Source organism: Podarcis tiliguerta, assembly GCF_965153285.1.
Source record: "Podarcis tiliguerta genome assembly, chromosome: 2".
NCBI lineage: Eukaryota > Metazoa > Chordata > Lepidosauria > Squamata > Lacertidae > Podarcis > Podarcis tiliguerta.
Genome location: NC_139535.1, coordinates 95,036,514 through 95,141,765, shown reverse-complemented (window position 1 = coordinate 95,141,765; position 105,252 = coordinate 95,036,514). Strand labels below are relative to the sequence as shown.

General features: G+C 45.9%; 2 protein-coding genes and 1 long non-coding RNA gene across 12 annotated transcripts; 1 reads left to right on the top strand and 2 right to left on the bottom strand.

The window, feature by feature from the left end:
• Positions 1 to 3,509: 3,509 nt before the first annotated feature.
• LOC310671760 lies at positions 3,510 to 5,417 on the bottom strand. Of its 2 annotated transcripts, none has more exons than XR_014508159.1 (2): positions 5,247 to 5,417; positions 3,510 to 3,912 (listed from the first exon to the last, which is right to left on the bottom strand). It is a non-coding gene; the product is annotated as an uncharacterized lncRNA (long non-coding RNA). The 2 variants fall into 2 exon arrangements; XR_014508160.1 differs by having other exon boundaries at positions 5,253 to 5,417.
• LOC310671444 (dynein axonemal intermediate chain 2-like) lies at positions 5,412 to 82,546 on the top strand. 9 transcript variants are annotated; one of them, XM_083427532.1, is made up of 31 exons: positions 7,637 to 7,827; positions 10,146 to 10,307; positions 10,455 to 10,576; positions 11,949 to 12,091; positions 13,424 to 13,537; positions 18,392 to 18,531; positions 20,885 to 21,007; positions 25,052 to 25,275; positions 27,166 to 27,301; positions 28,350 to 28,496; positions 29,387 to 29,620; positions 30,282 to 30,326; positions 41,322 to 41,402; positions 55,515 to 55,625; positions 57,282 to 57,369; positions 58,249 to 58,385; positions 63,950 to 64,075; positions 66,321 to 66,515; positions 67,312 to 67,458; positions 68,671 to 68,793; positions 69,577 to 69,724; positions 70,661 to 70,835; positions 71,011 to 71,209; positions 71,409 to 71,679; positions 73,936 to 74,057; positions 74,734 to 74,888; positions 74,987 to 75,092; positions 77,205 to 77,301; positions 78,631 to 79,031; positions 80,531 to 80,690; positions 81,515 to 82,546. In XM_083427532.1, the coding sequence occupies exons 1-31, from the start codon at positions 7,645 to 7,647 to the stop codon at positions 81,667 to 81,669; spliced, it is 4,770 nt and encodes a 1,589-aa protein (XP_083283658.1). In that variant the 5' UTR covers positions 7,637 to 7,644; the 3' UTR covers positions 81,670 to 82,546. The 9 variants fall into 9 exon arrangements, with proteins under 9 accessions (XP_083283657.1, XP_083283656.1, XP_083283658.1 ...); XM_083427531.1 differs by lacking the exons at positions 41,322 to 41,402; positions 55,515 to 55,625; positions 57,282 to 57,369; ... (14 more) ...; positions 80,531 to 80,690; positions 81,515 to 82,546 and adding exons at positions 5,412 to 5,511; positions 33,283 to 33,485; XM_083427530.1 differs by lacking the exons at positions 41,322 to 41,402; positions 55,515 to 55,625; positions 57,282 to 57,369; ... (14 more) ...; positions 80,531 to 80,690; positions 81,515 to 82,546 and adding exons at positions 5,647 to 5,906; positions 33,283 to 33,485.
• A 3,528-nt stretch (positions 82,547 to 86,074) lies between these two features.
• On the bottom strand, positions 86,075 to 95,794 carry BTBD17 (BTB domain containing 17). Its single transcript, XM_083427714.1, has 3 exons — positions 95,671 to 95,794; positions 89,887 to 90,163; positions 86,075 to 88,499 (listed from the first exon to the last, which is right to left on the bottom strand). Exons 1-3 carry the CDS (start codon positions 95,762 to 95,764, stop codon positions 87,419 to 87,421), a joined length of 1,452 nt encoding a protein of 483 aa, XP_083283840.1. The 5' UTR covers positions 95,765 to 95,794; the 3' UTR covers positions 86,075 to 87,418.
• Between the last annotated feature and the right edge of the window lie 9,458 nt (positions 95,795 to 105,252).

Genomic DNA, 105,252 nt, shown 5'->3' with positions numbered 1-105,252 from the left:
CGGGGGAGGCAGAGGATTTAGACAGTATTATTTCAGTTGTGGAGCACACAATTTACATACCTCTCCCCCGCTCCACATTCCATGCTTTACATCTTTTTTTAAACTGCTTTTTGTTGAATTTTAAATTGGTTATTCATATACATATTCCATTCACTCTTTAACATGTATTCTACACATATAAAAGCCAAGCAATAACAATATTTCTGCGCAAGTGACTCCCCACCACCTTCCGTCTTTCTCTTTTCAAATGTGTTGTTTTTTCTTATTGCCTTTCTAATACATAATAATATATCTTCTCTATCTGATCTTTACTTTGCAAAATTTAGTCGAAACATATCAAGGGTTTTATTTGAGAACAATGTTTTCCCAGGTAATCTTCTACACATTCCCACTCCTTTTCAAGTTTGGCGCCTCTGTCACTCTTGCTAATTCCAAATACTCATACAATTTAGTTCTTCCTTTGTTGGTGTCCTGTCCCCCTTTCAATTTCTAGTGATTAACATTTTTGCTGTTGTTGCAGCATATAGGAACATCCTTTTTTTATCTTTTGAAATATCAGTTGCCATAATGCCTAGAAGAAAAGCTTCAGGTTTCTCCTCAAAAGTTTGTCTGAACGTTTTTTTAAATTCATCATAGACAGTGTTCCAGAATTTTTTCATTTTGCCACAACCCCACCACATGTGATACATCATTCCTTCTCCTTGATTACACCTCCAGCATAGATTTGACTTTGATTTATATATTTTGGCAAATTTGCTGGGGGTCATGTACCACCTATATAGCATTTTCATGAAGTTTTTATTTTATTATTGTGTAACAGGCCGTGAATTTTAAATCTTTTTGCTATAGTGTTTCCCAATTCTCCATCTGTATGGAGTTCCATGCTTTACATCTGTGTCTGCCTTCATGATATATGAGAGCAAAAAACCAAATTGGACAATTTCCCGCCCCTGACTTCAAAAAAAGGAAATAAATGTGTTGAGCATGTGCAGCTTGGCATTTTAAATTCCTAGCTCGAACCGTTACGGCTACAGAAATGGAAGGAAATGTTCTTCTGCTGCCCCGATGCTAAAAATCATTTACTTGGAGTAAGTACCATTTTGCCGCAGAAAAGGTTAATGCATTTTTATAGTAAAAAATAATAAAATGAGCATCTGTAAACATGTACATACTCAGCAGCCACCCCCTGACTATAAAATGTGTTGTTTTAAAAAGTGCCACATGTCACATCCAACTTCCAAAAAGCGTTCAAAAACCGATGCAGTTACTTCTGGGTTTTCGGCGTTCAAAGATCAAAACGTTCCAACTTCCAAGACGTTCGAGAACCGAGGTACCACTGTAATCAATTTGGGGCTGTGGAAAGGCCCCATGAATATCTGTTTCCATTGTCTCTTTCATGGACTTGGTATGTTATACAGTTGGCAGCGTCCCATGAATTTTTATTTTTATTTTCTGGATTATTCCATTTCAGGCTGTGAGGAAGCAGGCATCTTTTGAATGCTTCTCCAAGAGAAAAAAATAAGTGTGCATCAGTTAGAATTTGGAGAAAAATCATTCTACCGAAGGAATGAGGGACAGCAGCAGGAGGGTATTGTAGGAGCCGGGCAAGTGTTCAATTTAAATCCATTGTGCAATAACCGTGGCAGTCACAGTGCCTAGCTGCTGTCTTCAGAACTACTGGAAAATGTTATGGGGAACACTTGGACGCATTCCAAGGTTTGCCTCTGAGATTTAGAGAGGAGTGCCACCTCACGGCCAGAGCTGCCCTTGCAACAAACAAGTAAATCACAGTGCATGTATCCTATAAGACAGCATCCATGATGGTACAGTGTAATAATAATAATAATAATAATAATAATAATAATTTTATTAGTTCTACCATGCCCATCTGCCTGGGTTTCCCCAGCCACTCTGGGTGGCTTCCAACAGAATATTAAAAGCAAAATAAAACTTCAAACATTAAACACTTCCCTAAACAGGGCTGCCTTCAGATGTCTTCTTAACGTCAGATGGTTGTTTATTTCTTTGACACCTGATGGGAGGGCGTTCCACAGGGTGGGTGCCACTACCGAGAAGGCCCTCTGCCTGGTTCCATGTAACTTCGGTTCTCGCAGTGAGGGAACCACCAGAAGGCCCTTGGAAGCTGGATCTCAGTGTCTGGGCAGAATGATGGGGGTGGAGATGCTCCTTCAGGTATACTGGGCCCAGGCCATTTAGAGCTTTAAAGGTCAGCACCAACACTTTGAATAGTGTTCGGAAATGTGCTGGGAGCCGATGAAGATCCTTTAGGATCTGTGTTATATTTTCTCAGCAGCCACTCCCAGTTACCACTCTAGCTTCTGCAATTCATCTGCTCTTTCAATGGCTCTTGGATCTTAGCTCACAGCTGGAGCATGTTGAAGCATTACAAATGTTAATCACAAGAGGTTTAAAGGACATTAAACATCAACAAATCTAAAACCACCAACTGGTGATGCATATTTCAGACTGCTGGTGAAGCCAAATTATTATAATTTCTTTTTGGGGGGAGGGAATCTGATGAATGCTGCTTCCCAGGGCCTGGTATCAAAACCAGGAGCCAAAAAAACAACTACAAGCTGCCTCTGTCACCTATTGATATCCTTTCAACTGTGCAATGCTTTGCTTGCTGTTTCCTAGGATTTTTTCCTACATTACTGCTGCATGGAACATAGTCCTCTTCATTCAAGTCTACTTTAAGGTTACTGCACTTCCCCAGCACTCAAATCTCAAATTGTTTTTGTTGAGCACACATCTCTCTCCTCTCTCCAGGGCCCATTGTGACTTGAAAGCATTTTCTGGAATGTGATTCTGCCTGTGTCAAAGACATGAATTTGGTCATACTAGTGACATCACCAATAAGCGACCCAGCTCTACTCTAGTATGAATCCTACCCACCCCACACTCCACCAAAAGCAGGAGAAAACAAACTTGCTCCATCTTCCATGTGACGGTCCTTTAGATATTTGAAGATGACTATCATGTCTCCTCTCAGTCTCCTCTTTTCCAGGCTAAACATACTTAGCTCCCTCAACTGTTCCTCATAAGGCTTGGTTTCCAAACCCTTGATCATCCTGGTTGCCCTCCTCTGCACATGTTCCAGCTTGTCAATATCTTTCTTAAATTGTGGCACCCAGAACTGGTCACAGTGTTCCAGGTGTGGTCTGACCAAGGCAGGATAGAGTGGTACTATTTTCCTTGTTCTTGACACTATACCTCTGCTGATGAAGCCTTGTATAGCATTTTTGCTTGCTGCATCACACTGTTGACTCACGTTAAGCTTGTGGCCTACTAAGACCCTCAGATCGTTTTATTCACATGTACTATTGGTAAGCCATCTTATATTTATGCAGCTGGTTATTCCTGCCTAACACTTAAGGTTCTAATCTAACCCATATCTCTGAATATGGAAAGTTGTTCCTTTTTTAGTCGTCTTTCTCCCCTTCAGTGACTCACCCTTTTTTTCTGAATAGCTTTCAGAAGCGGCACACTTTCACAAGGAGCCTTTATTATGCATTCTGTTCTGTTCTCCCAGGGTGTTTGCAGCAGTGTCTGGAAATAGGCCACTTGTAGATAACTGTTTTGATACTGAGCGACACTGCTTATGAATGTTGGCAGCAGTGCACAGCTGTTGGGTCATTCAGCGCTGTAATAAATCATTAAGGTAATACAAAAAAGCAGCCTTTTTTGTCTGATTTTCTATTTTTAAAAGCGTGTCCTCACGTGCTTGTGTGAAGCAGCTGGGTTAAGATGAGAGCTGTTCCCTTGTGAGGCCTGCTCTTAAAAGCTGTTCTCTTCAATCAAAATGCTCTTCTTTCACAAAGAGAAGGGTTTTGTTTTGTGTGGAGCTTTTCCCAGCTCTCCAGAAGATCTTTGAATTTCTGGCTGGTGAAGCTGTTAGAAAAAGCAGTGGCACTTATTACAAGGATAGAAATACAATGAGAAATTCTATGGGTGAATGGGATGGCAGCTCATTGAAAACCCTGCATATAATAAAACGTAAATGCAGTCCTAACCATATCTATGAAGAAGCAAGCCATTGAATTATCTGAGAGAGAAATGTGCTTCAAATATACTTTATGGTGTGTACACATTTGTTCCAGTGTAATTGGACAGCAACTTGCATTTAAAGGATTTACACTATGCATTTCTTACACTCCATTGAGGGGGGAGGGAGCTTGGAGTGGTATCCAGGAATAATCTATTATGAGGCAAACCCAGAATCAGAAGGCAATGTAGTTAAATTTCAGAATATTCTACCACAAGTTGTGGTAAAAGTCACCAACTCAGATGGCCCTGAAACGGGGTTGCAGAAACCAGTTGGAGAACATTTTGGTTCCTCAACATCCTCAGCACAGCCTGCTGCTGACCTGATGGTTGCTCTTTTTCCAGAAAGCGAATTTGAAAGGAAGGCTCCCAGTGAGAGGCAAGACAGGCTTTGGGATTAGCTGTGTTTATTTTGTCTTTAATTGAGACAATGGTTTTCTGTCCCGCACAAGCTGTTAATTAACATTGCAAAGCTCGGGTGTTTGTTTTACTGCTATCTGAAGCTTAACTGGAATTGCACATTTGTTCCCCTTTCATTGTCATTTGGCCCTCTGAATTTCTTTGTGAGCAACACACACACACACACCTGCCAAGTGAGTGGGATAACACCTAATTGTTATAGCATCTGATGAAGAGGGGGTGGATTCTAGTTCATGAAAGTTCATGCTGCAATCAAACCAGCAGATTTGAACTGGCTTGGAAATCTTAGACTATATTATAGAGTTGGAAGGGACTCTGAGGATCATCTATAGTCCAATCCCCTACAGTGTAGGAATATGCAGCTGTCCCATACGGGGATCAAACCTGCTACCTTGGCATTATGAGCACCACGCTCTAACCAACTGAGCTATCTAGCCTAAATCCTCCCTATAATCCTGAGGTGGGGCTCTAGATCAGGCATCCCCAGCCTGTGGCCTTCCAGATGTTTTAGCCTACAACTCCCATGATCCCTAGCTAACAGAACCAGTGGCTAGGGATGATGGGAGTTGTAGTCCAAAACATCTGGAGGGTCGAAGGTTGGGGATGCCTGCTCTAGGATATGGCGTTATGCACTCTGCACATGCCCAGAGGCACGCTTTCTACACTCTGTGGTCCTCCCTCAACCGGACTCAACCCCACACCACACCCCCTCCACGCTGGCTCAGATTAAACCCTGGAAGGAGACAACCACCGCATCCTACATGAACCTTTCTCCATCCTCCTCCTTCCCCTTTAAACGGGAAGCGCCATATTCACTGACGGCGGGAGACTTCTCGGCTTCCCCACTGAGGATCCGCACATGGTCTCGTCCCACCTCCGCCCTTTAATTGGCAAAGCGAATTCCTTCTCTTCGGCTTTCTCTTTTAGCCCCGCCCCGCCGGGGGCGCAACACTCGCGAGTGGTTGCTAGGAGACGGGTAAACGCTACTCCAATCGGCGGGATCCGCTTGGCGGGGAGAAGAGCCGGGTAAGGAGGAGGCGCGGGGAAACGGGGAGGGGGGGCGGAATCCAGGGGTGCTTTTTATTATCTCGGCGTATGGAACACGCACGCTCTCCCTCCAGCGCCGCACTTCCCACCCTCCCACCGTGGAATGGTACAGACCACCCCTCCCCGACTCCTTCCTCGGGCGCGAGGCCGCCGGTGAAAGCTCCCATTGGTTAGCGGCACGACCCGCTTCCCGGCCCCGGATGCGAGAGATGCTGACTATGATTACCTAAGCATGGTTCAGGGAAAGGGCCGCCGGGGAATCTGCACATGCTCAGAGGCACTCTTGTTTTTCATTATTTTCGCTTTCTTTTTGCATTCCCTGGGGGTTATGTCCTTCTGACACTGGAAGGAAAAGCACCCAGAAGTCAGCCCAGGTGAGCCCGGGGTTGCCACCTTTGGGCAAAATACGGGACAGGTCAGGCAAAATAAAGGGCAGGTGGGGGCTGTTGCCGGGGTAAGGGGGCTACACATCGCTTTGCCTGGCGCAGGAGTGACTTCAAAGCAATCCATTACAAAGATCAAATGGAAGCTATCCGTCCCTGCAAACATTCCAACAACAATAGCGAAAGGAAACCCTCCCCGCCTGCTGAATTGCTTTGTGCCAGAAGGGTGATATATGTAGAAAACCAGCCAAAAAATAAAAAAATAAAGAGGGGCGGGGAAGAGATAGCAACAAATTCTGCTTCTCTTCCTGACAGAGATTTGCCTCCAACATCCTAACAGGGTTTGCATAACCTCTCCAACGACTCCTTCGTGAATCCCTGTTTACACACACACACAAAAGCACCTTTCGAGTTTAATACCAGCGTCCCTGCTACCTGTGGGTTTCCAGATCAAGGGTGGGCAAGCTGTTTCTTGGACTCCAACCCCCATCAGCACTAGCCACGTGGCTGATAGTCATTGATGATGAGATTTGTAGTGCAGCAGCGTCGAAAGGGCTAGAGGTTCATCTCCCATTTAGGTGTTTGATGCAAATAATACAGAGACAGCCAACATGGTGCCCAAAGCTGAGGTGGTTGGACTCCTCTTCTTCTTCGGACTACAAAGCCCATCATCCCAGATCGTTGGCCATACTGGCTGGGGCAGATGGGAGTTGGAGTCCAATGATATCTGGAGGGCATTAGCTTGAGGTAATGCATTATGCCTAAAAGCTACGTATGATAGCTAGCTAAGTTGGTGACCCTCTCTGATACTTGCTCTCTGAAGCAAATGGCTGCCTGATGACCAGCCTTCCCAAAAGACCTTCTTTTCCAGGGCTTATGCTGCCTTCGACTGCTTCCCTCCATTAATGGGAAGCTTTACTCCTTTTCAACTGATTTCCTTCGCGATTGTTTGACCAGTAAATAAGACCTACATTGTCAAGTATATGAGACAGTTAAGGTTGCTTTGGTTGCTGCTGCTCTGCCTGTTTTCTTTCATATTGGACTCTGTCAGGCTCAATAATTATTTCATTGTTGTTGTTCTTGTTGTTGTTATTTAGATTTATATACCACCATTCATCAAAAGATCTCAGGGCGGTTCACAGTATAAAAATAATAATTTAAGGCTTGCACAGATACTTTAAAAATCCATGATTTCCCACTTCTAAATATGTAAGGTTACAACATGGAGCCGACATGGGAATATTGCATCATTCTTCATCGATGATGTCATAGGCTCTAACCAATTAGTGCCCTGTGACACTCATGTAAACGCAATCCCCATGGAAATTGTAAGGTTAATTGATTCCCTAGCCAGTTTCCCAGTGACAAAATATTGCGGTTTGTATTTTGGAACGAGGTAATATCCCCATAATAGAAGTCCTATCTTGAAAAATTATGTCTGGAGTGCTGTGACAATTTCACTTCCATAGCCTTACAAAAATTCAATATAAGGTGATCAGTTCGGCTCTATTGATCTCCCCTTGTTATTTGCCCTTTAGTTAAAGTCTACTTGCTAGTTAGTTAGAGTCTACTTGCTCCAGTCTTTTCAAAGTCCTTAAGGCAAGCTTGCAACAGAGTCGTGTTTCCCCAGTAAGGGTCAGGTGTGAATTATGCACTAAAATAGCAACAGTTAAAAAGTGATGTTGAAGGAATAATAGGATCTTTTTCTTTCCCCTTTGCAGTGAGCACCATGGAGATTGTCTACGTTTATGTGAAGACACGCAGTGAGTTCGGTCGACAATGCACCTTTTCCGACCGGATGGCAGAGGTCAATGTGGACATTCAGCCAGATCCACTGCAAGCTACAAATTTTATTGAAAGAGACCCCATTGATACTGGAGTACAGTGTGCCGGTGATATGTCAGAGCATGAGGTAGAGTGTCTGATCTTGAAATACTATTTTCTACTTTTCTGCCTTTAGGCAGAATGCTGAAAGAGAAATGTATGGCTGATTATGCAGGATTTCCAAACTGCATATAATTCAGCTGGACAAGAAAAAGAGAGTTCTGTTTACAGAACCTTGGCATTAGAAAAAGAACATAAATAAGGAATCTAGATTTCTGTACTGTTCAGAAACCATTCTAAAATCTTCATCCAGTGCAATGTGGCTTTATGGGGGCTATTGTTTTGGTGGCAGAGGGATGCAGGTGGTGCTGTGGTCTAAACTACTGAGCCTCTTGGGCTTGCCGATCAGAAGGTCAGCGGTTCAAATCCATGCTATGGGGTGAGCTCCTGTTGCTCTTTCCCAGCTTCTGCCAATCTAGCAGTTCTAAAACATACCAGTGCAAGTATTTAAATAGGTACCACTGCGGCAGGAAGGTAAACGGCATTTCCATGAGCTCTGGCTTCTGTCACGGTGTTCTGTTGCACCAGAAGCTGTTTAGTCATGCTGGCCACATGACCCAGCAAAGCTGTCTGTGGACAAACACCGGCTCCCTCAGCCTGAAGCAAGATGAGTGCCGGACCCCATAGTGACTGGACTTAACCATTCAGGGGTCCTTTACCTACCTGTTTTGGTGGCTGTTTTAAAACAAAGTGCTTTTTGTTTTCCAAACTGAAGCTGGAAAACCCAAGCCCTTAAAAAAAGAAACAAGTCCATGAATTTCCTTAATGAATGGCGACTTCTGGATTTTGCTACATGGCCATGTAGGTTGGAAGTACTGCTTCTTTTCCTCCATCCTTAGCTGAGCTTCCCGTGATTGCGATGGACACCAAGGTTTTGTTTGACATGATTGCAGAAATGCAGATTTTACTGACATCCGCTATATGAAAACGTAAGGCTGTCTATGGAGGTCTAAGAATGATGCGTAGCCTGGGCTCGAATTGGACATTGCAGGGGAGGCATAGCTTTTACCAAAATCAGCAACCTGTCCCTGCAGTACAAAATGCATGCAGCAACACCCCCATGTTGTGAGTTTCCCCGTTCCTACAAGCAGTAGCCTGTGAAGTTACATAGGGACAGGGAACTTGCAATGCAGTGACATTGCATCACATACTTAGTATTTGTAGGCATTACAGATGGTGAAGGCATGGGGCTGCTGCTTCGGTTAGAAAGGTACGTATCCTGAGTCAGGGTAGGGAAGAGCTCTCCACCTGGTGAACTTTTGCCTGCCTGCCAATTCAACTGCAGAAGGCACAGAAGCCATGAAATGGCAAACAAAATCAATGAGTCTGGTGTGTTTTGAGTGTTGATGGGTTGTTGTTGTTTGGCAAAATATACAGTCCGCTCCTGCTTCATGCCTAGGACTGTGGAAGCTAGAATAATGTAGCAGAACACATACTTGGCATATGAACACAGGCCCCAGGCTCCATCCCTGCCATTTCCAGTTGAAGGATCTCAGGGAGCAGGAGAAATATGAATTACCTTTGCTTGGGGCCCTGTACAGCTGCTGCCAGCTCAAGTAGAAAATGCTGAGTTAGTGGCCAGTATAAGGAAGTGTCATTTATGCAGGAGGTATATTTGTACAAGGGATGCGGGTGGCACTGTGGGTTAAACCACAGAGCCTAGGACTTGCCGATCAGAAGGTTGGCGGTTTGAATCCCCGCAACGGGGTGAACTCCCATTTCTTGGTCCCTGCTCCTGCCAACCTAGCAGTTCGAAAGCACGTCAAAGTGCAAGTAGATAAATAGGTACCACTCCGGTGGAAAGGAAAATGGCGTTTCCGTGCACTGCTCTGCTTTGCCAGAAGCGGCTTAGTCATGCTGGCCGCATGACCCGGAAGCTGTATGCCGGCTCCCTCAGCCAGTAAAGCGAGATGAGTGCTGCAACCCTAGAGTCGGTTATGACTGGACCTAATGGTCAGGGGTCCCTTTACCTTTATCTTTGTACAGCATGGTTCTTATTGGAATTTCTGTGCACAATTTCTGTATATGGGAAGAAAATAAACAACTGTTTCTCATGTGCAAACCACCCTGCGGGTAGTAAGACTGTCAATGCTGGTAATCAGAAGTGCTGGTAATGTGGATTAACGTCATCCGTGGTATTATGTGCTTGGCAATAGGTTGTGTTCTTTGTGTTAACTCTTTACATGCAACCCAATTGGTCGCCAAAACGTTCTCCTCTATGGCCTCCTCCATTTCTTACGTATGACCCTTGAGAATCATGGTCTTGTATCTTAGGCCACTGCTGCTTCTGTTTAAAAAGAAAAGGGGGGAAAGACTGAAGGCAGCTGTGGTTTTCCTTTACACCAGGTCAACACAGAAAGGTTTGAAATGGAAACCCGGGGCATCAACCATGTGGAAGGTGGCTGGCCTAAAGATGTCAACCCCTTGGAAATGGAACAGACCATTCGCTTCCGCAAGAAAGTTGAGAAGGATGAGAACTACATCAACGTCATTACTCAGCTGGGCAGTGTAAGTCCCTTTGGCCTCACCCTTTCAGCAGCCTATGTCAGAGCTTCGCAACCTGCTTTCCTTATTCCTTTTTCTTTGTTTTCTGCATGACCTCCCCAGGTTTGTTCTGTGGCCATCCACTGACTGATTCCATTACTTCTTTTGTAGCAAATGGATCACTGCATCAAGCAGAACAATGCCATCAATATCTACGAGGAGTACTTTGAGGAAGAGGAGCTGGCGGGAGTTACGGATGAGGCTCCATCAGCAAAAACTATCAATGTCTTCAGGTAGCTCTTGAGCAGCCAGAAACCTCTGTCCTCTCTTCTAATCCAGCTTGCGATGATCTTTGGTTTTGTGTAATGACTGAAATATTGCTGATGCTGCTGTCCTACAAGGTGTATTGATTGTTAGGTAAAGGTAAAGGGACCCCTTAGGTCCATTCATGGACAACTCTGGGGTTGCGGCGCTCATCTTGCTTTATTGGCCGAGGGAGCCGACGTACAGCTTCCGGGTCATGTGGCCAGCATGACTAAGCTGCTTCTGGTGAACCAGAGCAGCGCATGGAAACTCCGTTTACCTTCCCGCCGGAGCGGTACCTATTTATCTACTTGCACTTTGACGTGCTTTCGAACTGCTAGGTTGGCAGGAGCAGGGACCAAGCAATGGGAACTCACCCTGTCATGGGGATTCGAACCACTGACCTTCTGATCGGCAAGTCCTAGGCTTTGTGGTTTAAACCACAGCGCCACCCGTATTGATCGTTATTAACCCTAAGTTATTCGGGCAGTCTGTATTTGAAGAATTGGATGGTCTTTCTTATCTATTATTTCCCTATCTGTCTGCAAGATGCTCCCAGCTGCCATTCACTGACTGTCCCTGAAACCAAGCATTCATTGTCTATGAACATATCCCTGCTGTTTTCAGTTAACTTCACAGGGCGGGGTAGGATATATTATTATGGCACTTTTTCCTTCCATCCCCCCCTAAATGTAGGACTAAATGTAGTGGCAGACATCATGTCCATACAGTTAAAAAAAAAGCCTAGAGTGATGAACAACTGTCTCTTTTGACTCCTTCTGATGATCTGTTTATTGAACACTCTTCCTGATTTGCTTGCACAAAGTTTATGCAGAGGTTAGATTGTGCTTGGTATCTATTGAGCATTTGCTCTGATTTGTTTATAGGGCACTTGCAGGGCTTGAAAGATCGGCACCAATACTTTGAATTGTGCCCGGAAATGTACTGGAAGCCAATGTAGGTCTTTCAGGATTGTCGTATAAGCACCCCATAAATAAATCAGGACAAATGCTCAATAAAGACCAGACTTTAGCCTAAGCTCTGTGCAAACTTTGCGCAAGTGAATTAGGATGGATGCTGGAGAAGCAGGTCATCTGGTGGAAACCTTGGTAGGCTAATTGAAGAAGAAACTGAGAAACCATATATTATTCAGGCGATAGTTATGACTTCTGGAACAACTGAACTGGGGGCGTTTGGGACTGGAAATAGACTCCCACCCCAGTGAAGGATTTCTGCAGCACCTCCTTCAAAATGCTCAGACGCACATAAAACTCACTTGTCTGTGAGATATATTTTTTATTTTTAGTTCTTTGTGAGATTTGATGGCACACTGCTGTTGTCTTCTTCTTTATTATCGAAAAGGGACCCAAACCCAATCAAAAGAACAGCCACACATCTCTCCTGGCACCCTGACAGAAGCCGGAAGCTGGCAGTCTCTTATGCCAGCCTAGAATTCCAGCGGAGTTCAAAAGACATGAGCTATGATTCCTATATATGGGATCTTGGTAAGAATTGAAATACTTTATTGTCACTTGTACAACTTGTATACAGTGAAATTACACGAGCACCCCCCCCCCTCAGCTCTCTTAATCTTAATTCCCCTCGTTTACACCCACCAAACCCGAAAGTCAGTTGCCCTGTTGTTATCTTTTCATTCAGCAGCCTAACAGCCCACGGATAGAAGCTGTTCTTTACCCTGTTGGTGCGACTAATCATGCCCGGCCTTGACTGGGGAGGGCGGGGTATAAATAAAAATTCTTATTCTTATTCTTATCTTTTGCCTGAGGGCAGGAGATCAAGAAAGTGCCGGCCAGGGTGTGAATCATCCCTGAGAATTTTCCTCACTGTCTTGAGGCAACGTTCTTCCACTATTTCATCCAACGGATTCATGGAACAGCCCATAATATCTTGTGCTGTATTCACCACCCTCTGTAGGCACTTCCTATCAGTTGATGTCAAACCAGAGTACCACACTGTGATGCAGTATGAAAGGGCACTTTCTATTGTTGACCAGTAGAAGGAGATCACCAAATGTTGATTGACATCGTTCTTCCGCAATACTCTGAGGAGATGGAGTCTTTCTTGGGCTTTCTTAACCACCTGGGTTGTATTGATTTTCCAAGTAAGGTCTTCACTGAGATAAACTCCTAGGAATTTAAAGGAAGAGACTCTCTCCACACAGCCCTCCCCGATGTACAGTGGAGCTAGTTCTCCTCTCTTCCTCCGAAAGTCCAACACCGTCTCCTTTGTCTTGCTGATATTAAAGTGCAAGTTGTTCCCTAGGCACCATGTAGATATTTTTGGGACCTCCCCTCTATATGCTGATTCGTCTCTACCTGTTATTAAACCCATTATGGTGGTGTCATCTGCAAACTTAATAATTGCAGTAGATGGGTCAGAATGGGGGAAGGCGGTGATTATGGTTTCTGCGTAATTTCCCCTAGACTGGGCCTGAGCACTGGCAGATCCATCTCTTGGCTGGATCTGTGGGAGATGCCTCCTGCCATGTCCGCCCTCTGCAGAATAGAGGAAGCAGAAAGGGTCTCTGACCTGGATTTTGCCCAACTCTAAAGGGTAGTCCCGTTATTAGTTCTGCCTCACATTTCCTTGTTCTGCTCCTCACTTTAGTTTTTCTACTGCCTGCACCTTCAGGTGACTTTGCGCCCAGTTCATTCATATTCAGGAGCAGAAATGTTGCTCATGGCAGCCATGGGGTGCAGTGGGATGAGAGATAAGGGAATAAAACAGATAATTTTTTTACCGTTCACTTTAGACTTGTGTAGTCTGATAGTTATTTTCTTCTGTATGGTAATTCTGCCCCCCCTTCTTTTTTTTAGAAACCCCCAACAAACCAGAACTTGTTATCCGGCCATCCTCACCTTTGGTGTGCTTAGAGTACAACCCAAAAGACTCGCATATCCTGATTGGAGGATGCTACAACGGGCAGATAGGTAAGGGAAATGGTTAGCACACGGTAAAAAGTAGTGGGGAATTCGGGGCCCTCATTGTGTACCTTGAAGTCTATTCTTGTTTGCCTTTATCTATAATTGTCACTGGCAAGCCTTCACTCCAATAGTGCCGGAAAAGGAAATGGAGGAAGGGGGCTGGCAAACCATGTGCTTTCAAATATTTATCTTTTTTGTTGCACCGACTCCAGTTTTTGAAGATATTTGCTGCTTTCAAAGTGTACATGAACTTTTTATTTTTTCAAAAATCTGACAGCAACAGGCATCCAAAGCCAAAAATTCCAATTCCGCTTGCTCGGTGAGATCCACTTCTGCACCCACTGCTTTGAATGAAAACACAGTTATGAACTATGCTGGGTGTGCTTGTGTTCGATTTGTGTAACTCAGAGTTTGGCATTTCTTGGAATAGAATTTGAATTGTGGAAAGCAGAATGCATGCAGCTGTTTTTATTCATGTGTTTAATCAGTTTCTATCCTGCCCTCCAAACTTACACAACTCTGAATTAAAATAACGTGGCAAAAACAACATTACAATAAGAAAAACGGAACAGCAAAGAAAAATTCATTTGTCCTTTAGAAGCCTGGAAAAATGAAAAAGACAGTATAGCAGCAAAGATCCCAGGTGAGCCTTCTAGGGAACAGCATTCCATAGGCAGGGTGCCACCACCGAGAAGGCTCTGGGGGATCCAGTGTACTACCTTGGGTTACCAGTTACCTGTTCTCTTCCATTCCCCGTGCCTTAGGTTCTCATTGCCAGATGTTTTGTCTAGTCCTGATTGCCATCCTCAGGCTGCTGCTTGGTTTTATACCTCTTTGAACATGGGCTTTGAACGTAGAGAGGCATACCTGAATGCCCTGCCACAGCTCGCCTTCCATCGCTGCTCTATACAGTGGTACCTCGGGTTAAGTACTTAATTCATTCCGGAGGTCCGTTCTTAACCTGAAACTGTTCTTAACCTGAAGCACCACTTTAGCTAATGGGGCCTCCTGCTGCCGCCATGCGATTTCTGTTCTCATCCTGAAGCAAAGTTCTTAACCCGAGGTACTATTTCTGGGTTATCGGAGTCTGTAACCTGAAGCGTATGTAACCCGAGGTACCACTGTAGTTTAAAAAGGGAGCCTTGGGTTTGCCCTATATGCTCTGTCTCTTCCTAACTGCTGTGCAGATGGACCAGGATGAGTGTATTCCCATGGTGTATTGTTGATACTTGCCTTGTTTTCAGAGAAGAGTCTGTGAACTCTCATGCTTGAAAGAACAGGCTGTGTGCAGCTGGAATTTCGCCTCCCTACTTCCTTTGCAGACGTTCTCATGCCAAAGACGTCGCCCGTCACATTCCTCTTTTTCTTTTTTAATACGTGAACAGCAGCATGTCTTTCTAGTAGTAGTAGGAACCTCTCCAAAGAAAACAGGAAGCAAAGCTCTGACTGCACACAGTTATCTCCCATGCCCTTCCATGTACCACCAGGTACCACCACTGTTGGACACAGGAAACTGGGGGAGAAGTCTCAGAGCATTCTTCATTTTCTTGTGTTTCCCACAGATACCATTCGGGGCTCTTGCTCCCCACTACGGAAACCCAAACCGGTTTCAACTCCATATTGTGATAGCGGTTTCATAATTGTTAACTGAGCAATATATCGCAAATCATGATGCGTGGTAGGGCTAGGCGATATATTATCCAAAACTGGTTTCAAGTCCATATCATGACAATGGTTTCATAATTTTTGACTGGGCAGTATATTGTGAATCGTGTGTGTTATGCAAAAATCACAATGTGGGGGAAACCGTAAAGCCAGCCAGTGCCTCTACATAGCTCCTTCCTTATTTCAGACGTCATGATAGATCAGAATATCCAAGGCCGGATTTAGTTTTGATGAGGCCCTAAGCTACTGAAGGTAATGGGGCCCTTTATATGTCCAGCTGTCCTTTGTCAACAACAAATTGCTGCTGGGTTTTTTGTGTTGAATATATGCTATATGGTAATTTATGGCCCTAATAGGTATCTAAAGCCATTTCGATATTACATAACAAAATATGTATTTTATCCAAGTAATTGCTGAACTGAAGTACAATTAAGAATTATGTTAATAGTGAAATACAATTAAGAAGAAGTATATTAATAGTGAAGTAATTATTAAGCTCTAACTTAAAATGAGTTTTTATTCATAACAAACTTAGTAATGCAAACACATTGGCATTTGGCAACAACAAAAGTTCCTTTAGAAACACAATTTACAACGACTCATAATCTAGTCTCTTTGCCCCCCCCCCCACCAAGAGAGTGGGGCCCTAAGCAATAGCATGTTTAGCTTATATGTAAATCCGGCACTGAGTACAGTGGACGCTCAGGTTGCGAACGAGATCAGTGTGGATCCTGCATCTGTGCAGACGCGTGTTGCGATTTGGCGCTTCTGCGCATGTGCAAAGAGCAATTTAGCGCTTCTGAGCATGCGCGACCGCCGAAACCCGGAAGTAACCCGTTCCGGTACTTCTGGGTTTTGGCGGTCCACAACCCAAAAAAACCGCAACCTGAAGCGGCTGTAACCTGAGGTATGACTGTATATCGCAATGTTCAGCTGGTGATATATCACAAAGTTGAAAACCAGCTTCGTTCTTATTCCAGACATTGTGATATATCGCAATGTTGTAAACCAGATATCGCCCAGCCCAGGAAATAGTCTTACCATTTTCTGCTAAGACAAATAGGGTGCTTTCCGGCTTTGCACACCCCAGCCTGTCTCTTGGCTGACTTCATCAGGGGGCTGTGTGGATGTGTAGTCACATTTCCATCAACAAGGCTGCTCTGGGGATCCTGTTCAGATTGGTACATGACATAGCTGCTGCCGTAAAGTGTTAGCCAAGGAGCTCACAACCCCGTTATTCCTAATTGTCCCTGTTTGATTAACAAGAACGATTGTCTGCCATGGTTTTCAGAGTTCCACCAAGCTCAGGTTTGCCAGGTCCATTTATGATCGTATTGCCTTTTTCATTCACATGTGCCCTTTGAGTTAATTATACTCCCTTTTATGTTTCTTTTGCCATTTTCATCAGCAATCAGATCTGACAGGGTCTCTATTACAGGGACGTTATTAAGCACTTCATAGGTGATGGAAGAGGGAGTTGATTTCACTTTGTCCTTCACAGGCCTCCTGAGGCAGGCAGTAATGGCCCCGTGAAACACACACTGTCACCTCCAATGGCTTAATTATAACTGAACCATAGACAGCAAAAGCAATTCCCTGCTGCGTCTGCAAAAATCCAGCCCATCTGTGCGCTTTAAAAAGGAGAAGCTTTAAAAGAAGCCTCTGATAATAAAGCAGTTTTGAATTAGGTCTAAGGGTTAAAGCACACGCCAGAGACATCTGGTGAATTTCTGCTTCTGCCACAGACCTCATACGATTTATTTGGGGGGGAGGTTTCCAAATAACAATCACCTCCTGTATCATTTTGGGGTACATTTGAATGAAGACATAGGGCACTTTGTGGCGATCATTAATTTTCTGTGTTAGTCCAGTATAGTGATGTTAAATTCTCGAGAATAATCTTTTGGAGAATATTCTCGATTAATGAGAATATTAGAGAATTTTCATTTAAAATAGGAGAATATTCATTTTAATGCATTGAAAATGATATAAAACACAGCTTGATAAACAAAACTATATGCAAAGAAGCCATTAACATTAAATATATTATCATTATATGATAATATATTTCAGTATGTCAGTCTCCAGTAAATGGCACCTTGTACCATTGAATGGCACTGCGAAAACCTGTTACTGGCACTAAATAAAAATCAATAAATTTCAACTGTTTAAATGAAGGCCACCTCACATGCTGTTACACATAATTGTATAGGCCTAGGTACTTTTAAGTGTATAAAGCATTAAAGCTACTTTGTGGAAAGAAAAAAAAATCACACTGTGTGGCCAAGGGTATAGAATTGCTAAGAATAAGGTCACAACAAAATAGAAAAAAGGTTATTACATATAGTAGAAATACATACAAATTCAAATGTTCATCAGATTAAATGAATAGCATTTTTAAAACTAAAAAATAAATAAAAATGTTTTCTGTAGCTCACATTTCAGAACTGCCAATGGTGAATGACACAATGCCCAGTAATGTAACTGGATAAAAAAAAAAATCATTATGCATTACTTACACTGGTAATATCACAGCTTGGCTTATTATTTACTGGATTTTTTAAATGTAGGTTGTGAAACTAGTTCTTACATTAGAATTTACAGAATTTACAGTTTGTGGAGAATATTCTCCAGAGAATATTCTCACCTCACATCACTAGAGTATGGTATTTACATTGGCTCTTCCATTTCTGGGCCTGAAAACTAAATGCAAATGCTGCAAAGCTATGATGTATACTTGATTTTTAAAGAATCGCTCAATATATATTCCTGAAATCTAATTAATTGGAGAAATTTATTCAGAATAAAAGAAGTTTATGTTAACATTTTGAGGACGAGCTGTAGACTGGAACAGTATGGGTGGCGAAAAGAAGCTGGATTAACTTTTTGGAGCGATTTCCCGATTACCATAGAATTGTAGAGTTGGAAGGGACCACAAGGGTCATCTAGTCCAACCCCCTGAAATGCAGGAATCTTTTGCCCAACATGGGGCTCAAACCCACCACCCTGAGATTAAGAGACTCATATTCTACCAACTGAGCTAACCATAACCAAGGACCTTGATGCATGTGAACAACTTCAAGCTAGGACCCTCGAGTAATGCTTTAGCCAAAAGATGCTGTTAACCTTGTTTGTGGAAGGAGGACCTGAGCATCTTTCAAGCGACCCACAATTCCTGTTTTCACTGCTCCTCAGCTTACTGGGACACTCGAAAAGGAGGACTGCCAGTGGAACTGACCACAGTCGAGCTTAGCCACCGGGATCCTGTGTATAATGCTATCTGGCTGCAGTCAAAGACTGGGACCGATTGCTTCTCTGGCTCCACTGATGGGCAGGTAAAAGACAGATACTGCAGTTTGCTAACTATAGGAACAGATAACCTTTACTCAGGAAGGGGGGTGCAGTAGCTTCACCAGACCTACGGAGGAACTAGAGACGTTTTCGTGCTCCTGCAGCTTTGCTCCAAGTTCTGTTTAAAAAAAAAAGACTTGAGCTTCTTGCTGCTTCTGTACCCTTGGCTGGTTCGAACGATCAACTGCATTTATCAGCTAAGCCACAGCACTGAATGCAGGCGGTAGTTGTATCCTAGATGGTGCATCTAGCTGATGGTGTGTATCTCTGAAGAGCAGCCAGTATGGCTTCTGGGCCGGTGCCTGTCAAATAATCATTCAGCCATAGAGCAATGGACGCCCATGGAAAGATCTGTAGCTGGGAGCGCTATAGCAGAATTCAGAAGCAGACAGAAAAAGTAAGAAGGGCTTGTTGGTGCTGTGAGAATTCTACACTGGTCAGGAAGGAGAAGAAAAGGGAGAGGAGTCATTGGGTTTTTTCTAACTAATTGCAGGGGTCAGCAAACTTTTTCAGCAGGGGGCCAGTCTACTGTCCCTCAGACCTTGTGGGGGGCCAGACTATATTTTTTGGGGGGGAAATGAACAAATTCCAATGCCCCACAAATAACCCAGAGATGCATTTTAAATAAAAGGACACTTCCTACTCATGTAAAAATACGCTGATTCCCAGACCATCTGTGGGCGGATTTAGAAGGCGATTGGGCTGGATCCGGCCCCCAGGCCTTAGTTTGCCTACTTCTGAACTAATGAAAGTCTAAAACTCTCAGATGCCATAGAACCAGGGAAGCCAACTTGAGTAAAATATTGGTGGGGGGGCAGGAAAGTCCTGCCCCACATAATCACATGACACGGCACACACACACCGTTTGAATGGTAATACCCATCAACTTGGGAAGGGACGGCCCCCTCAAATATTTTATGGGGGGGGGCAAAAGCCCCTCTTCCCCTGGGAGTTGGATCCTGTGGATAGAACATAGAGTTGGACCTTTGAACCGGGGTGGGGGGTTGTAGAATAATTTCAACTGAATTTCACAGGGAGCTTCAGCTAGTACTGTATAATCAAAAAGATTCTTGTCCTCTAAATTGGGGAGGGGGGGTTGCCTTTATGAACCACTGCCGATTACCACCAATGGAGGAAGGCATATTGGGGGGGGTGCTGTCCTGCTGATAAAAACTTTTATCTTGGAGAGGCTCTGGGAATAGAATCCATCTCATCCTGACGACAATCTTCTAGGTTGGCAGGTGAATTCCTTGCAGACCTGATGGTCCAGGAACCTTGAGTTCCTTTTTTTCTTCTTCCTTCCCTCCTAAGTATCCAACACAGCTTGCTTTCTGGAGCCATCTGGATGACTTCTGTCTGTGATGCCCTTTGGGCGCCTTTCTTTGCTCTTGTCCTCTGCTTTCACAGCACACAATAATCTGAATGATTTGAACTAATCTGATAGGAAGGAATGTTTCGGGTACAGCAAGTCCTGGGCTCTGCACAAAGGATTCAATTAAGGGATTAGTGTGCCGCTTCCAGCCTTCCAATCTGAAGATTCGGTGAACAAGTTGACAAGCAGCAATGCTGAAGGCCAAGGGTGTGGATATTGGGGGTGAAAGGCTGGTGCCTAGAGCAGTTCAGGAGACAAGAGCCCTAGGAAAGAGCATACATACTTGGTCACATTCTGCTTCGCTTGGAAACAATCCCTAGTGGGGAAACAGAGCCTGTAGATGGATTGAGCATAGAACGTTCTTTGGTACTATGCTGTTGATCAGAGATTAGACATTTTGATGTTAGATCTTGCAGTTCATGATGGGAGCCAATTCAGATGACTATGTCGGCCACATGATAGTTAAAATTAGCAATAGCCTGCTCACCTGAAGCTGTCGTTAGATGGTTTCTCATCTCTTAAAATCAGCTAGTAAGATGTGCAAAACAGTGTTGCAGCATGGAGAGTTCCTTAACAAGGTGCCAGCCATCTTTTCTTAGATACCCCATTCCATTCCCCATGGTTTTCCATTGTTTTTCCCAACTCATGCTGAGCATTCCATGGACAGTGATCATTTGCAGTCTTCACTGTGTTGTGGGTATATATTTTTGGGGAGGGTCCCTTCCTTAGGTCCCCCCCCTAAACTTTGGGGTTCTCCCAAGCATGCAGATACCACCCCTCTTGTGTGTGGATGGCGCTGTTTGGGTGGTATAAGGATCAGACCATCAAGTTCACTAATAGTGTGGCAGAAACCTTTCATCCAATGAAATTGCCACCATTTCAGCGAGTTGTAAATTAGCCATCTGAACCAACCCATAATGTGGGGGCCCCTAAAAAGCATCAGTAATTGCATTTCTTTTTTCCAGGTACTGTGGTGGGACATTCGTAAACTAGCTGAACCAACTGAAACACTAGTGATGGACATCAGTAGGAAAGGGGTCTTGGAAAATGCTTTAGGAGCCATTGCCCTGGAATTTGAGCCAACTATGGTGAGTGTGCTCTGAATTCTCTCCTATGTATCTGAGTTCTAGATAAGGCTTTTGTCGTCTTTCCCCACCTTTTAGTTTTTGGATGCCACTAAAACGCTGTCTTCAGTTCCTAAGTGATGCTATGTGAGGAGGGGACTAAAGGAGAGAAAACACATGAGAATATAACATGTAAACTGCAAGAGAGCTGAGTAAGGGGAGGATGATGAACAGAGAAATCATCCTAGCTCAAATGCCATGCTTCTCTGTGGGCTAGAAGACACTCCCCAGACGCCTTCATGGCTTCCCGCTACCCCCCGGCATGTATATCAGTACTCATACTGGAGTACCGCTTCCAAGGACCATATGAAACCATTTCAAATTCCTGGAAGCTTGTGACCTCCAGAACATTTTGGGATGAAGTGATAAAGAACTTTGCCACACTGAGCAATCTGTCTCGATGGGTATCCACTCTTCACTTTCAAGATGAGAAAAATATATACAGTGGAACCTCGGTTTTCGAGTGTCTTGGAAGCCAAATGTTTCAGTTTTCGAATGCCAAAAACCCGGAAGTAATTGCTTCCATTTTCGAACGCGCCTCGGAAGTCGAACGGCTTCTGAGGTGCATTTCTCAGTTTTCTCAATGGGATTTGCCGGCTGCCCATTGAGCCTTGGTTGTCAAACGTATCGGAAGTTGAACGGTCTCCAGGAACGGATTGTGTTCGACAACTGAGGTTCCACTGTATATGGAAGATTCTTGCTGTGCATAGATCTGTTTCACAGAACCTTCTAGTGTGCACTCACTGTACCAGCTACCCAGATTCCTTTATCCAAACACAGACCGCTGAAGTGCGCCTGATTCCGCTAAGCTTCCATTGGCTGATGGCCACTGAGACAGATCACTCGGTGGTGCATTGCCAAGTGGTTTAATCACAAACACACTTCAAAGGCATGGTTGTCACCTGACACCCTTTTGACATCAGGTCACGCACGGACAGGTGGGTGGCTCCATCTGCTTGTCCAACTTGGCTTGTGGAGATTAGGAGCGGGCCCAGGGTAGCTTTTCGCTCCTTCTCTCCTCCCATGCCTCCCCCTGAAATTGACTGTGTGGGGTTCGAAGAATCCTCAGAGCAATGCACAGGAGGAGGAGAGGAGGGACTGTTCTACCCGGCAAGCAGTGCTGCTTCTTCTTTTTAGCCAGAGCGTGCCAGAGTTCATTTCCGGCACCTCTTGGGTAGGTGCCATTGTGGGCTGGCACTCCCCCCAACCACTTCTTGCCATTACGTACTTCTGAGAAGTGCAAAATGAACATTTCAGGTCAAAACAGAATCTGGCCGGTGTGTGAGGGTGTACGCTTTGTTTTGGATCTATGACTCCACCTAGCTCCTAGCCACTGCTAGCCTTGATTAAATCCATCTTCTGAGTAGCGGGGGAGCTACTGTCAGTCAGTGTGGACAATACAGTGGTACCTTGGGTTACATACGCTTCAGGTTACATACGCTTCAGGTTACAGACTCTGCTAACCCAGAAATATTTCCTTGGGTTAAGAACTTTGCTTCTGGATGAGAACAGAAATCGTGATCTGGCAGCGGGAGGCCCCATTAGCTAAATTGGTGCTTCAGGTTAAAAACAGTTTCAGGTTAAGAACGGACCTCCGGAACAAATTAAGTACTTAACCTGAGGTACTACTGTACTGAGCTAGATGGACCGGTCAGTGGTCTGACTTGGTGTATGGCAGCCTAGTTCCTAAAACACCCAACTTCCTTCTTTTCAGTCTTGGTATAAAGTCTGAGGGACCCATTCTTATATCTGGATAAGAAAAGCTAGCAAGTGGGTAAGAACAACCAGCATTTACTGAGGAACCGTGCAACTTTTAAAATATGGCTCACCTCCTTGTTGGGGGTGGGAGGCGAGGAACACATCGACTAACATTGTTGTTAAATCTTCTGGCTCTGAAATGGCTGCTTCTGAGATTGGGGGTGTGGGAATCGGCTGCCGCTTGCAAAGGGATCTAATCTCTACAGCCAGCAGGAGCTGAATCTCAATAAGCATCTTTATCTCTTTGTTAGGTGGCTAAGCAAGCCCCTAATCACTGAGGCTGCAGGTTTTCTGAGAGCCAGCAGGGAAGCTAAATTGTGCACCACACATCCCAACAAGCCTACAAGCCTAACTTTGAAAGTTGTGCGGCAGGCGGGGAGAGAGACACACACAAGTCCAGAAAGTCTAAAGAACATAATATTTAGTGTTGTCATTGCGAAGGTATTATTCTCCCCTGCCTGCTAGTGAATCGTACTCTGTACTCTGAAGTTGGAGAGATTGCCTTTTTCTGTGGTTTTCTGTGGTGTGTGGTCTTATCTTTTAATTTGTCAGAAGCAGCGCAGAGTGGCTGGGGCAACCCAGTCAGACGTATATATAATAATTTGCTGCTGTTGTTGTTGTTAAGTTATGAGGCCAAGACATGGGACATCCTTAGGCCAGGTGTGGTGATATCACCCCTTTAAGACTGGTTTATAGGAATGGGTTAAAGGTAAAGGGACTCCTGACCATTAGGTCCAGTCGTGGCCGACTCTAGGGTTGCGGCCCTCACCTCACTTTATTGGCTGAGGGAGCCGGCATACAGCTTCCGGGTCATGTGGCCAGCATGACTAAGCTGCTTCTGGCAAACCAGGGCAGCATACGGAAACGCCGTTTACCTTCCCGCCGGAGCGGTACCTATTTATCTACTTGCACTTTGACGTGCTTTCGAACTGCTAGGTTGGCAGGAGCAGGGACCGAACAATGGGAGCTCACCCCGTCGCGGGGATTCGAACCGCCGACCTTCTGATCAGCAAGCCCTAGGCTCTGTGGTTTAACCCACAGCACCACCCGCGTCCCTAGGAATGGGTTAGAACCTCAGAAAGAATGTGCTTACATATAGCTGTATCCCATTAAGGCTTCAAGGCCAGGGTCACAAGGTAATTGGGTGGAAGAGGTCCCATGGTCTAAGTTCCCATAAAACCTGGGTTTTTGAGAGCTCTCAGCAGCCAGCTAAGCTGAGGTCAGTGTCTATTTGGGCTTTTGACAGCAGGTTATTCCGTTGCTCAGCCTACTGAGACTTAAATATAAGCATCTATGTTAATTAGCTGGATAGATTAGGGTTTGTGGTTTTCTTACCTTCTGAGCTATTTTAATCTGTATAAATTATTTGGCAAATTTTCTCTCTCGTGGAGTTTTGCTTTAGTAAAGTCTGTGTATGATTTCACGAAATTGGGTCTGGTCTGAGTTCCTGAACCCTTAAATTCTGACCACGCTTTTCAGAACAAGGGTCATCCACCACACTGGGGATTCAGAATACATCCAGGAGTCGGCAGTAGTTTGGCATGGCATGGAGATAATCAAATATCTCAAGCCCAGGTCTTGTATTGCTAGGTCTGTATTGCTCAGTGATCTTTTACTAGATTATGTAGCAAGCACTCTCCCAAAATGACCTCAGCATGGGAGTGCTTATCTAGCTTTTGTAAAAAGTTACGAATAGCAACAAACCTCTCTTGTTTAATAAATTAATAAATAAATTTATAAATAATAAATTAGTATTTATTAAATACTTTGCTTTTGGAAAGGTATTTGTTCTGTTTAATTCACTTAAAGCTGCACACTTCTTTCTAGTTTTGTAGTGCCTTCCTTCCTCCCTCCCTCAAATAGCTATGACTGTAACCATTTGGGGCAAAGGGGGCACGCTATGGCTGCTGAGCTAAGGCTAACATAACCATATTGCTTAGGGCTTAGGTGTTGGTGGTGGGGAATCTCTGCTTTAAATTATCTACAGATTCCACTTGTCCATCCTTTGGTGGCCAACTTCTCTCAGTCTCTCCTTCCAGTGAATATTGCAAGTGCTGAGTTTCCATCTTTGGGCTTCGTTGCTCTTGTTTCCTCAAACTTGGCAGCAATATTTATAAACAAAATAACCAATCCACCATCACTTGCCTTTCTACTCCACGTGAGTCCTTTCGTGAGCTCTGCTCTTTGGTCCAGGAAAAGAGAACCCACCAGGTTGAAGCGTAACAATAACGTTCCATTGTGTTTCCACAGCCAACCAAGTTCATGGTGGGAACAGAGCAAGGGATTGTGATTTCCTGTAACCGCAAAGCCAAGACTGCGGCTGAGAAGATTGTCTGCACGTTCAGTGGGCACCACGGCCCAATCTATGCCCTGTCGAGGAATCCTTTCTACCCCAAGAACTTTTTGACCGTTGGGGACTGGACTGCACGCATTTGGTCAGAAGAGAGCAGAGAATCATCAATCATGTGGACTAAGTAGGTGACACATTGTGTTGCCCATATCTTGCTTTTAAAATTGCATATATGTCAGCTGGCCATAACAGTGGGTGCCTTGGTGCTGTCAGGGGTTACAATGTGGCCACAATTTTTCCACCATGAGGGTGCTCCAAGGTCAATTTGTGGCATGCCTGCCAATGAAGTCTTAGCTCAGTTGGTTGGAGCGTGGTGCTGATAACGCCAAGGTTGCAGGTTCGATCCCCGTATAGGACAGCTGCATATTCCTTTTCATTGCAGGGGGTTGGACTAGATCAGTGTTTCCCAGACTTGGGTCTCCAGCTGTTTTTGGACTACAACTCCCATCATCTTTAGCTAGCAGGACTAGTGGTCAGGGATGATGGGAACTGTAGTCCAAAAAAAAAGCTGGAGACCCCAAGTTTGGGAAACACTGGACTGGATTGTCATCATTTTATTATTTGTACCTTGCCCATCTGATTGGGTTGCCCCAAACAGGGCTGCCTCAAGATGTCTTTTAAAGGTTGTATAGTTGCTCATCTCCTTGACTCCTTGACGGGAGGGTGCTCCACAGGGTGGGTGCCACTACCAAGAAGGCCCTCTCTAGATGATCCTCAGGGTCCCTTCCATCTCTACAGTTCTATGATTCTATGAAGTCCATGTTGACGGTAGCAATCTAAACAATCCTTTGTGTTTGTCTTCATCCTTTCCACCTTTGATAGTTGTTATACCTTATGCTTGTTTTGTGGTTTGGGGAGGCATCGTGCTTTAAGCAATTAATTGGTTGAAAGCACACTGAAACAGAATGTCACGTCAGTGCTCCTCTGTGTGCAACTTACAGGGCGATTCTCGCCAACGGAGAAAAGCAGTAAACTAGGAGATCCCTTCTGCTCTCAAACCAGCTGCCTCTCCCAAGTGTCTCAGAGCATAGCCAAGGCAATTGTGAAGAGTCAATGCAGCTTGTTGGGTTTCTTGAACTCAGAAGGGTTGTAGAAAAGGTATTAAGGAATCTTATGGAAATATGGAACCTTGAGGTTTATACAAATTCCAGCCCTCAAGTGGACTGTGAAAGTGATATTGACTAACCGTGTGCATTCCAGTGCCCAAGATATGCTAAATGTTTGCATCACAAACACAGGGAATTAATAGCAGACCCTCCAAGTATTTTCCAGGGACAGTCTTGGATTTATAGTAGCTGTCCCGGTTTCTGATTTGATCCTGGAATGTCCCGCTTTTCCTTAGGATGGCCCTATTTTCATTGGATAAATGTTGGAGGGTATGGAGTTATGCGACCCCCTGAGCCAAGGAGATAAGTACAGTAACTATACAACCTTTAGAAGACAACTGAAGGCAGCCCTGTATAGGGAAGTTTTAAAGTGTTTTAAGTTGTGGCATGTTTTATATATGTTGGAAGCCGCCCAGAGTGGCTGGGGCCCAGTCAGATGGACAGGGTATTATTATTATTATTGTTTATTATTTATTGGATGTCCCTATTTTCATCAGAGAAATATTGGAGGGTAGTACAATGGTACCTCGGGTTACATACGCTTCAGGTTACAGACGCTTCAGGTTACAGACTCCGCTAACCCAGAAATAGTACCTCGGGTTAAGAACTTTGCTTCAGGATGAGAACAGAAATTGCGCTGCGGTAGCAGCAGGAGGCCCCATTAGCTAAAGTGGTGCTTCAGGTTAAGAACAGTTTCAGGTTAAGAACAGACCTCCGGAACGAATGAAGTACTTAACCCGAGGTGCCACTGTAATAGGTTCCTGTTTCCTCTGTGGTACAGTAGATACACTTTTGCCTCCTTTGAAATACACTGTTTCATGCAAAGCTTCACTTTTCATAAGCAGCAGGAGTAGGAAGCCTTTTAAATGGATCCTTTGAAACACAAGAAATGCTGCGTTCTTTGGCAGATACCATATGGCATATCTCACAGATGGCTGCTGGAGCACCACTCGGCCAGCTGTCTTCTTCACCACCAAGATGGATGGCACCCTTGATGTCTGGGACTTCCTCTTCAAACAGAATGACCCTACACTCAACTTGAAGGTGATTCCGGAGAGAACAAACATATCCACATTTCAGATTCTTCTGTTGCAGTCTTCCTGTTCTGAGACTTCCACTCTCTAGAGGCAGAACGTTAACTTGGAAGATCTCTAGCTTGGTGCCCATTTGAAATTAAGTAGTGGTTTTTGTCACTTCTGCCGGACTTTGCAATAGCTCTGGGTGACTCTGGTGCTGCAAAAGTAGCCAAATAGTTACCGTATTTTTCGCCCTATAGGACGCACTTTCCCCCCTCCAAAAATGAAGGGGAAATGTGTGTGCATCCTATGGGGCGAATGCAGGCTTTCGCTGAAGCCTGGAGAGCGAGAGGGGTTGGTGCGCACCGACCCCTCTCGCTCTCCAGGCTTCAGGAAGCTATCCGCAAGCCGTGGGAGAGCTGCCTGCACCCCAAAGCCTGGGGGCGCACTGAGCTCAGCACCCCTCAGGCTTCGGGCTTCGCGCAGCTCTCCCACGGCTTGTGGAGAGCTGCCTGTTCTGGGGGCTGGGGTTGGGGGAAGCTCAGGCTTCCCCAGCCCCGCGCCTGGGGGGGAAATAAATATTTTCCCCTTTATTTCCCCCACAAAAAAACTAGGTGCGCCCTATGGGCCGGTGCACCCTATGGGCCGAAAAATACGGTAAGTCTGGGCTCCAGCAGGTAGCCACTTTCTTGGAAGGGGAAAGTTTGTACATCTGTGTGCCTTGTCCTGTTTGAAAATGGCTGAATTTTTGCCGCAGTTACATTTGTTTGAAAGCCTCTGCATGAAACAGTTTCCAAACATGCATAATTTCTGCAGGCTAAATGCCGATTTGCACACATATGGTTCCCCCTCCCCACTTTTCTTATATGGAGAAAACCCTCTGTGCAAGGAAAATGTGGGGAGCGTCCCCCAAAAGGTGGCAAGATGGGGCAACAGAATGGCATTTGAATAAAACCCTGAAAAATCTGTTCTGCTGTCGATCCTTTAAATCTGAGCTAAGCTCTCAGTCCTTGAAAATGTACTGGCATTGAAATGCCAGCAAACCCTTCGCTCCTGAATGGGTCTTTCTTCAACAGGTCTGTGATGATCCTCTCTTCAGCCTGCGTTTACAGGACAACGGGCGTTTTATTGGCTGTGGCTCCAAACTGGGTACAGTGACACTGCTGGAATTTTCCTCTGGCCTATGTACCTTGCAACGGAATGAGAAGAACCTGGCTTCCGCAGTGAGTGTCTCTTGCTTCGTAGGGGGCAGGTTGGGGGGCGATGCAAACATACCTCCTTGCAGGAATGTGTGCATGTGTTTTGTTCCTCTAGTTCAGGGGTAGGAGACCTCCAGCCCAGGTGCTGCAAATGTGGCCTGTGGACCTCTCCTTCTAGCCCTCAGACTTCTGCCAAGGCCATGGTCCTGTTACACACCCTCCTCAAGTGTTTTGGCTTGCTCAGCCTGGGTAGTTCAGTTGGTTAGAACATGGTACTGGTAATGCCAAGGTTGCAGGTTCGATTCCAATATGAGACAGCTGCATATTCCTACATTGTACTAGAAGATCATCAGGGTCCCTTCCAACTCTATGACTCGAATGTGTCCTTGAATTGTGTGAATGCCTCTTGATAGCCTGATTAATATGGGTTAATACCTTAGTTTATTGTAAACTTTTTTAAAAAAATTAACTTGTAGAAAATTGATGGGATCTGCCATATATCTTTAAAATGAGACAGGTCTGCATCTCTCTAATAGGAAGGTTAATGAACTATCACAGGACCCCAACACAGGGCTCAGAAACCCCATACAGTGGTACCTCGGGTAACAGACGTTTCAGGTTACAGACTCCACTAACCCTGAAATAGTACCTCAGGTTAATAACTTTGCCTCAGGATGAGAACAGAAATTGCGTGGCAGCGGGAGGCCCCATTAGCTAAAGTGGTGCTTCAGTTTAAGAACAGTTTCAGGTTAAGAACAGACCTCCAGAACGAATTAAGTTCTTAACCCGAGGTACCACAGTAGTCCAAAGTTAGTGGCATGACTGATTTAGCCTCCGTGAGGTAGGCCGCTTCAGTTCCACCTACGGGGCTCCCTTGAATCCTTTTCAGCCTGTAATCCTTCTGTGCACCTCAGATGTTTGAGCGGGAGACGAAACGAGAGAAGATTCTGGAGGCCCGCCACCGTGAAATGCGTCTTAAGGAGAGGACCAAGACAGAGAGCAAGGAGGACCGGGGCAAAGAGGACGTGGAAGAGGAGAAGCCGGAGGAGATCCTGGCACGGGTGCAGAAGGAGTTCTTTGACGTCATCGAGGGAGAGCTCAAGCGCAGGGAGCGAGCGAAAACCAAGCTCAAAACTGGCGACGACCAGGTAACAGGGCCGCTGAAAAGGATGCAAGCACAGCACAAAGTCCAGGGAGGTTGATGAGTCTTAAAATAGCTGCCAGGTATCATTTATGGAAATGTATGTAACACTGGGGTTGTCTGGCGATGAACGACAGGATAGGAATTACATGCAGGAGGAGGCAAATAAATTGTTGTTTAGTCATTTAGTCATGTTCGACTCTTCGTGACCCCATGGACCAGAGCACGCCAGGCACTCCTGTCTTCCACTGCCTCCCACAGTTTGGTCAAACTCATGTTCGTAGCTTCGAGAACACCATCCAACCATCTCGTCCTCTGTCGTCCCCTTCTCCTTGTGCCCTCCATCTTTCCCAACATCAGGGTCTTTTCCAGGGAGTCTTCTCTTCTCATGAGGTGGCCAAAGTCTTGGAGACTCAGATTCAGGATCTGTCCTTCCAGTGAGCACTCAGGGCTGATTTCCTTCAGAATGGAGAGGTTTGATCTCCTTGCAGTCCACGGGACTCTCAAGAGTCTCCTCCAGCACCATAATTCAAAAGATAAATAAATAAAGTAGAAGAAATAGCCTCCAAGAATGTGACATCATGGTACAGGGGCACTTAATGCATAGGAATGTTCCAGGAAGATGTTTCAGGTGGCCACATGTCTTATAACATCCTTCCATATTTCAGGAGCGGACATTTGATGAAGAAGATGATGAACCGATCCTTCCTAAGGTCAGTATTTCTGATCCCACTCCCAAATATTATTTAATGCATGGGTAAGCAAACTAAGGCCTGGGGGCCGGATCCGGCCCAGTCGCTTTCTAAATCCAGCCCATGGACGGTCCGGGAATCAGCGTGTTTTTACATGAGTAGAATGTGTCCTTTAATTTAAATTGCATCTCTGGGTTATTTGTGGGGCATAGGATTTAGTTCATTTTCCCCCCCTTCAAAATATAGTATGCCCCCCCCCCACCAGGTCTGAGAGACAGTGGACCGACCCCCTGCTGAAAAAGTTTGCTGACCCCTGATTTAATGTGTGGGGCGTCCTTGATCTGCAAGATATCCAAGAAACTCTGGACCCGCCCCAACCTCCTTAAAATAGAAGAACACTCTTGTTAATGGAGCTTGTCCACTGACCCAAGCGAACTTGTCACACTAGCCAACAATAATGACCATAAAACAGGAGCATGGATGGGATTGGTTGATCCGTATGAGGTATTTGCCACAGCTATGAACATAAAAATACCCTGGCGGATCAGGCTAGAACAGTGTTTCCCAAACTTTGGCCTCCAGCTGCATTTGGACTACAACTCCCATCATCCCTAGCTGGAAAGACCAGGGGCCAGGGGTGATGGGAATTGCGGTCCAACAAACAGGTGGACATCCAGGTTTGGGAAACACTGGGCTAGAAGATTTAACAACACTAGTAAATGTGTTCCCACCACCACTGCCAACATGGAGGTGAACAATCGGTTGCCATTCCTCAATAAATTCTCTAATTTACAAGGCATGGTTGCTCGGCGTTTTTACCCAGATATGACCATGGATCCCTCAGACTTTATACCGAGACTGAAAAGAAGGTTCTAGGGTATTTTAGGAACATAGCTGTCATCATCAGAGCCAGCTCCTAGGTTCCTTTGCTTTCCCCAATCAAATATCTGAGAAGGCCTGCCATCCTCTCAAGGTGATGGACATTGCCATTCAAATGGCATACGTGTGCTGCGTCCTGTGCTCGATTATGTGAGGCGGGGCTTACCTGCCCCCCCCCCCCCAAAAAAATATTTGATTTGGCTGGCTGCCATATACCTAGTCAGACGATTGGTCCCATCCAGTTCAGAACTGTCCACACTGACTGGTGGCAGCAGCAGCTCTCCTAAGAACATAGGAAGAGCCTGTTAGATCAGGCCAATGTCCCATCTAGTCCTGAAGGAGCGTCTCCACCCCCATTGTTCAGCCCAGACACTGAGGTCCAGCTCCGAGGGCCTTCTGTCGGTTCCCTCACTGCGAGGAGTGAGATTACAGGGAACCAGGCAGAGGGCCTTCTCGGTAGTGGTTCCTGCCCTGTGGAACACCCTCTCACCCGTTGTCAAGGAAATAAACAACTACAGTGGTACATCGGGTTACATACGCTTCAGGTTACAGACTCCGCTAACCCAGAAATATTACCTCGGGTTAAGAACTTTGCTTCTGGATGAGAACAGAAATCGTGCAGCAGCGGCGCAGGGGCAGCAGGAGGCCCCATTAGCTAAAGTGGTGCTTCAGGTTAAGAACAGTTTCAGGTTAAGAACAGACCTCCAGAACGAATTAAGTTCTTAACCTGAGGTACCACTGTATCTGACTTTTAGAATAATAATAATAAGTAATAATATTTTTTTATTTATACCTGGCCCTTCCTGGCCAGAGCTCAGGGTGGGTAACACCAGTAAAATTACAATAAAAATATAAAAATAAAAAACCAATTTAAAATACAGGTTAAAATATAATTTAAAATGCAGCCTCATTTTAATAGTAGCCCATAGATCAAAACCATAAGGGGAAGGAAACATAAGGGTCAGACTGAGTCCAAACCAAAGGCCAGGCAGAACAGCTCTGTCTTGCAGGCCCTGTGGAAAGATGTCAAGTCCTGCAGTGCCCTAGTCTCTTGTGACAGAGCGTTCCACCAAGTCGGGGCCAGTACTGAAAAGGCCCTGGCCCTCGTTGAGACCAATCTAACCACCTTGCGACTTGGGACCTCCAAAGTGTTGTCCTCTGCAGGGCATACCAGGAGAGGTGGTCCGGTAGGTACGAGGGTCCTAGGCCGCATAGGGCTTTAAAGGTCAAAACCAGCACCTTAAACCTGATTCTGTACTCCACCAGGAGCCAGTGCAGAAGACATCTGAAGGCAGCCCTGTATCGGGAAATTTTTAATGTCTAATGTTTCTAGTTGCCTTGATAGCCCTCTCCATGAATTTGTGCAATCCTCTCTGAAGTTGGGGCCAATCCCTGCCTCCTGCAAGAATGAGTTCCATACTCCTCTTAGCATTACTTCTGTCACAGCCAGTTTGCGCGGCTACAGGGACCACGTAGCGCTCAGGGCTGACCTGTGGCCTTCAGCAGAATCATATGGCAGAGTTCCTCAGGGGCCGCGTTACCTCAGACTGCAGGTGTGGTTTCCAAACTTATGTTTGTAGGAACTAGTACAGTGGTACCTCTGGTTACGTACTTAATTCATCCTGGAGGTCCGTTCTTAACTTGAAAATGTTCTTAACCTGAAGCACCGCTTTAGCTAATGGGGCCTCTTGCTACCGCTTCGCCGCCAGAGCACAATTTCTGTTCTCATCTTGAAGCAAAGTTCTTAACCCGAGGTAATATTTCTGGGTTAGCGGAGTCTGTAACCTGAAGCGTATGTAACCTGAATCGTATGTAACCCAAGGTACCACTGTACACCAGGGAAAACATTAAGTTGAAAACCCTTTCCCCTGAATTTCTCGTTTTCTATGTGCAGTGGGTTGCCTTTTTGGTTTTGTTTTTTACTGTGGGATTTTTAAAAAATGCAATTCCTCACCTTCTGAAGTGGTTTCCAATTCATTATGGTAACTTTTAATCCAGAAGAGATAAGGATATACCTCTCCCAGAGACTGATTTTAAGGGGAGATCACTTGTTAGTGCAGACTTGCAAAGACATATTCCTGGTTTTTGTTTTTTGCAGGAGGAAGAGGAAGAGGAAGAGGAAGAGGAAGAAGAAGAAGAAGAAGAAGAAGAAGAAGAAGAGGAAGAAGAAGAGGAAGAAGAGTGAATGGGGAACCCTGAAATTCCTGCATGGAATTTATATGCCTTCCTGTTTGCTCTTTCTATCATTTTTTTTTTTTACACAACAGACTCTATCAATAAATGTAGCAACATTTTTTTGCACTTTTCTCCCGCTACTCTATCCTAACCCGAACGAGTGTCCAGCTGAGTCCTGAGTGCCTTTGCCATGGAAAGTTGCAATAACTCTCAGTGCCTGAGGGACAGAAATAAAATTTGAGATCGCCGTGATGAATTGATAGCGATACAGGGCTGAAAACAAGAAAAGGAACTTCCGCATAGAGGACCCTTTAATATTCCACACAGGAGAGAGAAACCCATAAATGCCAACAAGGGGAAATTAGTCCTTTTTCAGCGCCTCTGCCACGGGGGAGGGAGCAAGATGCTTTTGTTGCTGCCATCTGAAGGTGTGGTACAGTACTGTGACAGTTTATAGTGTTGAGTGGCATTAATAAAGCACTTTAGGCAAGGCAGCCAAGCGACATAGGAGATAACAGAGTGATTTCAGATGGGGGCTTAAATTGCAAAAAGGTCGTCGAGATATTATAAGCAGGTCATTATTAGCCATATGGGGTTCCCTGCCCCAATTTCTCCCAGAAACACATCTAGATTAAATAGGGGGTAAATAAAGACGGATATATATGTGGAGCCCTGATCCCATAATAAATACCTGTGTGGAAGCATTCAGAGACATCTAATAAGGGCTCATCCACACTTCTGCTTGTTCTGTACTTAGAAAGTACGGGTCTGAGTGGCTGTCTGCTTTCCCAAGTGGTTTTGCCTTTTGCCCTGCTGCTTTCTCCAGGAAAACCCACTCTTCGGCAATAAATCAGAGGAAACAGTATGGGGGGAAACCCAATAGTGGGGTAGGAGAGCTGAAGAAAATTTCACATCTGGCAACCTATGTGTGCCTTTGGTTTCAGATAGTACATGGGCAGACGACTCTTAAAAGCCTGGGACACACATTTTCACTGTGGCCCAATAAATGTAGTTGGACTCCAACTCCTAACATCCCCAGTGGTCAGGGATGATGGGAGCTGTAGTCCAACAATAGAGGGCCACAGGTCTCCCCCCCCCCCCCACGCTCTGTATTTTTCCTTTGGGGTGACTAGTTCTGCAGGTCAAATTGTGAATAATAATAATAATAATAATAATAATAATAATACTTTATCTAGAAATATTGAACCCTTCGAGCCTTGGCACCTGAATATATTTCCACAAAGGGTGGGTTTTCTTTCCAGTGTCACCCACTCACTTTTCCGAGAGAGAGGTGTAAAATTTCCTCTTCACCAGCCCAGCACAGTTGCAAAGTAGCATCCATCTCCTCCTCCTCTCAAAGCCTCCTTAATGAGATGTCAGATCCTAGAATTGGCCATCACTGCCCTATAATCACTTTGTGTCATACAATGGAAAGATGGTATCTGATCTCCCCCCCCCCCCAATATTTTTTATAGATTTTCTAAAAAAAAATTAACAAACAAACAAAAATCTCAACCGTATTTAAACCAAACTTAGTAACATTGTTAAGTGACTTCATCGTATCCCCCTGGTTGAATTTCAGTGGATATCATTCTAACGGTTTTCCAAAACCAATATTCTAATAAAATTAACTTAATCACTTAACATCTTTCTTTCTTTCACATTCTGCATTAAACATATTAATTCATCACATTACCTATTTCAATCCTAAGCCTATCTGTTTTTTGCAAGCATCTACAATTAATTTTATTTAACATATTTAACTAAATGGTCTTTAAATTTCGTCCATTCTTCCTGATCCTCCTCCTCCTTCTGGTCGCGGACTCTTCTGGTCAGATCGGCCAGCTCCGAAAAATCCATCATCTGCCAGTCTTCCACTGTTGGTACTTCTTGTGTTTTCCAATTCTTAGCTAATAAAATTCAAGCAGCAGTTGTGGCATGCAAAAATAATTTAACATCTTTCTTGGGCAATTCCCAACCTGTTATTCCAGGTATCTGATCTTAAAGCTGTTGCCTTGCTGCTCCTTTTAATGTCTGAGCCCAAGGAATCTTTGCATTTGCTGCCTCCAACGCAACAAGAGAAAACTCCCACTGTCGCTTCTCAAACCCACAGTGCTTCAAATGGCAAAGGACACAGAGAGAGACACAGACACAAAGACAGTTGAGCTACAATAACCAGAAGCATTGGCGCCAGGGACCACACAGCAGAGAGCGAAGGCCAGTTATCGCAGCAAAGTCAACATATCCAGGCCTTACTATTGCAGGGCAGCAGCTCCACCAATCCCTGTTGGTTAAATTATTAATGGGATGCTCATCTTGCAGCTCATGCAAAACACTTTCTCCTCGAGGTAGAAGCAGAAGGTGAGAGTAATGGAGAAGAGCTGCCTCCAATGGAGTCTTGTTACAGTCTTTATTATTGTTTTTTCCTTCCTGATGTGCACACGGCATCTGGCCAATGCACAAAATGCAGTTGAAAACGCACAGTCTCTGCTGTTAGTTACTTAGCAAGTTACTACTCAAAGGTTGAGATCTCCCTTTGGTAAACTTGTTTGACAGTGCTCACAATTTTGCATGCCAAGAGCAGTTCCAAACATATTGAAATCCTAAATTTCTAGCTCTCAGGATTTTTCTTTCGCACCCTGTGCAATCCCACCACACTTCGTATCATTGCTGCTGCATAAACTGGATGCCCTTCCCATAGAGCATTGTGTCTGTCTCATGAAGGTCCCCATGATATATAAAGGTAAAGGGACCCCTAACCATTAGGTCCAGTTGCGGCCGACTCTGGGGTTGCGGCGCTCATCTCGCTTTATTGGCCAAGGGAGCCGGCGTACAGCTTCCGGGTCATGTGGCCAGCATGACTAAGCTGCTTTTGGCAAACCAGAGCAGCGCACGGAAACGCCGTTTACCTTCCCGCCGGAGCGGTACCTATTTATCTACTTGCACTTTGATGTGCTTTCTAACTGCTAGGTTGGCAGGAGCAGGGACCGAACAATGGGAGCTCACCCCATCATGGGGATTCAAACCACCGATCTTCTGATCGGCAAGTCCTAGGCTCTGTGGTTTAACCCACAGCGCCACCCACGTCCCTCATGATATATAGGGGCTTTATATATATGAGGGTTTAAAAAACAGCACACTCCTTGCAGCTAATAAATAGACAGCTTGGGGGGAGAGAGAACAGGGAAGCAAGCAAGCCCAGACAATATTTCTTCATAAATGATCTGATTTTGCTGTGTCTCTTCTTAAGCCTTCCTCTAGGCAACCTCACGGCAATATGGTCCTTAGTTTAGCTCAGGGGTCAGCAAACGTTTTCAGCAGGGGTCCGGTCCACTGTCCCTCAGACCTTGTGGGGGGCCAGACTATATTTTGGGGGGGGGGAATGAATGAATTCCTATGCCCCACAAATAACCCAGAGATGTATTTTAAATAAAAAGCACACATTCATGTAAAAACACCAGGCAGGCCCCACAAATAACCCAGAGATGCATTTTAAATAAAAGGACACATTCTACTCATGTAAAAACATGCTGATTCCCGGACCGTTTGCAGGCTGGATTGAGAAGGCGATTGGGCCGGATCCGGCCCCCAGGCCTTAGTTTGCCTACCCATGGTTTAGCTCTTCAGCGGTAGCTGGAGGAGAGGGTGAGGCCAAGTGTAGCATTCGTGACATTGTACTTGAATAGTATTATGAGTTTGTGGTGTTCAGCTGAGTGCCAGACCTCTCTAATCCCTGCATCCAGCACATGTTAAAATCTAATCAAGGCTCCTAATTTTTGGAATAGCCAGGTGAGCCACCAAGTGATGTGTAAAGAGAGCAAAGGAAGGGGCTCTGTGGGAGAAACCTCGAAGAGAACAGGTAAGTTACAGAGGTGCTATAGATGACCCCGCAATTGCTTATTCCTGCTTTGTCCCATGCAAAGGGGTACAGATAAATGGATATTGTGGCTATAATTATAACACTATAATTATATAACAATTACAATTATAACACTGTAATTGTCCCGCTAATATCTTCTTCTTGAAGCCTGGTGCTGCACCCTCCTTAACGAAAATCCCTTCCACTTCAGCCCCAGAAGTGGAAATGTCTTGCGACTGTTCCGTGCCAGGGATGCCAATTTGAATAAAATATTGAGGGGACCCAGGTAAACCCAGCCCTGCATTATTGATCACAAGATGCGCCCGCCCCCCGTTTGAATGGCAATGCCCATCAACTTTGAGGGGGAAGACCCCCTCAAATATTTTATTAGGAGCAGGTGAAGAGACTACAGCCCCTAGGAGTTGGCTCCTATGTTCGGTGATGAAGGAAAGGCACTCTGCACATGTTCTGGGGCGAAGCTGTTTGATGGCTTATTTCGGGACATCCTCCAGGACGAATGCCAGAATCTCTGGAAACGGGGTGAGTTCTTTGGCCACCGCAGGTCCTTCTCTATCTGGCCATCTGCCATGGATGCTTCTCAGCCGAGATTCCTGCATTGCAGGTGGGTTGGACTAGATGAAAATGGGGCGGGGGGGAATCCCTTCCAACTCTACGATCCCATGATTCTATCCTTCCGTGGCACCCGCCCCCCACTCCCTCTTCGGTACTAAGCGCCAGAGGGCGACGCGGAGCAGGACAAGACCGCGCAGCCCAGCCAATCGCGCGCCTCTATGTCACCAGGAGGAAGCCTCCCGCGCGCCCGGTTGTTGTGTACACTTTGGAAAGATCTCCAGGGGACCCGAAACACCAGGAGGCAGCGAGAGGAAGAAAGAGAGAGAGAGAGGCGCGAGACGGCGGGGGCAGAGAAAAGGCTGAGTCTCTGCAGATCCCAGATGGGGAACGGCAGAGTCCCCCAAGGCGAGGCGCAGGCGGAGCTGCAGCTTGCGGCAGCTCTCCAAAAAGGGAAGGCGCGCGCGTAATTTGGCAAGGTGCGGGCGCCCCTTGAATGGCGACGCCTCCCAAGTCTTCCCTCGGATTGAGAAGCGCCCGCTTGGCTTTTTCCGGTCGGAATGAACTGAGCCTGAAACGGACCAGCCTGGGGTAAAAAAGGGAGAAAGAGGTGAAATCTACAAGTCAAAAGGAGGGACCCGCACGTGGCTGACGCCTGTTTGTTAGTTCCCACCCAGCAGCCCCCGGCTTTCCACCCACCCTCCTCGCCTTCTGGGTGCGCACCTGTCATGATCATGAAAGAGACGGGCGACTCCAAGGACCAGCAGCTCACGGTGAGTGAAAGGGGCTCCTTGTTTCCAGGGGTGAAAAGGAAAGGGAAGCGGGCGGTGAAGTCCGTCAGCAGGACGAGAAACAAAAGTTGGCAAGCGCTTTTTGAAATGGTATACACGCACGCGAGTGGCAAAGAAACCCGAATACAACGGCATGGGGATCGAGTTGATTAATAGCTGAGTTGGTTGTGTTAGACGGTAAGTATATGAAAGGTCAAAGTAGGTGTCCTAAGGGTGCCCCTTGGTCTTAGATGATCAGCTTTCTCCCTTATCAAAATGGGATCCAGACAGAGCTTCGCTGACTGTGTCAGCGCAGCCCGTCTGGCAGGTTAGAATAGCTGTAGTTATGCAGGGAACTAAATCCTCTTATCTTATGCCCCAGACCTAAGAGGTCAAGCCCTGTAAACATACTTAGCTGCAAACAATGACCTGGGATAGCGAAGTATGTGTCAGTTCTCCTGTCCACTAGTTTTATTCCCTAGGTGCAGATAAAACTTCAGGCTGCTTAAGCATTGTTTTTACAGTATTAGTTATTTTAAATATTGTTTTTAATGCTGTAACCCACCCTGGGAGCTTAGGGTGAACAAACAAACAAACAAACAAAGTGTTGCTAAATAAAATGTTATCCAATGATGGTTAGGCAGGCTGCAAGATTCTTAAGGAGCCGGCGTGCATTGTGGCTATTGCCTCTGGTGCACATATAGAGAAAAGCTCCTGTGTATTTTGCTGTGTGCATTGCATCACACCGGACCTGTGCAGCTTTGTGTATCTGAATCGATATTTGGATAAGGAGTGGAGAGGGGCTACCCTGGGATGAAAATAATGAAAACTGACATGATGATAACCAGGAGTCAATTGTTGTGTGTTCATGGCATAGAGTGGCAATTGTCGTGCACAATGGAATCGTCTTGGCAATCAACATTCAGATAATTCAATTCCTGTTGCAATGTAAGTGCAGCCTGCTGTGTTTTCCTCCACAATTATGCTAATTCAGGCATAGGCAAACTTGGCCCTCCAGATGTTTTGGGACTACAACTCCCATCATCCTTAGCTAACAGGACCAGTGGTCGGGGATGATGGGAGCTGTAGTCCCAAAACATCTGGAGGGCCAAGTTTGCCTAGGCCTGTGCTAACTGGAGCATCCTCAGCACAAAGGCATGGGCCACATGTATGAAGTGAAAACAGGCTCCTGCCTCAATGGATCTTGCAATGTAAAAGGAAATGATGGAGGGAAAAAGCACAGAGAGGGATGGGGCCAGAGGGGGAGAGAGTAACAGGGGAAGGGGCTGTGGCTTAGTGGTAGATCACATGATGTCTCAAGCGTCTGTCTCAGTATAAGGCAGATACCTATATTCCTATATAGGAGCCTAGACCAGAAGGCATATATGTGCAGCCCCCCCTACTGAGAATGTAACCAACTTTATTCAAGCACATTTCTAAGCCACGTTATACTGTGTAAAGTGCTTCGATAACTTTTATTGAAAAGCAGTACTCTAACATATTCTAACTAACCAGTTAATTAAATAAGCCATTGTGCCTGTTGCACAAGAGAGTGTGCTTTATCTAAACTCTGGCAATATAAAATTCTAATTCCTAGGTATACAGTCATTTGTAAATTTATATCTCAGTTATGCAGACTTTTTTAAAAAAACATAATTTTTTAAATCTAGATTTTCAAGATAGCCTACAAAAGAAAACCATAAAACAGATCAGAAACAAAAGCAGTTGTCGTAGCAACAGTTAAAATGCAAAAAGCAGTAGATACAGAATTGCATTTCAGTTATGCAGACTTCGATTTCCTTTCTGCTTTTTTGAATGATGCTCCAGCTTAAGATAGGTGAAGTTCTACTGTGTGCGTACAACAAAATGACATTAAACAGATGGGCAGGTATAAATAAATTATTATTATTATTATTATTATTATTACTTAGGGTTTAGAGGGGTGGTTTAGAAACTGCAATGAGTTTCTTAACAGCAGCCCATGTGATGCTGTATAAAATGGTGTGGGGATTTTTGAGGGGGAAAACCTTTCAAGGGCATTTCTGTTGGAGGAAGAATAAGAAACAAGCGGATCTTTCAGACTGAACCCAACATAACAATAAGGCCTGTTTTTTTCAGGAGCTGCTGTGTTTGATTTAAAACCAGCTGTGTTTTAACTTCTCAAATGCCAAGGTACAGTCTTGCCTAGAAAGTATATCCTCTAGATTGTTTCCTGAAGGCCTTTCTTCCAAATTCTGGACATCATGTGATGAGAAAGTGGGCATTTTGGTAAACAAACAGCTCCAGTGACAGAACATCTTGCAGCTCTGGGCTGTTGTCTTTAGAGGGCGAGTGGGGAAAAGAAATGAACCTTGCTGGCTCACGTGGCTGCAGCAGCTTCTGTAGACCCATGGCTCAGCGGTGTCTGAAGCCAGAGATGCTGCTTTCTGGACAGTGTTTCCTTTCATCCAGGGAAAAAGACTGTAATTGTCTGTGTGTGGCTGCCTGCCAAGGCCTCTGAGAGACGCAGGTTCTTTCTCTAGACAGGCGATGCTCAGGTGAAGCATACTGGGCAGGGCGGTGGTGGAAGAAATTGACCGAAGAAAGTTCGGAAGTGGAAGGAACTTCCTTCATGCTTTTTGTCTCTGGACAGCCATGACTCCCATGAAGGTGCTAAGCGTCTCTCTCTCTCCCCATCCCACCCCCTTCTCCTCCTCATCTTCCTTGAATCAGTAGGAGTGGATCCCTCTGAAGCTCATAATCCATCTCCTCTTTGTATTCTAGGTGGCTCTTCGCATACGGCCCGTCAGCTTGGCAGAGCTGGAAGAAGGAGCCACGCTCATAGCTCACAAAGTGGACGATCAGGTACCATGGGGTCTGCCTTCCTGATGCCTTGCAAAGTGGTGGGAAGGGGATTGGGGATGGTGCCGGATGAGTTCTTGAGATGGGACTTTGAAATCCAGCATCAAGGATGAGCTACTTGGATGGGTTTCAATAATTTAAACACAAACACACACATAATGCAGCACAGGTCACTGAAATAGAAATAATAATAATAATAATAATAATAATAATAATAATAATACAGTGGTACCTCGGATTAAGTACTTAATTCGTTCCAGAGGTCTGTTCTTAACCTGAAACTGTTCTTAACCTGAAGCACCACTTTAGCTAATGGGGCCTCCTGCTGCCGCTGCGCTGCCGGAGCACGATTTCTATTCTCATCCTGAAGCAAAGTTATTAATCTGAAGCACTATTTCTGGGTTAGTGGAGTCTGTAACCTGAAGCGTCTGTAACCCGAGGTACCACTGTAATAATAATAAATTATTTGTACCCTGCCCATCTGGCTGGGTCTCCCCAGCCACTCTGGGCGGCTTCCAACAAAGATTAAAAATACATTAAAATGTCACACATTAAAAACTTCCCTAAAAAGGGCTGCCTTCAGATGTCTTCTGAATGTCAGGTAGTTGTTTATCTCTTTGACATCTGATGGGAGGGCGTTCCACAGGGCGGGCACCACTACCGAGAAGGCCCTCTGCCTGGTTCCCTGTAGCTTTGCTTCTTGCAGTGAGGGAACCGCCAGAAGGCCCTCGGCGCTGGACTTCAGTGTCTGGGCAGAACGATGGGGGTGGAGATGCTCCTTCAGGTATACTGGGCTGAGGCCAGTTAGGGCTTTAAAGGTCAACACCAACACTTTGGTGGTGCAATAGGCACCAAGAGTTCAGGGCTGCTGAAGGGAGTAATCTGTTGCATAAAGAGGTTCCCTGAGGCTCCAAGCTGCCTGGGCAACACGATCCAGAAGTTCTGGTGCATCATCTCAAATGCTGGAAGATGCATCCCACATAGGAAGTAGAGGAAGCTGCTTTGCCTGTTGGTTATCCTGTTGGTTCATTTAGCTTGGTAGTAGCCAACACAATGCCCTCCAGACTACACTTGGACTACAGTTCCCATCATCCCTGGCCATTGACCATGTTGGCTGAGATTCTTGGGAATTGTAGTCCAGCAACATCTGACTGTCACCATGCTTGCTACCATTGATCTAGTCCAGCCTTTCTCAACCTGTGGGTCCCCAAATGTTGTTGAACTACAACTCCCATCACCCCTAGCTAGCAAGGCCACAGCTCAGGGATGATGGGAGTTGTAGTCCAACAACATCTGGGGACCCACAGGTTGAGAACCGCTGATCTAGTCCATGATTGGATACCAGGAAGTCTCCAGTGACTCAGGCAGCGGCCGTCCTCCATCCCCTCCTATCTAGTCTTCTTAACTCAGTTGCCTGAGACTGATCATGGGATCTGTTGAATGCAGGCACTTGTTCTGAGCTACTTCCTGGAGGGATAGCTCAGTTGGTAGAGTATGAGACTCTTGATCTCAGGGTTGTGGGTTCGACACCCACATTGGGCAAAAGATTCCTGCATTCCGGGGGGGGGGGGTTAGACTAGATGGTCCTCATGGTCCCTTCCAACTCTACAATTCTATGATTCCTGCTAAGCAGGTGCCACGGATGTACAGCCCCTCCAAAGACGATGGGGCCATGAACTTGCATTCCTCATGGTGAGCCTTGGACACACTTTCTTGTTTCCTGACCTGCCATGTCAGCTGCTGAAGGTTACAAATGAATTCTCCTCTTTATTCTTAAGGTTAGGCACAGTGGCACGGAAATCAGGCTTGGCCTGTCTTCAAATGAAGCCCTGACAGTGTAGGAACACTGGCAAATGTTAAAGTGAATGAGAAAGGGGGGATCCTAGTGACTTGCCACTGGAGATTATCAATCCAGGGGAAGGAGATTGCTGAGAAATCAAGTAATAGTGGGCTTTGGACTAATAATATTACAGTGGTACCTTGGGTTAAGAACTTAATTCGTTCTGGAGGTCCGTTCTTAACATGAAACTGTTCTTAACCTGAAGCACCACTTTAGCTAATGGGGTCTCCCGCTGCCGCCGCTGCAGGATTTCTGTTCTCATCCTGAAGCAAAGTTCTTAACCCGAGGTACTATGTCTGGGTTAGCAGAGTCTGTAATCTGAAGCGTCTGTAACCCGAGGTACCACTGTATTTTTAAAAGCTGTGTACATGCTTGAGCCCAGGTAGCAGGGATGACATAGACCAGACTTTATATCTGCAGAGATCCCTTTCCCAGTTGGCTTGCTTGCTGAGGAATTGCTGCATCTTGCAGTGGATTTTGGGGTATAATATAATAACACACTCTGGGTTCACCCTGGGCTTGGGTGCTGCCCCTCTCTTGAGCTGATGAACTGAGCGTCTTTGCTTTTTTCAGGGACGCTTGTTAGCGGTAGCTGGTTTCCAAATGAGGAATCCAAAAGTTCCCATGAGCACAGTTGTGGAAACGGTCACTATGCATTTGGGGATTAAACTGTTTTCTGCGCAAGGCCAACTCTGCCATGTGGCACAAATAATAATAATAATAATAATAATAATAATAATAATAATAATAAAATTTATTATTTATACCCCGCCGATCTGGCTGGGTTTCCCCAGCCACTCTGGGCAGCTTCCAACAGAACACTAAAAACAGAATAAAACTTCAAACATTAAAAACTTCCCTAAACATGGCTGCCTTCAGATGTATTCTAAAAGTCAGATAGTTTTTCAGTTCCTTGACATCTGATGGGAGGGCGTTCCACAGGGCAGGTGCCACTACCGAGAAGGCCCTCTGCCTGGTTCCCTGTAACTTGGCTTCTCGCAGCGAGGGAACCGCCAGAAGGTCCTCGGTGCTGGACCTCAGTGTCCGGGTTGAACGACGGGAGTGGAGATGTTCCTTCAGGTATACTGGGCTGAGGCCGTTTAGGGCTTTAAAGGTCAGCTCCAGCACTTTGAATTGTGCTCGGAAACGTACTGGGAGCCAATGTAGGTCTTTCAAGACCGGTGTTATGTGGGCTCGGCGGCTGCTCCCTGTCTAGCTGCCGCCTTCTGGATTAGTTATAGTTTCTGGGTCACCTTCAAAGGTAGCCCCATGTAGAGCGCATTGCAGTAGTCCAAGTGGGAGATAACCAGAGCATGCACCACTCTGATGAGACAGTCTACAGGCAGGTAGGGTCTCAGCCTGCGTACCAGATGGAGGCAATCGCCCAAGGCCCCAGATGCTGAACTATTGGTTGGCTACTTCAGTTGCGCACCAATGTTCACATTGCCCCAGTGGCTCCTTCACTGATTTCTGCAGGGTCTCCTCCTTCCTAGGTTTCCTATGAGCTTCCCCTCTTTTTCTACCTGCTCTCTCTGTTTTGTCTGCTTCTACCATCTTCACTTCCTAATAGTTGCCATTTGGAGCTGCACTGTGCTGGACCTGCCATTCACAAGTGTGTGTGGGCCTGCTCTGTTACTCCTGAGCTGAATGTTTTCCGTAGCGTTCCCCATGGGTGTGCTGTTGTCTTTCATCATAACCCTTTGTCATCCTATGGTTCCTCAGAGCACAGAAGGTAAGCTGAGATTCCCAGTTCTCTGCAACACCGTCTCTGGACTTGGTCTATGCCATTGAACATTCTCATTAGCAGCTGCTAAGGAGCCCAGCTTGTCTCCCTGTTTGCGGGAGTCAGGAGAGAAATTAGGTCTGCTGATTAGAAGGATATTCTTGGACTCCCCTTGAGAGTTGCTGGGAAATGCTGGCTGCAATTGACTCTGCAAGCTTGGCTCTTGAGACTCAGACAGTCCCCGGGGGGAGCCAAGCTGTTGCGTCCGTGTGCTACATTTGCTTTGGTTTGAGGAATTGCATCATGTCTGGGCGATGCAGAGCCTTCCTGGATCTTCTAGGAACTGTAGGCAGATTATTGTGTGTGTGTGTGTGTGTTTTCCAAGACAGATGAAGGCAGCTTTAAAGAGGGATTAATCCTCATTATACTGTTACACTCAGCCCACTTTTCTGAATTATAAGATGCTCCAGGAGTGCTGGATATGGATATGTTAGGTTGCCTCTGAAAGAAGGTCATTTAGGGCTTCTTGACATTTTGTAATATTTGAGTTCATTTGCAAATACATACAAGTTGAGAATACAGTAGTACCTTGGTTTTCGAACAGAATGTGTCCCGGAAGTCCATTCGACTTCCGAAATGTTCGGAAACCAAGGCTTGGCTTCTGATTACACGGGCATGCCGGAAACAATAGCAGAAACTGCATCCAAAAAAAGTTCAAAAACTAGAACACTCACTTCCGGGTTTCGATCATTCGGGAGCCTAAACGTCCAAGTACCAAAACATTTGACAACAAATGTACGACTGCAGGTGAAAGCACAGCTCATTCACTTCAATGGACAGCTGAAGTCTACAACTCCCACACCAAACTCTTAAGAGGCTTACAAAGCCCAAATTCCAATCTCTGTGCTTCTCTCAGTCCTTGTGTAGACGTGCAGTGCAGTCTGTTCCTTTTCTTAACAGACAGAGTTTTCTGCAGCTAGTACGGTACATGTGGCAGGAACTCTGGCATATTAAGATGGCAAGAAATTGAGGTTAGACTGGCACAGTGCTTTGCTCAGCTGCTTTGTAAAGATATTTTTTTAAAAAAACCTTCTGTTTTTAAAGTGGGTCTGGGGAAGATCTGGGTCTTATCCAAGTGACTTGTAGCTCATGTCCCCTAGGCTACCCCAGAAAAATGCCCCTGATTGCAGCTGTATGCTTCTGTCTTATCCCTCTGAGTTTTGGCTCCAATAATATAATTTTAATGCTACCCGAATGAAAAGTCCAATCAGAATGTTGCTGGGGCATTAGGAAAACAGAAGGTGTGTTTTTTTAAAAGAAAGAAAGAAAGAAAGAAAGAAAGAAAGAAAGAAAGAAAGAAAGAAAGAAAGAACAAGTATAGCTTGGGGAATTTATAAATTGGTTGGTTTTTCACCTTTCCTACATTTGTGAGAAACAAGCTAAGGATGGAAGGGGGCAGTAGGCAATTTGAGAGTACAGTGGTACCTCGGTTTATGAACTTAATCTGTTCCGGAAGTCCGTTCTAAAACCAAAATCGTTCTTAAACCAAGGCGCGCTTTCCCTAATGAGGCTTCCCATCGCCGGTGCCCTTCCACTATTCAGATTCCGTTCTTAGACCGAGGTAAAGTTCGCTAACCGGAACACTATTTCCGGTTTTGTGGAGTTTGTAAACCGAATCGTTCTTAAACTGGACTGTTATTAAACCGAGGTACCACTGTAGTGGGTTTGTAGGTTAGATGGAATCAAGTAGGACAGGCAATGAAGAAGGAAGAACATGAGACTTGTCTTGAAAGGATAGCAAAACTGGGAAGGAGGAAATCGAAATACAAAATTTGCTGAGCTGAATATTACAGGTTGTATATAAGAGGGGGTATTTAGTCCAACAGGTTCAGGATAGGATAATGGCTGGCAAATGTCTACACCCAGAATATTGAGTCTGGGATAATGGAGCTGTTTACAGCCAAACTATTATTTCTGCCTGCCTGTGGGGAATCCATGTTTGTTTTAAAATAACAAAGAGTCCCATGACCCACCAAACTATAAACTAAAAGCTAGAGGCTAGTAAGCTTTGAAGATGTCGCAGGACACATCCTCGCCTTTGCTGCTGCAGAAAAACGCCGCTACTGTGGGAATCAAGCGTACATAGTTATCTGTCTGTTTCACTGCATGTATACATGGCAGAAAGTCCACAGTAGCTGTGACAAAAGCAGGCCTGGTGATAATATACAGTAGAACAGCATGCAGCCGCTGTAGATTTCCTCCACGGAAGGGGCATGCATCTAAGAAATCACTACATGTGAGCGTGTTATAAATGGGTACGAGTCTCGTGTGGCCAGGGTTAGGATGCTGATGATCATAAATGGCCAAAGGGCATAATAATAATAATAATAATAATAATAATAATAATTTATTTATACTCCGCCCTCCCCAGGGCGGCTAACAACCAATAATAAAAACAAGTTGATTGAAATATAACTTAAAAAACAAGATTAAAATACAGCATTAAAATATTAAAACATTAAAACGCAGCCTTGCAACTCCTCTAATCCTTGTGCCTCGCTGTTTCCTTTGCTTTGACCTACAGCTGCTTCTCCTGCCTCCCCCCCTCCCCATTTTGGCAATAGTAGGCGTTGAAATGGTTGAAATGAAGAAGGTTCCTTTGGAGAAAGGGAACTGGCTGCCCACTTGTGAGGAGATGCAAGTTTCTGTTGATCCCTATCGTGGTTATTCCTGCTCTCCCTGCTCTCCCAGTGATACGGAATGGAGGGCTCCCTCCCCCCCTTCTCCTATAAAGGGGGTTGCCTTGGAGACAGCCTCCCTCAAGGATGCCTTATCGGGCCATGCCAGCCCATTGTTTATGGGAGTGACTTGTCGTCATGGCAACAATACTCTGGAGTCAAAAAGTGGGGGTTAAGCAGGGAGGAGGAACCGCGCCAGAACTGTTTCCGGGGACTAATGCAGGGGTTACTAGAGACCCCTTTGAGAAATATAAGCCCCACTCCTGCCTCAAGCCTGTGACTGGCAATAGCTTCGTCATAAGCCCCTCGCTGTGGCCAGGGCTTACTTAGTACGTTTTAAATTTTAGTCAAAGCTGGGAGCGGCTGCCGAGACCACATAACACCAGTCTTGAAAGACCTACACTGGCTCCCTCTACATTTCCAAGCACAATTCAAAGTGTTGGTGCTGACCTTTAAAGCCCTAAACGGCCTTGGTCCAGTATACCTGAAGGAGCGTCTCCACCTCCATCGTTCTGGATTGTTCTCATCATTTTTCGATACAAGCAACAACCGCAAAAGACACATACAACAAAAACCGTAATAACAATAATAACACAATTTGACAATTCAGATTTGAATACACTGATATACCTATGACTACACCTTTTTTAGCAATATTTTCCCACCTCTCTCTCCTCCCCCTACTTCCCACCACTATCCACCTTATCGCTTAAATATTCGTCCTGGATCCTATTTCTCTCTTCCCTCACCCAAGAGGATCCTTTTTGTTTCCAGAAGCTACTTCTCCTCCCGAGGTTTTCCATCCAGAAAGGGTGGCAGAGTATGTTATTCCTTTGTGTTTGCTTATTAATTTAAATACACACACATTTTGATTCGCCTGTCGACCAGCAGTGAGATAAAACCTGTAGGTGGAAAAATAAAAACAAAAAACCGAGTAAACAACACACCCACCCGCAAGCTGAGCTGCTTTCTAAAAGCGTCACATGTGGAAAGCAAGTCTCGCATCTCCACCCACACACCAGGACTGTCTGTTTTCATCAGAGAAATGTTGGAAGGGGATGCCCTGCCTCAAAGGAGAGATTCCTTTAGATTATTCCGTATCTGGGCTATGTACAGTCTTGAGAAAATGCTTCCTTCGACTGAAGCTCCTGCGTTCTCCATCCCCACAGCAATATTTGTAGAAGTCATTTGTAGTGTTCTGTAATTTCTGATGTGTCTGTCCAGAAACGGCCAGGAGAGATTTGACAGCAGCACAAACAAACCATTTCCTAGCTTTCCCCCTCAAAACTCCTGATAGCTGAGCAGAATTCAATCGGGAGGAATGCTTCGTTCTGGTTGATGCCCAAAGGTTTACTTTCAGAGATGTAAAAGAGTCAGAATTACACACTGTAAGAGGAGTCCGTACCCTGCGGTTACTGATCTGTGTTAGTCCTTGTCTTTCTTCTTCCTTATGGCTGCAGTTATTTTCTGATACATCCCCTATTCGGGTATTTCAGCTCGGTTTAATTTCTCTTGTTTTGGCCTGCCATGTGAGACAATGCTGCCAGCGTTGCAGCCTATAGAGGACAAAACCTATGAACACAATTGTTGTTGTTTGTATTTAAAAAGATCTCGTATTTTAGCAAGACTTGCTGTTCTGAGAGTGCCTCCCCAAAAGAAAGGTGACAAGGTTAAAGAAATGGGTCATGCAGAGATGCAGCCTCCTCTAAGGCTGAATAATACATAAAATCACAGAACTGTAGAGTTGGAAGGGACTCTGAGGATCATCTGGTCCGGGCCCCCTGCAATGCAGGAATATGCAGCTGTCCGATACGGGGATTGAAACTGCCACCTTGGTGTTATCAGCACCAGGGCTGTCTTAAGCATATGAGATGCTGGGGTGCAAACATCCGCCCGACGCCCCCCCCCCCCGGTTGCCCAGTCCCAGGCGTGCAGGAGGGCAGAGCCGAACAGCCACCTCAGTGTCTTGCTGGTTCCGTCGCCCCCAAATTCGCGGCGTAGAACCACCCGCAGCAGAAAAGCCCGCCACGGCACTCTGACCGATGGGTGGGCTCTTCCCCGGACTCAACTCTCAGGCTCTGGACTCTCGGCCTGGCGCCCAGGTGCCCTGCACCCCTAGCACCTATTGGTAAGATGGCCCTGATCTGCACCACGCTCTAACCAACTGAGGCTGACATGTTCTGTCCTTGCATTGGGAGTGGTTGGGTGATCCAACTGCACCAAAAGCAAAGATGTAGCAGAATTAGCCACCCCTGGAGAAAGCTGATTGGGAGGAAACTTAGTCGAAGCAAATAATCATGCAGAGGTGCACAGTTTCCTCTCAGTCAGCTTTTCCTGTCTCCCATTACTGTGCCTTGTTAAATCTTTACTCCCATTATACAGTATAGGCAGAAATCAACTGGCGAGGTTACTTCCTAGCATGGATATGCATTAGTGGGAGTGAAGATTTTCCTGTTGAATTGTTACCAGTTGTCAAAGATAGGGGATGTAACCTCTGTTGCAGTAGTGGTGGAGGAGTTTTGTCTGTTGGTTTTAAAGGGGAGGAAGAGGAGACCATCCTATTTGCCAGTGTTCCTCTCCCTAGAAGGTCACCTTCCCTCTCTCTTCTTCAGATCCTCTGCACAAACGTCAGGACAGAATTGCACAGAGGCCCATTTGTCCAAGCGAAGTTATGAGGCCGGCCAATTGAATTTTTGGCGTTGCTCACAAAGTGCCCATGAATGGCCCCTGAAACAATGCCCTGCTTCTTCGGGCACAATGGGCAAGAGAGCTGCCAGCAGCACAGGCTGTTCTTGTTGCTGAGAGTTACCTGTGGCTCCACCTGAAAGAGAGAAACCATTCAAATCCCAGTCCTGAGAGGAAGGAGGGAGAGGGAGACAACACATCCCTAACCTCAGTGACATTTATTTAAAATTGTGATGGCGATATGTCCCAGGGTGCGTCACAACAACATTAAAAACAGCTGTAAACAAATTTCAAACACAAGAATAGGGTGGCTCCTAAACGCAGGGCTTTTTTATCAGCCAAACTGAGTTCTGGCACCTCTCAGGTTGGCGCCATTGCCATTGTAAGAGAACAAGGAAGCCATTCGTGGTGAGTTCTGGCACCTCTTTTTCTGAAAAAATAGCACTGCTTTAAAGTACCTGTTATGTATTCAGTGGTCTGTGTTTGTCTGAGCTTGAGTCTGTACTAAGGATTCTGAGCCCCTGTGGTCTGATTCGAGACATGATTTCTGGTCACAGAACATTTCAGGATTTGGGCCTCTGCCTTTGGCCCTAAAACTCTGAGTCATGGTTTGCAGCTTCTAAGTTTACACAACCAATCACGTTGGGAGTGGCCCAGGCCTCCAGAAATGTATATAAGCGGAGCTATTTGTGCCCCATTTCTTCCTGATTAATGTAAGAGAATGGTAAAAGGTAAAGGTAAAAGACCCCTGGCCCGTTAAGTCCAGTCAAAGGTGACTATGGGGTTGCGGTGCTCATCTCGCTTTCAGGCCAAGGGAGCCAGCATTTGCCCACAGACATGACAGGGTCATGTGGCCAGCATGACTAAACTGCTTCTGGTGCAACAGTACTCTGTGATGGAAACCAGAGCACACAGAAACGCCGTTTACCTTCCTGCCGGTGCGGTACCTATTTATCTACTTGCACTGGCATGCTTTCGAACAGCAAGGTTGGCAGGAGCTGGGACAGAGCGGCGGGAGCTCACTTGGTTGTGGGGATTTGAACTACTGACCTTCTGATGGGCAAGACCAAGAGGCTCAGTGGTTTAGACCACAGCGGTAATGTCAGAGAATGGTAATGCAGTGGCATTGAAGGACAGGGAAACCCTTTTACATGGCTCTTGCTGTAAATGCTCGCAATGGGAGCTACTGATTGACATAAACTCAGTGATAAGAAGAAGAAGAAGAGTTTGGATTTTATATCCTGCTTTATCACTCCCCGAAGGAGTCTCAAAGCGGCTAACATTCTCCTTTCCCTTCCTCCCCCACAACAAACACTCTGTGAGGTGAGTGAGACTGAGAGACTTCAGGGAAGTGTGACTGGCCCAAGGTCAGCCAGCAGCTGCATGTGGAGGAGCAGGGACACGAACCCGGTTCCCCAGATTACAAGTCCACTGCTCTTAACCACTACACCACACTGGCATAATATTGGTGGAAGATTCTGACATGCTGGGGAATCCCCAAGATATGTTCCTTAAGTTATTTATTTACCACACTCAACTTCCCATTCTTCCTCCAATGAGCTTAAGGCACTGCTTAGGTGTTTCTTTCCATCTTCATTTCATCCTCACAACAACCATGCGGGGTTGGTAATTAAGGCTGACCCTGGCTTAAAGTAACCCTGGCTGAGTGGAGATCTGTTAGGTAGAGTGTGGTGTTGATCATGCCAAGGTTGCAGGTTCGATCCCCATACAGGACAGCTGCATTGCAGGGGGTTGGACTAGATGATCCTTCTGGGTCCCTTCCAACTCTACGATTCTGCAATATGGCAATACCACGCTGGCTAATTTAAGCCGCCCTTTTCTTTTTATCTGCTGCCTGCCTACTATGGCGATTGCCTTACACACCGGCCCCTTTTAAGGCCTCTTGGAGATGGTGAAACCCAACCTAACGTTGCCGTCTAGGGCAATCTGATCTCTGCACACGCAAGGATGACAAGCTGCTCTCACAGGGGGACAGATGCTGACATCTACTGTGCCATCGGTAGCTACTTTTGTAGCAGGTATCCAGTTCTGTCTCTGAACGGTTGAACTGGGAAAAGGAGAGACTTCCCATCATCGGTGAAAGCTCTTAAGTGCCAGAGGTCTCAGGCAGAGGGGCTGGCATTTGGCATTACATAACCATCCCCAAGCTGAGAGACAAATCTTGTGAGGTGAACCCTTAGCAGTCGTTCCCGGAAGGCCAAGCTGCAGCACTGAGGTAAAATCTCTCTGGGGTTCAAGTTCATTTAGCCAGGTTAGCTCCAAAGAGAATAAGGCTTGTGTACACAGTATGCATTTAAAGCACATTCAAAGCACATTCGTTCCCCTCAAAGAATTGTGGGCACTGTAGTTTGTCCCTCACAGTTACAGTTCCCATTAACGCTCAGCATAAACTACAGTGCCCAGAATTCTTTGCGAGGGATGGATGTCCTTTAATGGTATAGTGTGTACTTAGCTGTAGCCTCATTTCCGCCCAAAGAAAGCAAATCCTTAAATACAAATCCAATAGTTTCATTCCCCTTTCCAGGATCTGGCAAAAAAAAATACTGTATTTTTTGCTCTATAAGACGCACCAGGCCACAAGACGCACCTAGTTTTTGGAGGAGGAAAACAAGAAAAAAAATATTCTGAATCTCAGAAGCCAGAACAGCAAGGGGGATCGCTGCACAGTGAAAGCAGCGATCCCTCTTGCTGTTCTGGGTTCTGGGATAGCTGTGCAGCCTGCATTCTCTCCATAAGACGCACACACATTTCCCCTTACTTTTTAGGAGGGAAAAAGTGAGTCCTATAGAGCAAAAAATACGGTAATTCCCCAAATACACTGCAACATAGCAGATACATACTTTACAACATTTCTCCAAGGAAAATACAGGTGTCCTATAATAACAACAATAATAATGTTATTAGTTATATCCCACCCATCTGTCTGGGTTGCCCCAGCCACCCTAAAAAAACAACAACAACAAAACATTAAAAGACTTCCCTAGACAGAGCTGCCTTCAGATGTCTTTTAAAGGTTGTGTAGTTGCATAACTCCATACCCTCCAACATTTCTCCCATGAAAATAGGGACGTCCTAAGGAAAAGTGGGATATTCCAGGATCAAATCAGAATTTGGGACGGCTTCTGTAAATCTGGAAAATAGGGGCACTTGGAGGGTCTGCAATTGTAGGTGCTATTAAGGAACCAAGGCTGAATCCCCTCCCAGCCCTGCTGACTGCATAGCACAACAGTTCAGCCATGCATACATACACACCCACCCCCTTTCCCACCCACCCCCATATCCCTTAGTGGCTACCGATCTGCTTGGGATTAAGCCTAGCAAACAGACACTTGATCTAAGACCAGCAATGGCATCCGCACGGCTAGTATGGACCTGTCCCCTTTGTCATATCAGATTAGGGTTAGAAGGGATCAGAGAGAAGCACAAAGGAAGATTAATGATCCACAGGCAGGTGGGTGGAACTCCTGCATTCAGGATAATAGCCAGTGTAGAAGCTCTAATACAGTGGCGTCCAAACGTTTTCCCAAAGAGGGCCAGATTTGATGAAGTGAAGGGCTGTGAGGGCCAAACGACCAAAGGGCCAACCAAGGCTGTTGACCTTTTTTTTAGAATTGAAGTTGTTTTTTAGGATTTTACCCTAGAAAATAGACTGCCACAGGGACCAGATTTGGCCAGATTAGGCCCCCGTAACAGACTTTGGACATGCCTGCTCTAATAGCTATTCTCTCTCTCTCTCTCTCTCCTACTTCCATTCTGCTTTATTTCACTGTCTAACAGTCTTCTCTTCCATCCTTCCAGTTTTCCTGATGCCCTTTAGGTCAGATCTACCTGCGTTGTGGGAGGGACCACAGCTCAATGGGAAAGAGAGCAACCTTTGCATGCAGAAAGTCTGAGTGTTCCAGCACTGGTGCACCCAGTTAAAAGGGTCTGGTAGCAGTTGACTAAGACCCTTTGAGGATATCTGCTCCTCCACTGGGTGACAGGCTTGTGAACACACCATTGGGCTAGTGTGATGACATATAAGTTAGCACTGAGGCAGCCCAGAAGGCTCCCCCACATCAGATCCTAACCCTCCTCCTAGCAGATTTCTATTCTGCTGGGCATTTCCCAGCTTATTACCACCGTGCAGTCTAATTAGTTAGAAGCCAGTTCACAGTTGCAGTCTTAGTGCTCAGGGGATCCTGGTGTGCTATGCAGCTTATTAAAAGCTTCTGTACCTTGAGGGACATGATTTCGGAGACGGGGAGGGAGAAACAGGCAGAGAAGCTTTAGTTGGTGCAGCTACCTTGGGCAGAACTTCGATATTTCATTGGCTATGGGCTGTAGGTGGTTCCTAAGTTTGGAAACCACTGCTCTAAGGGATGGCAGCATGATGGCACTTTATTGCTTCCTTCTAGCAGGGGGGCAAATCTTGTTATAGTGGTACCTTGGTTCTCAAACTTAATCTGTTCCGGAAGTCCGTCCAATACCAAAGCGTTCCAAAACCAAGGCACGCTTTCCCATAATGCAAAATGTATTAATCCGTTCCATACTTTTAAAAACAACCCCTAAAATAGCAATTTAACATGAATTTTACTAACGAGACCATTGATCCATAAAATGAAAGCAATAAACAATGTACTGCAGTCACGCAATCAGTCATCAGTAGCTGAACTGGGTTCCACACAGTCACAAAAACAAACAGAAAAGAGCTGCAAAAACAAAACGCAAAATAAATAGCAAAAACAGACAGATCTCAGTATAACACTCAAAACGGAAATGTGGCACTCAAATCGGAAGCGTAACTCTCAAAACAGAGCACGTTTGGCTTCTGAAAAAAGTTCACAAATCGGAACACTTGCTTCCGGGTTTGCAGTGTTTGGGTTCCAAGTTGTTTGAGTACCAAGGTGTTTGAGAACCAAGGTACCACTGCACCCTGGAAAGATTTGGGATTTGGAAACAGTGGCTAGCCATGGCAGCAGGGTGACTCTCCTCTGGGCCAAATAAGAACTAGTGCACACATTTTCTCTTCCACTTTCCAGCTGCTTCCTTGCGGTTTGCTTCCAGTTCTCCAGTGTAATTAATGTGTATCAAAAAGATCCCGTCACTTTTTTCTTTTTCTTTTGCAGATGGTCGTTCTGATGGACCCAATGGAGGATCCTGATGATGTGCTCCGCGCCAACCGCTCACGAGAGAAGTCCTATATGTTTGATGTAGCCTTTGATTTTGCTGCTACCCAGGTAAATAAGTTGGACGAACATGCATACCTAGTTACCCAGGGACCTGAGCCCAAAGTACATGTGATGTGGCAATAGGCACATGCATTGGTTTCCTGGCTGATCCAAGAGATGCTGGGGTGGAAGAGCTAAATATTTCCCTGGGGTGTGGTTTTTTCTGTTCTGAATCACCCTCCCCTTTTTCACCCAATGGAAGAAATGTAAAGTACCCTTATCTTTTCCACGCCACAACTAAAAAACCAGCTGCGAAGCTTAGAGTGGGAAAATTCCCAGAGGAAAAAGGGTTAATCAATTCCTCCCTGTTCCTCAGTTCCCAATCACAACCTCCCCAGAGCTGCTTTTGATTAGGAAAGATAACTGGGGGAGTGTTACACAGATCTGCGGATCTGCCATAAAACGTATGGTCCCAGATCCAAGGCACCTCTGACATCCCAGCTTTGCCTTCCAACCTGTCTCAGGTGTGGTGGCAGGTGGCATGCCTGGGCCAAACCACAAGCTCCCCTTTCAGCAGGCTCCATTTCAAGCTAATTTGCAAGTTGCCGTGAAACTGGAGCTCCTTGAGTGAGATCTGCCATTCATCTTGCCAGTTCTTGCTCCTGAAGTGAGAGGTGGTAAGGGGCTGAGATGGAGAAGGAGCAGTGAGTAAGGAGAGAACATTGTGGAACGGAAGTGACTGAGAGCACACGACTACAAGGCCACCTCCACGCCATCAATTAGAGCACTCTTATTCCACCTTAAGAGTCAATGTTTATTCCACTTTAAGAGTCAATGCTTCCCCCAAAGAATCCTGGGAACTTTAGTCTTAAGTGTTCCCTTAAACAGAGCCTGGTAGATCCTGCCCATGACATTGCGCAGTTGCACTGTGTGATCTGAGGGCTGCATCCAGCCTCCTCTCTGAGCTTCGAAGCACCCCTGGGCATTCTTTTTCGGTTGCCACAATACTCCTTCAGGACATCCCCCCAAATATGGATGCACCAAGAGATCACTTGTGTTGTCTCCAATTGGGCTGGCTCTGGATCCCAGTTTGTTTGCTTATTTGCTTAATAAGAATAATAATTTTATTATTTATACACACCCCATCTGGCTTGGTTGCCCCGGCCGCTCTGGGTGGCTTCCAACGCATATGAAAACACAACCAAACATCAGACATTAAAAACTGCCTTCAGATGCCTTCTAAAAGTTGTGTCGTTCTTTATCTCCTTGACATCTGGTGGGCATTCCAGAGGGAGGGTGCTACTGCTAAGAAGGCTGGTTCCTTGTAACTTCTCTTCCCACAATGAGGGAACCACCAGAGGGCCCTTGGAGCTGGACCTCAGTGTCTGGGCTGAGCGATGGGGGTGGAGACGCTCCTTGAGACATACAGGACTGAGGCCGTTTACTCAGTAAATTTAAAAAGCATCATAAGCTTTATTTTTAAAAGGCAAAACCGCATAAAACCAACTCAGATTCATGGCTAAATAGTTGTCTTAAGGAATGCAGTTTCTTCTTCCTTTGGAAGGCTCTGTTATACTATTCTGGAAGCAGCAAAGAGTAGGTGGTGTTAGAGAAAAGTCAAAGCTCATTGCCACCTGCTGCCTCGTCCTGAGCTATTTGTTTCCACTGCCTTCCTGGAAACAAGCTGTTTCTTTGATACGCTCTTCTGTTCCCCTCCTCTTTCAGGATATGGTCTACCGTGCCACCACCAAAGGCCTCATTGAAGGTGTCATCTCTGGCTACAATGCTACTGTTTTTGCCTATGGCCCCACTGGTAAGAAAACAGGCTCATATGGGAACGTGAGACACCGTCTCTTCTCACTGTAGGGACCAAGGTCTATAGGCTGCTCTTGGCATGGACTGTTTTAGTTCTGAAAGCAATGGGACAAGCCTCAGAACTGCTCCCTCTCTCATGAGGCCCCAGGCTCTATTCTCCATGTGTGAGGAAGGGTCAAAAGAAGCCATTTCTGGACCCAGGGCTGAATTCTAAGTAATAGCTCTAGGAGGAGTGACTCCGGATCTAGACAGGGAAGAGGGAGTCAGAGAGAGGGAGACTGAGCAGATTTGTGTGAGCACCCCAAAAACCAGATAAAAGACATGACCTCTGATCTCAAGCCTGCAGGCACCCTATGTTAACGAAACAAGGGCCTTGTCCACTTCTGTGTGGTGGTTTTTCAGTCGCACCACGTTACCGTTAGAAAACAAACCATCCTTTGGCTAACAGCAGAGCAGATCGAAAGCACAAAAGGAGTGTAAACCCCCTTGCACATCCTTGAGCAAAGTCCTTTTTGTACTATCTTCTCATCTTAATTCCAGCACACCATATTCATTCCAGATAAGACCAGTCTCTGTTCCATAAAAGACATGTTAGCCTCCATAGTCTTGTCCCTGTGCTTTTCTGAACACAGAAGGTGAGGAGCTAGACATCCAGAAAGCCATTTATTATGCAGGTCGATACAGTTCATCTTGACTAGTGGTTTTTAGTATATTGAAAACGACCTTTGTTAGGAAGGAAAGAGCTTAAGGAGCAAAGTGCTCCTTTCAAGAAGAAACCTAATAAGATGGAGATCCAACTTTGGGTGGCCCTAAACTGGAAACGTGTTACCAATTCAGCAACCAATTCATCCTTTCCCTACTTTACTCTTGCCCTCAGGCTGTGGAAAGACCTATACCATGCTTGGCACAGACAATGAACCTGGCATTTATGTGCGAACGCTCAATGACCTCTTCCGTGCTATCGAGGAGACCAGTGACGACATGGACTACAAGGTGTCTATGTCCTATTTGGAGGTGGGTCACCTTGGAAGCAGGGTGCGGGTTCAAAAGATGGCCTATCTCTGGAGTTGTCAGTATGGTGCCCATGGGCACAAGGGCACCATTGAAGACTTCTCCTGGTATCCACAAATGTCTCCCCCATGCCAGTTGCCACCCTATGTAAAAATTATGTTGATCTTGGGTCAGTATTTTTATGGTGCCAGCAAGGACCACATCTGTTTATTTATTTTTACTGCATGTTCTACCAATGTAATTTATATTTTGATGGGGACTGGGCGAGGGCTGTGCGAAATAATGCAAATGAAGGAAGATCAGTTTTAATCATACAGGATGCAGCTTTTACCTAGACTCCATGGGAAATAAAATAATATGTTTGTGCACAGATATTTTCTGTTTTTCTATCTGCTCAGGGCAAGGAGGGAAGAGACTTGGGGAAATGGGGGGGAGCAATGCCAGAATGGGGGTGCCCATAGCGCTCTGTCCAAATTCCAAAGGTGCCCACAAGAAAGCTTGATGAGCTAGCCATCATGGCCCAGAACTGGAGGGGAATCGCTGCCCGATAATGCTGTTTCGTTTCCCATTTCCTGTGTGCTGAGTCACACAGCTGTTTTTGAGGTGCATCCCAAGTTAGAGCTGCTTCCCACATAGTTGTTCCTTGCTTACAGGGGAGCGTGCAACTAACAAGGTGGAGATTTTGCTGAAGCACATCCTTGCAAAATGTACACAAGCAGCAGAGCTACACTGAAGCCGGGTGGCAAAGGCATACAGTGGTACCTCGGGTTACAGACACTTCAGGTTATAGATTCCACCCCGTGACTGGGTGAGCTCCCGTTGCTCGGTCCTTGCTCCTGCCCACCTAGCAGTTTGAAAGCACATCAAAGTGCAAGTAGATAAATAGGTAGCGCTCCGGCGGGAAGGTAAACGGCGTTTCCGTGTGCTGCTCTGGTTCGCCTGAAGTGGCTTAGTCATGCTGGCCACATGACCCGGAAGCTGTACGCCGGCTCCCTCGGCCAATAAAGTGAGATGAGCGCCGCAACCCCAGAGTCGGTCATGACTGGACCTAACGGTCAGGGGTCCCTTTACCTTTTTTAACCCAGAAATAGTACCTCAGGTTAAGAACTTTACCTCAGAATGAGAACAGAAATGGTGCTCCGGCGGTGGAAGGCCCCATTAGCTAAAGTGGTACCTCAGGTTAAGAATGGTTTCAGGTTAAGAACGGACCTCCAGAACAAATTAAGTTCTTAACTAGAGGTACCACTGTACTTACTTTCACATTGCCGCGATGGTGCGCATTCCTTCTGCCTTAACACTTGCGTGGGAAAAGATTGCCTTCACAACCAAAGAACCCCCTTCCTTGAAATCTTGCTGTTGTCTCAAGTGTTCCTACCCCTTCCTGTACCCCATAACTTGACTCTTCTCTGGCAGCTCCCCCCCCCCCCATTCTTCTGCCTTTATGGCTGGTGTGCACAAGGTCCTGGGTGCAGATAATCGCCTTGGCAACACACCAGGACTCAGGCTAGTATAATATTGACACTCATTAGCAGCTTGGAACAACCAGCAATAAAGCGAAGGAAGGAAGCAACTGGAAAAGCACCACTGGGACATGAGCGGTGCGGTCCCTTTGTACTTCTTTCCAACTTTAAGAGAAAACTGGGGTTTGGCAGTTGTGGGGGAGAAGGGAAGAGAAGGCGAAGGAAATTAGCCATCATCTGCCCATCTTTGCTTCTGGCATCCCCTCTTTGCAAGAACCCAGCTCTCAATAGCCTCTGTTCCTCAAATCAATTCTCTCTCTCTTTTTAAAAAAGAAAAGAATATTTTATCTTTTCGCATATAGAAAGTTACATTTGCTACTCAACAGTTATATTTCAAGTTCAACAAAACTAGTGACTTCCCGCTCACCCAGCATCAATGTTTATAACCCAAATTAAATACTATTGCGTTTGAAGGTTCTGCCTTCTCTCATTTCATCCTCGCTAACATATTTCTTAATGTATTCTGCCATTTTCTGACATTCAAACCCTGCGGTGGTCTTTGCATACGGGAAATAACTTTTTATATACACTAGAAATGGTTTTCAGTCTTTTTTAAAAGATTCTAAATTTGTGTCTTTTATCAGTGCCATCATTTTTGCCATCTCTGCGTATTCCAAGATTTTTTTATCAGCCGTTCTTCCTTTGAGATTGTTCTCTCTCCTCCTTCCATTTCTGAGCATAAGAGAATCCTTGTCACTGTAGTCACATATCTAAATACCATTGAAGCTTTCTTTGGGATTTTGCTGTCTAGTCTTCTGGCCTCTTGGGAAAAGCAGGGTTGCCATACACCCGGAATTTCCTGGACATATCCAGAATATTGCAGTTGGAAGCAGTGTCTGGGTAGAAATCAGCAAAATGTCCGGGAAATTCACATTTCAGTAGTGTCATTTTTGCTAATTTTCCATAAAATAACTCAAAAACAACAAAACTCAACAACTTTGGCAAAATTGTTATTATTATTGTTGTTGTTGTTACTATTATTATTATTATTCAACAACTTTTGAAATATAGCAACTTTAAGGAAAAGTCACTTGAATTTTTTTCTTAATTTCATTATACAGTGGTACCTCGGTTGTCAAACGCAATCTGTTCTGGAAGACCGCTCGACTTCTGAAACGTTTGACAACCAAGGCGCTATTGTCGGTCGGCAAATTCCTTTTAAAAAATGGATAAACTCGCCTCGGAATCCATTCAACTTCCGAGGTGCGTTCGAAAACTGAAGCATTCACTTCCGGGTTGTCAGCATTCGAGTTTCGAATTGTTCGGCTTCCAAAGCATTCGACAACTGAGGTTTCATTGTATACCATGTCTCAAAAGGCTCACTCTCTTTCTCTTTTTAATAACTTTCCCCCCCAAAAAAATAACAAAAGGGGGGGGGATCATAAACAAATTTTTAAACCACAATTTTTTTTGGGTCAACTTCCCTCCACTCCCGCTCTTGGTTCCTTTATAATATACTTGTTCATGCACATCCATAAAACCTTATTTACTTAACAATCCAATTTTAAAACCTTCTTCATCTTATTACAAGTGACTTTTAAAAGTTATACTAATGTAAAAATCTATACACAAAGCTTAAAAAAATATGCATTGAACAGTTACCCTTTTTTGTAATAATTTGTCCTGCATAATTCAGTAATTTATTTTGCCAATCTTCTTCTTTATCTTCTTTGACTGAGGCTTCTTCCTTCTGCAGGGGCCTTGAAAGGCTCACTCTCAATGCTTATTCAGAAGATTTAACCCACGGAAACCATAGGGTCTTGTTTTGTTTTCACACGTTGAGTGGGGCACCCGTACGTGTTTGTTGTGCAAAGCCTTTAGCCCAAATCTCCCCCATGTTGATCCAAACTGACTTCAATACATGGCAGAAATATCTGTGCTACTGCCTTGCTACAGGCTATAGGCAGAACAATCATGTGAATAAGGTCTTAGACTGCATCTTTAACTTTCTAGTGCAAATTGGATGTCAGCAGGAGAGACAGCTCTAATGCAGTCCTTATTGACACTTCTGGTATTGAATTTATTGATTGCCTGACGCATTAATGGCCAATGCCAGGAATCTTGACATTTACTGTAGGTTTGATGGGAGAGTCATGGCCAGCAGTGGTTTTCAGGGTTGTTTCCTTGCTTGCTTTTAAGCTAACACAGCAATTCAGGCGGAGTGTCGTTGCAAATGGAGGCTTCTATGGCCCAACAAGCAATTGCAGCTATGATTCCAGGGTCCCTGTTGGGGAGAGAATGTGGGGAGCAGAGTTTGAAGCTGTCCTCAAATGTGGCTCTGTGATTCAGCTTCTCAGTGACCTTGTGTCCAATTCTAATAGTCAGTGCTGCAGCCATAGGCAGACTCTTGTGGGAGACAAGATTGACATCTTACCTACTTGTGAGCGGCATGCAAGGGGAAGAATGTTCTAATAAACATTTCTTTTGCCAACGTATATAGTTCATTTGTTCCTCTCTTGCACCAAAAAGAGAAAATACTGCCAGATGCTCTGGGCAGAACAAGGAAGTAATAAATCAGCACACTTGCATCGTAGTCTAGGCCACGGCATGGATAGATAGATATCAACACTGCAAATCATCCCTTCTGTTTCTGAAGCTCTTGCTTATGAAGCCAAATTGGGAGCACTCACAAACAAGAGTGAGGTATCATCGGGCATGGGGAATTCCTGTGGCTTGCAAAAGTACAAAAAATATTTGGGGGGGGGGACTTTAAGGGGCAGGGCTGTTGACATTTCTAATCCACCTTAAGGAACAGGTATGGGATTGTTACGTGTCACATGTCCGTTTACATTCCAGCACAGTATGCTGGGAACTTCTGTTTGTGTATAGCTTTTGCTTTTAGCTGTTCTCTCTGAGACGACATGAGAGAGAGACGACATGTTTCTTTGTCCTGATTTATGATTAATAAATCTGTAGTTGTAGTATGCTTCCAGAAGCCTCACGCCTATTCTGTGTATGCAGTTCGATCTGCTGATAGTGTGCCCTGGCTGAGTAAGCCTGGGTCACTGATTTACGTCAGAGCAGAGGTGATGGCCTTTGCACTGGGCCGCCTGAAGGAGACGGGCCAGCCAGGGCAAGCCAGCTGGCCTACCAGCCCTCTTCATGCTGACAAGGGCATCCCCTTCCCCAACAGACCAAGTTTGGACATATCATGCTGATTGACAGTTGTGGTGGTGGTGAGGAGAGACCCAAGAAACTGGTGAGGTGGGGGGGGGGGATGCAAGGGAATAGCTAAGATCCTGAACTGTTATAATTCCATACTGCGACCCTTTGCTTCTGTTCCCACTGGCAAAAACTTGTTCTAAACCCAATTGGCTACTGGAACATTTCCCCAAGGAACTTTCAGGAACTGTAGGTGGGATGCTGAGAATTTTGTTTTAGCTCAATTCATTTGTTAACCTGATAGTGTGCAGGTTAACATTGTACCACATCAGCTTCTACGAAGGGGTGCCCACTAAGGATCTCTTGCTAGCTGAGAAGCTGGAGCTTCAACCAAGGAGGGCTTTACAATGTTCTTAGTCTGACTTGACTAAGCCTCTGGTGAGCCATTGTCTCCAAACCCCATATTGGTGCCTTCTAAAGGTAAAGGTAAAGGGACCCCTGACCATTAGGTCCAGTCGTGACCGACTCTGGGGTTGCGGCGCTCATCTCGCTTTATTGGCCGAGGGAGCCGGCATACAGCTTCCGGATCATGTGGCCAGCATGACTAAGCCGCTTCTGGCGAATCAGAGCAGTGCACGGAAACGTCGTTTACGTTCCCATCAGAGCGGTACCTATTTATCTACTTGCACTTTGAGGTGCTTTTGAACTGCTAGGTTGGCAGGAGCAGGGACTGAGCAATGGGAGCCCACCCCATTGCGGGGATTCGAACCGCCGACCTTCTGATCGGCAAGTCCTAGCCTCTGTGGTTTAACCCACTGTGTCCTAGGCTCTGTTGTTTAACCCACAGCGCCACTCACATCCCGTATTGGTGCCTTCTAGAACCTGCTAAAAGATAGCTAAGCTGCTTGCAATGGTCCTTCAGCCCCTCTTACTTCCCTCCTCTAGATCTACAATGAGATGATCCGGGACCTGCTGAACCCCTCCCTGGGCTACCTGGATTTACGTGAAGATTCCAAAGGGATAATCCAAGTGGCTGGCATCACGGAAGTGTCTACCATCAACGCTAAGGAGGTGAATGGGAATAAACCAATTATACAACGGGGGAGGAGCAGGAAGCCATAAATTTTGCTGCTGCCAAATGCAGTTTTACAGGATAGTGATCCCGGTTACGAATTTTATGTTTCGAAAGAGCCTGCCATAATTGTGTACCTATCACTGCGGCAAGCTGGGGATAATTCTAACTGAAGATCCCAGTACTGAATAGCCTTGGACAAGACCATTGGTACATTTATCTCAGCTTCTACGTTCCTTCTGTGACCAGGATTGCATGTTTTGCCCTTGTTGTTAGGGACGCTGTCAGTGCAGCATCCCCACATAGCATCCTGGTTAATGGCCCACAAATAATCCCACCCTCTCCCCCCCCTTTTTTTTAATTATTCTGTATTTGTGTTTTTGTTGCTAGAGAGTAAAACCATATTAGTCAATCCAATTGTTTGTTCTGCTGCTTATGAAGAGGTGAGACAAGCATTAAGGCTGAGTTTGAAAAGGTTATTCTTATTTGCATTTGGATTTAGTTTTTTGAGGCAGGAGGGGGAAAACGTTAGCAGTGATGGAACAAGAAATTCAATATTATTTCCTGGATATTGGTTAAGAGGAGAAAGAGATCAGCCCATGACTTCTTGGCAACAGCAGATGCTGTGGTTTTGAGGAATGGACCGGCATGTTTACCTGAACGTCTTGCTGTGTTCAGTGGGGCCTATTCCAGATAAATGAGCATAGAACTGCAGCCTCAGAAGACTTGGGCTACGTACACGTGACAGAATTAAAGCAGATTTTCCCTCCCCAAAAAATCCTGGGAATTGTAGTTTACTCTTTACAGACCTATAACACCTTTAAGAAACTACAGTTCTGAGAATCCTGTGATGGGTGCTTTAAAAGTGTGGTACTGCTGCTTTTCCCCTAACCTGAGGAAAATGACTGTTTAGGTTTCGGCCAACCAGAAACATATCCATTTCGCAGAGTTGTTGGGTATCCCCTTCCCCCTTCTGTTTCCCAGGATGTTCCTCCTTTCCTTTGGTCCTCGCCCCCCCCCCCCCCAAATCCCCATAACACTTCTCATGAGCTTTACCTCCTTATGTCTTTCCCTGATGACTCAATTTTGGTGCTCTCACCTACCAACAGGTAGTGGTTTCGTGTGGCGTTCGTACGGAGCCCCCGGTCATCTCACGAACTATTGACCCGTACACCACTAATCCGCTGCCACCAACCAGGTCCTCCCTGGTAAAATCACTTTAGTCTTAGTCAGCTTTTCAATTCATAAAGAAGAGTGTATTTTATTTCGTGCACAAACAAAACTTTTACAGCGTTCCAAACATTGTTGCTCTTTACTTTCTTAGTCTTATTTTCCTCTCTCTATCTCTTCTACCTCCCCACACTCAAGAACCCACTGCCCTGTCTCTCTATTTCCAACTGCCTTTCCCAACCAGCCAACCGACAAAATCCAACCAACTGCCCCCCAACAACTCCCAATGAACTCCTCCCAGAACTAGTTTTATAGACCCACTGACTCCACCCCCCTGGGTCCTGTCTGTGCAACCTATTTAACTATTTCCCCTCCAGCACTCTCTCATATATGTTAACGTCACACTTCGCTCTTACAAAACCTTTAATATTTTCAGTTTCTTCACTTTTCTGAGTTGAGGGAAGAGGAGGGAAGAGGAATATAGACTCCTATTCCTGAAGTGTCTGTTCATGTAAATATTGCTATGAAATATTACTACCTCTGGTCCACTCAGGAGAGAGCAGAAAGCAGAAATAAGGAGAAACTCTGGGATATTGTCTTATGACTTCAATGAAAATAATCTCCCACAATGAGAAAAGTTGGGGATCTTGTAAGTCTGATATGGGAACAATATGGAGGAGGTAGGATGTACATTTCTAAATAATGCCTACAGACACGTCCAGCTGAATATTGGCCTTTGTTTGTGCAGTGACCAAGAGGGGTGCAGGCCAGAATAAACTTGCTCTTTTATCTGCAGTTCCTTAACCCTCTCTGTTTCCAGTTACTTACTTAAACAGCCAGAGTTTAAGTAAGCCTCCTATCAGCAATATCCATGGCTGTTGGATAATTTTACATTGAGGTAGCAAAACTTTGGAACGTCAGGTGTTCCTAGACTACAGTTCCCATCATCCCTGACCATTGGCCATACTGGCTGGGGTTGATGGGAGTCGGAGTCCAAGATCTATTGGGCCGCAAGTTCCCTGCCCATTTTAAGAAGGATGCATTTGTGCCTTCCGCTGTTTCCCTTCCCTGCAGATCATGCAGCTGTTGATGAAAGGCAATAAGCAGCGTACCCAGGAACCCACAGCGGCCAACCGGACTTCCTCGCGCTCCCATGCTGTGCTACAGGTGACCGTGCGCCAGAAGAGCCGCGTCAAGAATATTATGCAGGAGGTGCGCGTGGGGCGGCTCTTCATGATCGACTTAGCTGGCTCGGAGCGGGCCTCTCAGGTACGAGCAGAAAGGGGCAGGCTTCTCATCAGGAGGAGCACACCATGTTAGTCTAGGGCCGGGGTCAGCAACCTTTTCAGCACTGGCCCCTACTTGGTGGAATGCTCTGTCAGAAGAGACTAGGGCCCTGCGGGACTTGACATCTTTCCGCAGGGCCTGCAAGACAGAGCTGTTCCGCCTGGCCTTTGGTTTGGACTCGGACTGACTCTTATGCTTCCCTCCCCTTATGGTCTTGATTTATCAGCTACTTTGAAACGAGGCTGCATTTTAAATTGCATTTTAACCTGTATTTTAAATTGGTGTCGTCCCCCCTCTTTTTCCCGTTTTTACTGTGATTTTATTGGTGTTAGCTGCCCTGAGCCCGGCTCTGCCTGGTGAGGGCGGGGTATAAACAATTATTATTATTATTATTATTATTATTATTATTATTATTATTATTGTCGTTGCTAAATTTGTGAAGGCTGGTGTGAGGAGAGGTACAGCCAGCAATGGGCCTGGGGCCACTGAGTTCATTCTGGTCCCTCTACACACTATGGGTATCCTGTCTGAAGGGGGGCTTGAAAGGAGTTAAAATGAGGAGAGGAGTGGCATTCTTTCCTTCCTGAGACTGCTGCTTTGGAAGAAGCTTGAAAGCTGGAGTCGAGGGCACAAGAGAGCACAGCCAAGACGAGGGCAAGAGATTCCAACCCACTCTCAAAATTGCAGCTGAAGCAAACATCTCAGCAGGCCCCCTGCCTGGTTTTTCTCGGAAGAACGATTCCATTCTTGTGTCCCTCCTACTCTCCTTCTCCCACAGACGCAGAACCGCGGGAAGCGAATGAAGGAAGGCGCTCACATCAACCGCTCCCTGCTGGCCCTTGGCAACTGCATCAATGCGCTCAGTGACAGGGCAGGGGTCAAATATGTCAATTACCGGGATAGCAAGCTCACCCGCCTCCTAAAGGTAGGTCTGCCCACGGGGTGGGGCTGGCAAGGAGGGTGCCTAATCATACAAGGTGGGCATAGCCTGAATTAAATGGTATGTTCTCTCTCACACGTTCACGAGGGAAGGTTGGCTTGCGGGGAAGGATTTCATGCCAATGTGCATTGAATTGTAGTCCTTACGCTTAACAACAGCAACAACAAAATGGCGGCAGTCTGGTTCTCTCTACACACCCACACCCACACACCCCGCAGAGTTTTCTTTTGTCTACTGCGGGGTGGGGAAGAAAAAACATAGCATATTTTGTGGCTGCGGCCAAGGAAACAAAGGGACAGTGGTGTTCTTCTTAAGGTGACAGAGGTGGGAGGAAGTGGAGAAATTCAAGGTGGGTTTGGTATTGTTGATAGCCTCATATTTGCCACAACATTTAGTTCCTTCCCTAGTCCTCTCATATTAGGTACCAAACGTCCCTCAATGTAGGTTAGGTGGGATGACAGGACCACAGTGCCCAATCTTGCCCTTGAGTGGAGGCCATGATGTGTGATCAACACCCAAGGGTGCCATGGCAAGTAGGGTCAGGTTGGAGTTGCAAGGCTTTATATCACTCCAAGGAAACAACTTGCACTTACAAAATTCGGAATTCAAATGAAACCTTTCATCCCTCTTAGGCCAGACTTCCATGTATCAGGCTCTGTACCCTTCCTGAAGAGTTAAGAGACAAAGGCATAGTCCGGTGTTTCAAAACTTGGGTCTCTGGCTGCCTTGGGACTACGACTCCCATCATCCCTCGCTAGCAGGACCATTGGTCAGGGATGATGGGAACTGTAGTCCAAAAACAGCTGGAGACCTAAGCTTGGGAGACACTGGGTTAGTCCTTTGTCCTGGAGTTTAACATCCTGTAGCCTCTCACTTAGCTACCATCTTGAGTATTCCTTATATTAGTAAGCAGACATTGGGGAGATGAGGCCCCTGATGTCAATGGAACCAGGGGAAGGGGAATATGGCTCTAGGAGCACTGTTCTGTGGTGCATGCACCCCAGTCTAGGGTGGCTTTGGCTTAGAAGGTTCTTGGCTATCCAGCTCAGGTTTAGTGTTTGGGCCCAGTTTCTGACTCTGCCACCTGCTCCTCTGCTCTTCCTGATCTGGCTGGTTTGTCCTTTTCTGTGTCAAGAATCCTGGCTGCTGCTCAGCAGCTCCTATGTTAAGACCTACAACTTTGCTCCCTAATCCTAGGATTCACTAGGCGGGAACAGCCGAACGGTAATGATTGCTCACATCAGCCCTGCCAGCAGTTCCTTTGAGGAGTCACGCAGCACCCTGACCTATGCAGAGCGTGCCAAGAGCATCCGCACCACGGTAGGATCCCCCAGACCCCACACCCTTTCTCTAAAAGTTCTTCCACTTTCTAGATTTCTAACTTCTCTCTTATGTGGGCACAGTGGCATAGCATGGGTTTCCAGAGCCCGGGGCTGTGCAGAGCGTGAATGGGAAATGACATCTGTGTCACCCAGAGGACAGCAGCCACAGGGATAAGAAGAGTTGTTCCATTGTCTGGAGTGCTCACTTCTTGGTTTGCATGGAAAATCCATTTTCAGTGGAGCCCAGTGATGGTAGTGTGCAACTATATTGAGGCAGCGCCGAGTGTTGCAATTTTGTGCCCCTAACAATTTTGAGCCCGGGGCAAAACACTACGTCACTGGGTGGACATCCTAGTTGTTCCACCAGAGCCAAACCAATCCTTTAGTCCTCCAGTCCTGAGCATCCTAAATGCTGGGACCATTCTCAGATTGACACACAATTGTAGGGAGCAAGACTTACTCCAGGAAATGACAGTTTTATATCATACAGGACATCTCTTTTCAGAGCACAGCAGCTATATGATTGACAGGTTGCTAGACTAGATGGACCACTGGTTTCATCTGATGGTGTTGTACTTATGTCCTTCTAGAAAAATGGGGGGGGGGGATAGAAAAACACAAGTGTCCTGAATTTCCAGTCTGGCAACCTTCTAACTGTTCTCCCCTCACAAAATACTAGCCAGACTTTCATCAAGATTCCCTAGCAATTTAATAAAACTTAAATTGGATGCCACAGTGTCCATGGATTTCCAGTACTCATTCCCTCTCCCCCCCTTGGCAGGTAAAGCGTAACCTTCTTAATGTCTCGTATCACATCGCCCAGTACACAAGTATCATTGCCGACCTACGTAGTGAGATTCAGCGGTTGCAGCGCAAGATTGAACAGCAAGAGCCGCGCCCAATGCGGTCCGACATCCGCAGTATACAAGGTAGGAAGAGTGAGGGATGTTTCTGCCAGGACATGGACATTCCTGCCTCTAGCCTTCCTGCTATCTGTGCCTGTAGTAGCTTCATGCCTCACCAAGTGACACCTGTACAAAGGGAACAGGTGCCGTGGGATGGGTGGGCAAGATGTTCCTGTGGCCCTCAAACGTAGCTGAAAGGCTGCAGTTCCTTCAGCTTTTACACATCAGGCCAAAAAGGATAGGCTCAGCAGTGTGTTGAAGGTTTTGGAGAGTGTTGGTGCTGACCTTTAAAGCCCTAAATGGCTTTGGCCTTGTATACCTTAAAGAGTGTCTCCACTCCCATTATTCAGGCCGGACACACCAAGGGAATGAAAGACCTACATTGGCTCCCAGTACATTTCCGAGCACGATTCAAAGTGTTGGTGCTGACCTTTAAAGCCCTAAACAGCCTCGGCCCAGTATACCTGAAGGAGCATCTCCACCCCCATTGTTCAGCCCGGACACTGAGGTCCAGCTCTGAGGGCCTTCTGGCGGTTCCCTCACTGCGAGAAGTGAGGTTGCAGGGAACCAGGCAGAGGGCCTTCTTGGTGGTGGCACCGTCCCTGTGGAATGCCCTCCCAGCAGATGTCAAAGAGACAAGTAACTATAACCTTTAAAAGACACCTGAAGGAAGCCCCACATAGGGAAGTTTTTAATGTTTATGGTTGCATTATGTTTTTATATATGCTGGAAGCTGCCCAGTGTGGCTGGGGCAACCCAGTCATATGGGCGGGGTACAAATAATAAATTTGTTGCTGTTGTTGTGCAGCAGCAAGTTGTGCAGTGGAGAGCTTGGTTGCCCTCATAGCACAACGTGAGGGAAGGGAGAAACAATAGGGGTGTTTGGTAGCGTCTTCTTGCTTGACATTTTGACCAGACTCCTTCCATTGGTTCTTATTCCCTACCTGCTGTGCATCGTAGCTGAAGTGCAACTCCAGGGCAACCCCTTTGAGAGGCAGGAGATGGACCAGCTGAGGGAGCAGCTGATCAGCACCTTCCGGGAACAAATGGACGTGCGGCGCCACCTCATGGAGCTAGAGAACAATTACATGGAGATCCAGATTGAGAGCTCTCGTCACCTCCTGGCCATTGCTGAGTAAGTAGGGAGCTGAGAGCTGGCAGGGCACCTTCCCATGTTCTTTGTGAGTCTGTGCTCTGAGCCTAGGCTGCCATGTCTGAGTAAGGGCAGGGAAATAACACTGCTGTGTTTACCAGCGCTTGGGCCCTGATGCATCTTCGTTCCTCCTTTCCCCACTCGCCTTGCCCTACAGTTGGGAGCAGGAGAAGGCACGGCGGGCCCAGAAGTGGCGAGAGGAGCAGAGGAAGGAGAGCTACAGCAAAGATGAAAGCGAGAAGGACTCCGACACTGGCGACGACCTGTCGGATGTGCCGGAGCCGCAGGAAGTGACGTTAGCCCGGGAACACATTGCAGCCCTCCTGAGGGAGCAGGATAAACTTCACAAGCAGAAGGTATTCAAGCTCAAAGGAGCTAAGCAATAGCCACTCCGAGGGAAGAGAGGGATGAGGGCCCAGGGTTGCGGCCGCAGGGGAACTGCAGCGTCTGTTGAGGCTGAGCTGTTTGCAGCCAGCAGGAGTCTCTTGGGCAGCCCTTCTGCTTGCTTTTGCTGGCCCCCTGTGACCCCGGCGTGTGACTTCCCCCCTGTGCCAGACAGAGCTGGAGAGGCGGTTCTGGGAAGTCCGTCAGCGTGGGCACCGGCTGGAAGAGGCTCTGCCCTGGCGCATCAGCTCCGAAGAGCAGCGGGAGGTTCTGAGCCTGCTCTGCAAGGTCCACGAGCTGGAAGTAGAGAACACGGCCATACAGTCGGGGGCCCTGCTGAAGGACAACCTCATCCGCCACCAGGAGCGGACCGTGCGCCGCTTCGAGCGCCACCGCAGCCTTTGCCACCGCATCATCCACGAACAGCGGCAGATCATCCATGGTACGGCCGCAACCGCTGTTCAGTGCAGATGTAGGGGATCCGCTGCACTTTGCATTCCTAGGGCATGCGATCCAGGACATGCAGAAAAACACATTGCCCACCTTTTGCACTAATTGAGAATGGGGTGTGTGTGTAAGGCTTCGGGGAATCAGATCCCTCCCACGGGGTCAGCCAGGAATCAGAGATAAAAGCTCTTACCGTGCAATTTATTCAATCATTCACAGAAAGCGGCAAAGGAATGCAGCCAGTGTGGTGTAGTGGTTAAGAGCAGTGGACTCGTAATCTGGGGAACCGGGTTCGCTTCCCCGCTCCTCCACATGCAGCTGCTGGGTGACCTTGGGCTAGTCAAACTTCTTTGAAGTCTCTCAGCCCCACTCACCTCACAGAGTGTTTGTTGTGGGGGAGGAAGGGAAAGGAGAATGTTAGCCGCTTTGAGACTCCTTCGGGTAGTGATAAAGCGGGATATCAAATCCAAACTCCTCTTTTTCTTCTTCTTCCCTATATAATGGCATTGCTCCAAGTAAAGTCCCACCCCTCTGCGTCTCCCCAATTCTACGTCACTCCTATGTCGGCTAATCTGAGCTTTCTGCTGCCAAGTTCTCTGTTCTAATACCCTCAATGCCTGCCTGGTCCTGGGAGAGGGGTGTGCCAAGAATGCTTTTCAGAGACACTGAGTCTGTCAGTTGTCTCTCCCCTGGTGCTTCTCCCAGAGGCGGAGCTAAGTGCTCCGGTACCCGGAGCGGTGCACATCTTGTGCACCCAGGGGCAGGGCTAGCCACGAGCAGCGAGCATCCCAGGGGGGCGGGGCACTCATGTCACCCGGGGCGGGTCGCACCTACCGCACCTCCCTTCCTCTGCCAGTGGCTTCTCCTTCTTCCTGCTGTTGCTCTTTCCCAGCTTCTGCAACCTCTGAACTCTGGCCTTCTGCCAACCACTGTTCTAAATCTATACTGTCCTCCTGTTCTCAGGAAGGTTCAGGGAAGGGGGGGCGGCCTCCACCACTCCTCCTCAGTCTAGCCCCTGACAGTATTTGTGTGAGTGAGAAAGGTACACCAGTGTGGAAATGTCCCTGAGATGTTTTATAGCACAGCATGGGTTCGCATTTTGTTCCCTCTCCACTCTTTCTATCAATCTGATGCAGACTGCCTATGTTCATAGACCATTTTGAACCCATGGTATAATGTGGTGCTGTTCTACGTAACATTCAGGAGGAGTTAAAAAAAAACACCTTTACAGTTTACCCAAACATTTGAGGGCTGAACAACAGGGCCGGATTACCAAATAGGCAGCGTATGCACCAGTTTATCAGCCCCACAACAATGTATCAAAAATAATATTGGAAGAAAATTACAAAAACTTATTAGGAAATTATTTGCGAGGCCTAAGATTTTGACTACCTAAGGGCCTCCACAGAGTTTAATCCGGCACTGCTGAAGAATGTGGTTCTGTTAACCTTGAAATTCTTGGCTGTGTCAGGAGATACGACTGTGTTTCTTTTTAGATATTTTCATTGATTTATTTGTATTCTATTTTTTTTAATTTCAAATTTTTATTAAGTTTGTTTTACAACACATACACACACACAGAACTAAACATAAAAGTAATAATACACAATCGAAAAATAAAAACAAAAAACAACAACAAAGAAATACAAATAAAACATAATAACGTATGGAAACTTACACAGATCAAACTATATATATATATATATATATATATATATATAATATTTCAATTCTTCTTTTCTTCCAATTGACTTCCTTCATCCTCAACACGGTTCTCTTTTTGCTTTTGGTAAACTGTCTCCTTCTTAGTTCATTATTAGCCCATTTTCTTTCTGTTTTTAACTTTTATACCATTATTTTGCAGAAGTTAATAGAAACAAGTCCAAATATTAATTTGAGGGCACTGCTTTTTAAGGTAATCTCTATATTTTCCCCATTCTTTTTGAAATTTTTGCTTGGGCTGACCCCTAATGGCTTCTCTCAATCTAGCCAATTCAATATAATCAAATAATTTATCTTGCCACTCTTTTTTTGTCAGTATTGTTTGTTTTTCCCAATTTTTGGCAATTAGTGTTCTCGCAGTCCCTGTGGCATAAAGGAATATCCATTCCATTCCATTCCTTTATTTGTATTCTGCCTAACCCATTTATAATAGGGGTCATGGTCGCTGTTGCAGACTAGACCTGAAACATGTGTGGAGCATTGATTCTCCATTGTGCAACCCTTTCCCCATCCTCTCTCTTCTTGCCAGAGTCTCAGCTGCCGGTGCCATCCCACCTAGAAGAACTGTATCAAGCCTACTTGCATGAGCTGGACGAGGGAGGCTTGGACCGTGTTGCTGCCATTGACCGAGCGGCCGCCCGGGCCCTCAAGGTACCATGCTGCCACTGTGTCCGGTCCTAATCCACAGCAACAACTCATTGGCAGCACCAGCCTTCACCTATAAAGACCACACTGTCTGACCTATTATGAGTCCCATTCTGCAGGAAATGCCTGGCTTGGCATGGCCCTTGTAAGGCAACGTTGGGGCTCTACAGACCTAGCCAGAGTCCTGTTTCTCACTAGGCTTTCTGCGCAAGCCTAAACAACGAAGCAGAAGGCTTTTTGAGCCTAGCCACCTACAGCCAAGTCCAAATCAGAGGCAGCCAACCTCGCCCCAATGTTTATCCTTGGGCTCATTGTTGCATCTGCGTTAAATAATCAGAAAGATAAATTAGCAGGCAAAACCCAGAGAAACCAAGCATATTACACCAATCTTGGCCCAACTGCACTGGCCAGAAGCGGCTTAGTCATGCTGACCACATGACCTGGAAGCTGTACGCTGGCTCCCTTGGCCAATAAAGCAAGATGAGCACCACAACCCCAGAGTCGGCCATGACCGGACCTAATGGTCAGGGGTCCCCTTTACACCTTAATGCCACAGGTGGTGTTGCCCCTTCTTGGGCCATCAACTTCAGCTACGAACTATAGGTGGAGAATGCAAGGTTGCAGTTGCTTTCGGCTATACCTGCAGGGCTCTCAGAGCATCCATGTTCTGTTTTCCCTGCAGGACACCTCTGTGCCAAAGCTCCCCCCGCTCCCGGTGGAAAGTATCCTGGACTCTGACCAAGAGAGTGTAAGGACCCTGGGCTCTGAGTATCAGCAGCCGCCACGGCGAGATTCTCGCAGGGGCACTCTCCCACCCCTTGTCCCTGATCCAGACAGGTAAGATTAACTTGATACCTTTTTGTGGAACATATCTCATGCAGCCCCCATCTCAAGATCTGATATGAACAGGTTATCTTTCTTTCTCTTCTCAGCAGTGAAGCAAGCCAGGTGTTCAAGGCCAGCCCTCGAGCCCGGCAGATCAAGAATTCAACAGTAGTGACACCGCCCCCTATCCATGTCAACGGCATGATCACTCAAGAGGTGTGAATCGACAGGGGTGGGGGGACTGACTAATAATAATAATAATAATAACAATAATAATAATAATAATGTGTGAATCAGAACTTAGTAATTCTCTGGCTGTCATGTGTTCCAAATGTCCCAATGCAAATCTCAGGTCAAAACTGTATATTCTATTGTATATTAGAAAGATATATAGAATAATAATATAAATAAATAAATAAAACCCTGCCCATCTAGCTGGTTTTCCCCAGCCACTCTGGGCGGCTTCCAACAGAATATTAAAAACAATACAGCATCAGACATTAAAAACTTCCCCAAACAGGGCCACCTTCAGTTGTCTTTTAAAAGTAAAATGGTTGTTTATTGCCTTGACATCTGCTGGGAGGGCGTTCCACAGGGCAGGCGCCACTACTGAGAAGGCCCTCTGCCTGGTTCCCTGTAACCTCACTTCTCGCAGTGAAGGAACCACCAGAAAGCCCTCGGTGCTGGACCTCAGCGTCCGGGCTGGATGATGGGGGTGGAGACGCTCCTTCAGGTATACAGGACCAAGGCTGTTTAGGGCTTTAAAGGTCAACACCAACACTTTGAATTGTGCTCGGAAACGTACTGGAAGCCAATGAAGATCTTTCCGGACCAGTGTTATATGGTCTCGGCGGCCACTCCCAGTCACCAGTCTAGCTGCCACATTCTGGATTAATTGCAGTTTCCGAGTCACCTTCAAAGGTAGTCCCATGTAGAGCGCATTGCAGTTGTCCAAGCGGGAGATAACTAGAGCATTCACCACTCTGCTGAGACAGTCTGTGTGCAGGTAGGGTCTCAGCCTATGTACCAGATGGAGCTGGTAAACAGCTGCCCTGGACACAGAATTAACCTGCACCTTCATGGACAGCTGTGAGTCCAAAATTACTCCCAGGCTGCGCACCTGGTCCTTCATGGGCACAGTAGCCCCATTCAGGACCAGGGAGTCCTCCACACCAGCCCGCCCCCTGTCCCCCAAGAACAGTACTTCTGTCTTGTCAGAATTCAACCTCAATCCGTTAGCTGCCATTCATCCTCCAACCACCTCCAGACACTCACACAGGACCTTCACCTCCTGGTTCTGATTTAAAAGAGAGGTAGAGCTGGGTATCGTCCACATATTGATGAACACCCAACCCAATCCCCTTGGGTTCTCTCTCCCAGTGGCTGCATGTAGATGTTAAAAAGCATGGGGGAGAGGACAGAACCCTGACTTGATATGCTGAGGATTTGTGCCTTCATTTCAAGAATGCATGGGCATTCCTCTGTAACAAGAGACATTTCTACATACAGTGGTACCTTGGTAGTCGAAAGCCTTAGTTGTAGAACAAATCGCCTCCCAAACATCGCAAACCCGGAAGTGAGTGTTCCAGTTTGAGAACGTTTTTTGGAAGCCGAACATCCGACGTGGCTTCCGCTGCTTCCAGTTGGCTGCAGGAAGCTCCTGCAGCGAATCGGAAGCCACACTGTGTTTTCCAAACCGTTTCGGGAGTCGAATGGACTCCTGGAATGGATTAAATTCGAAAACCAAGGTACAGTTGTACCTCGGGTTAAGAACTTAATTTGTTCCGGAGGTCCGTTCTTAATCTGAAACCGTTCTTAACCTGAGGTAACACTTTAGCTAATGGGGCCTCCCGCTGCCGCTGCATGATTTCTGTTCTCATCCTGAGGTAAAGTTCTTATCCTGAGGTACTATTTCTGGGTTAGCGGAGTCTGTAACCTGAAGTGTCTGTAACCTGAAGCATGTGTAACCCAAGGTACCACTGTATGACTGTAGTTTGTAGCGTTCTGCAAAGACCTGCAATTTCATAGCACGGCTGCTTTACAGAAGATCACGCCAAGGAGCAACCGTTTCGTGCGTGTTTGATGGGCACGCAACTGCCGATGCACGCGCTGCTTTTGGCCCCGGAAGGGGGCAGGGATGGAACGGGGCAGGCTTACACACCCTCCACCACCCCACAAGTTGCCTGTATATATTTGAAAAATTGTACTGGTGGAGCTATGATGGGGGAGGCTGCAAAAAACCCCAAAACTAAACCATGGGTGGCTCCAGGGTTCATGAGGTGTGAGTTGCTCTGTCTTGACTTTCCCTGCCTCTGTTCTTCTCCACAGTATGTGCCTCGAGAGAGTTTGGTAAGCCTGAGTAGCCAACGAAATTCCTCCCCTGACAGCAGCGACCACTGCTCTGACGGCATCCTGCCACGTGGAGGTAACTATAACCCAGATATTTTAAAGATTACAGTGGTACCTCTGGTTACGTACTTAATTCGTTCCGGAGGTCCGTTCTTAACCTGACACCATTCTTAACCTGAGGTACCACTTTAGCTAATGGGGCCTCCTGCTGTCGCCGCGCGATTTCTGTTCTCATTCTGAGGCAAAGTTCTTAACCCGAGGTACTATTTCTGGGTTAGGGGAGTCTGTCACCTGAAGTGCTTTTAACCCGAGGTACCACTGTAAATGTTTTCCCATTGTGCCTTCTCCCTACTTTCAGTTATGTCGCAAATTGGCAACAGCCGGGTTGAACGGTATCAGCCTCGGTGTGGGGAGGCTTCCTCAAAATTTAGGAGTCCACCGACTCCTTTGTACTGGAGGAATTCTTCTACTCATCAGAGCCAGCTCCTAGGGGCCAAGGTCCCCCCAGTGAAATATTTGAAGGGGCCTGCCCACCCCTGTTAATGGGCATTGCTCGTGGTGTGCACGCACTGCATCTTATGATGGAGCAGGGCTTACCTGGGCCCCCCGAATTTTTATTCAAGTTGGCACCCCTGTTTGCAGCCGGGTCCTTCACCTTCCCCCCCCCTCCCACTTTGTGCAATTAGAATGGCAACTCTTTGTTGTGTTTTTCCATTTGTGTACTCTGGCCAAGGGTACCTGAAAGCTAGGCCAAGGAAAATGCACATATTTTGTATGAGGAGCTGAAAAAAAATGTTTAAGCAAACCTTCATAAAGAAACCAGAAGCTTTCCTTTTGGGGATTTCAGATTCAGAAAAATGAATGGCAGGATAAATTATTTGAATATCTCAAATTGGCAAAAGTGACGGAGAAAATTAGGAGACGGCCTAACCAAAAATTCCAAAAGGAATAGGAAATTTATAGAGATTACTTTAAAAAAATCAGTGCCCCAAAGTCAAAACCTGGATTTGCTTTGATTAATTTTCTCAAACCATAATATGGATTATAAGTATAGTATGTGGGAAACTGTAGAAATGATGAAATGATAAAAGAAGCAGTTTAACAAATAGACAAAACAGGCCCACTTTGAGGAAGACGGAAGTCTGTCAGAGAGAAGAAAATGAATTGGGAATGAAGAATATGGTGATGTAAGTCTGTGTGTGAGAACTTACAGATTTATGGTTGTGTGTATGTTTCTTGTTCCTTGTTTTTCTGTTGTTGTTGTCGTTTTCTTATTTTGGTTACTTTATTGTATGTGTTTGTTTATCAGGTAATAAAACTAATAAAAAGCATGGGGGGGGGAGAGGAAAATGCGCAGTGCAATAAAAAATATCCTTTTTTTGGCACACGCACCCTCCGTTGGCAGAGCGCAAAGAGATAGCGAGCGGCACCAAGAGCATCGCGGTGAAGGCTGCCCGGCGCCGCTCCCGGGTGCTGGAGTACGACCGGAGGAACCTGCTGGAGCCGACCAAGGAGCACAGCAGCCTCTCCCTCCACTCTCTGAGCGAGAGCGAGGACCCCCTGTGCCGAGAGACCCCAGCCCTCTGCCAGCCTGCCAGCCCAGGCCTGCAGCACGCCGTCAGCGAGGACAACTTGTCCAGCAGCACTGGCGAGACTGTGCCAGGAAGGAATGGCCCCAGACGCTCCCCTGGGCCGTGGCTCCGGGTCAGCAAGAAGGGAAACAAGAAGCTTGAGAAGAGGGAAGAATCGCTAGAGGCCAAGAGGAGGAAGCGAAGGTCTCGGTCCTTTGAGGTCACCGGCCACAGGGTACGTCCTCAGCATCTCACAGCTACCCAATTATGTTTTGTTAATTTCAACATTTTTGGCATGTACAGTGGTACCTCAGGTTACATACACTTCAGGTTACAAACGTTTCAGGTTACAGACTCCACTAACCCAGAAATAGTACCTCAGGTTAAGTTAACTCAGGTTAACTTTGCTTCAGGATGAGAACAGAAATCATGCTCCAGCAGCGCGGCAGCAGCAGGAGGCCCCATTAGCTAAAGCGGTGCTTCAGGTTAAGAAGAGTTTCAGGTTAAGAACAGATCTCCAGAATGAATTAGGTTCTTTACCCGAGGTACCACTGTACACAGTTTCGCCTTTTCTCTTATTTTTGCCGATGTCCCGTCCCGTTTCCCAGGGAGTTGTTGTTATCTCTCCCCTTCCGCTGCCACCCCTATCTTGTATCTATCAAATCCTAACCACAATATTATTAGCTGATTGCTTCTGTTGCTCGTAGCTCAAATCCTTCTCGCGAGTTCGTCCTACTGTGATATTTCTTCAAACCATCTGAAAAAGGCACCTATTCTTCTGTAAAAACCCTCATCACGAGAGTCTCTTAATTTTGCCTCTTTTGCATCCTCCATTGCATCCTGAGGCATCCCCAACCTTCGGCCCTCCAGGTGTTTTGGACTACGATTCCCATCATCCCTGATCACTGGTCCTGTTAGCTAGGGATCGTGGGAGTTGTAGGCCAAAGCATCTGGAGGGCCGCAGGTTGGGGATATCTGATCTTACTTATCCATTCTCCTGTGATTGGAATGTCTTCTTTCTCCCGTTTCTGCACATATAGAATCCTAGCTGCTGCTGTTACATACATAAACAATTTTAACATTTTATTGGGGGGGGGTAATTTCTGCCCCTCTAATCCCTAACGGAAATGCTTCATGCTTTTTTAATATATATACTCATTTTAAACTTCTTTTTTTATCTCGTCGAGTATCATTTCCCAAAATACCTTTGCTTTCTTGCAAGTCCACCACATATATAAGAAAGATATAAAAAAGATATAAAAGATATAAAAAAGATAAAAATGTACAAACTTGAAAAGTATAAATAAAAAAAAGTATAAATAAAAAATAAGTATAAAAAGACTCACATGAGATCTTCCGACAGAGCCTGGTTGCAATCTAAAAAAAAAAATACCCAGCCAGGCTAAATGGCCCCTTACTTGTCTCCAGTCTCCATTTTGTGCATGGCAAATTTGCATGTTTCCAACTTAGCATTCAAACGCTAAACCAAAAGCACAGAAAAAGTGTGGTCCTTCCGTTAAAAGGGGAACAGTTCGCCCTGGCCATGTTCCCAACCAGAAAGCTGTTTTTTTGTAGAATGAATAACACGGATGAAAGTTATGTAGACTGACCTTATCTCCTCCCCCTTCCTATCTCCCGTGCAAATGCTCCTTAATAAGAAATTATGGAATGGTAAAAGAGATCCGCACCCCCTGTTCACGAAGCACCTTCTCAGCCTGTCTCTTTCCCCTGCAGCTCCCGTGTCCGAAGAACAATGTTGCCCGCCGTCATCCGCTGGAAAGCAGTTCTGAACACAAGATAACAGCCGCCGGAGGGACTCACAACACCCGGGGAATTGGGAGGGCAGCCGTGCAGTTGTCCAGAGTGAGACTTCTACAGGCCCAGCCATCCTCAGGTAGAGGCACCTAAGCAAGTGCAAGTTAAGTCTTGCTGCTGTTAACAGCCGTCCTCCACTGTAGTAAAGTTAACCATGGGTCACAGCAAGGAATTTGGGTGCCAGAGCTTAAGGGAAGCATCTTGTCCTCCAGTGTGCATGCCGGATCCCACATTTTCACTTTGGAGTAATATAAACCATCCCAGACTCTGCAGTTATCATCTGAGGCCCTTCTTTGTTTGCCTTTTCCATGTGAGGTCCAAAGGGTGGCAACATGAGAACAGGGTCTTCTCTGTAGTGGCTCCCTGTCTGTGTAACGCTCTCCCCGGGGAGGTTCGCCTGGCGCCAGGCAGAAAAAATCCTCTGCAACCAGGCCTTTTGGCTGATTAATATTCTACAGCCTTTTAAATGTGACCACAGGAAGGGGGAGCTATTGTTTTGCTGTTTCGTTTGAATAATTTACTTGTTTTATCCTGTACTTTATTGTGTGAACTGCCCTGAGATCTTATGTTGAAGGGCAGTATATAAATCTAATAAATAAAATAATTAATGAATCAATGAAATAGCTTACATAGAATAAATGCCACCTCATGCTTAAGGGTTTTGAAGGTTACAGAGATGGCAGAATTGTACTGAAGGCTATTGGACTAACACAAAGGTCGGTGTAATTAATTATGTCATGAAGAAATATGAGGGACTGAGGGGTGGTTTGGCTGTGTCAGGCAAACACTGGTTAGGGTTCAGTTATGATGCAAACGCCTATGAAATTTAATCAGAGTCATCTTCCTTCCCTCCTCCTCCTCCTCCTCCTCCTTCTTCTTCCTCTTCTTCTTCTTCCCCTTTAGGTCCTACTGAGGCCTCCTCTCTCTCAGTCCCCTCCAACCAAGGTGGCGTCTCCAAGAAAAACTTCCAGCCCAGCCAGCGCCCTCCACGGCTGAACTATATCACAGTTAATGGCACCAACCCTCACTGCAAAGATGGCAGGAACCGTCGATGCTGAGAACTGAGGGGACGCAAGCAGGTTGAGAAGCCCTGGGGAGCTGCCTCTGGCGCTCAGTCGGATGGCAAAGTGGCCAAAGACATTGTGGGAAGGTGGCTTATTGCAGAAAGGATGACCCAAAGGAAGACTCCGCCCAATTGGTTGTGGGTGCTCCTGCCAGGGATTCAGTTTGCCCGAAAAGTCTTTACAGCTCCAAGACTGGATGCCCCAGACTCAAATAAGTATCTCTATGGATGGGCATAAATACATCTATCCATCTGGTACAGTAACTGAGAGGAGCCAGATGTCTCCTTCCTCCACAAGCACAGATATCTGCTTTAAATGGAAGCGCTTGTGGCTATGTTGTGCCTTTATGCTAGAGGAGAACACACAAACCGGGTGACCCTATAGGGAGATGGGTTGCTGTTAGTGCTGTGTGCATGCTATATTTCTGCATAGTCAAGTACAGTTCAGTCTTTTAAAACTTTCCAGAACATCCCTCTGGGGGTAGGAACACGAAGGGGGTGACACTTGGAAGCCACACAGCTTCAGGTCATGACCATGCGGGTGGGAAGCTATGGTAAATGCCTGGTGTGGTTAGCTGTCTTCCAACAAGGGGCAACAAGACTGTTCGCCAACCAGAAACCATCGCTGAATACGTGGAGGAATGATACAGACTTTCGTTGAGATCACACACAGAATTTCTGGCAAGTCTCCCGTTGGGTTGGATACTCTATGACTCTTCCTTCATGAGAACTGGCAACTGGTTTTGAAAAATGCGTACATTGGAGTTGACAAATGTTGAATTTTGTATATCCCGTGAACTGTGGCAAGGTAGCGTGGGGAAGAAAATAGAACCGTGCATTATCCAATACCAACCCCAAGCCATTTCCAGAGACCTCTTTAGCCTCCTGTATTTTTTGCTGCCCACTCCGGGTTGCAGTTTCTGCCAAACACATACTTCATATCCTGCTGTCTGCTGCGGTCTTGAAGGCCAAGACTTCCACACAGTCATGGGCTTACAGCAGACCTGCATTGGTTGGAATGCATTCTGCATAGTTAGTATTAAAATAGCTTTTCAGAATAGAAATCCTTCCAAAGCAGTACACAAGAAAGATCCAACTATATTTCAATATCAGCGTCTAAGAAAGACCTGTCAGGATCATTCACATTTTGCAGTTGGTGGTAGAATGACCCACAATGTGTGTGTGTGTGTGTGTGGGAGAGAGAGAGAGAGAGAGAGAGAGAGAGAGAGAGAGAGAGAGAGATCCAGTTGGAGCAGACTCTGAGGTAGCCTTCAAACCATAGAAGGGAGGTGAAGAGATAGAAAATACAAGATGACAAAGGCATTATGTGGGAGCCTGTAAAGAGTGACTAACTTGAAGCATGGCATGTTCCATACTAAATGTCGAAGCACCCTGGCATTTAGACATACTGTCTTTAATCCTATAGCTGTTGTGACTAGCAGCCATTGGCAGCCAAGCTTAGTACATAACACTTACCCTTATTAAGTTCATTTAGCGCCCACTTACCATCACCAGATCTTGAAGCAGTCTAAAGAAAAATCCAAATGCATCATATACAATAAGAACTATTTCAAATAATTTACCTCAAAGAGGTAAAGGGGCCCCTGACCGTTAGGTCCAGTCGTGGCCAACTCTGGGGTTGCGGTGCTCATCTCGCTTTATTGGCCATGGGAGCCAGCTTACAGCTTCCGGGTCATGTGGCCAGCATGACTAAGCCGCTTCTGGCGAACCAGAGCAGCGCACGGAAATGCCATTTACCTTCCCGCCAGAGCAGTACCTATTTATCTACTTGCACTTTGTGCTTTCAAACTGCTAGGTGGGCAGGAGGAGGGACTGAGCAACGGGAGCTCACCCCATCGCGGGGATTTGAACCACGACCTTCTGATCAGCAAGCCCTAGGCTCTGTGGTTTAACCCACAGCGCTACCCTTTACCTCAAAGAGTATCCAGATACATTATCATGCATCTTGTCTGGTTGGCGAACACGTAGCCAAAGCAATGTGAGGTCACTACGTTCTTTAAGAGATTATGGAGCATGGTTAAAGGACTGATTTATATACACATTTCATGTATGGCTATGGAATTATTATTATTATTATTATTATTATTATTATTATCCCACCCACCTGGCTGGGTTTCCCCATCCATGCTGGGCGGCTTACAGCATATAAGGCAAGGACTCCCGATTTGTAAAACCGACAGCTGGATGCAGAGGTGCAGAACATTTCCGGCCTGCCACGCTTGGTGCTGTCTTCAAGCTCAGCTTTTGGCTGGGGTCAGTTATGCTTGAAAGAATCTCCTTTAAGAAACACCCAATTGATGGTATTGTTTTGGGGGTGAGGGATCAGTATAGGCTTTGAACTTTGGCTGATCAGGATAACTGGTTTAATAAACTAGCAAGGGCTGCTCAGCTAATAAGGGCGGTGGCAGCAGCAGCAACTCCTGTGAGGTCTTGTTGAGCCTCCCTCAAAATGGCGGCACCGGCACCATGCAGGACCTTTTGCCAGCCTCTCTTGCTGCTTGCGTCATCCCTGATTCGCAAGGAGGGAGCTGTGTGCAGGTCACCTGCAAAGCCGAACCTGCAAAGTCTCCCTGCCACATTTGTAGGTGAAAAGGGATACCAGCAAGCTTGAGGGTCTCTTTGGTGCAGGCCTGTTCTCTCCCCCACCCCCCTTGTGTTCTAATCAACTGTCAAAATGACACAAGGAAAGGGCTGCTATCGTCGACTAAGCAAGCAGAGGGCAATCACGCAATGTCAGGAACCTCCAACGGGGGTTAGAGTAGGTGTCCCTGGGGGTGTGCAGAGCACTCCTGGGAGCTCACTGGTTATCTCCGCTGTGATGCCCATGAGGCATGTGCAGGCTGCCCACTGCTGGCCATCAGGGGCTTGGTGGGCACCAAAAAGAGCCAGGGTGGTGTAGTGCTTAAGAGTGGTGGACTCGTAATCTGGTGAACCGGGTTCGCTTCCCCACCCCTCCACATGCAGCTGCTGGGTGACCTTGGGCTAGTCACACTTCTCTGAAGTCTCTCAGCCCCACTCACCTCACAGAGTGTTTGTTGTGGGGGAGGAAGGGAAAGGAGAATGTTAGTTGCTTTGAGACTCCTTAGGGTAGTGATAAAGCGGGATATCAAATCCAAACTCCTCTTCTTCAAAAAGAGGATCTGGCTGCCGGGGAACCATCAGCAGAAGCTGTACATGATGACAATGACCACCAGCATCTAGCAGCATTCTTCTACCTGCCCACCCGGCGGAAACACCTGCCTGTTGTTGCCACCTCTCGCTTCAACACCCAGAGCCGTCTTCCTCATTGGTGTTAGTGGTTTGTTGCGCCAGGGCGCTGGCCTCTCAGGGGCACCCTAGCGAGTGGGAGAGCTGCGCGGCTATGCCGGCAGCCTCCCCTTTCCCTGCACGCACGCCAGCTGCGCCCCACCAACTGTATGGCGGGTGCACAGCTTCCTTCCCAAGCCTCCGCAGGAGGAGAGCGATTGCCGCAGAGGCTTAGGATGGAAGCTGCGTGCAGTTTCCCTCCCAAGCCTCTGCATCTGCTAAAGATGGCCCTGCTCCTGGTCATTGTCCTCCTCTTGCTTCCTGGCAAAAGGCGATGTGCAGCCTTCTCAGGCTTCCCATGTCCGCCAGCACGTTTCCCTGCTTGATCGCCGCCACCACACTGGGGATCAGGGCGGTGGGGGAGACAGAAGACATTTTCTATCGCCCCGTCCCTTGTTTTTGAGTTGCTGGGGGGGGCGCCGGAGGGATCTTTGCACCATGGCACCGGATATGCTTAAGACGGCCCTGTCAACACCCCATTGGTGACTGGTCACATCACCTTGACATGGTGACCAAGCCACCATAGAACAGAATCGTAGAGTTGGAAGGGACTTTCGGGATCATTTAGTCCAAGCCTCTGCAATGCAGGGCTATGCAGCTGTCCCATATGGGGATCGAACCTGCAACCTTGGTGTTACCAGCACCACGCTCTAACCTATTGAAAAGGCCCAGAACCTGCATGCATTCACTGGGAGAGGAAGAAAGCATGGGGTACTGGGGCCTTGACTACCCTTGTGTGCATCAAAATAATTTTCAGGATTTCAAGAGTTTGAGGGGTGCGAAAGGCTTGGAAGCCATGCAGATTAGCTGAAGACTGAATCATCATCATCATCATCATCATCATCATTATTATTATTATTATTAAATTTTCTATAAAGCCCTTCACTCAAGGACCACAGGGCGGTTTACAAGACACTGGGAGAAGGAGAGAGAGGATTACAGGCTACGTAAGTAAGAGAGGCAATACATGAAAGGGAAGATTGAACAGAAGACAATGAAGACTCCTTTGAGCAGAACACTGCTCAGAAACCAATTTCACCACAAAAATAACACCACACAGTCATCCCCAGCAATACATTTCCTGATTTTTATTTAGAAATCTATGTAGCTGATGATCTATTCAAAAGGCTGTGGACATTACCTGCAGAGAGAGCACAAGCACCAAATTTCCACCTAGCCCATAGTCTGCAACCCAACTCCTCCAGTTCTAAACCCAGCTTTTGCCCCGTTTATTTTACAAACAAATAACTACACTTATTACAGAAAGTTTAGAAAACCAACAGGAAAGCCTTTTGTTGTTGTTTTTCTTCTTAAAGGTGAAGATGCTATTATTTTGGGATGGTACACTGGAATCTGCCTACCTTGGGGGAAAATCATGTGACAAGGGCCAGAAGGCAGAGGTTGAAATGGAGAGAAGGAAGTGTGATGGGTCTGGTCAATTGGTTCGTATGTATTTAATTCACTAATCGGGGACTCAGAAAGTAGACTGAACTTTCCTACCTGATCAGCGAGACAGCAAAAACCCACTCTATGGTTAGGATATCCAGTCAAAAGCAGCAGGAGATGGGATTCACGTGTCTCTGGTGTGGACTGAGAAAAATAAGGGCGTGGATGTATAATCTACCCTGTATATGAACCAAAGACCATGGTGCCACTTTTAACGCTTAAAACTGTTGTCTGTTTGCAGCTGCAATTCAAAGAACCAAACTCGTTCTTCTAGTATCAAGTCTAGTAGAGGGAATACTGGGAGGCTGGATGCATTAACAAATAAGGGTGGCTAGAAGAATAGGACAGTATTCTAAGGACTTTTTACCTACCAGTGTACTGCTGGGTTTTTGTTTTTCGTTTTTTTGTTTTGTCTATCTCTCTCAAACTACAACAATTCCACGGGATCACCACTTCATGGGCAAGACATGAAGGCAGATTCTAAACAAGTTAGGAAGTCAAACCTCTTGCTAAGGGGGGTATCTTGGAGAACGATCTAATCAAAAGCACCACTGAGATCCTCCAGTTCTACCTGAGTTCCTTAAGAGTGCAATCCTATTCACATCTACTCAGAAGTAAGTCATTCAGTTCAGTGCAACTGGCTCCCAGGTGAGCACATGTAGGATTGCAGCCTTCAAAGATGGAAGAGAGCTAAACATAAGTATCTGAAAACAGAGATAAGGGAATTCCCCACCCCCAAGACTGTACATGTTTTAATTTCCCATCTTCTTTTCTTTTTTTAAAGTCCCCAGGTTTGTAGCTGCAGAAGTTGTTTTCATGCAAGAAGCACCCAGGGCCTGCATGCCCAGATTACATGCATAGATTACAAGATGCCAGCCAGTTTTGTACTGTATTCGTTGCTGTTCTCCAGTACAATCCAGTCATTCTCGTCCCCTGCCTTGTCTTGTGGTTCCCTATCTTCCGCCGTTCTTCTACTTCTTGATTTTGATCAGCGAATGGTAGACAGGCTTGATGATGATATGCAGGTGCAGAGAGTTGTCGATGAGGTATTCGGAAGTGCGCTTCTGTAAGTCGGCATGCACCAGGAAGTCGGCCACTTCGTCTGTGCTCTGGTGGAAGCTGTAGGCATGTTTGACAAAGACTTTGCCCTGCTGCCTCATGCCTACCAGGATGGTTTTTTGGAAACTGACTCCGGCAAAGTCGGAGCTAGTTGTGGCCGGTGTGATAACCAGGCGGGGGCGGCCGTCCTCGATCCTGATAGACTGAATGGCCCCCGAGACAGAGTCCGAGTAAACGGGACGCAAGCTGACCGGGAGCCAACGTGGGGAGAACAAAACGTTCCAAGTCACGCGCTTGGCAGAGTCGTGGTTGCTGGGCCCCAGCTGAGTCTGGAAACTGGTGCTGCGGTCATCCCTGGCTGGGTTGTTAATCACCCACTGAGAACCCCAGGAGGTGGAGAGGTAGTTTCGGGGCAGGAACATGCTGCAGTTGACGTCAAAGTATTTGGCATAGTGGATCGGGGAGGCCGAGTGGAACTGGAAGGCTTGGAAGAGCAGGTCTTGCACAGCGTTGTAGTGCTTCACCATCACCAGAGACTGCTTCTGCAGGTGGAAAAGGTGGCTGGGGGAGATCATAGGGTATCGCAGGGACCTCAGCATCTTCTCCACGACATAGTCCTCGGGCTGGTGTGTGACCACCCACTCCTCAACGGCTGTGTACAGCTCCAACTCGCTCTGCAGAACCAGGTCAGATCGTTCCAGCAACAGCAGCAAGAGATCAACACTCACCGAGGCCCACTCAGCGCTGCTCATCACAGCTGAGAGGTTCCAGGCCAGGAACTGGAGGCAGCTCTCCTGCAAAGCCTCGTCGCCAATCCTCACTGCATAGTGGTACCAGCCCACCACGTGGCCCTGGTTCGACTCGCTGGCCAGATGGTTTTTCATGTATTCAGCTACCCCTCTCTGCAAGCTAGAGATGCGATATTTGCTGGCTAGTCGGTGAAGCGGTATGGCTTGGTGGAGGAGGATGGAGATCTCACCGCAGTACAGATATCTAGAGAAGGGACACAATCATCATTCATATTGGTGACATTTCTTCTCTCAACAGTTTTCATGATTTTTTAATTTTTATTTTTAATAGACTGCGTTAGCTACTGAGATGGGTAGTATACAAACTTCTTGGCATTGCATGAGACCACCACTTGGCTGGTTTTAAATTAACTTGGGTGGGGTATAAATAATGAAATTATTATTATTACAGTCAAACCTTGGTTCTTGAACGGCTCCGTTTTCTAACATTTTGGCCCCCGAACGCCGACAACCCTATTTTCGAATGTTTTTCAGAAGTCGAATGGCTTCCGGGGAGTTTTTTTCTTTTTTCCACATTGACTTTGCCAAACATTTTGGAAGTCAAATTGTCTTCCAGAATAGATTACGTTCAAGGTTTGACTGTATTATTATTGAATAGGGCATTCCTATTTTCATCGGAGAAATGTTGGAGGGTATGAGACCACGCCTCTCCAACATTTCTGTCTCTTTTCGATCTTGGGAGTCCAGCCTCACTCCCTTTGCTCTCAGCCACAAAAGCCCCATCCTGGTTTCTCCCAGCTTGGCAAATCGGACACACACCATGCCACAGAACTGAAGGACAGGTTACATTTCAGTAGTCTTTACTGAATTTCCCTTCTATTCCATTTCCTGTCCTCTTAGAATACATTTCCCAGCAAGCTGTGTTTCCAGTTGTCTTATTATAGGCAAAAGTGCAGGGGCTGCCAACGTAGATGTTAGATCCCAACTCCAATTAGACTTGGCCAGCATGGCCAATGGTCCAAGAAGGTCCAGCAATATAATGGAAAACATCGTGTTGGCTACCCTGCAATATTGCATCCCAGGACTGCATAAAAAGGTAGGTTCAGCCAGGTTCTTAGGAGAGAGATGGAAGGAGAGCAAAGGGCAACTACAGCTCCTCCAGCTGAGAACCAACAGGACCGAAATGGACAGATTGACGGGGAGAATTAGGAACCAACGTGACCAGAGATTCTCCGAGGACTGGAAGAAATTTACAGAGTATATCAAAAATTTATGTGATGAGCAAATAACGTTTGTTGGCTTTCAAGAAGCTCTGTGAAATTACTGTTAGAAATATTGTTTAAAATATATGATGTGACTAAGAGTATTTGGGTGCAATATAATATTGGGAAATGTGAGACGAGGATAAAAAAATAAACGGAAAATTATCAGACAAGCTGAGGGAAGTTCTGGAAAAAAGGGTTTAAGTTAAAAATGGATGTATAATTTTGTAAAAATGTTTTTTTTGATGGAAAATCTAATAAAAAATATTTATATATAAAAAAAAGAGAACCAACAGGACTGAGGAAGGGGACTCATTCACTCCTTCTTTTAGGACCATCCCGATGAGGTCAGTGAGCTCAGCCTCTTACCTGATGAACTTTTCGAAAAGGGCTGCACTGTCGGGCGGCTCATGCAGAGTGATCATGGTCTGGTTGTGCAGGAGGCTCTCGAAGATCTCACTTTGCAAGCTGAGCATCAACTGGTGGGTGTGGAAGACTTTGATTTCGTCCGAGCCTGCAGTGTGCACCCGCAGGGTGGTATCGCTGGCATTGCCATTCTGCAGGAGCTCTTGCAACCGCTGCAGCAATGACAGGGAGTGGTTGATGGTGGCCACTGTGGAATCCCCAGTGAGGTCCGCCTTCTGGACTGCAGAGAGCGCGAAACAAAATCAATGAGCAAGAGGCGAGATTTCAGGGCTGGGAAAATGGGGGCGGAATGAAATTCATGGGGGAAGCCTCCAATTGTTTGATTAGTATGTAAGGAAAGGCTGGAAAGGAAACCACTGGGCCATTTGAGAGTAGGCCCCTTGCCTCTGGTGTGTGAATAATAATAATAATAATAATAATAATAATAATAATAATAATAATTTATTTCTACCCTGCCCAGCCACTCTGGGCGGCTTTCAACAGAACATTAAAAACAGAATAAAACTTCAAACATTAAAAACTTCCCTAAACAGGGCTGCCTTCAGATGTCTTCTAAAAGTTGGATAGTTGTTGATTTCCTTGACATCTGGTGGGAGGGTGTTCCACAGGGTGGGTGCCGCTACTGAGAAGGCCCTCTGCCTGGTTCCCTGTAACCTCACTTCTCGCAGTGAGGGAATCACCAGAAGGTGCTCGGCGCTGGATCTCAGTGTCTGGGCTGAATGATGGGGGTGAAGATGCTCCTTCAGGTATACTGGGCTGAGGCCATTTAGGGCTTTAAAGGTCAACACCAACACTTTGAATTGTGCTCGGAAACGTACTGGGAGCCAATGTAGGTATTTCAGGACCGGAGTTATATGGTCTTGGCAGCCACTCCAATTAACCAGTCTAGCAGCTGCATTGTGGATTAATTGTAGTTTCCGAGTCACCTTCAAAGGTAGCCCCATGTAGAGTGTGTTGCAGTAGTCCAAGCGGGAGATAACTAGCACATGCACCACTCTGGCAAGACAGTGTGTGGGCAGGTAGGGTCTCAGCCTGTTTGGAAGGTGGTGCTAATCTGGGATAGCTCATTTTGAGGACCATTCCTGAAATCCCTTTTGCCCTTTGTGATTCTCTTGATTTGGTCCTAAGACTTTGCACAATGGGAATGCAATAACCAATGGTTTCTAACAAATAAATTTGACTAACTAGCTGTGGGATCGAGTTAAAGCTGGCCTCCAGCTCCCCCTTTCTTTCAGCTAAGCCACAAAGAGGAGATCAGAAGCTTTTTTAAATTTTATTTTCAATTAATTTTACAATTTTTTTTTCCAAACCCAGAACTGGTTTAGGGCCAGGATGCGGATTCTGTGGCGCTCTAGATATTCTAGGACTCCAACTCCCCTTTACACTAGCCAATAAGATTGGATCCAACTAGGTTTTACTCATGGTAGACCCATTGAAAGTAACAGACCTAGGTTAGGGCTTGTCCGTACTTCAGCTTAATGTAGATTGTGGACCCCCTTGTGCTTCCTTTAACGCCCCCTGTCATTGCGGCATTTCCCTCTGACTACAGCTGTCTCACACTTTCTGCTCCCTAAATCCAGAGATTTCCTATGCAATTGGTGTGGCTCACCTATTCAGATTTTCAAAGCATAGGGAATATTGAGAGAAAAGTCGTCATTGGATCCAAAATGTCTGACAGCAGGAGAGGATCTTTCTCCCCAAACTGCAGCTTTCAAACTTCATGTCAGACATCTTAGCCTTTTGTGATGATACACTTGGTAAGTTTTCTGGGTTCTCTGAATTACATAAAGCTCCATGGTATTGGGCAATTATGAATCCACTTTAGTTGCAGCCAGTGATCGATGTTCTGCCCAGGGTGAGTAGAAGAGTCAGACTCAGTAGGCTGCTGTTCCAGTTGTGACCTTATTTTAAAACTGGGATCACAAAGGCTGGACCAGTGATATGCTGTGCCTTGATATTGACATTTATTAATGTAAAGAAAAAGATGGTACTTTTCATCATATGTGGTGGTCATGTAAGATGAAAAAAGACTTCTGGGAAATGATATATAAGGAACTGGAAAAAATGTTGAAAATAACTTCCCTAAGAAACCAGAAGCTTTTCTTTTAGGTATTATAGGACCAGAGATCCCGAAGGACCAGACGAAACTATTTACAGTGGTACCTCATGTTACAGATGCTTCAGGTTACAGACACTTCAGGTTACAGACTTTGCTAACCCAGAAATAGTACCTCGGGTTAAGAACTTTCCTTCAGGAGGAGAACAGAAATTGTGCGGTGGCGGTGCGGCGGCAGTGGTAGGCCCCATTAACTAAAGTGGTATCTCAGGTTAAGAACAGTTTCAGGTTAAGAACGGACCTCCGGAACGAATTAAGTACTTAACCCGAGGTACCACTGTATGTACCGGACCACGGCTGTGGTCAGACAAGGAAAGATGTTAGAACTCTGACCAAAGAAGAGTGACAAACAAAATTGATTCACTATGCCGAAATGGCAAAACTTACAGGAAGAATTAGAAATCAGGAAGAGGATGTCTTTAATAAAGAATAGGGAAAGTTTATAATTTATTTTAAAAGCTATTGTAAACAACTACATACATTGGTAGGATTGACAGAAAACGTGTAATCAAAATTTGAACTATAGATTGACAAAGGATTTATAAAAATAGAGTTATGATAGAGATGCAGAGGGTAAAATCTGTACAGTGGTACCTCGGGTTAAGTACTTAATTCGTTCTGGAGGTCCATTCTTAACCTGAAACTGTTCTTAACCTGAAGCACCACTTTAGCTAATTGGGGCCTCCGGCTGCTGCATTAAGATCCACTATTGGGGGGGGGGTGAAGTCAGAAGGGATATGTTTATGTATTCATTTTTTTATGTAAAAGAAAAAATGCAAAAATAAAGTTTATTTTAAAAATATTATTGACATTTACTAAGCAGTTGTAACTATCTAGGGCAGCACAACAGAAAGAATAAACGGCACACCCTTCCTAGGCCTAGCTGCAATCTTAGCGACTTCTAGGATGAGGCCATAATGTGAAATGTGAAATATTTGACAGAGAAGACAGCTGCATGGGCAGGAGAGAAAAATATGGGGTATCATACATGCTATGATCAGCTGGTATATTTTCATGGAAGTATTTAAATGTCTCCTGGAACCCAAAAACCTCGCTGGAATATTTGAGGCGATCCCCCAAGGTAAGGGGATATTACGAGAAGTGAAGCAGGAGTTCTGGTGTGAAGTCGGTGTGCGAAAGAGAGTGAAAACAGCTTGTTTGCACTTGCTGTACATACTCTTAGTCTTTGATGGACTGCATCAAATATTTCCAACCATAGGAATGAACTATGTTAATAAAAGGACCCTGCCAAAATGGCAAAACTGACCAGAAAACTCAGGAACCAAGAAGACAAAAACTTTAAGAAAGAACTGGGAAAATTTCTAATTTATTTAGGAGACCACTGCAAGCAGATGAAAACATTAGTAGGATTTTTTTAACAACGCTTGTAATGTAACAATCGCTATGGACAATATGGACGCATACGAAATATGGATTACGAAATAATATGCAGTTGAAAATGTTGACAATAAGACCCATGGTGGGAAGTCTGGAGATTCAGAGAAATCTCTAAATGCAGATATTTACTTGGTGTTGTTATAATTCTACGCTTGTAAAATAAAATAAAAAATCATTTCTTAAAAAGGGAAATGGAAGGCGGGGTTTCCAAGGTTTTAGTATATGTTTCATAATTTCTAGCTTCTAGAAATCTCCCAAGGTTTGCAACAGAATAATTAAGGTCAGCAGCCCTTGACTGCCTGACTCCCTAATTCTGAAGGTGGTAATTAAAGTCACCCTTCGCCTCGGAGCTTTGCCTAATCCCAGCCAGCTCTTGCGGATGTCGGAGTTTTCACTTTACTCCTCATGGGAGCTGGAGCTCCGCCAGCAGTTTCACAGCCGTCATTAACTCAATGAAACCGCTGCCGCTGGATGAATTAAATTCTCACGCCGAGCCAAGTTACACTTTTCTGGTCTCCCTAGGGAAAGAAAGCTTAGCTTGTTCACACTCCCCGTATCCTGGCTTGCGTCTCCTGCCCAGTCCAACTTGGGCAGGGATGAAAGGTTAAAATTCAATGGCGAAAGAATCTCTAGCTCTCTCTTAGGACAAAGACACCAGCGGGATGGGAAGAGCAGCTTAAAGGGGAAGGACCAAATGCAGCTATTGCTATGAAAACATCGCTTTTGTCGAAGCTTCTTGACAAAGAAAAGTGTGTGTGACTCTTTGCTCCGGAGGGAGGCAGACCCGCAGCTGAAACACCGCCCTCCCCACCACTTTAAACTTGATATGGTCTTTCTGTGTGTGGTCTCCACATCCATTTTTGTTTTTGTTTTTTTCTGGTTTGGATTGCTATTTGCACGAGCAACTACCCACTGACTCCCAGTACTTGAGAGAGGAGAACTGGCATGTTTATTTTGCATTTAAGCAGTTGAAAGGATCGCAGCGTGTTGAAAGGATCGCAGGAAATCACTTCCGTTGGGGGTGCAAGGCTGACTTCACACATTTCCCCACCCAAAAAAACACCATTAGAACCCATCTATCTGGTTGGTCACAACACACCGTGATCTCTAATAACGTTCAGAATTTACAAATTCACCCAAGCACAATTGTGAGATTTAGCGCCCAGGGCTCCCTCCGAAAGAGGGGCACATTGTGCCCATGAATTAGAGACAGCTGACATACTAAGTTCCATAATGAATCTGCCTCTTGTGCCACAATCCTGTTCAGCAGGGTACAGAGTTGGGGGTAGGGAAGTATGCAACCCCAACTTTTCCTTTAACTCCTTTGCATCTGCCTAGCCGCTCCTTCTGCCTGCGGTGAAACTGGCCCCCATATAATATCTTTTTAAATCCATGTCTTATCCAGCGGATTAGCTTCTTCCAGAAACACAAACGGTACAGTTAAACCAAGCTGAGTTGAGGATTGGAAATGAGAGACACACAGCCTTTCGCCTTGAAGGGTCAGTTTGACATCCAGCATTGAGAGAAGATGCTGGAAGTTACGGTTGGTAACATATATCCTTCTTTTCCGTTACAATCATGATCAAAGTGGCTTTCGGTAAGAGTGCGGCTGGGTATAAATTCCTCTTTAGCATGCAGTCCGGTTTTTCTATAACTGGGGATTCTTTGCCAATGGGTGTTGTTGAGGAGAGAACCAGACAGGCCGAATCTTCAAGGTCAAGGTTTCATTGAGCGCTGGCTGAGCGCTGCCTGTTCAATATATGCAGGCTTAAGCAAGCCCCGTTAGGTCTTACAGGGTGGTCTAAGAACTGGAGAATAAGCCCATGACTTGGGAAACCTGCCATCTATTTCCCAGCCAAACACCTTGTATAACCTTGGGGAAACCATTCATGTACCTGGAGTTCAGCAGAATGGAATAATTTGCTCTGGAACCCTGTCTCAACCCTGGGATGTTAAAGCCAGAGCCTTAAATTCCCTGCCGCTCAATTCTCATCAGGTCCAATAAAGAATACATTGGTGATACAGTTTGGTTAAAGTGCACCTTAAAAGTGTCTTCACTGGTGCTAAAGTTCTGCAGCATGCCCCACTTTCTGTGGCTCTGGGCCACTCTCTGTGTGGTGTAAAATGAATGAATAAACTCACAGTTCCTCCTGCCGCCTCAGCCCAACCTGCTCACCTAGCAAAGCTCTTTCCCAGCAGCCCTTCCTCCTTACCTGCTTGAACAGCCAGGCACAGCAGTGACAGTGCGGCGAAAGAGCTGGTCCACCGCCTCGGTGCGGCCTGCTGGACCCCTATCCCTTTAGCCATAGCTGCTTCCTTAAGCGTGTCCGCAGAGGGAATAAGCCCTCGACTGAGCGTACTAATGTGTCTGACTCTTTATGTAGGACACTGACTCTCCCAGCCCCGCTTGCCATTGATTGGTGGAAAACTAGTAACAGCTGTTACCAAGGAAACCACTTAAGATTGTGAATTGATGCCTGTTGGACATTGTGGGACTCCCTGGGCGGTCGGCCGAGCCTCCCTGGGACAGCAAGACTACCTGGAGCCTTTGACATGCTGGAAGTTGCATAAAGAACACTCACCTTCCAGTTGTTGTTGTTTCTGACATAGTTGTTTCTTAACTTCAGAGCATCTGATTGCAAAACAGTGGTGTGCTGGTGCCAGTCTGTTAGAGAGACTATCAACCAAGGTGACAAGATAAATATTTGAAATACTTTATTGTCACTTGTACAACTTGTATACAGTGAGATTATATACAGTGAGATTACACGAGCAGCCCCCACTCAGCTCTCTTAGTCTTAATTCCCCTTGTTTAGTGACACACACACACCAAACCCGAAAGTCAGTTGCCCTGTTGTTATCTTTTCATTAAGCAGCCTAACAGCCCACAGATAGAAGCTGTTCTTTACCCTGTTGGTGCGGCGAATCATGCTTCTATATCTTCTGCCCGAGGGCAGGAGATCAAGAAAGTGCTGGCCAGGGTGTGAATCATCCCTGAGAATTTTCCTCACTCTCCTGAGGCAGCGTTCTTCCACATTGTCATCCAGCAGATTCATGGGATAGCCCATAATATCCCTTCCTCCTCTCAAAACTTTTTGAAGGTTGCGTTAGTCCTGAGGGACAAAATAGGCCTTCTTTATACCGCAGGCTTAGAATAAGACAGGAGGACTGTTACAAGAGTCAGAACACCTGCAACCCAAACTCAGCTTGTTTAAGCATGAATCACTGTATTTTCTGACATTTGACTTGGAGGAAGACATGTTCATTGTTACGTCCTGCCCATGAGTGAGCAGCATGTTTCTCCCAGGTAAGCAAGGCTTCTCTCAGGTAAGCAGCATGTTTCTCCAAGGGTACAGTATGATTGCATCTCACACAGGCATTCAGTTCCAAGGGTTTCTCATACGCATGAAAATCATGTCTCCTCAAACTCCTGGAGCCGCCCACAGCTAGTGGGTGAGCAGGTTAGGAACATTTTATCATATGTGGTGGGAATGTAAGAAAGTAAAAAACTTTTGGGAAATGATATATAATGAGATGGAAAAGATGCTGAAATATGCATTTTTTAAAAAACCAGAAGCATTTTTACTTGGTATTATAAGTGAGGATATTAACAGACAGGATGTTAAATTGTTTCTATATGCAACAACAGCGGCAAGAGTATTGTTGGCCCAGAAATGGAAGCAAGAAGAAATACCGACGAAAGAGGAATGGCAGATAAAATTAATGGACTACACAGAATTGGATAAAATGACAGGAAGGATTCGAAACCTGCGGGACCAGAGATTTACAGAAGATTGGAAGAAATATGCGAACTATTTGAAGAGCAACTGTAATCAACAAATTATGCTAGTAGGACTACAAGAAGTTTTGTAAGGAGAAATATATGAAATATTGCAAAGAAGAGAAAGAAGAGAGACATTAGTTATGATATTTAAATATAATAGTGAAAGTAAGAAATGTAAATTAAGTGAAAAGATTGGAAAATTTCCAGAGGTGATTGATGAAAGTAAAAAAAAAAATGTATAAGATATAAAAGTATGTTCAATAATTGTTGAAAATGTTATGTTAAAAAACTAATAAATATATATTTAAAATAGTGGGTGAGCAGGAGAGAGAAAGAATCCCCAGTTCAAAAGGATAAAAGAGTATTGGGAAATGATCCATAATGAATTGGGAAAAATGTTTAAAAGTACTCCCCCCCCCCCAAAAAAAAAACCCAGAGTCCTTTCTGTTGGGGATAATTCAGACTGAAATTCCCAGGTGTCAAACAAAAAAAAAGGTCATTTATGTATGCTACTACTGCGCCCCGTGTTTCATTAGCCCCAAAATAGAAAATGAGCGAGGTCCCAACCAAAGAAGAATGGCAACTTAAGTTGACAGAATATGCGCAACCTGCAGACTTAAGGTGTAGAATAAGTGAACAAGAAGAGCATACATTTAAAGAAGACTGGAAAATGTTTATTGAATATTTGGGAAATAATTGAGTACAGCTGAAAATGCTGGCAACATCAAGATAAATTCAACAGTGTAAATAAGTTTTGATGGATGCAGTAATGGAATACTGAATGGCATAGTTTTTGTAAAATATGCAGAGATTTATGATATGTAAAATGAACCATGGAAAGAGAAGAAGGGAAGTTATTGATATCTTGAGGATGTAAAATTTGTATTTCACATTGTAAAACAGAAAATTTAATAAAAATTATATACTAAAAAAAGAAAAGAAAAAATCCCCAGTTCTGCTAGAGCCTATGCACTGTGCAGGTGTTGCCCATCAATCTTTTTCCCCACACTGGATCTGCTTGGGTTTTCCAGTATTTAAGCTCTCTGTCTTGCTGGGCAAAAAGAGCTTTTAAGCTCTCCACCTTGCTTGGATTTAACTTGCGCACTTTCAACCAGCCTGCCTTCAACTGTACCTGGTTGAAATTGTGCAAGTTAAACATGTGTAAGATGTGATGGTACTGTATTTCAAATAGTCATGCGGAAGAAGAACGGAAGGAAACAGTGGCGTAGCGTGGGTTGTCAGCACCCGGGGCAAGTAATTTGCGCCCCCTAACCCGTGGATTTGCGCCCCCTAACCCCCAGATGTTGCGCCCGATGCGGCCGGCCCCCCCTGCACCCCCCACGCTACGCCACTGGAAGGAAATGCATTACAAGTCACTACCACCGCCTGGCAGCAACCAAGGAAAACCTGGTGTTGTATTGCTGCATCCAAGCAGACACATGGTGGCTTGCAATTCTGCAAACGATGCTGCCAGCCTGCTGTAGACCTGAGTGCATCATGACTTGGCCCACAGAACCCTAGTTTCATATAGCTGTCCACATGATTTGATGGCCCAGAATCTACTAGGCAATTTGGATGAGTATGAGGAAACATTGGCAAACAGCCATTTGGGGAGTGTAGCAGCTCAGGTTTTTCAGGTGAAGGGTCTGTATTGGACCAAACAATCAAGCTTAAAAGAAGCAAAGCCATATTTGAAAAGATGCCTTTTTGAGAATTTGCAGCCCTCCTTGTGCCCTCAACACCACTGTAAATGTAATGAATAAAACAATAAAACAAACAATAACTATACATGTGTGTAAGGTTAACTTGGTCAGCCATGGTGTCGATTTGGTGGTGACCTTTAAAGCCCTAAATGGCTTCAGCCCAGTATACCTGAAGGAGGATCTCCACCTGCATTGTTCAGCCTGGACACTAAGATGCCTTCTAGCAGTTCTCTGATGGCGAGAAGTGAGGCTAAAGGGAACCAGGCAGAGGGCCTTCTCGATAGTGATGCCTGCCCACTGACATCAGATGTCCAGGAAATAAATAACTATTTGACTTTTAGAAGACATCTGACGGCAGTCCTGTACAGTGGTACCTCGGGTTAAGAACTTAATTCATTCTGGAGGTCCATTCTTAACCTGAAACTGTTCTTAACCTGAAGCACCACTTTAACTAATGGGGCCTCCCACTGCTGCCGTGCTGCTGCTGCGTGATTTCTGTTCTCATCCTGAAGCAAAGTTCTTAACCTGAGGTACTATTTCTGGGTTAGCGGAGTCTGTAACCTGAAGCGTCTGTAACCTGAAGCATCTGTAACCCAAGGTACCACTGTACAGGGAAGTTTTTAATGATTGAGGTCTTCCTGTTTTAATTTCTTGGAAGCTGCCCAGCATGGCTGGGGCAACCCAATCAGATGGGTGGGGTATAAATATTATTAGTATTATTAGTATTATTATCGTTATCGTTATCATTATCATTATCATCATTGTTTGCTTCTCTTTGTGAAAATAACTCAGCTGGTTGACCCTGGAAGGGAAAGGCATGTCACAGGCTTCGCAGAAAGGGGTGTCCATGAAGCAGCAAGGCCAGACATGAAAGGCTTGTGCTCAGGCGGGTGGGAGAGTTTACACTTCACTTGCCTGCTTAATACAAAAAGCAGATGCCAGCATAAATCCCATCAGTCCAGACAGCTACTCAATAAATGGGAACAGGCTAATATTCCTCCAGCTGTGACCAAACTGGATGCGGCATGAATGAAGGTCATCGAGTCTGCCGGAGCGTGGCCCTGGGGCAGGGGTGGCACTGGGTGGGAATGAGACAATGCGCACACAGATACACACAGGGAGTAGAAGTGTCAATGTGACTCCCGCTGGCAAGAGGACATGATGAGGGAATTCTCACCCACAGCAGAATAGCTGGAAGGGAGGATCCGGCCCATGACTTGTTCACAACTCTCCAGTGCTCTCAATGCAACTTTCTTATCACTCCTACATAGCCACACACTCAGGGCAGATATGTCACCCAAGTTCTTAATAATTCATAGCAGACCCTCCAAGTGTCCCTATTTTCCAGGGACAGTCCCAGATTTACAGAAGCCGCTCCGGTTTCTGATTGGATCCTGGAACGTCCTGCTTTTCCTTAAGGTGTCCCTATTTTCATTGGAGAAATGTTGGAGCAGGCATAGGCAAACTTTGGCCCTCCAGATGTTTGGGACTACAATTCCCATCATCCCTAGCTAACAGGACCAGTGGTCAGGGATGATGGAAATTGTAGTCCCAAACATCTGGAGGGCCGGAGTTTGCCCATGCCTGTGTTGGAGGGTAGGAAGTTATGTGACACCCCCCCCCCCAGGCCAAGGAGATAAGGAACTGTACAACTTTTAGAAGACATCTAAAGGCAGCCCTGTATAGGGAAGTTTTTTATGTGTAATGTTTTATTGTGTTTTATACGTGTTGGAAGTCACCCAGAGCGGCAACCCAGACAGATGGGCTGGATATTAATGTTGTTGTTGTTGTTGTTGTTATTTGAATAGGACATCCCTGTTGGAGAAATGTTGGAGGGTATTGTCACAGCTCTGGTACCTTTTGTTCCCTGTGCAGTCTCAGTCAATGCCCACTGCCCTTTCCCCAAGCATAGCCATGTGCCTTTTTTGAGCTCTTTGGTGCAACTAGCACAGCCAGAAAAACAAAAGGTACATATGGATTTCCCTTTAGATCCACAGAGATATGTTGCTGCCAAGGCAATTAAAGGTAAAGGTAAAGGTACCCCTAACTGTTAGGTCCAGTTGCGGACAACTCTGGGGTTGCGGCGCTCATCTCGCTTTATTGGCCGAGGGAGCAGGCATACAGCTTCCGGGTCATGTGGCCAGCATGACTAAGTCGCTTCTGGTGAACCAGAGCAGCACACAGAAACGCCGTTTACCTTCCCACTGGAGCGGTACCTATTTATCTACTTGCATGTGCTTTCGAACTGGTAGGTGGGCAGCAGCAGGGACCGAGCAACGGGAGCTCACCCCGTCGCTGGGATTCGAACCGCTGACCTTCTCCTTGGCAAGCCCTAGGCTCTGTGGTTTAGACCATAGTGCCACCCGCGTCCCAATTGGACATTACCTAATGCAGAAGGGACAGGGAGCCACAAGCAGAAGCCTAGTGCCTTTGCACTCGTTGGCCAGTGTTATGTACTGAGTTGAATAGGATCCGAACTGCAGCAGTCTGATTGGTCCTAGAACAATAGGATCCAAAACACAGCAGTCTGATTGGTCCTAGAACAATAGGATCCAAAACGCAGCAGTCTGATTGGTCCTAGAACAATAGGATCCAAAACGCAGCAGTCTGATTGGTCCTAGAACAATAGGATTCAGAATGCAGCAGTCTGATTGGTCCTAGAACAATGCAGCAGTATGATTGGTTGGCAGGAACCACCCAATCATTCTCCAGATAGAAGCGAATCCACAACCTGATTGGCTTACAGTAGAATTCCGGAATTAGCCAATCATGTGCAGCCCATTGTGTAAATAGTGTACATAAAGCAGATACTTTGAGGGGACATTCATTCATTCCTCCTCACCACTATGAGCTGAATAAAGAGCATGAAATCACTTTGCGACTCTGAGTATATTTCAGCCAGAATACATAAAATCATGGAGCACATTGACTACTTAATATCGCCTGCACACTTTCCCTTATATTTTGACAAATAAAAGCGCTAAGGAATTGTGTGTGCGTGTTCTTAAGAATGAAAGAATGAAAGCTGAGCGCTGAAGGAAGTGGTCCCCTGTGGATGCCGCAGCTGATGGGGAATATGGTCCTGCCCTTGACATACTATTGCATCCCTGAGTCAAAACGTGAACTGCCAGGGCAGATTCAGCCATGGGGAATATCAACCTCTCCCGCTGCCCTGCCCAAAAGGCTGTTGGCTGTGGTCATTTGCCCAGGCCTTTCTGCTCCTTGATTCTAGCTGACCAAGGTCAAAAGGCACTACTGTGGGGACCTGAGGCAGAGGAATTGGTGTGGCGGCATTCAAGCGCTTGCCTTCTGGGACTATAAACAGTGCAGGAAATTATCACACGTAGGTTTAAATCCCTACGGTGATGGTGGTGGCAGGGACTGCTATTTCCGGGTATCTTTTGCGGATTTAGACACTGAGCTTCCAGATGTTTGCTTACTGACACAGTTATTGCCGAAACAGATTCCTCTTCAATCCGGCCCAGATGGCAGAGGCAAGCATACATCTTAAGCGTAACTCTCTGCGCTGTTGTGGTGTTTGAGACCGCCTCCAGACATCCTTTTAAAAAGGGGGGTCATGATGGCATTGGGGCAGTTATTTATGGCCCTGTTTGCACCCTAGAGTCCCTTCTCGTCTGAGGCACAGCAGCTGTAGCTAGGGGGTAGTGAGATGGGCGCAGGCGAGGGGGCGTGCAAAATCGGCTATAAAAATGTCCATAAATATGTCTATAAATAAAAATATTGATTATTGCCTTATAAGAAAATGTTTTTAAAACATCTTAACCTTGGGTTAAGAACTTAATTGGTTCCGGAGGTCTGTTCTTAACCTGAAACTGTTCTTAACCTGAGGTACCACTTTAGCTAATGGGGCCTCCCGCTGCCGCCATGTGATTTCTGTTCTCATCCTGAAGCAAAGTTCTTAACCTGAGGTACTATTTCTGGGTTAACGGAGTCTGTAACCTGAAGCGTCTGTAACCTGAAGCATCTGTAACCCGAGGTACCACTGTAGAGGGTGAATTGAATGGGGTGGTGGTGGAGGAGAGGCAGAAAGAAGAGCAAATTTGCCAGTGGCCGGGGGGCACAATCTGGACAGTTCTGCCAGGGGCGCAAGATCACCTAGCTGCAGCTCTGGTCTGAGGCTGCAAGTTTGAAAGGGGCTGGTGGTGGCAGCGATGACCAGATCGTCAAGTTGCAACTGTCCCACCTTACAAGGCTATTGTGCACAGGAAGGGCGCAAGGAGGCTCTCCAGGCCTCCTCCTTCTGTCACCTCCAGAGCCTCTCGTGTCTGCTCCTGTTAGGCTCTGCTGCAGTCCTTCTGTATCCTCTGTGCTTGTCTTCATCCAACAAGAGGCTAATAGCCCCGAATCGCCAAACCAGTGATGTTACTGATAAGCAAACATGGTCCATGTTTCCTAGGACCACATGTTCAGCTCACAATTGCAGCACCATCCTAAAACCAGTACCAGGGCCTTCTACGAGAGCCACTTCATATTGATCCCAGGAAATTTAGAGTGTGTTTACTCTCCATTAGCTGCACTTGCTTTGTTGACTCAGGGCTATTATTTCTGGCTGGGAGAAGCGGCGGTGCAGGCAGAATTATGCTTGGAAAAACACAGATGGGATGTAAAAAGCTGGCGATAAGGAAGAGAGTGGGGTTCTTGGAGCGATGGTATTGGCTGCTCTGATGCACAGCACAGTAGCAGATTCATGGGAGCATGGAGATTGGGGCTATTGGCTCCATAAATCCATAGGAGGGGGGAAGTAACTCCTAGGCAGGGGAATAAAAATAATTCTGGACAACAGCTCTGATGGCCCATAGGTGGCATTTTCCTGTGCAGAGGGAATACACAGAACGGCAAAGGTGTTGTTGGTGGCATCCGTCTCCAGAGACAATAGAGTGCACCTCCAGGTATGAAGTCAAACCGCTGTGTTGCAGCGCCAAAGTGACCTCGCTGGGAAGCAAACCTGGCAGGTGTGTATGGAGGTCCTGGGCTGCCCAGTGGGCATGTTGATTCATCTGGGACACTGGCTTCACACACACACCCTGCTCAAAAAAATCTGTAAGCATAGTCACCAGCAGAAACAGTTTCCCCAACTTCATCAACAAACACGCATTTGAAAAGTTGAACAAATATTTCTACAAACACAACAATAAACACACATTTGAAAAGTTGAACAAATATTTCTACCCACGCTGGGACTGCATGGGTTTTTAAGTGCATAAAAGGGTACGTAATCTGGTTTAAGTGCTCTTAAGTAGGTACACTGCAACAAACACCAGGTGTGTAATCTAATCAACTATTTAAAACAAAATTTTAATTCACTTAAAAATAGCCTACTAATCTACATTTATTCTTTCCAGCAACACGCAGTGTCCTTAAAACTAGACTTTACAAAGTTTGATTGGCTGAGGCTGCAAACCTACACACACACACACAGAGAGAGAGAGAGAGAGAGCTTATAGAATCCTTATAATCAATATCATTTCAGCCTTATCAATCAGGAATGGGGGTGGATGGTTCTCTCTTCATTTTGCTTCTGAAGAGGCCAGAGAATAAGACTTCATGCAATTCGTTTCTTGACTAAGAGTGTCTCCTGGTGGCCACATGAATAGGCTGCAGATCCAGCCTTTTCATTCCACTGCCCCTGTTCATTTCAGGTAGAAAACACCTATGCAGAGAGAGAGAGAGAGAGAGAGAGAGAGAGAAAGAGGTCCACTGCCTGAGCGATTTCATTCTCTTGCATGGCGAGCTGCAGGAGTGCATTAAAGGAAAAACTCCCCTCCCCTAAAGTTCAACTCCCCCGTCTTGATAACAGTGTCCACTCTTCAAACTGGCAATGCAAAGCTTCTATTGTGTCTCGCAGTGGGAGGCGTGGAAGAGCCCTTGACCTGTGTCTGAGCACTGAGCATGCCAATAGCTCGTGACCAGTGCCAGCCTTTGCTAGGGAGTGAAGAGAAACTCAGCTCAGTTCAGATTGAACGCAAGCCTACATTATTTGCGTCTTCCGAAACACCGTCCATCCTTTGAAATTTACACTTCTCCAAATGTTGTGATGCAGTTCTGTGACCAAATAATGTGAACATTTGAGCGGGGGGGGGTGTGCATAAAAACGCACAGATCTGTGAGAATAACACGTTAAAATGCATTTGTAGCAGGGATATAGGTGTCTTCTCCGAAGTTCCATTCCCTTGGGAAGGGTATCACATTTCCCCAACCCTCAAACTAAACCATTTTCTTGCTGATGAAAATTAGATGATCCGCCCATGCCCAAGCAAGTGATCACATCCCCTTGCTACAGTGGGTCA

Coding starts and splice junctions, on each gene's coding strand:
- BTBD17 (XM_083427714.1), bottom strand. CDS start 95,764: ATGGCTAAAGGGATAGGGGTCCAGCAGGCCGCACCGAGGCGGTGGACC. Junction 90,164..95,670: donor GTGCCTGGCTGTTCAAGCAG/GTAAGGAGGAAG, acceptor CGCTCTCTGCAG/TCCAGAAGGCGGACCTCACT. Junction 88,500..89,886: donor CTTTTCGAAAAGTTCATCAG/GTAAGAGGCTGA, acceptor TCCCTTCTCTAG/ATATCTGTACTGCGGTGAGA.
- LOC310671444 (XM_083427532.1), top strand. CDS start 7,645: ATGGAGATTGTCTACGTTTATGTGAAGACACGCAGTGAGTTCGGTCGA. Junction 12,092..13,423: donor TTCCTATATATGGGATCTTG/GTAAGAATTGAA, acceptor TCTTTTTTTTAG/AAACCCCCAACAAACCAGAA. Junction 28,497..29,386: donor AGAAGAACCTGGCTTCCGCA/GTGAGTGTCTCT, acceptor TGTGCACCTCAG/ATGTTTGAGCGGGAGACGAA.